Raw genomic sequence first — 142,846 nt, forward strand, 5'->3', positions numbered from 1 at the left:
TGGTTGCCGCCACCTAGACGGTTTGGAGCAGCGAGGATCGTTGAGCAGAGGGTGGTGATTGTCTCCGGCTCTGATCATGGTGATTGTGAGGGGTTCTTGACCTTTCCCCGGTGGAGAGCCAAAAGGTACTCTAGTGGATTGCTCATGGCTTGTGTGATCCTCATCTTGTGTTGGTTGTGCGGCACCCTATTGAGGGTTTGGTGTGTGAAGCCAATTAGCGCGTAAACCTCCAAGTGAGTGAATCGCCACAACGAGGACTAGCTTGCTGGTAAGCAAGTGAATCTCGGTAAAAAAATCATTGTGTTTATCATTGATTCTGAGGTGATTGGTCTTCATTGTTATTCATCCTTGTGATTGATTGGTTCTTTCATCTACACAGCGGTATAATCTTCTTGATCACTCTCTTTACTTTACTACAAACTAGTTGATAAGCTCTTTAGTGTAGCTAGTTGTGAGAGCTTACTTGCTTGGTTGGTGTGGCTCTTTAGTCAGCCTTTGAGAGCACACTAACATAGGGTAGTGTCATAGCTCTTATGTGAATCGACACTATCTAAACTAGAATTGTGGTAGATGGCTTGCATTTTGAGTAGGCTAGCGCAACACTTGCTTCGCCTCATAACTGTCTAACTACTTTGTTAAGTGTTGTTGTAGAAATTTTATTAGGCTATTCACCCCCCTCTAGCCATTAGGACCTTTCACATGCTGTCATCATGGTGCACCAGCGCCACCACTGCTACGCACATGGCCAGCGCAGCTCCAGCCTTTCTAGGCTTGAACACTTTCCTCGACTATGACTATGGTAAGCCCCCATTGCTCATAGCATGGCATTTTGGTTCTAGTACTTTATCCTTGCGCCGAAATGAGCTCGTTGCCCTGATGAACGGTCGTTGCCATCGGTCTGCACACGGACGGGCGTGTGTGACCTTGCCCATTTACCCGACGCCGTCGCCCTAGTTCCGTGGTCACCACTCGGTGCCGTCGCGCACTCGTGCGCGTGGAAGCATCCACCGACTGTCAGTTCGCCACGACCGGTTTGGCCGCCGCGTGGACCGCCCCCTACCGTTGCTCTACTCTGGAGTACCTCGTGGACCAGTGTTTGTAAATATAAACGAGTATAAGGGGTTTTGTGATAAGATAGTGAGAGTAATGAATAGTGCAAATAGGGTTTGGCGATTAGCAAAATGGATAAGTGGTTTTCTGCAAAACGCGCCCGCGCCCTGGGTCTTCCCTCCTGGGCTGGCCTGCTGCCGTCATGCCTACACCGCGGGGCGGCTTGACTGCTCCAGGTGCGCCCGCACCTGATCTGTCCGCATTGTTCCGCCGTCGCGGGCCACGCTCTGGCTAGGCCAGCATGCTGCCACTCACGTCCGCGCTCGCGCCTAGGCCGCGTTTGTCAGTCTTGGGCCATGCTGGAGCCACGCTCGCCATGGGCCTTTTAGGCCGCGGTGTTCTTTTAGTTTTTCCAACGAATTAGTGAAGGTTTCTAAAATAGATTCTGAGCTGGTTTTGTTATTTAAATATAAAATCATTTAGGAGTCCAAAAATTGTGAAACCAGATTTGTTGAGTTCCTAAAATCATGATCTACCTAGTAGTGTATTTTGTTCACATAGACTCGGTATGTTTTTAGGGTTGCTCTAATTATTTTAAAATGCTTAATATTGTTAAAAGGAGAACTTGTAGGAATTTCTATGGTAAATTGGTAATAGTATTGGATCTGAAATTTCTACAGTAGGTTTCTAGCAATATTAGGTACTCATTGTAATTGTTGTAGCTCTAGGATAATTAGTTTGCTAGATAGATAATGATGTCCTATTTCGAATAAAGATTAAATTGATAGAACGGGATAAAGAAACAACTTGAGTTTCTATAACTAAAACTTTGGTTGGGAAGTAACGCCTGATTCGGCAATATGGATACGTAGACTAGCGTGTTAGAACTATCTCGTTAGCTTGTGAGGCGTGATCGGATTTCTAAGCATTTTGGCTGTCGTCGATTATTTACATCTATGCATCTGCATCAATGCATATCATATAGGTATGATGATGGATCAACAGATCAAGTGAAGGATGAGTGTGAATCAGCAGATGGTGTAATGATATTCTCTCCAGAAGATGATGCAATGAGCTTCCTATTCAAATGATGGTGGATGATCTGAAGATGCAAATACTAACTTTTTGTTATATTTTACCTAGGCAAGCCCCGGTGTATAACCCCTACTTTTCTGCAGTTTAAATTATATTTGTGCATTAAGTTTTAAGGAGTTGAATGAAACCCACTTGCATATATATATCTTTATCCTATGAGTCTTACTAACATGACAGGGTCGTGTAGAATGCTATGCTACAGGACTCTGGTACAAGTCGAGTGATTGCCTGTCACTCGCGAGATATAGGAAATATATTACTGTATTATTATCACATGGACAATATAAATGGTGGAAAGGAAAATGATGACCGGGTAGGGATATGGTTTGGGTATTGGTGGGTGTAAGAGGTTGTGTCGCCGTGGACGCGGGGCATGGCTTGGTTACACTACTTTCCCTGTTTGTATCGGTTAAGGACCGACCGTTGCATAAGTCTCGAGGCAAGTCACAGATTTATTATCCTGAGCACATACTTATGTATGGGCTCTTAGAAGACTTGTTGCTCTTTTGTCGTGGGTTCTGGCTCTTTTTGGACCGACTGTTAGGGTTTCTTTTTGGTGGAGCAGGTCCTTGCACCGTACTGAGTCTGAGACTCAGGGGCGGGGGCTTGGAGTCCTAGTTTGGATGGGGACCTAGGACCCCCAGGATAGGAGGGTGACGGATTGGTTCTACTTGTGCCTTGGGTACAAGCAGGGCATGTGTTTTCAGGGTACCCAGCTGGGGACATTGATTCATGAATCGCCGGGCAATCCGGTATGACTTGTTTTTGGGTCTAGCACCGTAGTAAGAATTGAAAGATGAAAGATGAAAAAAGGAACTCTGATTGCTTACCACCTGCTTGAAAGTAGCACAGGTGCTTACGTAGAATGGTTAGTTAATTAACCAATGCGTCTGTTAATAAAAATCGAATATAAAGACGTGCGCTTAGTAATGCTTCCTGCAGATGCAATAAACCCACAAGCAGATAGCCTTACATATCCTTGGAGTCTTTTCTTTCCTCCTATCGAGTAAGTCTTGCTGAGTACAATTGAGTATTTAGGGTTTTATTCTCCCTGTTGCAGGTGACAGGTGGAGGCTAGAGCTGACCGTTGTGTGTGGATTCCTCCTGTTGGGCTCAGAGAGGATTTTCTTTATGCTGCGATCATAGTGTTTACTTATAACTCTCACCAAATATTTTTATAAATGAAAGTTTTACAACCTGTTGTCCTGGTTTATTTATCAATGCTTCATCATGACATGAATAGATGTTTATTTTCACTGTAATCTTGATCACATGTTTATATTCCGCTGTTCAATTAAATTGTTCATAACTCTGATAATATGATTACATTCCGTTGTTATAACAATAAATATTATACTCTGATGTTTGTATTAAAAGTGATGTAAGAAATGGTTAAAAATGTTGTAAGCTTTATTCTCTCATTTGTGATCCTGATGGAAAAATATGGATTTTTGGGTTCTCCCTTACGGTGTGCCCGACGGAACCGAGTAATTTAGTGTTCTCCTTCGAGTGCTTAGTGTCTAATGGAAGACAAGCACTCCTGGGAGACATTAGATTAGGCGGTTCTACCACATCAACAAACTTGCAGATATCCTGGATACGAATAAAAACCAGGAAATGACCATAGATCATAGTAGGCACCCAAATCAGGCATACAAATTTCTGATAGAGTAGCAAGTATATAGACTGAGAGAAGTTGACGATGGGGAAACCTGTAGGACGCCACTATCCATTTGGGAAATCTGTAGGACGCCACTATCCGCTACACCAAGAGCGACGGAACCACCCAGGCGTGGACAACGCAGCCTGAACTCAACCACAGCATCACAAGTCTTAGGAGGGAGGGACCGCTTGGTGGTGGCGTGAGGTAGCAGATTTGGGGCCAGACCAAGAAGGTTGGGTAGGGTAGGGTGAAGGCCGAAGAGGACGATGCGACAGTGAAATAGGAGGGAGACACGATGGCGAGCACTGAGTAGTAGCTCCTGCGCAGAGAACGGTGCGTGATGCCGAGGGATGATGCCGGTGGCGTTGATCCATGTGGTGGGGAATATGTTAGCTGACCTCTTCGAGCGGAGCCGTCGAGGAGTAGGGAAGGCATAGGCGTGGCGGTCCCCGATGGGCCACAAATCCATAACCAGAGACTGCTGAAGGCCTGAAGGGGTTGGGCACGCCGGCACAGTACCTATACTCCATAGAGCACATGGCAGCAAAATGGATAAGCTCATAGCCAAGCAAGGAATGGACCAGTATTAGATAGTCAAAACTGCCACATGGCGAGATGGTGCAGCTCTCTCTCTCGCGCGCGCCGGAGGCCAGATCCCAGCGGGAGAGGGTGGATCCCGATGGCCGAAGGCCAGATCCGCTGGGAGAGGGTGGACGTGGTGGTGGTGGGCGTGGTGGTGGTGGCGGCATGGTGGTGGCGGGCGTTGTGGCGAGCGTGGTGGTGGCGGCAGGCATGGTCGTGGCAGCGGCGTGGTGGTGGCAGCAACGTGGTGGTGGCGGACGTGGTGGTGGCGGGCGTGGTGGTGGCAACGACGTGCTGGTGGTGGCGTGGTGGCGTCCTGGTGGCAGTGGGCGGCATGATGGCAGTGGCGAGCCGCGGGCGGGTGGCGGCGCGGCCGAGCCACGTGTGGGATGGGTGGCTTTTTTATATTTTTCAAAAAAAAATTGTCGAGTGTCGGTTTTAGTGCTCGTCAAAGTCTTTGCCGAGTGCACGATAGAAAACACTCGACAAAGAAACCTTTGCCGGCACTGTGAACACCGAGTGCCGTTTGCCGAGTGTAACACTTGGCAAAGGCTTTGCCGAGTGTTTTTTGGGCGTCGTCGTGTGCCGTGGACACACGGCAAAGCTGGACATTACGGTAGTGAGATTTCATCGACATCACTCTCGGGTTACTAGGTTACTCTGTGTATATAATTACTCGGATGCCCCGAAGTGTGTGATAGACGATCCGGTAGGAACTAAGTGCTCTCGGGTTCTCTGGCTGTGAGTCTTTATAATTCAGCGGATACTCCGATCGATAGTCGGACCTTCCATTGTTCACGCTCGTAGTAGTCTAGGTGCCTCTGGGGAGGTTTATCGAACACTCTGTCGCATCGGCGGACACTCTGCCAACTAGGCGACAGAACCTATGCTCTATGTCCTAGGGTTGGTTAACATCCATGCATGTGTGCTAGACATCTAGGATGATCTTAGGGATATGCTAGGGTGAGGTTAGTTGAGTTCTTGGCTAACTAGTGCATCTAGTGGCTTGACTAAATCTCTTCCCATGATCCACTTGTGACCAATACATGAGATTGAGTAAGAAAGCTTACTCCAAGATAGGGATCCCTGAGATGCTAGACTCCTTGATAAGGGCTTGAACACATCTTGCCTTAGTGGTGAATGAGAGGTCACCACACTCCATGATTCATACATGCATGAGAGATTGAGAATAGGGTTTGAGAGAAATCTTCAGCTAAAGAGATGAGAGCTCATAAGCTAACCATGATCATGAGATAAGGATGGCTTGACCTTGATGAGTTGATGGCCTCTGAACTGGCGGATGATCCGGTATCACGTCTCTGAACTCATGGACTTGATCTAAGCACTCAAGATTTGACGATTAGGGTTACTTCCATTGTTCCAAGGGTTATGATAATGTGCTTCCTAGTGAGTGCGCTGACTACTATTAACTTCATGCTCGTCCGATTCGTGCAAGGACTCTACCGATTGTCCAAGATTGAGGGTCTGGGTGGTTGTAGCGAATTTGGGTCGTTACAACAGAAGTATGGAAATAGGGTAAGATAGGGATAACACGTGACGTTTATAAAGGTGACAAGTCAAAGTGTATCGATATATGCAGCTAAGGCATCCTAGCGAACAAATGATTTGAACATTATTCTACACGACCCAAACAAATCGATCAATCACTTGTCATCTACCTTTATTGTATATCGACAATTCAATTAACATTTGCATTGCATTTGAAATAGTTTTTAGAAACACGTGCGTATCACACGTGCATATTTGCTAGTATAAAATAAGCATATTTATATAACCTAAAGGTTTCCCAGCGAATCAGCTTTTATACGATTATGTTGCGTGCGGTCGCACGGGGGCGGATTGGGGGCGCCCATGGGCCACGCCATTGTCGGACTACCTCTACCGTTGGCCCACTTGGCTCTTTTTGCTCCCTCATCCTATCCTCCCTCTTTCAATTTGGCTCTTCCTCGGTCCTGTTCCTGTACAGCTTCCATGACAAAAGTGCTTTAATAATTGAAAGAAAAAATAGTCAGGATAAGTTCTACAATAATTTCGTAAAATCTGAAGCTGCCATGATTCTGAATACTACAAAGTATACGAGTTAACTTTGAGAAATATAATTTGTTTCGAACCTGAGCATGGCATGACTAGTCTGCTCTTGGCTCTTGCCATCCATAATATGACGTGGACCCAAGCGAGTGCATCAAGTGTGGACGTGTGGTGACCTGTTTCTACTTAGCACCAGCTAATAGCAATCGAAGTTATTAGTGTCGGCTATGATTAAGCAAGCAAGGTATCCATTACTATAAGTAACATAATTATTGTTACTCCTCTCCATTATATTCCCTCTCGTCTCTCGACAGGAGTAGGTTTGAAGCATGTTTGTTTGATTCTCACGGCTCCGTCCGTCGTGGGGATGACAGATTGATACACGGCCACTCACTTTTTTGTTGTTGTATGGTATGCACATATCTTCTACACCTAAAAAATAGCGGAGGTAATCGTGTGCGGCCAGCGGCGGATCCAGGAAATATTTCAAGGGGGCTAAACAATACTGCTGCTCGATCTTAAGTCTCAGCCCCCCTACACTATAGAACTTTGTCTAAAAATTCATAGAGGCTCCACAGAAGGTTCCACTATTCTAGTATGGGTAGGGAGGGCTTGAGCCCCCCCCCCCCCTCGCCCCACCATTGGATCCGCCCCTGTCTGCGGCCCCGCTCATAACCTCGCCCACGATATGGCCGTTCCGAGCGAGAGTACGTGAGTTAGAGATCTGATTCATCAAGGACCCCATAGCAAGAGTAGTAAAAAGTGGAGGTTTTCAGATAAAAAAAGCAAAGAAATATAAACAGGAATAAATTGTAAAAGTTGATATCAAGATTTACATAGACTTCAGGGTTCCCAATACAAAGTGTTTTGTTAGCTTCTTGTCTCTTTCCAAACAATGCACAAATTGACTGAAACTTATAAAATATATACAGAATCAAAAACAAATCCAAAAATTGTAAGTCAAATTTTGTCAAGTTCCTTTCGAATAGGAGTGTAATCTTGTTATTACGTGTGAAATATACATCCTGAAAACCTAAGGGCATGTACAACCCACTCCAAAGTCAGTCTGAATAGCCTGAAAATTATCAAATCCAAAGTCAGGAATAAAAATCCGCTTGTGTGGACCGGAAGAGGCTAGATGTCAGGGCCATACTCGATCTGAAACAAAAGAATTGGCAAACGCGTGAATTATGTCAAACTTTCAAAACAATGCACAAATTGAGTGAAACTTATAAAATCTATACAAAATCAATATCAAATCCAAAAATTGTAAATCAAATTTTGTCAAGTTCCTTTCAACTAGAGAGTGTAACATTGTCATTGTGTGTGAAATATAAATCTTGAAAGCCAAAGGGCACGTACAACCCATTGACAATATGCTCCAAAGTTGGTCTAAAAAGCCTGAAAAATATCAAATCCAAAGTCAGGAATAAAAATCCGCGTGTGCGGACCGGTAGAGCCTCGATGTCAGGGCCGTACTTGATCTGAAACAAAAGAATTGGCAAAGACGTGAATTATGTCGAATACGATAAAAAGGCATAAATACATTTGGAAATACTTTAGATTCCCAATGAAAAATTGTTTAATAGTTTTTTTATTATTCTCTAAAAATGATCAAATCCTTCGCAATAGACGGGGATTAAAAATCATGGCTCCTGTGAAACGCACGGGAACATATCTAGTATATAAAAAAATATCCAGGCAATCATGTACATAATTTGTTTTTGCGGTACAAACCCTTACAGTTAGGAGTAGCTTGCAAGGCGATGGATGCTAACCCTGCAGTACGGCATGGCTTTGCGTGTTACCACCAGCGCTCCAGAAAAAAATAATTAAACTTATACCCATAAAAGAAGAGCAATGTTTATAATCAAAATATATATTATACGCCAAATTACGCCGAATGTTATTGATACTTAACTGTTTTGTATTATATAAACATGCATATCAGTGGCGTGCCGGAGTCGTCGCCGTAGACCGGAGAGGTGTAGGGTAGCCTGGGCTACTCTTCGTGTCATGCCTCGTTGTCGTCAGACGTCACGGACTGAACATTTTCTTGACCGGAGAATCGGCGAACCTGTGTGCAAAGCTTTACAGTACACGAATCGCGAACCGCAGCGAAAACTAATAAAATCAGTGACAGTGTGGTGTGTGGTGTTGCGATGCCGACGACGGCTCGGAGGAAATCATGGAAGCTGTGTGCCTGTGAGGCTGTGACTCTCGTCATCAAGCATATGAGCAGGCGACGACCATGCTCAAGACCCAAAACGGCATGTGACGAGACGTGCGTGGTAAGCAGAGTCGGCATGCATGTGCCGCCGCCGCGCCGCCACGGATCGCAGTGCAAATGCATGCATGATACAGAGGCACTAGTCGTAGTGCTACCAATACCAAGCAGCCACGTGTTCCTTGCGGACGCTTTAGATTAGATTAGAAAAAAATAGATCTTGGGATGATTAGGAGTAGCGCAGAGCATCTGCCTCGACGTTGGTGAAACCAAAACAAAAAAGCAAAGCATGCATTGCCATCTCTTTAATAGTTGCTATACTATACCAATAGTGATAACGCTAGTATAGCTCCACCGAATACCTTGGCAAGGATAATTAGAGCATCCACTAGACTGAGGATTCTCTTTTTATAAAATGGTGATATAATAAGAGATTGAGAAAATAAGATTAAGCCTCTCTTTAAATTAGAACAAAAGGTTTATAAAACACATGAATATGAAAAAATAAGAATAAAATGTCCTAACACTTCAAATCCTACAGGATTTCAGAACAAAGAAAAGCTTAGGACCTATTTGGAATGGAGTATTTTCATAGGAAAAGTAGAGGAAACAAAAATGGGGGAAATTTTTTCGAGCATAGCGTTTGGATCAAAGGATTCTCGAGTCTGAGCTCAGGTTTTCTCTTCCTTCACGAAGTACGAGACAAGCATGTTGTTTAGACATTGGCTACCTTGTGCACGCACTGTCCAATCTCTGCTGCTCTGTAGCTTGCATCGAAAAGGGGGGTGTTTGGTTCTTTAGTCGCTCCTAAAATTCATGTCACATCGAATGTTTAGATACTAATAAGGAGCATTAAATATAGATTAATTATAAAACCAATTACATAGATGGAGGCTAATTTACGAGACAATTTTTTAAGCCTAATTAATCTGTTATTAGCACATGTTTACTGTACCACCACGTTGTCAAATCATGGGCTAATTAGACTTAAAAGATTTGTCTCGTAAATTAGTCGCAAGTTGTGCAATTAGTTTCGTAATTAGTCTATATTAAATACTCCATGCATGTGTTCAAACATTCGATGTGACATGAATTTTGGAACGACTGTAGGAACCAAACAGGGCCTAAGTACTAAAGCTTGTTTTATTATTTCTATAATTTATTTGATTCTATAGTTCTCAATTCCTACATTCCAAACATCTCAATTCATATTATCGGTGTTTCGAGTTACCACCAACAAGTAAATTTCTAATATTACACGTCTGGCTCGGATGGTGTGCTAAGAGGACATGAGGTTTATACTGGTTCAGGCAGAATGTCCCTACATCTAGTTCATTGCTGCTGCTCGTGTTACTAGCACTTAAAGTTCGTAGTAGGGGTTACAAACGGTTGAGAGAAGGATAGGTCCCAAGTCTCTGGTGAGAGGAGCAAATGGGTGCCGAGGGCTCAGTCGCTTCACTGTTGTGTGCTTGAGTGTTCTAATCGGTTCGAGTCGGGTCGAGTTCGATGCGGGATTGTTCCCCTTAATGGGACGCCCTACTTTTCCTTTTATAGGTCAAGGGAAAGCAGAGGTTACAGCGAAGGGAAAAGAGGGGAATGAGAAAGAGAAGAAGTCCTCCAGGATCGACGGGTCCTTCTTTTCCTTCACGTGGATCCCGTCGACCCTGTAGACGTCAACAGGAACAGCTCCACATCGTGGCCCTGTCTGTCACTGGCGCCATGTGCTGGTGTCATCTCCTAGTGGTGGCGCTCCACTCTGTCCTGGCAAACATCGTGGTGAACTGACGCGTCTGTCAGTGTTCATACGAGGGTTAGGCAGAACAATACCGGTACGCCCGACGTTGTTCCTGATGTGAGTCCCCAGGTATGGCCCGTCACGGCCACGGGTTATATCGGGGCGTGCCGGTCACTTCCCTGGCATCAAAGTTTTGACCCAGACCTATACGCTTGGACCTAGAGTGGTTTGTGGCTGTATGGGTCTTCATCGGGTGAGATGGAGCGCAATCCCAAGGCTCGGGCGAGGCGGAGCCCAAACCCATGGTTGGGCAAGGCGAAGCGCGGACCCAAGGGTCGGGCGATCTAGAGCGTGCACCCAAGGGTCGAGCAAGGTGGAGCCCTGCCCTCAGAGGCCGGGTGAGGTGAAATAGCCCTCGGAGGTCGGGCGAGACGGAGCAAGGACCTAAGGGTCGGGCGATGCAGAGCACGAACCCAAGGATCGGGCGAGGCAGAGCGTAGACCCAAGGGTCAGGCGAGGCGAAGCGTGGACCCGAGGGTCGGGCGAGGCGAAGCGTGGACCCGAGGGTCGGGCGAGGCAGAGTGTGGACCCAAGGGTCGGGTGAGGCGGAGCCCTGCCCTCATAGGTTGAGTAAGGCAAAGCCAGCCCTCGGAGGTTGAGCATGGCGGAACCGACCCTCAGAGCTTGGGCGAGGCAGAGTGCAGACCCAAGGGTCGGGCAAACCAGAGCTTGGACCTGAGGGTTGAGCAAGGTGGAGCATGGACCCAAGGGTCGGGCATGGTGGAGCCCTGCCCTCAGAGGTCGGGCGAGGCGAAGCCAGCCCTCGGAGGTCAGGCAAGGCGGAACCGACCCTTAGAGGTCGGGCGAGGCGAAGCTTGCATACCTAGGGGTTGGCAAGAGTTGTAGTCACGCCCTTGACTACTCAGATGAATTAGCGTTGATGGTTATTAGCTCCTCCCCTTTAGGTACCCTGGTATTGGTCTCCGACAGTAGCCCTCGAGCCTGTGGAGGAGTAGAAAACTCCTTCAGAGGTTTTTCCTTATGGGAGGACTCTAAGGGCCCTAGCATTCTTTTGTTGCCCATGGCATGTCCCAGGGTCGGCGATTCCCTCTTGTTGAGGTTGGACCCTTCATGGGTATGGCCATGAGACTTTGGTGTTTTGTTAGCTGGCTAGTTCGAGTGGGGTCCTAGCATCCCGTTCGTGGGGATCCAGCTAGGGTCAGCTTGGTGACTGACTTTAGAATCTCAACAGTCAATCCATGTAGTTCTTAGGTCCGTTCAATCGGTCATGAGGGCTCTCTGCCTTTCCCCACGGAAAAACCATGGATCATACTCGATCGAGACTCGATCATGGGTTGGGATGCCTGTAGCGTTCATACGCCTAGGTGCTGGCTGCTTGCGGGCCCATCCCTTTCCATCCCCTACTCTAAGGGTGCCCAGAGCGGTTGTTGAACCCGTCCATAGGCCAACCTTCGAACTCCTAGGCCTAGGCGAGCCGTAGAGATGTTTTTTGATCCACATTCCTCTTACTTGTGACGAGTCGTGGCCCATCTAGAGAGGCAAAATGTCCAGTGAGTTTTCTGAGGGAATGGACAAAGATTGCGTGCGCCCTTCCCACGATGAGATGTTGTGGCTGATCATGGCAGGCGTGGAGATCCAAGCGGGCGGTTGGTTTCCTCACACCTGTCACCCCTATAAAACCAAAGGGTTCGCCCCCCAGGTTCCATATCTTGCATCCTTGCCTCCGCAGCCATGACCACCACCGCCAATCGCCTAGGGTTCCCTGTCTCCGTATCCCTGCTGTCGTCGAGCTTGCATCCAACCGTCCCTTCCTTCAATGGATCTGGGGTGCCATTCTGAGATCACCTTCCAGCGTATGGAGGGCCTTGTCCGTCATGGTCTTCTCAACACGTGGACCTCAGCCGAGGAGTGGCTGCTGCCCGGTGAGGAGGACCTGCCATCGCCGCCTGATGGCTACATAGTGTCGTTCACCCACTTCCATGAGGGTGGGTTCGCTACCCCTACCCATAGATTTCTTCGGGGGCTGCTGCATTACTACAAGATCGAGCTACAGCACCTCAACCCCAATGAGATAATGCCCATGGCGGCGTTCGTCGCCCTATGTGAGGGATTCCTAAGGATTAGCCCCCACTTCAATCTATGGAGGTGCTTCTTTGCCATCACCCTCTAGAAAAAGAGGGAGAAGAGCGGCAGGCAGGAGCTGCACATGCCGATGGGGTGTGTTGGCATCCAACCCTACAACAACCGGGTCGGTGAGTACCCGCCAATGCATCTCTCGACGTCCTACAAGGGGTGGCACTCACAATGGTTCTACCTCAAGAACGATGCTATTGCCCCTCTGTCGGAGTTCACCGGGCGCCTGATCGAAGAGGCCCCGGAGTCCTAGAGGAAGTAGGGAGTCCCGAAGGAGTACAAGAAGAAGATCCGAGACCACATCACCACCATCCTCATCTTGAAGGAGAGCAGCCTAAAGGGGTTAGGCATTATCGGGGCCTACCATGCAAGGAGGGTGGCACCGTTGATGACACGCGCACTCCTACTGTACACGATGGCGCCTGAGACATCATTCGACGGAACGACGCTCACCAAGGGGGTGCTCCCAAACTCCAAGATCACACAATGCATCAAGGAGGCCATGGAGCCCTCATGGGACGATGCGGGTGCCCCCCTTGATTTCATCTTCTTGGTGCCGAGACATCCTCCAATGCGGCTAGAACCAGGTCACATTGTCTTCATAAGTTCCCCTTCTCCTATCTTTTCTTCAATCGATTTCCTGACCTCTTGTTTGTGTCTGTGGCGCGTATATAGGCCTCTTTTTGTAGAAGTCTGGGCATGTGTTCTTGGCTGGGGTTTTAGTCCTTAACCGGACTTTTGTACTATTTTTTCTCTCTTAATGAAATGACACGTAGCTCTCGTGCGTTGTTCGAGAAAAAAATTCCTAACCTCTTGATACTAACTTTGAGAGGGATGGGACCAGTCGAGGACCCTCATCTTCATGGATCACCCGGTGCCGTTGCTGAGGAATTCATCCATGAGGGTGGTGAATCGCACCTAGGGTGAGTGGCTGAGGAAGGCGAAGAAGGACAAGATGAAGAAGAAGCAGTGAAAGCTACAGGCATAGGAGCAAAGGGAGGACACTGACAGCGATGGTGATGATGATGATGGAGACAACACCTAGAGAATGAGGATATGCTGACAGGTATTGGTTCATCCTTGCAGGAGTCGGGACCCTTCCTGTTCCACAGAGGGGAGGACACGTCCGAGGAGCTAATGGAAATAAACCGTACCGTCGGCCTGCCCTAGGAGCCAATAGGGGCGAACGGCTCTACCGCCGTGCCCGAGGTGCCAGCGAAGGCAGGTGGCTCTGCCATCGCACCCAAAAATCTAAGGGGAGCGAGCCCCTTTGCCTAGGAGTAGGGGTGAGCTCAAAATGGCCTCACCTCGATGAGGCAGAGCCGAGGTTGGGGGGTTCACCCCCCCAAACATATTCGCCGCCCTACGGCGCTGAGTTGAGTCATCAGCTCCTCTGTTTTTCCTATTTTGGTCGGATTTCGTCATGACTTATGCTTTTCATCTCTTGCAGTGTCTGGAGGTAGCATAACTCTTTGGCGCTGGTGCTAAAGAAGAGCCTCACCCTTCAAGCGAGGCAGCAGCCATCGGCTGTCATTGCGCCCATTTCGGGTGGGAGCGGCGCCAACGTGACTGTATCACCAGCCGGTCAGGCACTGCCCAAAGTGGCACCCGTGCGTTCAGTGGGATGGGCGGACATGGGGGCTCAAGGGATGCCTTCGAGGGTCACAGAGTAGGCGACGATGGTGGCAATACCACTACCGACGATAGGACAGACGGGGCTGCCAACCGCGCACGTGTCATCGACCATGGCAGGCGCGGCGCAGTCGGCCTGGAGCCCGCCAACATAGGTGGAGGTGGCAGCGGCTGTGACAAGAAGGTCATAGCTAGGCGCTATCATGGCGGCGCCTGAGGAACCGACATGACCCACACCATCGGCCGCCTAGGTGACAACATCTGGCGTGGGCTGAACGGAGGGGGATGTGGCCGAGGGGTCCCCGGAGGTCGTGGTGCTAGGAGAGGAGTCAGTGTTCATACCGCTGACCCCTTCCATCACCGAAGGGAGTGTCCCAGCGGGGATGTCACGACAAGAAGGGTCGATGGTGATCAGAGCTAGTGGGGAGCCATCCCTAGCCCTGACATCGGTGGGTAGCGACTCACCTACGCAGGGTGAGCCCCTGCTCCGGTGGGTGAGTCCGGAGGATCCAACGTCACCGCTCTTCACTCTCGATGCCACCACAGAGAACATGGAGCAGGAGGGCCTCGATGTGTGAGTCGCATCTGTGCTCAAAGCCCTGGACCATGCCCGAGGTGCCTTGTGCAACATTGTTGTTCCCTCCGGTCGGGTATTCGCTTGACCCTGCTTCTCACCCTTTTCTTTCTCTATATATTTTTGTATTCTAATCATCGTCTCCTTTTAGTCCCTTATCGCTCGTAGCCTAGGGAAGTCTTGGTTCCTTCAAGAGTCAAAGGAAACCTGGGACCACCTCATCGAGGAGGAGTGGCTGCATAGGGAGGTGTCCGCTTAGCTTGTTGTCGCCCAATAGAGGGTGGCTAAGCTGACTCCCCTCATCGAGAAGGTGGACAGTCTTCGATCGTAGGTGGCCGAGGCTCGTCGACATGCTGATGAGGCCGAGAGGGCATTCGAGGCCCTGTTGGTGAGATCATGGAGGGGCGACAAGGAGGTCGCCAAGGTCAGGAAGGAGAGGGATGAGCTGCTCCAAAAGGACGCCAAGACCCACTAGCGGATCCTCAACCTACTGACCGAGGTTCAGAAGGAAAGGGAGCTAAAGCTGGGGGTCGAGGAGAAGCTCATGGCCCTAGAGAAGAGGGCGAGTCTGGATGTCATGGCGGTCACCTGGCTGCTCAAAGAGCGGGATGAGCTGCTCCAAACTGTAGAGAGGCTCCGCTCAGAGCATGGCGCTGCTTGTGAGGCGCATGATCAGGACCTCTAAGAGCGTGACCAGGCCTGCCAAGAGCGCAACAATGTGTAGCAGAAGGTCGGCTCCCTCTAGGCCAAGCTCAGAAGTGCGATGACCTAAAGGCTGGAAGTCGAGAGCATCTCTATCGGGCTAGCCATGGACCTCGCTGAGGTGAGGAGGAATCTTCTGGCGGAGAGCGAAGAGCTCAGTATCCTGAGCACCACCCTTGAAGTGGTCTCCAACAACCTTGAGGTGGTGTGGTCAGAGGGGACCAACTCGCTCATGGCCCGTGCCATTGAGATCATAGCTCGAGTGCGCCAGCTTGAGAGGAATGCACTTCTCGCTGGGGTTAATCAATCCTTCATGATTGCTCGTTCTCATTATAGGGACAACATCGACCAAGAGGCGATGAGCCACGGCTTTGCGCCTGGCTATGAATCCCACGAGCTGGAGGAGATGAAGATGGCGGTGGCTCCCCTTTCACAGGACCTGGCGGATAGAATAGAGAGCATAGTTCTTCCTCAGAGGGGTTAGTTAGCCTAATAGGTCAGGCAATCATTCATGTAACAAGTGGACAAACTCTGACCCCTCTGTACTATCTGAACAAACTTATCATATTGTTTTGTTTGGTCAAATTTGTTTTCCCCTTTTTTATTGTGTGAAAAGGGGTTCATGTGTTCCGACCCTTCCATTTGTTAAGACTATAGGGCCTGAGGTGTAGGAGAGAAACTCTGATCACGCTGGTAAGCAAGAGTGCCATAGCCGCTGGGGCATAGGTTTCTTGCAGTCCAACCAACCTTGCTCAGTCGTTCATTTCCACAGACCTAGCCACTTGGTTTAATGTGAGGAAGAGGTCAGGCACGGCGACTATTTCAGAAAGGGTGTATTTATACCCTTATCAGCCCCCGAGTGAGATCTAACCCCTTACTGTTGCTGGGGCCGGGTGTCACTAAAAATCGAGGAGAGGATAGCGAAATTAGTAGGAGAAAATGTCTCTTGTTTTTGCACGTACTCCCTCCCTAGGTTTTGAGCCACCGTTCTATGACAGTACGTTTCATCTCCTTACGAGTGCAACTTTCCTCAAGCCCCCGCGCGTAGCAGGGCTCCGGTCGAGGGTCAGCTTGTCTTTGTGGTCATCGTCTCGTCCATGGTTTTCGCAACCAAAGGGGTTAAGCTAACATCACTTGCCTCAATGGCTCGAGTGGCACGCTCGGTGAGCTCGCTAACAGGCATGTTCGAGTGGAATCCAGGTCCATTATTTGTGATAGGGTTGGCATAGCCCTCATGTGGCATTCCACTACTCCTTAATCCGCCTCCCGGTAGATGCCCGTGTCGCTCCGGAGAGCAACTTAGGTGGCCTGCTGACTTCTCCTTGATGGAGATTTTGTGGACTTGGCTCGTGGTTAGGATCGAACAAGAAGGTCGAGATGACCATGTCTGCTTCTAAGTGGGTCGGAAGAAGGCCACTGGGGCTCATCTATGTTTTCTCCCCTAGCTCTGTTCGACATGAGGCGGCCTCGAGCCCTTCATGGGCCGGCCTTCGAACCTTGATCTCCTGATTTAGGGTTGGGTGGCCCAAGCCCCCGAGTCCCATGGGGTTCGGTAGGGGTTAGCCGTGTTTCATGTGTCACCCCATCCTTAGTTTCTGCAACCGGAGGGGCTGAGCTAACGACACTTGCCTCGATGGCTCATGTGTCACGCTCGGTGAGCTCACTAATGGGCATGTTCGAGTGGAATCCGGGTCCATCATCCACTGACAGGGTTAGCATAGCACTCATGTGGCATTCCACTACTCCTTAACCCACCTCTCGGCAGATGCCCGAGCCGTTCGATGGGCTCAGGTGGCCCGTTGGCCTCTCCTCGATGGAGATTCTGTGGGCATGGCTCGAGGTTAGGATTGAATGAGAAAGGTCGAGATGTCCCTGTCTGCTTCTGAGTGGGGTCGGGCAAGGTCACTGGGGCTCATCTAAGTTTTTCTCCCTTGGCTTTGTTTGATGCGAGGCGGCCTCGAGCCCTTCATGGGTCAACCTTTGAACCTTTGTCAGTTGCCGCTCATGTCGAATGAGATGACTATCACTTTGTGATGCGACGCAAAGCGTTGTGATGCAATAATTGCATATGCAATGCTTGGATGCAAGAGATGCATGTATGAATGAATGTATGAATGAATATATGAATGAACGTATGAATGCATATGCAGTGCTTGGAGGTATGAGACGAATGTATGAATGAATGTATGAATACATATGCAATGCCTGGATGTATGAGATGAATGTATGAACACATGCATGAGAATGGATGAATAAATGCTCATGTACTTGAAAAGTAAAGTGGGAATCAGAAAAGTTACCTCGATGGCTTGAGTGATGGGTCCGGGGAGCTCTTATCGGATATGTCCGTGTGGGGTCCGGGTCCAACGTTTGTGATGGAGCTAGCATAACCTGCATGGGGCATCCCACTTTTCTATACCCGTCACTCGACAGCGGTTCGAGCCATCCGACTGACCTGGGTGACCAGCCAGTCTCTCCTTGATGGAGATTCCATAGGTGGGCCCCTCCAAACCCTTCCTGAGAAGGTGGGGGCTAAAGCTCAGGGTGCAGGGACAAACACTCTGATCAGGCTGGTGAGCAAAGATGCAGTAGCCGTCAGGGTGTAGGTGTATCGCAGTCCGACCAGCTTTACTCAGTGTTTGTCTCTGCACACATTGCATCTAGTTCTTTAATGTGAGGAGGGGTTAGGCATCGAGAATGTCTACCGAATAGACACTCTTGCCAGCCCCCGAGCGATGCTTGACCCCCTGCCATTGCTGGGGTCAGAGGCTCGGTAGCGAAATTAATGCGCGTAAAGTAAGGGTGGTCCATCTTTTGGCAGTGGCTTTGAGCCGTTCGATTGACCTGGGCATAGGATTTACCTTGATGGTAAGAGTGATGGGTTTGGGGAGCTCTTACCGGATATGATCGAGCGGGATCCGGGTCCATCGTTCATGACAAGATCGACATAACCCGTGTGGGGCATCTTACTGCTCCCTACTAGTTTCTCGGCAGTGGCCAAGCTGTCCGATCGACTTATGTTACCCGCCGAGACAAGACTTACCTACGAAGATAGAGGATGAGAACATCCCACGTAAGAATTTAGTTAGACAAATAAGCTAGGCGAAGAACTTATAATAAATGGACAAGCTCTTAAATTTCGTTATAGCAAAATAGCTTTTTAGCCCTTCTCCCCTTTTTTGTATAAAAGGTTAGTGCATTCCGACCCTTTCCGTCGTTAAGGTCGTAAAGCTTGGGGGCGGATGAGCAAATTCTGATTATGTTGGTGAGCAAAGACGCCATAGCCGCTGAGGCGTAGGTCTCTCACAATCCGACCAGTTATACTTAGTGTTTGCTAGGCGGACATACTCTTAAATGCGTATCGACCCTTTCCGTGGCTAAGGCCAAAAAGCCCAGGGTATGGGAAAAAAACTCTGATCACACTGGTGAGCAAAGATGCCATAGCGGCCAAGGCGTAGGTTTCTCGTAGTTCGACTAGTTTTACTCAGCATTTGTTTCCACAAACTTCGCTTCTAGGTCTTAACATGAGAAAGGGTCGGGCGTAGAGACTATCTATCGGATAGATACGCTCTTATTAGCCCCTGAGTGAGGCCCGACCCTTTGCCGTTGCTAGGGTCGGACGTCACCCAAAGATCAGGGAGTTTGATAGCGAAACTGATAAGAGAAAGTATGCGTATATTAAGGGTAAAAGTGACATAGCTGCTCGATGTTCTAGGCATTGATGAAAACTTCGCCGTTGATGGCCTTGAGCTTGTAGGCGTCTGGTCGGAGTACCCCCACAACGACGTGCGGTCTCTCCCATGGTGGAGAGAACTGGTGGCGGTTCTTGTTGCTCTGGACGAAGCGGAGCAGCAGGTCCCCGACGTTGAAGGCCTGACCCCACACTCAATGGCTGTGGTACCGGTATAACGCTTGCTGGTACTTGGCTGAGCGGAGGAGGGCAACATTGCGTGCTTCATCTAGCCAGTCTCCTTCATATGCTCTCCCTTGTTGAAGCCCCTGGACAAGAACCACTTTAAGAGGTCACAGTCCTTGTATAGGTGCTCGACGGGTAAAGCATGGTTTGGGCATGGCTCTTCGAGCAACCTCGCGAAGTGGTTCGGGGTACCCTCAATGGGCTTCCGGCCTCCCTTACGGTTGGCCGGGGCTATGAGGAAGCCCTCGCACCACCGTTTGTTCTTTTTCTTATTGGGACGGTTGGAGGCACCTTCGCCGGTGTCCTCGTCCCACTTCGCCTTGCCCATGAGGGTGCGTCGGCCAAAGGCCTAAGGTCCTAGTAAGTTAGGGCTCGGGTATCGGTCCTCGCAGATGTTGTAGCGTTCGCCATGATGTGGGTGGTAGACACGGCTAGCCCCCTCCCTCACATCATCGCAGGTACACCTACGGGCATCGCGTGCATCGCGGTGGAGGCCAAGACGCTCATGCACCAAAACTATGGTGCAAGGCCTACCACCGTACTACGCCTGGTGAACCAACATGTCCTCGTCGGGTTGTTCTGAGGGCGCGTTACGCCTATGGGCGTCGAGGGTGTCACGTGCATCATGGTGAGGGCTAAGATGCTCATGCACCAGAACCACGGTGCGCGGCCTGCACAGGAACGCTGCCGGGGCGCCCCGGATGAGATATTCCAAAGAGAGCGGCTCTCCTCCAGCGAGCTGCATCATGACGTTGGCAAAAGAAAAGATGAGGCGGCGTAGGTCCTCCTAGGATGGTCGGGCTCCTAGGAAGACGCTGAGCTGGCGCTCTAACCTCCCGTAGTCGAAGCCTAGGGGGTTGGTCGCTCCCGGAGGCATGGGCCTTCGACGCGTGTAGCTGCAGCTCCTCTAGCGCCTCGACGATCGCACCGAGGCCGGCGGAGTGGAGAGGTTGGACGATGGCGGGAGCCCGCACCAGCTCTTCCTCCGTCATGACGATGAAGTCCAGATCCTCAAGGCGTACGTGCACGCCTGGGACCCAGCTGAGGTCATGACTAGCCATCCGAGGCCTGGTGTGGATGTCGAGACGCGCAAAAGGCCCCTACCGGGTGCACCAACTATTGGTGTTTCGAGTTGCCACCAACAAATAAATTTCTAATATTGCTGCTTTTGGCTCGGATGGTGTGCTAAGAGGACATGATGTTTATACTGGTTCGAGGCAAAATATCCCTACGTCTAGTTTATTGCTGTTGCTCATGTTACTGGCACTGAAAGTTTATAGTAGGGGTTACAAACGGTCGAGAGAGGGATAAGTTCCAAGTCTCTGGTGAGAGGAGCGAACGGGCACCGAGAACTCGGTCGCTTCACTGCTGTGTGCTTGAGTGTTCTAATCGGTTCGAGTCGAGTCAAGTTCGATGCGGGATCGGTCCCCTTAATGGGACGCCCTGCTTTCCTCTTTTATAAGCCAAGGGAAAGTAGGGGTTACAATGAAGGGAAAAGAGGGGAATGAGAAGGAGAAGAAGTCCTCTAGGATCGATGGGTCCTTCTTTTCCTTCATGTGGGTCCCACCGACCCTGTAGACGTCAACAGGGACAACTCCACGTCATGGCCCTGTCCGTCACTAGTGCCATGTGTAGGCGTCGTCTCCCGATCATGGCGCTCCACTCCTATCTTGCGTGGACATCAGTGGTGAACTGATGCGTCTGTCAGTGTTCATACGAGGGTTAGGCAGAACAATACCGATATGCCCGACGCTGTTCCTGATAGTGAGTCCCCTAGGTATAGCCCGTCACTGACCACGAGTTATATCAGGGCATGTCGGTCACTTCCCTAGGCATCAGAGCTTTGATCTAGACCCATACGCTTGGACCTAGAGTGGTTGGCGACTGGTATGGGTCTTCATCAGGGGGAGACGGAGCCTCTGGCCTTAGGGGTCAGGCGAGGCAGAGCGTAATCCTAAGGCTCGGGCGAGGTGGAGCCCAAACCCATGGGTCGAGCGAGGCGGAGCGCGGACCCAAGGGTCTGGCGATCTGGAGCACGGAGCCAAGGGTCGGGCCCTCAGAGTTTGGGCGAGGTGAAACCAGCCCTCTCAGGTCGGGCGAGGCGGAGCACGGACCCAAGGGTCGGGCGAGGCAAAGCTTGGATCCGAGGGTCGGGCGAGGCGGAGCGTGGACCTGAGGGTCGAGCGAGGCAGAGCGCGGACCCAAGGGTCGGGCAAGGCAGAGCTTGGACCTGAGGGTCGGGCGAGGCGAAACCAGCCCTCGGAGGTCAGGCGAGGCAGAGCGTGGACCTAAGGGTCGGGCAAGGCAGAGCTTGGACCCGAGGGTCGGGCGAGGCAGAGCGTGGACCCAAGGGTCTGGCGAGGCGGAGCTTGGACCCGAGGGTTAGGCGAGGCGAAGCGCGGACCCAAGGGTCGAGCGGGGCGGAGCCCTGTCCTTAGAGGTCGGGTGAGGCGAAGCCAGCCCTCGGAGGTCGGGCGAGGCGGAACCGGCCCTCGGAGCTCGGGCGAGGTGGAGCCCTGCCCTCAGAGGTCGGGCGAGGCGAAGCCAGCCCTCGAAGGTCGGGCAAGGCGGAACCGACCCTCAGAGGCCGGACGAGGCAGAGCTTGCATACCTGGGGGTCGGCAAGAGCTGTAGTCGCGTCCTTGACCGCTCGGATGAATTAACATTGATGGTTATTAGCTCCTCCTCTTCGGGTACCCTGGTATTGGTCCCCGACACATATTTTCATGTGTTTTTTTTTCATTTCTCAGTTTTCCCATAACACCTATACCCTGTTCCTGCATTTATTTCCTTTTCTCCATTTTGCATTCCTTTGTTCCAAATAGGCCCTTAGAGAAAATAACTTTGCACGCAATGCAGGAAATACAATGCGGGAAAGAAAAAAACTTAATCCATAGGAAATTCAAAGAAATTGTCAGGGGACATTCTTTTGTTACAAAGGGACACATGGATTTTTCCTATATATAGGAATCGAATCCTTCGAGGTTTCTATATTTTTCCTTCATTCGAAAGGGAGCCTAAAGGGAATAGGGAGGTGTACGCCATTAGACTGAGAAAAACTTTTTACTCCTTTTCATCCATAAACATATGGGATCAACGTGTCAGCGGTCTAATAATTTTTTCTCTATCTTTTCTCTCTTTCCTCTTCCTCTATATATCTCGCATCTCCTTAACCATGCGCTACAGTGCCGATTCAGGGCAACTAAACGAGGGCCAAATGTTATTGCAGGTGGATGTAGGTAAGGTACTCCTACACAAGTGCATTACTTAGTACTAGGGCCTTGTTTAGATTAAGTTTTTTCACTCTCTCTCCATCACATCAAATCTTTGGACACATGCATGGAGTATTAAATGTAAATAAAAAAATAACTAATTACACAGTTTGAATTGTAAATTACGAGACGAATCTTTTGAGCCTAGTTAGGCCATGATTGGATAATAATTATCAAATACAAACGAAAGTGCTACAAGTGCCAAATACTGATTGCTAACCTCAATCTAAACTAGGCCTAAAAATGAATTCAGGGACCAGTAGCAAGCTGCAATGCAATGCAATGCAATGCAAGCGACCAAGAGACGACGTATTGAGATGAGCGAACTAGTAGAGTGCGTTTGGGATTCAGAGCCAGGTGATCAAGGGACAGCTACATTACGGCCGTCGATCTGACGCCACCTCAGCTGGCTGGCCTGCCATGGCCGCCGCCGCCGCCGGCCACGGAGGAAGATTCAACGCTGCGTCGCGCACAGCTGACCCTGACACCAGCACAGCACAGCGCAGATTGCAGCCAACGGGACGGCCAAGATCCCGGCGACGTGACGTGCCAACGGAAGCCACCGCCCACCGGCGTCTTTGCTTACCGTTTGGTTTGATGAGTGGGCAGGCCGGCGGCTGGGAATTGGGATGGGCACCGCCGCAGAACGACACGGCAGTCGGCGCCGCACCACCTGGCCTGCCTCTCTGTCCGCGCTGCCACGCCCGCGTCTCCTCCACGTAGACGTTGGAGAGCATGCCTGGCATGACCCGCCGGCAGAGAGAGGCCTGCTGGCTGGGGCGTCCGGGTCCGTCCAAACCCCAAGACACCACGCGACGCGAGGAAGAGGAAACATGGCTGCGACTGCGAGCCCACCCACTCCCTCACACAACTGTCACGCTCGCTAGCTCCATCCAGCCACACTCTTCTTCCTCCCTTGCTTTTCTACCTGACCTCCCTACCGTTGCCACCCCGGGCGCACGTGTCCCGCCCTCTCTCTCTCTCTCTCTCCGTGAGTGTCTGCGGTCTGCTCAGTCCCCCACCTCACCGATCTCGCGCACACTCCCCAATGACCCAATCTCCCCTCGCCTGCCAGCGCCAGCTCCTCCCTGCCATCCCAATCCCAGCGACGGATCGCTTCACGGGCCGGGAAGCAGCACCCGCGCTCCGCGCCTGATGCGCGCAGTCATCAATGCCGGCGCTCGCGTCCGCCGCCATGGCCCGAGCCGCCGCGCCCCGGCTCCTCCTCACCCTCCCCCTCCTCCTCCTGCTCCTCCTCGCTGACCACGGTCCCACCCCCGCCGCCGCGGTGCGCTTCGACTACGCCTCGCTGACGCTCGGCAGCCTGAGGCTGCTAGGCGACGCGCACCTCAAGAACGGCACCATCCGCCTCTCCCGTGACCTGCCGGTCCCGACCTCGGGCGCCGGACGGGCGCTCTACGCGACCGCGGTGCCGCTCCGGGGCGGGTTCTCGACGCAGTTCGCCTTCACGGTGGCCACGCTGAACCCGTCCTCGGTCGGCGGCGGGCTTGCGTTCGTGGTCGCCACCGACGGGGCCGCGCTCGGCGACGCGGGCGCCTACATCGGCGTGTCCGTCGCCACCGACGCCGCGGCGGTCGAGTTCGACACGCTCATGGACGTCCAGTTCGGCGACCCCAACGGGAACCACGTCGGCCTGGATCTCGGCTCCATGGTCTCGGCAGCCGCAGCCGACCTCGGGGCCGACGACGACGCCGGCGGCGGCGTCGACCTCGCCAGCGGGCGGACCGTCAACGCCTGGATTGACTACCGGCCCGGCGACGGGAAAGGCGACGGCCTCTTGGAGGTGTTTGTGTCGTACGCGCCCAAGCGCCCGCCCAGGCCCGTCCTGTCCGCGCCGCTCGACCTCGGGGAGCACGTCAAGGACGCCGCGTTCGTCGGATTCTCCGCCTCCACGCAGGGGAGCACGGAGGCGCACGCCATCGAGTGGTGGAGCTTCTCCACCGCCTCGCCGGCGCCAGTCCCCGCGTTCCGCCGATCCGCCGCCCGACTCCACCCCGGTGCTCCCGCCTCCCGTCTCCAACCCGGTGCTCCCGTCGCCGCTGCTCCCGGGAGTGACGCCGACGCCGCCAGCTGCCACGATGGGTGCCGCCGCGCCGGCCGTGTCGATCGCCCCATCGGGCTCCGCCGCGGCGGGGAGGAATGCCGGCGGCTCGGGGACGCCGCGGCCAGCCCGGGCACGCGGTCGTGGCCGGCGCCGCCACGGCGGGCGCCTTCGTGGCCGCGTCCTTCGCGGGCGTGGCGCTCTGGGCGCTGGCGCGCCGCGCCAGGGCCAGGAAGCGCGGCCAGACCGCGGTGGCGGTGGGCACCAAGCGCGACAGCAGCGTCGCGTCGGCGGCGGCGCTGGCGCGGTCCCCGCGGGAGTTCAGCTACAAGGAGCTGAGCGCCGCCACGCGGGGCTTCGACGCGTCCCGCGTCATCGGCAACGGCGCGTTCGGCACCGTGTACAAGGGCATCGTCCCCGACACGGGCGCCATGGTCGCCGTGAAGCGGTGCACGAACGCGCGCGGCGGCGGGAACGCGAGCGGGGAGCAGCAGGCGCGGTCGGAGTTCCTGTCGGAGCTGTCCATCATCGCGGGGCTCCGCCACCGGAACCTGCTCCGCCTGCAGGGGTGGTGCTACGAGAAGGGGGAGATCCTGCTTGTCTACGACTACATGCGCAACGGCAGCCTGGACAAGGCGCTGTTCGACGGCTCCGCCCCGGTGCTGCCGTGGCACCACCGGCGCGAGATCCTGATGGGCGTGGCGTCGGCGCTGGCGTACCTCCACCACGAGTGCGAGCGGCGCGTGATCCACCGCGACGTCAAGTCCAGCAACGTGATGCTGGACGAAGCCTACCGCGCGCGGCTGGGCGACTTCGGTCTGGCGCGGCAGGCAGAGCACGGCGACTCCCCCGACGCGACGGCGGCCGCCGGCACGATGGGGTACCTGGCACCCGAGTACCTCCTGACGGGTCGCGCCACCGAGGCCACCGACGTGTTCAGCTTCGGCGCGCTGGCGCTGGAGGTGGCGTGCGGGCGGCGGCCGATCGGGACAACGACCGACGGCGGCGGCAGGTGCTGCAACAACCTGGTGGAGTGGGTGTGGAGCCTGCACGGGGATGCGCGGCTGCTGGACGCCATGGACCCGCGGCTGGGCGGGGAATTCGACGAGAACGAGGCGCGGCGCGCGCTGCTGGTGGGGCTGGCGTGCTCCAGCCCGGAGCCCGCTCTGCGGCCCGGGATGCGCGGCGTGGTGCAGGTGCTGGGCGGCGAGGCGGACCCGCCGTTCGTTCCGGCCGATAGGCCGTCCATGAGCCTCGGCGGCAGCGCCAACAACCAGCAGCTGCTGCTCAGCCTACAGGACAGCGTGTCGGACTACAACGCCTTGCTGGGGCTTGCCGGCCTGTCGGACGACTCGTCGTCCGCCGACTCGCTCAGCTCGTCCTCGCTCACCAGCACGCTGCGCAGGGGCGGCCATGACATCGGGTTCAGCAGCACCGCCGGCGACGCCAGGTGACCGGTTGCCGGCGGTAGGTAGCTAGAGTTTGTCTTATGAATCCTTACCGATCTCGAACGCGAAAAGAAGAAACACCGTATGTATGTATTGATGGGTACATAGAATTTTAGTAGCAGCAATGGACTGCAGAGTCCAGATCATCATCAAAGGCAGCCTCCATTTGTTACATTACATACATTTTCTCTCGATAATAATTCAGAAATCACATGATTCGTTCGTTCGTTCAGCTCAGCCATTGTCGTCCTCCTCGAACTGAACTGCAGCTGGATCAAAACGCCAGCTTTCCCCTCCCCCATCCACCTTTTTTTTTATCAAAAACGCTATACAACACATGTATTTTAGCATAAAAAAACACATGTTTTTTTTACCTATGACGTCTAGGGCCCACATGTAAATGCAGCGGTGGGGGCGCCGGGCATTAAAAAGACAAAACAACACGCTCGTTGCTTTCCCCTTCCTCCCCACTCAACCGCGTTTGTTTTTTCTCCTTCGAGTCGGAGGTGGAAGCGAGCGGCGACGCCGACGAGGCATCGATTTGGGGCGGCACCAGCGACCTCCTCCCCGTCGACGTGGAGGCAGAAGCCTCGTCGATGCTGGTGCAGCCCCCATCGACATGGAGGTGAAGGTCCGTCGACGCCGGCGCGGGCTCGATTTGGGGCAGATTCATCGGGTCGGCCTCGATTCGAGGCGGAGGCGGAGGAGGATTCGAGCGGGCTGAGGGCCGAGCAGCGAGGGGCACCGACGAGTCCGCCGCCCGTCGAGATCCGGCGTCGTCGAGGCTGGCCGAGCAGTCCTTGTGAGTCCCGCCATGGTCTCTGGAGCACGGCGGCGGCAGTGGGTCCGGCTCCAGGTAGGCCACTCATCTGTGATTTGTCTTTCCATAGAAAAAAATTATTTCTCGTGATCTGTGATATGTAGATCTGTGATTTGTGATTGTCTGGAGGTAGAAGAAGGCTGGAGGTAGAAGAAGAGTGGAATCTGTTGAATCTTAATCCTACGGTGTAAAAAAATTCATGTATTGAAACTCTATAAAACACATAGTTGTGCAGTAGACACACTCTTTATTGATAGATAGATCGACCTTTTTGCTGAGCATGAAAATAATTCCAGGCCACGGTCTCAGATCACGGACCACACTACTGGAGGCGGGCTCTTTGCCGAGTGCCTGTTGCACTCGGCAAAGGCAGCTTTGCACTCGGCAAAGCCTTTGCCCACTCGGCAAAGAGCCTCCGTCGAATCCCCTTCCGGTAAAGGTTGCTTTGCCGAGTGCTAAATTTCGGGCACTCGGCAAATGCGACAAAGATTTGACACCGTCGGCCGACGGCCAACGCCGTCTAATTTTTTTTAAAAAAAACTCTTTGCCGAGTGCCACAGCTCCGGCACTCGGCAAAGAAATCTGTTTTTTTAACCTCTTTGCCGAGTGCCACAGCACCGGCACTCGGCAAAGGATGGTTTTTATTTTATTTTTTAAATTTTCTTTGCCAAGTGCAATGACCATTGCACTCGGAAAACGTGTTTTTTTAAATTTTCTTTGCCGAGTGCAATGGTCATTGCACTCGGCAAAGCCACCTCTAAGTTTCTTTTTTTTTGTTTTTTGCTTTTTCATTTAAACAACAATGCATATATATATATATATAATAGAAACCACAATTCAACAACAATAAATTACAAACCACATTTATATATTACAAACAACCAAATTTGTTCGAAATCCATAATTTATTATAAACCACAAGTTCATAGTCCACAAGTTCACAAGTTCGATACATAGAAACTACTCCGCAAGCGGCTCACGGCGACTGCGCCCTAGTGTGCGATCCCGGCGACGGTCTAGGTGCGGATGGCCCGACTTGCGATGCCGGCGACCCTCCGACCTGGTTCGACGCCACCCTCGATGTCCGCTGCACAAAAAAGAAGATATTGCACGTGAGTGACAAGATAAAAATGTAAGGAGTTTAAAGAAAAAATGAAAATTTCGGCAACACCTCCCCTGCACGGGGACGTTTTCAAAACATGCAAGAAAAACGTCGACACGAAGGCCGACAACCATATTTTCGGCACGAAGGCCGACGCATCAACTAACCCGGCATGAAGGCCCACACATCAATAAATCCAGCACGAAGGCCATCTCTAGGTTTGACACTAAGCATGAGCACAGAAAGTAAAACATACTCATCGGAGTAGACTATGGTGGTGGTTGTGGTGCAAGCAGGTGTAGTGGGATCTGCCAACCTTGTTGCTCCTCAAGTTGTTGCACGAACCTGAGCAAACCTTCTTGCTAGGCCTCAACAGCTTGTAGCCTCTGACGCTCGGCCTCTCGCTCGGTCCGCTCAGCTTCCTGGGCCTCCTGCTGGGCCCAAAGTTGCTGCAGCTCGGCCTGCAATATTTGACCCCAATGTTTCAATATTGTAGAGCTAAAGAACGTAAAAGTCAAAGAACGATGAATGAAACTGGAATACTTACCTAGAGTGCCACCACCGTTGTCGGCCATTGGCTTATGGGCACGCTAGAGCTCGTGCTTGCTCGGAGGCGGTTCAGAGGAGGAGTAGAGCCCGTGTTGAGGACGCCGTCGCCAAGCCAGAACTGCCCATGCTTCTTTCCTTCCCCCACCCGTATCACGATCTTAGGATCAAGGTGCTCCTTGGTCCTTGGATCGTAGGCCAGCCTATGGACCGACCTTGCCGCCTCCGTGCAAGAAGTGAGGCGGGTGTGGACGCTGGAGTTGGTGTATGCCTCTGGGCCCGCATCCGGGTTGTACTCAATGTTGGACCTTACCGGGCCCATGTGGGCCAGAGCATACGCCGTGAGTTGGCCAATTGGCTAGCCACCGTGCGCTGCCGACTGCGAGAAAGACAACAACATGTGGTTAGAAATCATGCAGAATTGAGCGCGGCTAGATTAGACAAATGGTGCAGACTTACATATGTCTTTGCATACTTGCTGAGGCTGGCGCTGCCCTGATGGTGAGGGGCACCTGGCATCAGCGCTCGCTGGTCGCTTTTCTCCTGGTGCTCCTTCTGCCAGTCTGCGTCTAGCCATTTGTCCACTATAGCAGCCCAGCAATCGGGGTGGGTGGCGCACCAGCTTGGAATCGCTTACAAGCCATCAGAAGATCAAATTAGGCATAGTTAATCTCAAAATAAATCAACAGGAGATGTTTTCTATTTACCTGTAGGTACTGCTCCCTTGTCAGAATCTCTGTCTGTCTCCTCGCCTGTGTTTTGTTGATTCTTCTCTTACAGTAGGTGGCGTTGTAGTCAACGTGCACCTAGAGGCGGGCCTCGTAATACAAGTCCAAGACACGCCTTTTATAGGAAGTGTAAGCCACCTGATACGCCCTTGCCTCCTGGCCCGGCTAGCATTTGAAGAAGTCCTGTATAAAGACACGAGGTATCCATTATTTTATTTGAAGATTGTCCAATGAATGTAATGAATTGAGGCTTACCCACAACTCCGAAATCACCCGATCCGCCAAGTTTCTGTGCGGAGCATCGGTGGTGATGAGGGCATAGTGGTCGAACGAGGGTACCTCTGGGTCCTCATCCTCTGACGTCCATACCAGGCCAGGGAAGTGTTCCCTGCATAGAAGTCCCAGGATCCCATTGACATTACGAGCCGGGACCCCCTGCTCCAAAAGCATCTAGTTCCTGCACAAGTGATCCATTGACATTAGCTCTTATTATGATTTTTCAATATATCAAATGAAGAACATATGAAGTTACTTACTTATCCCCCTCGGGTGCAATCAGTGGGCGCCGTGCAATCGGTCGCTTTGGGAGCTGGCTGGGACCTCGCAAGTAGGGTTTCGAGGCTGAAGAGGAAGTTGAACCCCCTCCCCCCTCCTCGGACGTGTGCGGAACCCCTCCTCAGACACGTGCATAACGGCGTCATCGTACATCTGTGGACCCACATCCTCGCCCACCGTGGGCAGAGGCACGTCGTCGTCCCTAGAAGTGCATGAGGAGCCAAGGTCGTGGTCAGTCGATGGCTCCCACCTAGGCCTGCCCCTTGACCTCCTCTGCCTCTCTGATGTCTCCGCCTCTGTGTCCTCAGCCGGTGGCGTGTCCCTCGGTCTCGAGTAAGTCGACCGACACCTCCTAGTGGGCCCCATCGCCTACAATTAAAAAGAATAAACCAGTATTAGTACAGATAAATGAGAAGTACTTAGCAAGGGATGCAAAATAAATAAAATGTAATTACAAAATAACATAGTATTACATGTATTTCTAATATTCTTCATGATCGGGATTATCTGGACGATATGTATCATCATCACTATCAAGAGCCTCCAAATCGTCAACAGCCTCATCCTCATCGCTATCATTGTCAAGTCCAAGTCCGTCAAGCATTTTCAAATCTCTCGGATCATGCACCTCATCTGCAGCTTCCTCGTCAACAACCCATTCCTCGTCTACTTCCATTTCAATCTCTCCGGTTAAGTCTATCTCAAGCATCCCTGGTAGCCCCTCGTCTTGTTGATAGAACTCCCCGTCATGCGTGGGTGGGTTCAAGTTGTAATCATCATCGTTTGGGGGAGGACATTTACCATGTGGTGATACCTTGTGCACAATATACCAACCCTGAAGACGTGGGTCGGTTTTGCAAGCATATGGACAATAATAAACTTGCCTGGCTTGTTGAGCCACAATATAGACATCATCTCCTAGATAGAAGGAATCCTGTCTAGTTTCGACTATCCCAAATTTAGGGGACTTTTTCGATACTGCTGGATCAAACCACTGCATTTGAATATGACTGGCTTAGGTGCTTTTTCACCATGGAATTCAAGCTCGTATATTTCTTTAACTGTGCCATAATAGTCCTCCTGCTCCTCGCCGGGCGTAACTACTCTGGGCATAAATACTCCAGTATTGGTGGTCCTTGGATTAGGCCAACTCTTCTCGTAGCTTGTTGTGTGAAAGCGATATTCATTCATGTCATAAGCGTTAAATGATGAGACCTTATAGTCAAAGCTTTTGGCCACTTGTCGTAATTAGACACTTATAGACAAATCACTTTGGCACTGCAAGCTCAAGCAGGAGAAAAATGAAATTAGGCAACTAGCAACGCCAAAATTGAAACAACCTAAGTTGGTCAGAAGGTACCTTTCTTTGGAACCATGTAATGAAATCAGGCGAACCATGTTGAAGAAGGGTCTCTCGTTCATGGTCAGAAGGTGGCCTTGAAAGATGCCAGTATTGATCAAAAAATTCCCTACATCGACAAGCAACAAGGTTGTTGGATGCAGAAAATTTACGGAGTATGTAACAAGTTCGTTGAGAACTTACCCCTGATACTTGTCGACTTCATCAAGGTTAGTCAACACATAGAGCATGATCTTGCGCCACTCTTCATTAGTCAGCCCCTTTTTGGCCGCTCCACTTGATCTCCCGCGTTGCCCTTTGAATAGGCTGAGGGTCAATTCATTTTCGTCCTCGTTGTAACGAGGGGGTGGGTTATGCACGCTAGGAAGCTTCTCACTATAGTACAATGTTGTGAAGTTTGACACCTCCTCACAAATGAATGCCTCTGCTATGGAAGCCTCAATCCTGCCTTTGTTTCCACATTTCTGGCGAACAGTCTTTAGACATCTCTCGATTGGATAGCACCAATGGTTCTACATAGGCCCCCCCATTCGTACCTCGTTCAGGAGGCGCAAAATCAAATGCTGCATCAACAAGAAAAAGTCAGGTGGAAAGATCTTCTCCAACTTACAGAGCAACTCGGGTGCCATTTTTTCCAACTCCTCAACCACTTTTAGAGATATCTCCTTAGCACAAAGCTAGCGGAAGAAAAAGATCAGCTCTGCCAGCACCTTCCAGACATGCTTAGGGATGTAGCCTCAAACCATCGATGGAAGAAGCCGCTCAATCCATATGTGGAAGTTATGACTCTTCATCCCTAAGACTTGGCCAGTATCTAGGTTCACTCCCCTCCTCAGATTCGCTGCAAACCTATCAGGGAAACTTAACGTCTGCATCCATTCTATCACTTCCGTCCTGTGCTTCTTTTCCAAGACGTAATTAGCCTTAGGCCTTTTCCATGGTTTGCCATCTCTTAGAGGCAGCATCTGCAGCTTTGGTCTATCGCATAGTGTTGCCATGTCTACTCTGGCCTTAGGGTTGTCCTTTGTCTTGTCAAAAATGTCCATGAGTGTTGTCCAAAGTGCTTCGGTGATATTCTTCTTAGTATGCATTACATCTATGTTATGTGGAAAGAGAAGGTCATCAAAATAGGGAAGCCTCTCCAATCTCGACTTATGAGTCCACATATGTTCCACACCATAGCCCACAAAGCGATCTTTGTTTGGATTATCTTTCTTTGGATTAACTTTCTTTCTTTTACCCTTCTTTGGATTATCTTTCTACGCCGAGAGCATGAGAGCATCTATTTGAGCATGAACCTAGACACTAGTCATCTTCTAAGGTGCAGGGTCGGTCACCGTGACACCTTTCGTGAAGTTCTTGGTGTCTCCTCTGAATGCATGGTCAAGAGGGAGGAACTGTCGATGCTTGTCGAACGATGAGAACTTCCCACCCTTCTTCAACCAAATGAACTATAGAGCTGCCTTGCATACTGGGCATGGAAACTTCCCGTGGATACACCAGCCAGTGAATATCCCATACGCCAGGAAGTCATGCATGGAGTACTAGTACTAAACATACATTCTAAAGTTCTTCTTTGTAGCTCGGTCGTAAGTCCATACACCTTCATTCCAAGCCTTGATCAATTCATCATAAACAGGCTACATGTACACGCCCATTTTGTTTTCTAGGTGTCCAGGAATTATCAACGTCAAGAATATGTTTTGCCATTGAAGTACGGCCTCGGGGGACAGATTGAGGGGAATAGCGAACACGGGCCAACAAGTGTATGGGGCCGACATCATTTCATAAGGATTGAACCCGTCCGTTGCCAGCGCAACACGTACATTACGGGCCTCTTCATCTTTGCCACGATGGTTGCCATTAAAGTTTTCTATGCTTCACCATCTGCTGGATGTACCATCTTGTCAGGATTGTATCGAACGCCATTCTTGTGCCATGTCATCTGTTTCGTGGACTCCTTGGACATGAATAGCCGTTGGAGCCTCGGTATGATCAGAAGGTGTCTTAGGACTTTCATGGGAATGTCCTCATTCTACTCCTTCTTTCCATCACCTTTGTCTACCTCCACATACCTAGAGGATTTACACTTTGGATAGTACTTTGCATCCTTGTGTTCTTCCCTAAATAGGACGCACCCCTTCGGACAACAATGTATCTGCTCATACGACATCTTCAGTGCCCAAAGGAGTCTCGTTGACTCGTACAAGCTGCTCGGCAGATGATGACCCTCCGGAAGTAGCCCCCCAATAATTGCCATCATAGCATCGAAGCAGGCTCGAGTCATGTTGTGCTGGGACTTCAACCCTAGTAGGCGGCCAATGGCATCCAGTTGAGAAACCATTGTCTTCTCATATAGGACCTTCTATGTCGAATCCAACATGGCCAAGAACGCCTTAGCGCTTGGCTCTGGCTCCTCCTCATCCTCCTGCTCGTCCTTCGTAGGCCTTTCAACAAACGTCGCATCCTCATAGTCACCTAACCATCCTGGTACCCCACCATCACCGTCAAATGCCTCCAAGCGTCGTCTCATGGCCTCCTCTCTAGGACGATAGGCTTCACCATGGGACACCCACCGGGTATAGTTTGGCATAAATCCATACTTGCAAAGATGCTGCACCATGACTTTCCTTGTTTTTCTTTTTTTGTTTTCACATTGGCTGCAGGGACAAAACGTGTCTCTCGCTCCCTTAGCTGCCTTAAATGCATGGTCCAAAAATTTCTCGGTCTTATCCATCCATTCACGGGTGATTTGAGCCTGACTTGGGCGTCCCATGTACATCCACTCATGGTTATCCATCCTCTAGCATATACACATAACGGAGTAATATAACCATCAGTTGCATCTGCACGGCGTGCCTACTGTCTAATAGGTGAGGATAGGTCCTAATCCCACCTGCGGATGCATAGATGAGGTTAGTTTCCATGCTCTACTCCGATCCGAGATAGAATTTCGGCAGCACCTCCCCGCTGTTCTCCCAATACACGTCCTGGAAGGGAGAGTGTGTATCTGGAGAACAATAGTGAGGTGGTGTCGAAACCTCGTCTCGGATCCGAGCAGAACATGAAAACTAACCCATTTACGCATCCGCGAGCTGTCCAAAAAACGTGGACAATCCGAAACAGATACGGTCATAGTTATGCAGAGATTCGCATACCTCCAACCGTATTTGTTTCGGACGGGAGACGCATAACTGGGCTACACCAATCTACGTACTACAACGGTAAAGAAGAGAGCTCAATTATACCTAGGGTGGCGGTGGAGACAGGCTAGCGGCGCAGTGGCAAGTCGGTGCAGTGGCGAGTCGGCGTTGTGCAGGCAGGACCGCAATGCCGATGAAGTTGATCAGGGTCACCGAGGTGCTCCGGGTCCCCTCCGATAGGTCCTGCTCTGCAAAAGAAGAAAAACATCACTAAAAGTTGAAAATTTCGGCAGAACCTCCCCTGCACGGGGAGGTTTCAAAAACCTGCAAGAAAAACTGTCGGCACGATGACCGACGTCCACATTTGGGGCACGATGGCCAACACAACCACAAACTTGGCACGAAGGCCGTCAACGACATAAACGGCGTGATGGCCGACAACCCTGCGGCTTTACCTTATCCTCCGGCGAGGGCGGGGATGACGGCGTGGACGAATGGCGTGGACGACATGGACGAACAGCGTGGATGATGTGGATGAACGTGGATGAACGTGGACGAACATTCGTCCCCTCCACCTCGGCTTCCTCCCCCTCTCCCCTTCTCCTCCTCCTTCTTCCTTTTTCTTCTCCTTCTTCCTTCTCCTTTTTCTTCCTTCTTCTTCCTCCTCCTTTTTCTTCCTTCTTCTTCTTCCTTCTTCTTCCTTTTTCTTCCTCCATCTTCTTCCTCCTTCCTCTTCCTGCTACCTTCTTCCTCCTTCCTCCAGGGCCACGGCGGGCTCGTCGGGGCCGCTGCCTTGGGCCGATGTCGGGCAGGCGGGGCGCGTCGCTGCGGGGCGCCGAGCAGCTGGGGCGGCCCAGAACCGGTGGTCAGAGGCCGACCGTGGTGGGGCGGGGCGGCGCCAGAGTAGGGCGTGGCCGGGGCGGGGCGAGGGTGGGCAGGGGGCGCCGACGCCGGGCGTGGCCGGGGCGCCCCGGATCTGGTGGCCGGCGGCCAACCGGGGTGGGGAGGGGTTTTAGGCATCCAACGTCGCAACTTGCTCGAAACCTTCTCAATTTTTTACCATAGACTCTACATGTGATAACACGACACCCCGACAAGTTTCGTCATTTTCGAACTTCGTTCGGATTTTATATAATTTAAATACACTTTTCCTGCAGGTACCTCGTCATGTTACGTCAACAAGATGCTCGAAATTTCATGTGAGTTTCTGGATACGGCCTCAACATACACCAAATATCATGAATATCATTTTTTGAACGACCAAATTCGATTATTCCATACACCCGCAGTTCAAATTTGAAATATTCCATAAAATTCAACGAAAAAAAAACTAACGAAATATAGCAAAAAAGTCAAAATTGTCCCAAATTTGAACATGGAGTTTTAAATAATGTGGGATGGCCTCACAAAAAATGGGTAAAAAAAACAAAAAAAAATATTTTGCCGAATGCCGGCCCTGGCACTCAGCAAAGAAGGGATCTTTACCGAGTGCAGGGCCTTGGCACTCGGCAAAGGCCCTCTTTGCCGAGTGCCAGGGCCGGCACTCGACAAAGAATTTTTTTTTTTAAATTTGACGGCGTGGGTGGGCTTGGCCGTCAAGTGCCATTTTTTTTGCCGAGTGTTGTACTCGGCAAAGAAGGCTTTTGCCGAGTGCCGCCCTTTGCCGAGTGCCGGGCACTCTGTGGCACTCGGCAAAGCCACTCTTTACCGAGTGCTAGACTTTGCCGAGTGCCACCCGATCTGGCACTCGGCAAAGAGTGGCTTCGCCGAGTATCCGATTTTTGGCACTCGGCAAAACTGGTGGCACTCGACAAATCTACGCCGTAGTGCGAGAAGATTATTCTCTCTGACTCCGAGAGAGCAAAAAGGCTGTCTTTCAGCCTGTTCGTTTGGCTGTGGCTTGTCGTAAACGATCGTAAATTTTTAGCCGGAACAGTATTTTTCTCTCACACAAACCAGCCAGCAGTACTTCTTCACGAACCAGCAACGACACAAAACAGCCAGCAGTACTTCTCTCTGTTGTGTTTTTCCTGTGATGACGTCACAACGATCAACCTTTTTTTATATCTGTATCTATGTGTCGATCCTTGTGACGTCACAAAGGAAAGGATAACTTGCGCTGGTGTGCGATCCTGTGCTTGCATTGGGCAACAAAGACGATCGCAAGGCAAAGGAAAGCATCTTCTTCTCCTTCTCGGCTCTGCTAGTGCGCTAGTGCTCCACGGCTGCACCTTGCTTTGACATCCATGGCGTGGCCACCAACCGGAAGTCGTCACGGGGAGGCCGGCGCCGGCGCCGGCGCCGGCGCGGCATTACTAGTACACATCCGCGAGGAGCACTAATCCTAACACTGTGCTACTAGAATACTACTAGAAGAAGAAGAAAAGGTGGCCGCCACTAGTTGGTAGTGGCGCTTGGTCGCACGTCGCACCAGCTGATGCCACTGTGAACGAGCACGCATAGCAGTGGCATTGGCATGCAAGTTGTCGACATCCAAAGGCACAAATCATTAGGGTATCTCGTCTCGTGATGAGCTCGATCGTCGATCCTGCTGGTCGCTGTCCCGCGGGCCCGATGGCGGCTGGATCATCAGCCGTGTGCTGGCCGGCGCTTTCTATATGATGACGAGCGAACAAGCACGCTGGCCGGTGGCCGGCGTACGTGGAGCCCTGCAGGCCGTCCGATCGGCTCGGCCATCACGGGTTGCCGTTGCGTACGATAGCCATGCGATTGGGGACTCGCTGTTACTACCATCGTGACACAACAGTGGGTATGCACGGCTATGTGTCCTACGTATTTCTTCTTCTTCTCCTTTTTTTGCCCCCTGGCATGGAGAACAGATGAATGCACGGTCAGTCATGTCATATGAAGAAGCTACATAGCACGCGTAATGCATTGCACGAAACATGCAAGAGCAAATTGATGTGGTAACCACCTACGTTTACGAATGATGAGTGCTCTTATTGTTGTTGTTGTTGTTGTTGTTTGTTCTGGAAATCAATGTCCCGTTTCATTTGGATGTTTCCAGCCATGGGTTCTTGTGTACGTACTTAATTCTGGAGGAATCTGGATGAATCTGTTGAAATTTATGAGCGGAAAACACTGTTCCGGATGAAAAAAGAAGCGGATCAAGCCGGATTTAAGGGCACGCGAACGGGACCCAGTAGTAGCTAGCTGCTGCAAAACGGGAGTAGTGTCGTTAGCGTCGCTCTCATCATCACTGAGGAGTACACTGTTCCGTCGTCCACATCTCCAGGTGTATGCGCCACGCGCATATACAAGCAAAGAATACGACCGCTATGATAGAATAGCAGGATCAACTGGTCATAAATTTAGCGGGTCGAACCAATTCTATTCGGGATAAAGTAACCCTAGAACATAAACTAGAACGAGGAGCTAGAGAGAGAGAGGTGCAGAGGTAGCAAACCGTCGGTGGGCTTGGTGGAGGAGGAAGCCATGGTGGTGTCGGTGACGCAGAGTGCCGGCGAAGGTGAGGCAGTTGGGTCCAGCGGCAGTGTGGACGTTGGGCGTGGCGCAGAGACGGCGGTGAAGACGGTGGCGGTGCTTCCCGTCGCTTTCAGCGCCCCCTCTAGATCGGCTTAGGGTTTGTAGGTGGGGATTGTGGCGGCGGCAGTGAACCTCGTACCTTGCGTCCCGGTCCCCACCTTCCTCTTTATAGCGTTGCGCGACGGGACCCACCAACCATGATTGGGTTGGGCGCCCCCCGGTCAGGGCACGGATCAAAGGCCTAAATTGGCCATTGGGCCAACTTGGTGGAGATCAACCTAACATTCTCCCCCTTGATCTCACCTTATGACTTAAACTTAACTTACTTTATCTTTTTTTCCATTCCATCACAGATCAGCGCATAGAGCGTGCCTCGTCATCACAGTTAGTGCCATTAGATTAATAGCTACAATGCACCTCTCTGTTTTGAAACAGATTCTCATCTATGCCCTTATTGTTCAGGAATCATAGGCTTTCCCTTAAACCCATGACGGCTAAGTGTTCTCTGAACACATTGGGTGGTAAGCCTTTTGTAAGCGGATCCGCGAGCATATTTTCTGTACTTATGTGCTCAAGACAAATTATATGATTGCAGACTTTATCTTTCATAACATAATACTTTATGTCAATGTGTTTGACAGCATCACTTTATTGTTGTGAGCATAACATATTGATGGATTATTATTGCAGTTTGAGTGGCTTATGTATGTCGTCTACCACTTTCAACCCGAGCATGAACTTCTTCAGCCAATTCACCTGCCCTGTGGCCTAATTAAACACGCTACAAACTCAGCATACATCAAAGACGATGTAGTGACGGTTTGCTTTGAGCTTTTCCATGATATAGCTCCTCCTGCGAGAGTAAATATATATCCTAACGTGGACTTTCTATCATCTCTCGCATAATTTGAATTTATATACCCCCTCTATGTATAGGGAATCAGATCTTCTGTACGTTAGCATGAGGTCTTTTGTGCCTTGTAAGTAACGCAAAACTTTCTTTATCAGTCTTCAGTGTTCTATTCCTGAATTACTCTGATATCTGCCAAGTAACCTGGTAACAAATGCTAAGTTAAGGCGTGTACACACTTGAGCATACTGTAAACTTTCGACAGCTAAAGCATATGGAACCGCTTTCATTTGATCGATCTCATATTGGTTCCTAGGACATTGGAATTTCCCAAATCTATCGCTCTTGACTATGGGAGCAGGTGAAGGCTTACAATTTTGCATACTGTATTTCTTTAGAACTTTTCTAAGTATGCCTTTTGAGATAATCCTAAAACCCACTTTCTTCTATCTCGGTGAATCTCTATTCCTAGAACAAACGAAGCTTCACCGAGATCCTTCATACCAAAATTCGAGGACAAGAACTTCTTCGTTTCTAGTAGTAGATTAACATCACTACTAGCGAGTAAGATGTCATCCACATACAAGATTAGGAAAATGTTTTTTCCATTCTTGAACTTTGCATAAACACAATTGTCCTCTACATTTGCTTAAAACCCAAACTTTCTTATTGTAATATCAAACTTTAAATATTACTATCTTGATGCTTGTTTTAATCCATAAATGGATTTCTTCAGGCGACATCCCATACATTTTTTTCCTTCCACAACAAAACCTTTTGGTTGCGTCATGTAAACATTTTTCTCCAAATCCCCATTTAGGAACGTCGTCTTTACATCCATCTGATGTAATTCTAAATCGTAATAAGCTACAAGTGCCATTATTATTCTAAAAGAATCCTTACATGAGACTGGAGAAAATATTTCATTGTAATCTATGTCTTCTCTTTGCGTGAAGCCTTTCGCCATAAGTCGCGCTTTAAATCTTTCTATATTCTCTTTGGAGTCATATTTAGTTTTGTAGACCCATTTACAGCCTAGTGTCTTGGCTCCTTTAGGAATTGTTTCTAAGTCACAAACACCATTGGTATTCATTGATCTCATTTCATCTTGCATGGCTTCAAGGCACTTTGATGAGTGAGCGCTTCTCAATGGCTTCTTGAAAGGTCCTAATGGCTAGAGGGGGGTGAATAGCCTATTAAAAATTTCTACAACAACACTTAGCAAATCGGTTAGACAATTATAAGGTGAAGCAAGCGTTGCGCTAGCCTACTAAAAATACAAGCCACCTACGACAATTCTAGTTTCTATAGTTTCTAACCACTCAATGGCTATGTCAATATACTAAGTTAGTGTGCTCTCAAAGGCTAACTAAAGAGCCACACAAACCAAACTAATAAGCTCTCACAACTAGCTACACTAAAGAGCTTGATAACTAGTTTACAGTAATATAAAGAGAGTGAGCAAAATGGTTATACCGCCAAGTCGAGGAGTGAATCAATCAATCACAAGAATGAATACCAATAAAGACCAATCACCTCGGAATCAAATAATGACACAATGATTTTTATCGAGGTTCACTTACTTACCGGCAAGCTAGTCCTTATTGTGGCAATTCACTCACTTGGAGGTTCACGTGCTAATTGACATCAGACGCCAAACCCTCAATAGGGTGCCGCACAACCAACATAAGATGAGGATCACACAAGCCATGGGCAATTCACTAGAGTACCTGTTGGCTCTCTGCTAGGGAAAGATCAAGAACCCCTCACAATCACCACGATCAGAGTCGGAGACAATCACCACCCTCTGCTCGATGATCCTTGTTGCTCCAAGCCGTCTAGGTGGCGGCAACCACCAAGAGTAACAAGCGAATCCCGCAGCGAAAAACGAACACCAAGTGCCTCTAGATACAAACACTCAAGCAATGCACTTGGATTCACTCACAATCTCACAAAGATGTTGAATCTATGATGGAGATGAGTGGGAGGGCTTTGGCTAAGCTCCCAAGGTTGCTATGTCAATGCAAAATGGCCAAGGGAGTGAGCTAGAGCTAGCAATGGGGCTTAAATAGAAGCCCACACGAAATAGAGTCATTGTACCCCTTCACTGGTAAAAACTCTAGTTTGGTTTTGGTGAATTAATGAAACCCTAAGTGCTAACCTAGTTTATCAAGTGCTCATGACATAGGTAGCACACTTCAAGTAGAAGAAGCTAATGAAGATCATAGCATGACAATGGTGATGGCATGGCGATGATCAAGGGCTTAAACTTGAAATGAAGAAAGAGAAAAACAAAAGGCTCAAGGCAAAGGTATAAATCATAGGAGCTATTTTGTTTTGGTGATCAAGACACTTAGAGAGTGTGATCACATTTAGGTTTAATAGCCGTACTATTAAGAGAGGTGAAACTCGTATAGGAATGCGGTTATCAAAGTGCCACTAGATGCTCTAACTCATTGCATATGCATTTAGGATCTAGTGGAGTGCTAACACCCTTGATAATATTTGTGAAAATATGCTAACTCTTGTGCACATGTGTTAGAATATTTTCATAAATGTTTTCAAGGGTGTTAGCACTTCACTAGATCCTAAATGCATATGCAATGAGTTAGAGCATCTAGTGGCACTTTGATAACCGCATTTCGATACGAGTTTCACCCCTCTTAGTAGTACAGCTATCGATCCTAACTATGATCACACTCACTAAGTGTCTCGATCACCAAACAAAAATGACTCCTACCACTTATACTTTTGTCTTGAGCCTTTTATTTTTCTCTTTCTTCTTTTTAAGTCCAAGCACTTGATCATCACCATGGCATCACCATCATCATGTCATGATCTTCATTTGCTTCACCACTTGGAATGTGCTATCTATCTCATGATCACTTTGATAAATTAGGTTAGCACTTAGGGTTTTATCAATTCACTAAAACCAAACTAGAGCTTTCACTTCTTCAAATGAGGTAGGACCAACCTCCATTTGAAATTCTTCACATTCATAGACTTTATAGTCATCCAGAATGGCTGGTTTCCTGACTCTTTGAGACCTTCTAGGGGCCTTGTTAGTTGACGCTTGTTCTATATGAGGCTATTGTTGCTCTTCCTCATGTGTGACAACAGGTTCTATAGGATCCTGAACGATAGGTTCCTCATGTTCATTCATTGTTACCATAGGAGAACTAACAATAAGTGTTGTTACTACAGTGTCTTGCACCATTAGTATAGCAACAACAGGTAGCATGAAGAATGGCTCCTGAACTATCGGAGTGGGCACGTATAGCCGCTTCTCTTCAAAATTAATTTCTTGCGCTACCATGCTCCCCCTAACCATATCATCCTCCAAGAACACAGCATGCCTTGTTTCTATAAACTTCGTATGTTTGTCAGGACAATAGAAGCGATAACCTTTTGATTTTCTGGATAGCCAATGAAATAGCAATTGACTGTCTTAGAGTCTAGCTTCTCTATGTTTGGGTTAAAGACTTTAGCCTCAGCTGGATAACCCCACACACATAAATAGTTAAGTGAGGGTTCCTTTTCTGTCCACAACTCATTTGGTGTTTTGGGCATCGACTTGCTTGGCACTCGATTAAGAAAATGAATGGTGGTTTTTAACGCCTCCATCCATAAACTTATCGATAGAGTAGAGTAACTTATCATACTTCTCACCATATCCATTAAGGTACGATTGCGTCTTTCAGCTACTCCATTCTGCTGAGGCTATCCCAGTGTAGAGTACTGGGCAACTATGCCATTTTTTTGTAAGAACCTTGCAAAAGGTCCAGGAACTTGGCCATATGGGGTGTGTCGACCATAGTACTCCCCCATGGTAAGATCTTACTATCTTAATCTTTAAATTGTGCTAATTTTCTACTTCAGCCTTAAATATCTTAAATTTATCCAATGCTTCTGATCTTTCCTTAATTGGATAAATATAGCCATAACGAGAATAATCATCTGTGAATGTTATAAATAAATCATAACCATCCACGCTCTTCACAGGAAAAGGATCACAAATGTCTGTGTGAATTATTTCTAAAATTCATGCGCTTAGTTTGGCATCTTTCTTTATTTTCTTGACATACTTTCCTTTTATGCAATCAATGCATTGTTCTAAATCTAAAAATTCTAATGGCGGAAGAATTGATTTCTTGATCAATTGCTCTATTCTCTCCCTCGAAATATGGCCTAAACGACAGTGCCATAATTTTGATGATACATCATGAACTCTCTTCCGTTTATTTCTTGCATTCATAGACGAGGAGACATTCTCATTCTCAGTGCTCACAACATTCATATTCTCATAAAGTGATAACAAATAAAGCTTGTCATATCGAAAGACAAGACCAACACACTTATTATTAACACACAATCTGACATTTGCCATTATCAAAATGGCAATCATATCCATCATCGTCTAGATGTGAAACGCTTATTAAATTTCTACGCAAAGAGGGTACATAAAGGACATCTGAAAGCTAAAGTACAAAACCATCATCTAATTCTAGAGAGAGCTCTCCAATGGCTTCAACTTCAGCTTCAACTCCATTTGTTATTTTAATTTTTCTTTCTCCTCTTTGTAGGGTCCTCCTTGTATGGAATCCATGTAATGAATTTGCAACATAAATAGTTGCACCTGAATCAATCCACTAAGTAGATTTTGCATAACTGAAAATATAAGGACTCATCTATGAATGTAATAATGTCATCACCTCTCTTCAAAAGGCTCTTCAGGAAATATGGACAGTCCCTCTGGTAATGTTCATACTTCTTGCACCATTTGTATTGATCCTTGTCAACTTGGGCATTGTTGTTCTTCTGATGGTGGTCATTCTGAGGAGCTTTCCCTTGAGGTTTTGGCATTCTTGTTAAAGTTCTTCTTTTTGTTGTCCTTCACAAGGTTAGCAGAGTCACCATGTGAGCTTTTAAGTTTCTCCTCTTCTTACACACACATTGCAATGAGCTTCTTAATGTTTCATTTATCGGGCTACATGTTGTAATTAACAACAAAAGTTTTATACACTTTAGGCAAAGAAGGAAAAACCAAATGAATCAGGAACTCATCTTTGAGCCCCAAATCCATTGGCTTGAGCTTGGATGCCGTGTTGCTCATCTTCAATATGTGCTCTCTTATCCCTCCACCAGAGTATTTCTCATTGAATAACTTCTTGATCAAGGTGCTTGCATAAGTCTATAAAGAGCCAGTAAATTGACTCTCCACTTTCTTGAGATATTTAGTGGTGATGTCACAATATGAGATTGACCCCCTTATTATATCTGAAATAGTGGACTTAGCCACCATCAAGCACTTGTGGTTCGAAATATCCCATTTCTTACAATCAAGATCGTATTTCATTCTCACTTCTGCATGATCTCGCTGCAAGCAGTGAAATCAGCATCAGTTTCATTCTCTTCCCTCACTGGGTCCACTGGCTCAGTAGAATACGGAGAAGTAAGCGCTAGGTTATTCTCGGACAGCGCAAGTGCTAATTCATACTTCTCTTGCCATACATGATAGTTGCCCCTTCAAGAGGCAGAATGTGCGAGATTACTTTTTACTCGCTTCTTTCTAAATTATAAGACGTTTTGACTTTTATAAATAAATTGCTTTTATTAGGTATCTAAACATAGTATATATCTAAGTATATTGTAAAAGCTATGGATCAAAAAACACCCAACAAAATCTTATAATTTGGAATGGATTGATTTAATATGTACCGTACATTCAGTAGCATATAGGGGAAGCAAACAAAGAAATGGTCGGATCGATATGAGTGCTATATCATCCGATCCTCAACAGTGCGGTTTCGTTTCGTCCCACAGCGGAGAACGATGAAGAAGATTATTGGCGACTCGATCGGCAGTCACTTTCCATATATCTCTCTCGCGTGTGGACGTACGCTTCTTCCGTCGGTCCATGCTTATGCTGATATGCATGCATCATCCATGGACCATACGCGGATATAACTCCTACAACAAGCTGCTGAAAAACGGTAGGAACACTGTCGCCGCTGGCACGAGTCGTCACGTCTCACCGGACGCTCGGCTCGTTCCCTCTGCATCCTCCTCTCTCTCTACATAGTAGCAATATCTAGAATGAAGTGTGTGTGTGCGCGCTGCTGAAGCGGCAGAAAAGGGAACCGGCCGGGGCGTAAGAATCTGCCATGGACGGAGCTGTTGGTGTAGCGTCGCTGTCAGGCTTGGGATTGAGTTGAACGCTCAATCGCTCATGCTCCAATTGCTTGGATACTGTCAGTTGGTGCCTTCGTGGGGTTGAAAAGGATTTCATTTTCATGCGCACCTGCCTTTTTACGTGGCCTCGAGTGTCGGAGTAGAGGTAGCTTAACGCGTCCGCTAGGGTGTCGAAGGTGGTAGCAGTGCAGACGCGGTCCAGTGGAGGCGGTGGAGCTTCCCGTCGCTCACAGCACGCCCTCTAGATCGGACTAGGGTTAGGAACCTCGGTGGGGCGCCGGCGGCTGCGGTGAACCTCGTCCTTGCGCCCTGGCCCCCACCTTTCTTTTTATAGCGCTGTGCGACGGGGCCCATCAGCCATGATCAAGAACCCAATTGGTCGTTGGACCAAACACTACTATCTCCAGTGGGCAGCGAACATTGGCTGCAGGGATTGCAAGTCTTCTTTTTTTTTTTTTTTTGAAAGTAAGGGGGATTGCAAGTCTAGCCTAAGCTACGCTCCCTTCCTCATGCTATGCTATAGCGACCTGCAGGGGAAAGGTGTTCATTTTATAGGTCATTCATTTCACCCTTTTCCGTTTCTTTTTCGGAATGCGTCGTTCTCAATTGGCCTCCGTCCCAACGCTCCACCATGGCTAGGAGTCTCGGCCCCCACATACGCATGCAATGTCCAAAACTCCAAATCATGTAGATTGGTGGTCTCGTACCTGTCCTCATAGCAGCCTGCAGAGGAACCAATGCTTCGCCTGATAAAAGGCTCAAGCTCCTATTGTTTAGCGCGTTGGGGAAAACAGCAGCTCACCCATCTGACAAAATCTGATAAATTTGAGCTAGCTGAGAGGAGAAGAGAAAGGACCGGCAAAGGAATAGGTAAAAGGCCAAATAACCCTGTTGTTCTCTTGTCTACGTGGACAATAGTTTTGAGTTGACCCGGCGAATGTCAGGGAAAGGGACCATATGATGTCAAGCGAGCGAGTAGACGGTGGAGACGCGCGGCCAAGGATGTGATCTGGCAGCTCAGATGCACCACACGTAGCCGATGAGTTAATAAAGACTTCAAAGCTAAACTACCGTCGTTTACTGTACCGCGACGGACTTGAGACGCTGTCTGTAATTTCTCTCTCGTTCTCCCCTCCTTCTCTACTTGGCCTTATTTTGCTATGACTAATCGTTGCATTGCATCTACCAAGGATCTCAATCCGACACATGCATGGCGGCCTCTCTCTGTGGGCTGCGCCCGTAAAGCTAGCAGTACGCCAGTACCCTGTACCCCCCACACCTATCTTGTTCACTTGAACAGTGTTGCGGTTGCAGCAGGACCAGTCCGGACACCGGACGCCGGATGCATGTGCGTACTGCTGCTGCCTGCTGGTACTGCAACGGGGCCGCCGGTCCTGCTCCTGCTCACGCCTACGCGCCAATGGCAAAGAACCATGCAACAACATGGCAGGTAAAGCAAGTCCCAAGCCCACAGCTTCACTCCACAGCCGCCGCGCACTCTTTAATGGCACGCGAATATGGATATATGGATTGGTGGATCGCGGATGCATGGGTCCGCTTCACTTCACTTACGTGCGTACTACAGGGCCGCCGAGGAGAGTTTTCGGCGTATTTATATTTGTTGAATGAATGGGCCTCACTGCTCAGCTTGCAATAGTAGTAGTAGTATAGTACTCCATATGAATCTGTGATATGACATGACATGCAAGATCCACTCCATCTACGGTACAGAGGTGGTCCTTTAACTAAAGTCAGATAAAGGCTCAGGGCATTATTATTTATGCACCCCACAGTGTGAGGGATATTTTCCATCTAATCCCTCGGACTCGCGTCGGTCGGAGTGTTATTCAGGTCTCTGAACTCTCAAAATCCATTTATTTAAGTTTTCGAACTTGTCTTAAGCTATCTTTGATGATGAACTCTCAAGACGCCAAACTTGCATGGCGCCATGGCGGCAAGACATCTCTTACAATGATCAAACAAGGCAATGGTGGAAGATTCTTGATTGCAAATCTCCTTAGACCTTGTTTGGATATTATCATATTCACCTCAATCTACATGTGTTATGATGGATTGGAGTAAAATTTAGTTCAAGTTACACTCCAATATACCCCAATACATGTAGATTGATACGCATCCGGATACATCCGAATAAGGCCTTAGTGGTGATCGAATTCATGTCTCATGTGTGGCCTAGGCCCAAACTCAAAGGAAATGAAGTCAGCCATCCCCTTCCACCTAGAGATCACGGATTTTCAGCCTTGTCAGGGCGATGGCTGCAAGATCTGCTTCGTGGCACACATAGTGAGAGGGAGGACAGAAGCATAGTTGCTACATGCGGGACCTATGGTCACGTCTTGAGCCACGAGGACCCACGAGGCCACGAGACCTACAACATCGAAGCACGGAGTAGGTCTGGGCTGTTTGGATCTCGATGAAACCCTATAACTTTGAGGAGTGAGAACTCGGAAATTACATTTTGAAAGTTTAGGATCTAGATAACGTCCATGACAAATTCGAGGACCCGAAAACACATACTAGGATACCTCAGGACCAGATGACACCTCTCAACAGACTAATTAAGGACCGTCCGTGCATTTTTAGCTTTTTCCAGATCTATATCAAATTATCAATTATATAAGCAACAGATCTCACACTTGTGCATGGGGATTCGTACGCATGGCCAATGGCCAGCCAGTATTCCTGCTGCATCAGTCACAGCCTGAAAAGGGCAGCAGTGCCCACTGTACAGCCTCTCTCACGTGTCCTGCAGGCCTGGATCAGAGATTCAGAAAAAGGACTATCAGGTCGTGCAACCATCCTACCAGACAATAGACAATCCATGTCCCTTGAGCCTGTCGAAATCAGTTAAATTTCTGTTTCTTTTACCATTGATTCAAATCAAAACCTAAAAAGAGCCCAGTTGTTTTGCCACCACACAACCACAGCAGCAGCGGGCGCCTGCAACTGCAAGTAGACAGATCGAGTACAGACAAGGGAACTGAACGATTACCTATGTGCAGTGGCTGGCTACCGTCTCTGTCTGTAAAACCAGGTAGGTATCCACATAAAACCGACACCGACCAAAATCGGAACAACAACGTCTGATGAGGCTCCGAGCTTATCAAGCTCAACTCAACTGGCAGCTAGTTTATCACCGAGTAAAAACCCAACGTGTTCCAATGTAATTGACATTTCTATCAAAAAAGAAACAATCCAGCGGTGTTTTCTTCCTAGATGGAGTTGGGACTTTCCAAGGGAAGACATCACATCCAGCGCGTTAGCTGGGACACAGATCCTGGAAGACGCAAAGCGCTTCTAAGTTTAGCACCCCCCAGAGCCTATTCTTGGCTCAGCAAATCCTCCTCCGTGCAAAGGCATGAAGCCAATGCTCATCCCATCTGACCACATTTCCCCACAGAGATCACATTTACCGCGCACAAAGCACCAACACCGATCGATAGCCTGTATGCGAGATCTTTAGCACAATGAGGGAGGGAGGGAGGAGGAGGATGCGGCATATAGACTCCCACGCATGCTCTCATTGTCCACACAACGAGGTCTGCAGATTGGTCTGTGCGTTATAGAAGAGAGGGAAGAGGTTTACCAACTGCAAGAGCGGAGAGGATTAGGGATCCAAGGTTTGATACATACAGTTGGGAGAAGATGAGCTGCTTTGGATGCTTCAAGCCTGAGAAGAAGGTGCCTCCCCGGAGGCTGGAATCCAGGGAGGATCACGGCTGTGAAGAAGGCCCCGAGCCAGAATGAAGCACCTCCCAGGGAATCTGGTAAGGATCATAAGATGCTCCTGCCACTGATTGCAAAGAGAAATAAGGAATTAGCATGTTTTGTACTGTTCAAACTGATAGCATAAAATACGATTATTAGGAGCCATGTCGGCAAACAGATCAAACAATTAAGCAACAAATTAAATACAATGCACCACTGACACCCTTCCCCAGACCCCGCACATAGCAGGGAGCTCTCTGCACTGGGTACGCAGCAGTATAAAGATCCAAAATCTGCAATCCCCCAATACGTCCTGTTCTTCTGCACATCAATTTTATAGCTGGAACCTGTGGTTAAACAATCTATATATACTGTTAGCAGGGTCAGTGGTTTCCTGTGCAGATGCTTTTAGACCTGAAAATACCGACCACTTCAGTGTATCTTTGTTTAAGGACGAAACAACACCCCTGTGCCACTGTGTTCCCTCTGGATTATGTATATATTCCTCTGAACCGAATCTATGTAGCAATTATATTGTGCACTATCTGTTTCCCTGTCAGTGTCACATGTATTTTGGTGTTATACATACTACTGCAATTCATGTCCTTTTTTTTGAAAATAATGGCAGGAGCTCTGCCCACTGCAATTCATGTCTAGTTCTTAACTGTTATGGATGAAATTGGCTTTCAGTGATATAACATATTCATATACATGCTCTTCAAATTTGTTCAGCAAATGACAAGAAGAATCTGAACAACTAAATGAGCAGACAATAGAAATTTATGTCTAATGCAGGTTACCACTCACCTTTGCAGGGTCCGTCAGGCCATCACCAGTCACTTCAAAGCACAAGCACAAGCCATCATCTGAAACAGCAACAAGCATTGAACCTCCTAAAGGAAGTTGTTCTGTTTCCAAAACCGCAAAAGCATTCACATTCCGTGAGCTAGCCACGGCTACAAAGAACTTCCGTTCCGACTGCCTCCTTGGAGAAGGGGGCTTTGGCAGGGTATACAAGGGCAAGCTTGAAAATGGACAGGTACACACCACACAGAAAAACATTCAAACATCCTACGTACACACACTTGCTAATTCATCTACAGTAACCAGTGGCTGACTTGTTTTCGGTTTGCATGAACAGCTTGTTGCTGTCAAGCAACTAGACCTGAATGGGTATCAAGGCAACAGAGAGTTCCTAGTTGAGGTCCTGATGCTCAGTCTATTGCACCATCCAAACCTAGTCAATTTGGTTGGCTATTGCGCAGATGGAGATCAAAGGCTTCTGGTGTATGAGTACATGGCACTTGGTTCACTTGCAGATCACCTGCTTGGTAAGTGGTAGTCTTTTGTCTTCACTAACACATTCAGATATCACTATATCAGTGCTACATAATTTTATAATATGGTGAACAAGATACTTAAATGTTCAAATTTGAATTACCATTGCAGATAGCACTCCTGATCAAGTGCCGCTGAGTTGGTATCTCAGGATGAAGATAGCTCATGGAACTGCTAAAGGGCTTGAATACCTCCATGAGAAGGCGAACCCACCTGTCATTTACCGGGATCTCAAGTCCCCAAACATCCTTCTTGATGAAAAGTACAACCCTAAGCTCTCAGATTTTGGGCTCGCAAAGCTTGGTCCAGTCGGGGGAAAGACACACATCTCCACTCGGGTGATGGGAACATATGGGTACTGTGCTCCGGAATACATAAGAACAGGCCAGCTAACTGTCAAGACTGACGTGTACAGTTTTGGAGTTTTCCTACTGGAGTTGATCACAGGAAGAAGAGCGGTGGACACCTCCAAGCCAGCAAATGAACAAACCCTGGTTAACTGGGTATGCACTTCTATTTTATTACTCCACATATAAACTCAGAACTTGCTTGCCCATTGTGTTCATTGCAGTGGTCAGTTATATAATGTAGCTGACAACTGCAATGGAACACATGGAAATAAATACTAAAGCCTCAGTTAGGAATTACCCAAAGAAGATTTCTGGCACAAGGTTTTCTGACAAATTCATCTATGATCAACAGGTCAAGCCATTGCTGAGAGACAGGAAGAGGTACAATGAGCTAGTAGACCCTAATCTTAGAGGTGAGTACCCAGAAAAAGACTTGAGCCAAGCTGTGGGTGTGGCAGCAATGTGCCTACAAGAGGAAGCCTCAGTCCGGCCTTACATGAGTGATGCTGTTGTGGCACTGGGATTCCTCGCAGAAATGCCTGCTGGCTATAAACACAAATCTGGCCCTATACTCCAAATGAAACAAGTTGGAGATCCCTCACTAACTAATAGTGGTAGCGCTAAGCAAGATAAAGATGCATACAATCGACAAAAGGCTGTAGCTGAGGCCATTGAGTGGGGCTCACTGAGGCAGAAACAGAAGGCTCAAAGTCCAGAAAAGAAAGCTCAAAGTCAAGGTGCAACATCCCCTCCAGAAGCCAGCAGATTGTAAAAAACCTCTGTTGTGCATTAGGCTACCCACTGACTTGTAACCCTCCAATTTTGTGCAAGCCTTGGGGCCAAATTGTCCCACATAGCTTAGAGTTTGTAAATGAAGTTTTTCTCTCATAAAGACGTAAGGGATCTATAGTATTTGCTGTTAACATGTATGTGTTGGATCAGGAAGGAATTCTTATTCCATCTTGTATACATTTAGACCAATTTTGGGTCTATGATAATACTGATTAGCCTTGCTCTTCTATCTAACATCTGTAGAGGAGAAGGAGAAGAGGAGCACAATGAGGTTATACTGTTACGCTAATACTCTCTAGCTACAATGGTTCAAAGCGTTAGAAAAAACTCAAGTGGGCAAGTGACAGTGTCTCTTCGAATCTCTTCTACTACCAGCTAGATTTTTTCAAAAGACTTAGAGCCTGTTCGGGAAGGGAGCATTGATCCAGGAGTTTTTATCCTAAACCCTTCAATCCAAGCAGGCCTTGACCTGAAGCATCAGTATTAACGCTTTGGTGAAGTCCACCGAGGTACTTGAGTCAATAGAACCCTAAAGCTTGAGAGAGTGATCAATTATTTACTATGCAACATCAATGTTTAGAAAGAGTCTCTTGTAGCTTCACATAATGATACATCACTGAAAAACATAAGCCTACTCAGATTTAAAGGGCGTACCTAGTGCAGAGAGCTCCTACTCTGTGCGGGGTCTGGGGAAGGGTGTCAGTGGCAAGCCTTACCAATCGCCTGTGCAATGCGAGGAGACCGCGACTCGAACCCAGGACCTTCCGGTCACAGGCAGTAAGACTCTACCGCTTGCACCAGGCCCAGCCCTTCATAAGCTACTCAGATTTCATGTCTTTAAAGCGGCTGTGCAATTCTTGATTGTGTTGTCAGAATATTCTGGTCAGTAGCTGTATTCCATTTTTTTTTATTGTCATGTTTCCTCCACCAAAAGAGAGATTCATACTATTGCGACTATTTTTCACGAACGCGCTGGAGAGCTGTTATCGTGGCTATCAATGTAAACTTAACTTTAAAACCAGTTATGGGATAAAGTCTATCAAATATTCAAATTCACCACCTCAACTAATTTGTGCCGATGTTATTATTCATCAAAATGGAGAAGCTACTAAAATATTCTTGATGTGAAGATTCCTTATAAAAGCAATGCCTCTATTCTGCACTTCTTGAAACATTTATATTACTTTCTCGTCTATACTAATATGATAAAATGCAACTGACCAACATTGCATAAGTCACAGAGTTGTATCAAAAAACTTTATTGATTGAAAAATAGAACCACTGCAAGCAGCAAGTACAAGGAAGTGAATTTTATTTGATGTGTGTTTGCAGTTATACAAAAGCATGAGAGTGCTAGCGTAGCACGGAATGAACTATTGAACCACAGGGGTGATTTGCTAAGTATCTAAATCTCGCTCACCTCCTCCAGTAACAATATGCACTGGTATCTGGCTTGCAAAATAGAAATTTCAGTCCTCTTTGAAGAGCTCACGGCCAATTATCATTCTTCTTACCTCACTAGTACCAGCACCAATCTCAAACAATTTTGCATCTCTCAGGAGACGACCAGTTGGGTACTCATTTATGTACCCATTTCCACCAAGACACTGGATTGCCTGCCATAGTGAAAGAGTTACGAAGAGTTAGGGGAACATATAAAAATGGTGCAGACTACAAATTATTAGTTCAAAGTAAAAAAAAAATGTTATGGTTTATGATATGTTTTTTATTGGAAGAGATTGATTCTGTAATAAGCATTTATCAGACAAGGACAAATAGAGCTTTATGATAACTGTAACACAAATGCAAAATTCCTAGGTCAACTATTATTTTCCCAGGGGAGCGAAACAGAGTGGGTGCCTGCTGTTTAGTTGCATCCTTGGGAATTCATGAGAAAACAACACAGCAATATAGGTTAACACAATTTACAATAAACCGAAGAGAAGGGTTTTACCTGAAGTGCAACTTGGGTTGCATTTTCAGCAGCAAAGAGAATTACTCCTGCACAATCCTGATTAAAAAGATATATATATGACATGAAGATGGCGAGAGTTTACCATAATATACATCTAACTAGTCGTTTATTTGCCTTTAACAGCAGAACTACATGCAGGTAATGCGAAACAGAACTCCAGAGGAACATCAATGATATCTAATAAACTTATAAGGGTACCTTGCGGTCAACTTTGCCATTATCGCAGTCCCTAGCAACCGAGTATACAAATGATCTGATGGAAAATTGAAATTGTAGTGATAAGATGTTTAAACTTGTAAGGAAAAATATTGAGCAAGATCCTACCTTGACGATTGCAATGAGGTGTACATATCAGCCATTTTCCCCTGCATTACAAGCATACCCTTTATCGTTAGTGCCATGTCTGCACTAATAAATTATTGCACCATGAAGCACGAGAAAACAGAACACATGACAGCTACAAGGATTTACCTGTATGAACTGAAATTCACCAATTGGACGGCCAAATTGCTCCCTCTGGCGAACATATGGAAGTACAACATCAAGGCATGCCTGCATAAGCCCAATAGGACCCCCAGCTAATACAAGCCTTTCCAGATCAAGCCCTGACATCATGACATAAACACCTGCCACAAGAAAAGGCATAGAGATCGAAGGTGAGCATCTAGTTGAAGAACTCTTTGTAGTTCTAGTTTCATATGGGGTTTAGAAAATCATAGAATAAACACCTGCGAAAAGAGAAGGCATAGAGATCACAGGTGAGCGCCTAGTCAAAACAGTCAGGAGATAATACCTTTGCCTTCTTCACCAAGGACATTTTCACGTGGCACAAAGCAGTTCTCAAAAACGAGCTCACATCTGCAGATTAGATGCTGTTAAATTGGGCCCGAGTTCACCATTTTTTTATAATTATCCTGAGCAAGTAGAAACATCATACGTGTCGCTTCCTCTCATGCCAAGTTTGTCCAACTTCTGAGCAGTACTAAACCTGTAGTCATAAACAAGGACCATCAGTAACATGACCAGAAAGCTGTAGAAATATATGCGGTCATGTTCAATCATGTCCAATGATTCAATGAAGATAATGGAGTGATTCTATACCCGGGCATCCCTTTCTCGATTATGAATGCAGTTATTCCTTTTGATCCTGCAGCTAGATCTGTTTTTGCATAAACGACCTGTAAAATCCCAGCATGGATGAATTAGCAGGATAACATGAGTGCAGAAAGCAGAGGGGAATGGATGTAAGAAGAGCCCCTCCGCAGGAAAATACCAGTGTCTGAGCAGACGGCCCATTGGTGCACCACATCTTATTCCCATTAAGGACATAGCCACCGTCCACTTTCTCAGCTTTGCACTTCATACTGACGACATCAGAGCCAGCTGAAATTGCATTTCGGCAACGCGTCAGAAGGTACCTTAAATTTGAACTGGAACTAGAGAACAGCAATGGGAGTGAAATGGTACTGACAGTTGGGTTCACTCATCGCCAGTGCCCCGATATGCTCCCCACTGATCAGCTTCAGAGAGAAGGCAAAAACGCATGAATATAACCCATCATGATAGAAAACGAGAATTCGAAATTCTAGCAGTGAGCATCCTTATCCTAAAGAAAACTACGGTCCTGATGAAACATCAAACATCATGGTAATGTGAAGCAAGCAAATCTGGGAAAGCACAGCACCTTGGGCAGATACTTGAGCTTCTGCTCCGGGTTGCCGTGCCGAACCTGCACGGAGAACACACAAGTAGCATTACGCATGAGTACTAAGTAAACCAACGAACTGATTTGGTCAACGCGGTGTGTGTGTCACGGCAAATCCATAACCAGAGTGGGCAGCAGGGGCCGTGACGACTCACGAGCTGGTTGATGCAGAGGTTGGAGTGGGCGCCGTAGGAGAGGCCGACGGCGCCGGAGGCCCTGGTGATCTCCTCCATGGCGATGCAGTGGTACATGTAGCCGAGCCCCATCCCGCCGTACTCCTCGGGCGCCGTGAGGCCGTGGAGGTTGAAGTCCCCCATGAGCCTCCACAGGTCCACCTCCCGCGGGAAGTGGTTGGAGGCGTCGATCGCCGCCGCGTGCGGCGCGATGGCCTCCTGCGCGAACTTGCACACGCTCTCCTTGAACTGCCAGCAGCCGGGCGGGTGAGGAATTGGGTCGATCAGGCAACGGGCGAGGCGCAATGGCGGCGGCGGGCCCGCCGGCCGAGTGGAAAGTGAAAGTGAAGAGAGCGAGGGAGGGAGGGGGCGAGCGCGTGACGCACCTGCACCTGCGTGTCGTCGAAGAGGAGGGAGGACGAGGCGAAGAGCCGCGCCGCGCCGCCGCCGCCGGAGACCGCGGGCGCCGCGCGGCGGAGGAGCGCCGGGAGCCACCGCTGCATCGTCTCGGTCGGAGCGGAGCGCGGCACGTAACCAAAGCAAACCAACGGCTGGGTTGTCAGTGCAAGGGGTAGCTAGCTAATGCGGAGGGGGATAGCGTAGTGGTGGGTAAACCTGTAGCGTCTGCTCTCGTCTTCCTTCCTTCCTTCCCCCCTCCTCCGGATGAGCTGGAGGTGTAGTAGGCGGCGGCGCAGACGCAGTGATCGCCTGCCAACTGCATGGCGCTGCCGGATCGCATCGAATCGGATGGACCTGTTGTTGTTATCCATCCGCAGGAGGGGCCCCAATTTGAGTGCGTGCAGAGGTCAGAGCAGAGTATATGATGAGGTGACTCGGATGAGACGGATCGCCACGCCACGGCACCAACTCCTCCTCCGTGTTTAATTTTTGATTGCCTTGCCTAATGCCTATCCACGTCTCTCTCCGTATTTGAACAGCGACATGTTTGCTAGTTAGCACCAACCTCAAAACACAAGGTTAGTGCTCGTACGTATTTACAGCGCCAACCTTAAATCACGGGATAATACTCATTTCGTCCCAAATTAAATAATTTCTACAGTTGTTCTGACTCAAATCACTTTAATTTTACTTAATTTGTAGATAAAAGTATACTTACTGTACCAAACTAATTTCACTAGATGTTTCATGAATTTCATAATACATTTATCTGGTGCATTAGATGTTTTTATATGTCCCTATGAAATTGATCAAACTTAAAGAATGCAGTTTTCTGGTTTCTGGTTTTTGGTTGATTGTACAGGGCTAGGCTAAGCTCTAAGGAATGCAGTTTTTAGCTTTCTGGTTTCTGATTGCGGACAAAAGGCTGAGCTTGTCCCAAGTCCAAAAGTTACAGCTACCCTAAACAAAGCTCTTCTACTCATGAAGAAAAGTTGAAACGGAACCCGTTCCAAATTCCAGAGTAGGACGGAGGAGTGTACAGGTCGCTCTTGGCCACTTGCGTTCACACAAAGGCACACATCACCGTGCGGCCCATGCGCTTTGCTGTCCTCTTCTGTGGCCTGCCTGGCTGGCGTACGGGATGAGATTTATGATCAGGCAATCATGCATGTCGTGACAACAGAATGGGCCGACAAGTTCTCTCGTGGTTGGCCTCAGTAATGCCTGGGGCCCAAAAGAGAAGTAACGAAGCGTTGTGGATGGATACGGCCCAGGAGTTGGACGAGCACTGCCAGGGTGGTTTCCGTGTGAGTAGATTGGGCCCTTCTATCAGATCCGTTTTCTTGTTGGCAATTTCGCAGAGAGAGAGAGAGAGAGAGAGAGGTTGCCGTGCTCCATCTGAAACCCGCTCCGTGAACTGAAAACTAATAATAACCCTTCTGGGGTCCCAAGTAAAAGTATCTTTTCGTTTTGCTTATTTGCAAGCCAATGGATCCCATTGTGACCTAAGATTTGAGATGGCCTGGCGCCAGTGTTAAAGCATCTCGACTAGATTTCCTATACTCTCCTCTATCATTTAAATAGAAAATATAACAGCTGCAACAGATCTCCTATCACATCTCCTATCCATATATTCTTTAGGAGATCTCCTAAATTCACCACCATCTCTCCTAAAGAAAGGGGAGACTTCACCCTCTCCTAAATCAGGATGAGGTTTGAGTAATCTTCTGGAGCAAATGCTTCTCATATCCTAAAGCTATTTTTGAGAGATCTCCTATAACTAGTTATATGGGAGAAGAAATAAGGAGATCTAGTAGAGATGCTCTTTACATAGTCATCGTTCACCTTTGTTTAGGGTTTAGGCTGTTTAGATGGTAATTAAATGGGTTAAATGGTCTAAACAGTTTTATATAGTAGCACTAAAACATACATATTTATGTATACAAAAATCAAACATGCTAGAAAAACATACATACTTGTGTATATAAAAGTAAATGTTCTATTAAACATTTAAAAAGACTAATCCCATCACCTCTTATATCTATGTTGTTAATTAGAAATGTGGTAGATATAATCTTTCTAATGACTAAATGGTAAATATGTTAAGCTAATTTAATCATTTTTAATTAATTTAATTCTGCTTAGACTATTTAGACAGTTTTTAACTATTAAATGGTCCAACCATTTAATTCACCATTTATGGCCTAAATGATACCGACGGTCTTCATTCACCGTGTAAATGTTGTTTAAACGGACTAAAGGGTAATTTAGATGAATACTGCTGTCAGGTCACTGGACTACTTGCCTAGTAGCTGAGAGAAATATGTGATTTTCATGTCATGAATCAGTCAATTATCCTCTGAAGTGGTAGTTTGCAGCTCCTAAATCCCGCTCGATCCCTTTGGAGAGGGATTAACCGAACAAGACCTTCCCTAGTTCCGTGGATCTTCACGAGCTAACTGCTAAAGTTCAGTGCTGGTACAGTGGCGCAGCACTTTCCCATTTCGACTTTTTCCCACACGACAAGCTTTACCCTTTTCTGGCTCTCCCCTCGTCACAGCACAGTCACCATTGGGCACTGCCGCACTGGCACTACTCATCGTCGTCTTCTCACCCCTGCAGTGCAGGCTGCAACGCAATCACAAGTGAATCATTGCGTCAGGACCTTTGGCCTTTGCGCTGCATGTACATGTACTTGCTTGATTTCGATTCCTTCGTCCCTGCACACTTCGGTTTCATCATACGCTGATTCCGTGATTCCATCACAACATGTTAATGCTACTCCATGTTTCAGAGCTCAAACAGCATGCTGGCCATTGACTAAGTACTTATACTCAAGGCAGCCATTATATCAGTGCCAGGACCTCAAAACAAGCATCACCAGCTGACAGCTGCGCCTGCGAGGCTTAAACCACAACATAGCAGGATTAGCAGCATAAACCCTCGTTTTCTCAAAGGCAAACGTAACAGCATTGCAGAATGCAGTACATGAGTAGAATACTCCAGAGTAGCTAGCTCTCGAGCAGCTCGACGTTCCTGGATTCGGACGCCTGGTGCGCTTTCTGTCTACCAAGCATTACAACATTCCTTCACATCAGAAACCCAAGATAAAAAGCAACCAAAAAAGCAGGGCGCCGACGTAAACCAAGTAACCAACCAAGCCGCCATTATTCAAGCCACCAAAGAAATTCTTAGCGCCCCCATTTGCCGTAGTCTGAACAAATCCCAAGCGCTGCCTCCACCTGATTGAGCTTATCCTGCTGAAAGGGCAAAAAAAGAGAGAAGGAAATCAGTCAGCAAAGCAGCAAAAGCAAGCGCATATGGCGGACTTTTTTAATTTGCAAATGCCCTGGGCAAGACAACTAAGGCCCTTCTTTACTTGCAAAGCGAATACTGGGATGATGCGGCCATAAAGCAGAATTGCTTCATGCACTTGAACTCATTCATGCCAAAGGGCATCTTCCCTCCCTCCCCTCCCCTCCCCTCCCCTCCCTCATCCTTGAGAGCCCAGAACCAAGAACTGCAAAACCTTTTCAGTTTTTTACTTCATGATTAAGCATCAAGTTGGTCAAGTTGGGGCTAAGGCATCCTCGCTCACACATCCCCAACAATTCCCACCATAATTCTGCAGCTTTTTTTTCGAGCAGAATCGATACCCATGGAACAAATTCAAATCGAAGGGATGTTTTATTCTTATTCCACGATACAAGCAAACTGTAGCAAGTGGATATGAACAACAGATGCCCCTTTGACATATTACTACAGAAACTCACTCGTGGGACAATAGAACAATACGCTTCTTTGGTGCTCCAGATTTGGTATAATGTTCCCAATTACAGAAGCTTCAAAAAAATGAACAGCAGCAGAACTGTATTTCACGCGCAAAAGATATTTGAAAGAGAGAAAATTAGAGGGCAAAGGCACAAAACACGGCAGGCAACCATAAGAAAACATACACATGTCAGGATGGTAGATGGTAGTGCAAAGAGCTAAAAGCTTCAATAAAAGAGTGAGGATGCAAAGAAAGCAAGAGGCGCCTAAGATTTCCAAAACCAACACAGCATTATTAAAGACAGACCACCACAAAGCAAATCCAAGCATAGAATACACCCAAGCAAACCCCTTGAGGAGGCGCATGCACAGTCATCGGGATCAAAAAGTTGTCCAAGGGAAGAAGAAAAGAAAAGCACTCACGCTTGCGCCAGACCACTCAGAGAAGCGCCACCCAAACCAGTAGAGCTGGGACACGCCAAAACCAAGAGCATGACCCAGCATCATCAATCATAGCCACATCATATAAACCAAGCACAGAGCACCCAAGAAAACAACATCAAGAGTAGGGAGAAACAGCGTCAAAGATGTACCCTTACCGCATGAGCAACGTGATGATTGGCTATCTCAACCTGGCCACTCTCCTCGCCTCGATTCCGATCATCGGGGCGGGGCTCTGGCTGGCCAAGGGCTCCACGACCACGTGTTCGTCGATCCTGCAGACGCCGCTCCTCGTCATCGGCTTCGTCGTGCTCCTCATCTCTCTTGCTGGCTTTGTGGGCGCCTGCTTCCATGTCGCCTGGGCGCTGTGGCTGTACCTCGTCGCCATCATACTCCTCATCGCTTTCCTTCTTGGGCTCACCGTGTTCGGGTTCGCAGTCACGGCAGGAGGCGGAGGCACACAGGTCTATGGTAGGCCTTACAGGGAGTACCACATCACTGACTACTCCTCATGGCTCCAGAAGCACATGCAGGACATCAAGTACTGGCGCCCAGCCCTCGCCTGTGTAGTTGGGTCCAAGGCCTGTCCCAAGATTGAAAACTGGACTCCCATGGATTACCTCCAGCATGATCTCACGCCAATACAGGTTTGCACCTCACCGCTGATCTATTCTATTACCTATTCATTTCTCTCTGTTGTTGCTTCTGTTTTCTTTCAGTATTCATAGTGCAACCAATCTCTATTCTGTTAAAACCTGAATTGATTGTCTATTGCTAGTATTTTCAGTATTTCAGCTGCTTCTGCCTTCTACTATAATGCGCTGCAACTGTGAACTATCCTGCAGTCTGGCTGCTGCAAGCCACCAACAGCGTGCCAATACAGTGGAGGCATGCCTGTCGGGGTGCAGGATGAGGACTGCTACCGGTGGAACAATGCCCCAGACATCCTCTGCTATCAGTGCAACTCGTGCAAGGCCGGTGTGATGGAGCAGATCCGCCAGGACTGGCACAAGATCTCTGTCCTCAATGTCATCGTGCTCGCCGCTCTCATCTGCATCTGCGCCTGTGGCTGCTGCGCCTTCAGAAACGCTCGCCGCTCTCTGTCCGAGTACCCATATGGGGTAAACCAAATGTCCAAGATAAACCCACGCTGGGACTACTACTGGTACTCTAAGCAAAATAGTTCAGTTGTTTACTCCCTTCTTTCCCATTTAGCACCTCTTTCTCGTAAAATTGATTTTATCACTGAAAATGTAAAAATATATAGGCAAAAGGATAAGGTAAGGAAGCTTATGGAGCATAAACAATCCCATGACCAAAAGAAAACATCAATCATTATGAAGTTATTTATCAAGGATAAAAGAGACAGTTTTCTATTGTATCGCTACATTCATCACAACTATAATTATTCTTTTGCAGTATATATATATATATATATATATATATATATATATATATATATATATATATATATATATATATATATATATATATCCCAGCTTTTATCCCTATTTGTTTTCTATGGTTTTTAACACTGCTTTGTGGTTTTGTTTGCTGTAGTTGGCGATGGTTCCGTGGTAGAAGAGAACAGCTCTACTAGGCTAGCTCTAGCTTCTCAATGTTTGTATGATATTTTGCTCCTATCTTATATCGAAAAGATAATAATACTTGAGAGCAGTGTTAGCCCCTGCAGTACTCTATTTGTTTCAAGTTGTACAGCTTCTTCCAGGTCTGCATAATTAAGCTTCTGTAGATATTTGAGTTAAGGAGACTAAGCCATGAAGTAAAAGAGATGCCTAGTTTTTGCAATATGGTAGCCAACATTGTACCATGTAGAATTATATATGGCGAATTCAGGACAGAAGTGACTCCATGTGTATGGGGGAAACCAAACCACACAAGCAGCTATGCCTATTCTACTGTTGGCGTGACTTCTATATTTTAATATGTTCTGAACATGGCTACCTTATGATATGATAGCACTGGATTCCCTACACTGAAGTTAAATTGGAGACAGGCTATTCAGTAGCCATGGAATTTTGATGCACTTAAACCTTTATTCACTGTGCAGCACAATTGCAAGATTCGCTGCATGATAACCTATATGAAAACTTCATGCAAGATGTAAGAAACAGGCAAATAATTTCCATTTGAGTCAAACTGTTGTACATTCCACAGCATAATTACTAACTGCTCCCAAGTACTAACTGTAACTAGATGTGTCTCCAAAAGCTCATTTCTGTTCATTTATAACTCCAGGTAATTGATCTACAACAGTTTCCACTTTTCACTGGTGCAGTATTGCCCGAATTTGAACACAGATAAGCAATGTTTCGGAAACATATTCACAGGAATTCCAGCAATAAACAATTTTTGGCACATTATAAAAAAAAAAAACAAAAAAAGAATCTCATGCAAGCATAATCAGTCACGGTGATCATCTTTTATTGGTATTGATTGTCATAGAATATATTCACATTGACCTTTTATTGCACACAAAATTGGTAACAGATATGGTACAGCAATTTTATTTCAATCGGAATAACACAACCCCAATCACAAAGTGAGAATCTCAAAAAGGTGCCAAGGGCTTATTGGACCAGATGTGTCTCCAGTTATGAAATAATCTGTGTTTTGAAAGCCAAGTATCCTGTGACCCATGTCATTTTAGAAGAGTCTAGCAAGGAAACTGCTGGAAAGGCTTTGTTGTTGTTGTTGTTGCTGCTGCTAGCAAGGAAACTGCTGGAAAGAATGACTGTGTTGTCCAACGGGGTGTACCTAGTGTCCTAGTGTTCCAAACTGGACATATAAACTACAGTTCTTATCCATTGCGAATTCTGGAACACATCATTAGCAAGAAACTAGTGTTTGGAAGGGTTTTTCTAGCCATCCCGTTTATGTAAAGTTTTCCTTTCTCCTCTCTTAATGAAATGACATGCAGATCTCCTGTGTTGTTCAAGAAAAAAGAATAATCAATGCAGAACCCATGTGGCCCCAATAGAGAATGATTTAGAGCAGTAGGAGCCTGAACCCAGCTGAAACTTCTTATTTCTAGTAAACTGTTATCTTCAAGTTCAAAGTATTGAAAACCACTCAATAAGATTTAAAAAGTTTGTATTTGATTGAAACTAACCGTTTCAAAGATGCCTAGAACAGTAGAACCCTTGAGGATCCATCATGAAACGCTGTATTGAGGCCATCACAGGTATAGTAGTTTATAGACTTGGTCGGAAGCAGCCAGGGCAGACCATGTTGCTGAGCACCCCCACCTCTTGATAGGCTATGGCTTTCATGGATGTAAAAGGAGCAATCTTCCAGTTGAGGAGGTCAAACCATGCAAAGGGCATGGATCATTATGTAGCAACCACTCGCAAGCATGAACCAAAATTGTCAAGGAGCTACATTTTGGAGAGGTGGGACAAGAGTAATGCAGACAGGAACTGAGATACAATGAAGAGTGCCACTTGGGATGACTGGAGACAGTGGAATACCGAATACCAATCTACATCAAGTTCATACATGTCTTTTTCTAGAATCGCAACCATCATTAAGATATTTTGCAATCCGATGTAAAATTGTATCCAATACATCAAAAGTTCAAAACTGATGGAACAGATGACAGAGGTAATTCGGAAGATCAATATATTAGCAAGCATTAGTAGCTTCAAATTCTGTATCATGGCATAAGTGTACCAAAACCATATGTTGCAGACAATGGTCATTCCAGGTCTCCAGCACACAAACCATCACATCACTTACTCTAAATACATCAAAGAAAACAAACTCCAAACATGGACTTATGAAAATAGTATCAACACCAATTCCAGCATTTGATATTACTATTCAAAGAAGTGGTACAACTAGTCTTCCACCACAAGAATTATGACATTCTAGACTATGTGGAAAAAAGGGGGAGAAAATAGAGCAGCAGAAACAAGTTAGATGCCTTGCCATTTTCCAGAGCAGCCCCTTATGCCATTGCAGCTTTCTTTTCTTCCTCAAGCTGTTTTAGCTCTATCAACCTTTCTGCCCATGCCCGCTCTCTTGCCACAGCAGCCATCTTCCTTTCTGTTCGTTCTGCCTCCTTTCTCTTAACAGCAGCAGAATACTGTGCTCTGCGCTTCTTCTTCTCAGCCTGTACGAGTAAGAATGCATTTAAGCACTTGATTAGAAACTAAGGGCGATACATCAACTCTAACTAGAAATATAGAGCTCAGACCCAGGTAACACAACTCAGGCATATTGACTGACTTGTTTAGATCCATATTTCAGTTTACCAATGTATTTCTATGCCATACTTAGATTATGTCATTCAATTGCCTGGGGTCCAGGAAAAGGAACAGATTATAAAACAGTGAACCAATAGAAGGTTGATTTTAAACTCTGCAGAGCACCGCTGGAAAGAACTGAGTGACATATAGAGTTATATGTAGTTCCATTTCATGGTGACACTTGGGACTGCTAGGCAGTCTACCATCAACTCAAGATTTTATCGGTCAAAAATGTCTTTCCCTTCCAGCATAAGGAACCTCAAGGTAGGCTTAGATAGCATAAAACAGACAGAAAAGTAAGTAATGGCTATAGAGAATGCAAAGTGTATTCACCATGATAAAGTCCTTGCGCTGCTTGATCCGCTTCTTCTCCTTCCTCCCTCGCACGCTCCCCTGGTTCGGCTGGCTAGCTGGAATGGGCTCGTCAGGCTTGCACTTCACCCAGTAGTATGGACCTGCGGACGAACAACGTCATGAACATTAATGACACTCAGACAAACAATTCTTCTAAATACTACGCTTAACCCATCAAACCTAACAGAAACTATGAAAATAAACTACAGAACACAGCCACACTTCAATCGAGATGCGGAATTCTAAGGAATGGAATAAAAAAATGCAAAATTAGCAAGATCGAAGCATCTCGACAGCTAGAAACGAAAGGCTGGAGAAATCCTCCACACCTTTGGGGCGCAAGCTGGCCCTCTTCCGGCGGTTGGCGAAGCCCGGCCGGCGCTTCGGGAACCGGGTGTCCATGAGCCCGCCGAAGAGGGTGGCCCCCATGGACGGCGCCTGCGAGGCGGTGACGGCGGCGGCGGCGGAGAAGGGGCGGAGCCCGATCGGATCAAGGAGCCGAAGAGGAGCGGGGGGACGAGGAAGTGGATGCGGGGCGCGACGGGGGAGAACCGCCGCCGGCGTGGAGAGCGCCGGAAGGGCTCGCCGGAGCGCTCGGAGTAGCGCCATTGGAGAAAGTTCTAGAAGGTCGTTGCCCTGATGGGCTAGGGTTTTACTAGCAGGGATGTGCGGGGAGAATGCAAGGGCCGAGTGTGCTGCGTGCGTTTGTGCACGTGCTAGTTGCGCATTTTCTGCTCTACCCAAACGGTCTACCAAAGGCGTACTCCTTCCGGTTATATAATTAACTAGATTTATTTATTTATAAAAAATAGTATCAGGATTTATATCTCTAAATAGACTTATGTTAAAAGATATTATATAATTAATCTAATAATATGTATTCAATGTTATACATATTAATATTTTTTATGTAGCTGGACAAGGTTGATATTTGTTTACTCCTTAAGCCTTCTTGTGGTTTTGTCGCGCTTTATCATGATCCTTATTGTGTGTGTGAATTAAACAAAAGGCACTTAAGACATTTGTGTTCTTCCTTCGTTGTCATGAGCTTTCTTGTGGCTTCCTCCTGCTTCCCCTCAACCTTAAGTCCCTTCATGTGTAACCATTAAAACTTCCACATAAGTGGTTCAACATCCCACTAAGTTAGGGTTTGAGTAGGCGGGTTCAATGTTCTGACAAAAACAAATTTAAAGTGGCGGTTTTACTAAATATAATAGTCTAGTGTGATGGCAAAAAAAGTTGCCAGAGCAATGGATGGTGGGTATAGCTATCAATTGAGAACATTGTATGGATCATGATGGATGATGGGTATAGCTAGTGATTTGAGTTTATTGGGAACCACCATAGGGGAAAGGAGGGTAACCAAGGTGAGGTCAGGATTTTTAGAAAGTCGTCGAAAAATTTTACCGTATTTTTATTAGAAGAGTAAAGAAACATCTACAACTTGGCCACGCGACCACCCACTTAAGACTTTCCCGCAGGTCGCGAGCAAATGACTGCACAATCATTGGATCAATGGATGGTTGTCTACCGTCCATGGGAAGTTAATGAGATGCCAGAGGCTCAAGGCAAGGCGTGGCCTTGTACTCTCAGAGCTATTACGAACGAAAAATACATGCGGACAAAAGGAGAGAGGAGATGAAAACAAAACAAGAAGGGCAGATCATTTTTCAGGAAAAAAAACAAAAGGGACAGAAAGGATTTTTCAAGTTTTCGCTACAGGCTACAGCGGCCGTGGATCATCTTCAGCTGACACGATGAGAATGAGATTCGAAGCGAGCTAAGCATCAAGGTCATGGCTGGCGTAGCTGCTGCTGGGCCAGGACCACCAACTCTACACGCTGCGGAAAGAGCCGGCGCCAAAAGAAGCCCGTGAAACCAAAAGCGAACCCGATCCGCAGGCACCGCAAGGAAATCCAGCTCCAACCACAAATTCACGTGCAGCTAAGTCAAAAGCTATGGGGGTTTCCGGTGAGCACTATTCAAATCACACACTTCGAGGACACGATGAGTCGATGACCAGGCAACGCAGACATTGGAGTCCAAGCAAGAAAAACCTCAAGTTCAGAACGATGTGTCCATGTCCGTTAAGCAAATGCAGCACTGCAAATGTGGAAGTAACAAGGAGAATTGCAATGGCAGATTAGCAGCTCCAGATTTTGATGGCAAAGTTGTTCAGCTTCAGCCTTCAGCATGGACGGAGAGAAGTGCATCCCTGCGTCTTTGCACTGCCGCACAGGTGATGAAACAGTAGAAATGTTATAGGCAAAAACAGAATGAACCAACGGCCAAGGAGAAATCTCAACCAAAACTCCATCCATCAGACTAGGATACTGAATTAGGCATTACCATATTACAAAGATCTGTGAGGTTTCTGCATAAACTGACAAAATCAAACCCTGCTGACAAACACCTAGTCACCTCTAGCGAACCTACAGCACTGTGCCACTGTTGACATGTCAAGCTACCAAAGGGTATGGAGCTGCAGAAAAGGTAAAAATGTTAATGCCAGTAAATAACATATAACCCGACAGCTACTGCAAAGCCTACAAATAGTATGGGCAGGAAAGCCATTCACTTTACCTCATTTGATGATTCCATTTAAGTTACAAAAAACTAAATATGATACAAGGAGCAACAAAACAAGCACTAGAGCTGCTACCGCTAACGGTGCTACCTGCTTCCTATGTCCTTCCAAGGATCAGCGTCACTGCCCATAATCTTAGAACCGGGACCATACTGAGCCTTGAGAGCAGCAGCCACAGGGTCTGAGACGTTGCTAACGAGGATACCAGCACCCCCAAAATGGGCGACTCTACCAGGCTGCTGGAAACCCGAGATGAGTTCCAGACCATTCCTCTTCTGCGGATCAGAAAACCTTTCCAGCCGCTTGGGATCTGATTGATGTGGCGGCACTAAAGGTTGTTGATAATCTGGGAACACACCAAGCGTGCCATTCTTAGCCGAGTAAAATGGTACACCGGCCAAGGATCTCTGGCACTTTGCCATCACGAGCAGAGGCTCAGGCTGTGGCATGCTTCCATCCAGATGGCCATAGCTCCTCGCTGATCTTTCCTCCAGACCCAGATGTGGAGTGATGCCAGGCCTGGAAGAACAAACCACACGATCCTTTGGATTGTTCATCAATCTCACAGATGATGTGTCAATCTTTGGTGAGGGAGGCTTGCTCTTGCTACCATTACACGACGAGACAGAACTTTGCAAGGTTGACTGCTGGCTAAGAATCTGCCCAAACAACTTGACATCACCAGGCCGCTTTTGTTGCTCATCACCCTCAGAGCTTGTATTGTGAGAGCAAGGCCTCAAAGAGCCTTCCAGTACTTCTTCGTGTTTTCTAGGCCATTGAATCCCATCAGAACTGTTTGGAAGACACAAGCTGCTGGACCTGCCATTCTGGAATTTTGTTTGGGTGAACCGATCGGTTTGTGAAGCACTCACAGTGCCACTTGCAGTTCTTTCAGATAAAATTGATAATTCAGTTGTCAGATGATGATTCATATAACCATCAATATTACGAAACAATGTGTGCTGATTACCAGATGGGTCTTTAAAAGCTGGGTACTTGCTCATGTCTTTAGCCCCTATAGCACTGCTGACTCTGTTGCCACTGTCCTCAAAGTTGGACGTAGTTATTGAGGCTATGCCCTCAAAACGAAATGCAGTGGGATCAGAAAGCACTGAACTGAACTGCACAGGCATTAAATCCTTCGGGGTAAGGGGGGTAACCAGTGGCTTTGGTTTCAGCAGGGGCATATCTCCTGGTACAGAATGCTGATAACTTGAAGTGAATGCAGGACTAATGGTGGAAGCACCAGTCATGTTTGAGATGCGAACACTGTCCTTGATACCATTACCTGAAGCTAAGAAAGCTGAGGCACCAGAATTTCCAATTTTCATTGGTGTGTTATCAAGAGCATGGTGTGAACATTCTTCCACCCGGGAAGGATCAGTACCAGTACCTTCAGCTTTGTCTGTTTGAAGTACCTCTATAGAATGTAAACTGGATCTCACTTCCGAGTGCGTGGCCATTGCATGCTTAGTTGAAGAGCTGATGGCCCTACTACTATGCATGTTTACTTGGTCATCGACGTCATCAGTTCCTTGCAGCTTATCTGTGCTTTCTGGGCAATTGATGTCAATAGGACCAGCTTGGTGAGTACCATCACTGGACCTCTTATCATCAACAATGCTGCAATTTTTATCAGCTTCCTTCTCGTCTTCCTCGATTTTAACATCAACATCGCACCCATTTGATATATCTCCTTCTGCCTGCTTAGAGATTTTTATAACAGAGTTAGGCCCTCCAATGGCTCCTTCAGTAGGACAAACATCTATCACAATCTTTGAACAAGACTGTGTGCTACAGATAGCTGAATCCATTTCCACAGCGCAGGCCTCATCAGTATCGCTCCTCCCTCCATTGGTGTCACTAGCTGGCATACTAACATCGGCTGCCCCTTGATGGATCAAATCCAAACCGAGTGATTTACGAGCCTTACTAAAGAACACTTTGCACTGTTCATATGACTTGCTCTTCACACATGACGAGATCCGAGCAAAATCCTTTCCGTAGTTATTCATAGCCTCAATGAAAATTGACTTCTCATCATCATTCCAATCAAGTTGATCAACTTCACACTCTTGATCAGAGAGAGTGTCTTCCTCATCAACGATTTTGTCATTTTCTTGGGATAAGACATGCTCCACTCTTTTCATGCTAATCTTCTGGCCAGGATCAGCAGAACTAGTAATGCATGAGCCCATTCCATCAGGAGAGAGAGTGCCACATATGCCAGCTAGTACATCAGCTGCTACTGATTCTCTCTCATGCAAAGGCACATTGTCAATGCACTCCTTATCAGAAGATCTTTTAGCCACAAAAGGAACATTGGGCCCATATGAAGTCCGGATGAGGGATTTCGCAGAAATTTTCTCCACCCGGTTTGCATATTCAAGGCCATGGGCTGCTACTACTGATGCTGCCCCAAGCATATCAAGAGAAGCAGCATTTGACTCAGGATTCCATTTCTGTCCAGATTTCGCTCCAAGATAATTGCTGATGGGTTGCTGTTGACGAAGGTCCAACAGTTTCTTCACTTCTCGGAAGCTGTCTGATTTATGATGCTTGTAGTAGAACTCCACACAGTCTGCAGTAGTTTTATGTGTAATGAAACTGGAGATTTTGGAGAAATCCTTGCCAAATTTAGCAAGCATCTCCATAAAAATTTCCTTTTCTTCTTGAGTCCACGGATTTATCATCACCCGTTCCTTCTCAACTAAAACAGGATCCTCAACCAGCCCATTCTTGCTCAGAAACCTCAAACATTCCTTCTCTTTCTCATCAATAATCAGTGCAGGCATTTTCAAGTAATTTCTGCAGCGCTTAATTTGGAATTCTGTAAACAACTTCCTTGCAACATCTGACATTTCTGGAGTTGAAAATGTACTTAAATTACCAGCTGCAAACAAAAATAAACAAGTCAACATAGAGCGAAGGACAAAAGCATGGGATTTAAACTAGGGTACTGATAACCATTCATATAAAATATGGAAGCAAAAAAAAAACAGAAATAGAAAAAAAAAATCTACGAAAAGTGACAGTTCCAAACAAAATAAGGCCAAATATTCAGTATGCTTGGGTTCACACAGAAAATTGAACTTCGAGCACAGTATTATCATTGTAGCACTAAATAAAGATATACAGTTCAATTCTTCATTTTAGGTTCTTGCATTGCATAGTTTTTTGCCTAACATAACAGTACCATGGAAATTCAGTCAACACTTAGACTACAGGACATAAACATGCCACTTTGTAAAGACTTGCACATCAATATATATGTCTATAAAGCTATCAAATGCATGACTACATAAAAAGAAGTTTACATGGTCATGCTAACATGTGAAACAGAAATAGATAGTCCAAAAAATCAAGACTTGATATTGATAAACCAACACGAAGGACAGGATGTTTGACATCCCATATCTAGAGCTGCTATTCACTGGATTGCAATTGGCTTCGTGGGTGAATAGATATGTTTAGGGATTTTTTAGTACATGGTTTTATTTCACTATAATTTATTTGTGTGTGTGGGCGGGGGGGACATCCCTTGGTGTGTGTGGACTACATCAAGGGTCAGCTTTGAGCCCTTATTTGTTTGCTTTAGTGATGGATGAGGTCACAAGGGACATACAAGGGGACATCCCTTGGTGTATGCTTTTCGCGGACGATGTAGTGCTAGTTGATGAAAGCCGGACAGGAGTGAATCAGAAACTGGAGTTATGGCGGGAGACCTTGGAGTCCAAAGGTTTTAGACTTAGTAGAACTAAAACTGAGTATATGAGATGTGACTTCGGCACTACTACTCGGAAGGAGGAAGATGTTAGTTTGGAAGGTCAAGTAGTGCCTAGGAAGGATACCTTTCGATATTTAGGATCAATGCTACAGAGGGACGGGGATATTGATGAAGATGTTAGCCATAGAATCAAAGCAGGGTGGATGAAGTGGCGGCAAGCGTCTGGTGTCCTATGTGACAAAAGGGTACCACAGAAGCTAAAAGGCAAGTTTTATAGGACGACGATTAGACCTGCTATGTTGTATGGTGCAGAATGTTGGCCTACGAAAAGACGACATATTCAACAGCTAAGTGTCGCGGAAATGCGTATGTTGCGTTGGATTTGCGGTCATACAAGAAGGGATCGAGTTCGGAACGATGATATACGTGAGAGATTAGGGGTAGCACCAATTGAAGAAAAGCTTGTCCAACACCGGTTGAGATGGTTTGGACATGTGCAACGGAGACCTCCAGATGCACCGGTGCGTAGTGGAATCCTAAGTCAGGATAGTAACGTGAAGAGAGGCAGAGGAAGACCGAAGTTGACTTGGGTAGAGGCAATAAAAGGAGACTTGAAAGGATGGAATATACCCAAAGACTTAGCCTTAGATAGGAGTGCTTGGAAGACAGCTATTCACGTGCCTGAACCTTGATTGCTTCTGTTGGGTTTCAACTCTAGCCTACCCCAACTTGTTTGGGACTTAAAGGCTTTGTTGTTGTTGTTGTTGTTGTTGTTGTGTGGGCGGGGGGGGGGGGGGGGGGGGGGGGGGTGTTGGAGCCAGCAAGTATCATGCTGCTGAAACAACAAATACACAGCAGCAGTAAGTAAATTATCAAAATATGATATATGAACTACTCTCCATTTTAATGTGAAGTAGGACAAGCTTATTAGTTCATCTAACGCTCATATGTTTCCTTGGTAATTTACTAAACAATATATCATCATAATCTACACCATGAGCAGGAGATTGACATATGAGTATGAGAGCTTATAAAAGCTGAGGCAGGAGTGATACACGATATTTTAAATGCAGATGAAGCTTAAAACAAATTGTGATATAAAATGAAAACATAATACTGACCAGGCATGGTTAATCGCGAGCGGTTAGAGGAGCGTTGCCTCTGAGATCCAATTTGCAATGTTCGGGTGCTCTGATCAATGCGCTTATTAGACTTTGAACGCTGTTTCTTTGCAGAAAGTAGTCGCACATCCTCTTTCCACAAGTGACGATATGCCTTGAATTTCATTGTAAGAATCTGCTCTTTCAACCTCAGACTTGTTTTACATACTCCAAGCCTTTCTTTGACAATCAAATCACTCTTCCTTTGGCTCAGAAGATGACTTGATGCCAACATCTCAAGGCCAGGTGTATCAGCAGGCAATGATTTAAATAGCACTTCATTCATTTCTTTGGCTATATCATTATTTGCAGATGTGACAGAACCGAGTAAATCAGACTTATGATCATGGTATGTCCATTGCATCACTGGTAGGTCATCACTAACTTCTATTTTCATGGAATCAGCATTAGCATGGCACGAAGAAGTTTCCAGCCTGTCACTGTCAATATCATTTTGAGACCCAGCTTCTTCAGAAGCTTTCAATGAGCTAAGATCAGCAGCTGCACAGGCCTTACCCTCAGCGACTCCAGGAGATACAGCACTCTCTTCTGAAGGAACTGTTTTTGCATTGCGAACTGGAGCTGCTTCAATTTCCATCATATCAGCACCTTTGACATCAGCATCCTGCACCACAGGTACCTTTGGAGAACCAATGAGCTCCCCCGGTTCTTTTATCATATCAGTAGCATCACAGATCTCCACACTTCCAGGGACCTTTGATGTCCCACTGGAAGGTGAAAGATTTTCTGTATGTGTCACCCCTGTGGGAGAACCCTCAAGAGCAGTTACAGCCTCAGTATTCATAGATTTAAGTTCGCCTTCCAATGAATCAATCTCGAGTTCAGTCTTTTCAATCTCCTTGGAAATGCTTTCCTTCAGTAGAAGCAGTTTACGTGTACTGGTTGGGCCATTTGAATCCCCAGAACAAGAATCATCATGTTGGATAAGTTCAACAAGCATGTTTGCAAGGGAATTAACAGGATCATCACCGAGCTCATCTAACTTGATGGAAAATTCATTATTGAAAGTTTTATCATCAGCTTCCAAGACATCTTTAGTAGAGTTAGTAACTGTATTTGGCGTCATTTCACATGATTTATCTTCAGGTGCTGCAATCAAGATATAGGAGAGTTATTACGCTACCATAAACTATGTGAAACACAGTGTTTTCAAGTATGGTACATTCTGCACACGAAGTATCTAGCATGCTGATCGAAAGAGTCATTAACCATAGGGACCAAAACGGTTATCTCTAAAGCATAAATGTTTTGGTACAAAAGAAAACCAAAAAAAAAAAGCAGAGTGAAGGTTACTGCACAACATGACCAATGAAAATCGAAGGAAGGATCTCCGAATTACTGTTGAAGACCATGGGAAGGTATGCTTTCAGTCAATCAGGTAAGACAAATGACACACATGGCAACCAAGGGAAAACCAAGGGGATGCGTGAACCTCAATACAAATATATCCACAAACTGTTTCGGTTCCTTTATGATTTTAGAACTAAAATCAACAACAGAATGGAACCTAGATTAACCGAGCCCACAAATTAGAAGTACTGGGTATTAGAATTATCTATGTATGAAACCTGAGGGGAAACAGGGTATTTAGATCAATCAAGCTAGCAAGGAGACAGATCAAAAATCAAAACGGGTTGCATACCTGGGGAACAATATGGTGGTGCAGTAACTGGAGATGAGCATCGCACAGGGGCAGACAAAAGCACAGGCGCAGCAGGCGGTGCCGGTGGTGCTGCCGCAGGCTCAGGCGCTGGTGCAGCAGGAGGTACAGGTGCAACAGAAGGTGCAGGCAGAGGCACAAGGGAAGCGGTCTTCTGTTCGCCATCAGCTGGACTTCCATCAGCAACAGCTTCAGCAGGATCCGCAGGGCCTTGCACCTTCTGCTTCTCATACTTGGCCAAACCTTGCCCCCATCCGAGGCGAGCCTTCTTCCTTGGTGCCTCATCCTCCGTCCCGTGAGGACCTGCCACGGCCAGAGGCTGAGCTGAAGCCTCCTTCCCTGAGGCAGAGAGCCGAGTGGTTTGGCCAACAGCATCTGCTGCTTCAGATCTGCTCTCCCTTCTCCGCCATGGTGTCACCCGTGGGAGGTTGTCCCTATCCCCCCTGTCAACTCTATTGCCCGGAGGGTCATAGCAGATCGGAACAGCGACTGACCTCAACGGAGACCTTCTGGGGGGTGGCGGAGGGGGCTGCTCTGGATGGTTTCTGGAGAAGTCGCTTCCGTAGCCGCCCCTGTAAGGGGACCTCCGGTATGAACCCCTCATGTCACGGCCGTCCCTGCGGCCACCGCCGCCATACCGACCGAAACCCTTGTATCCCCCGCCGTCGTCCTCCGGCCAGTACCGGTCCGAGCGAGACGGCGTGTAGACAGGCGGCGGGTCATCAGGGTAGGAGTGGTCGTACGCGCCGCCGCCCTGTCGGTAGTAACCTTCTGAAATAGCAGAGCGGTTGGAGGAAATTAGGGGCGCCGGAGGGGGCCGCAGAGGCGGCGGCGGCCTCAGATCTGAAGTTTCGCGAGGGGCAGGCCTACCTGAGGAGGCCGACGGCGGCGCCCGGCGCGGCGAGGGCCGCGAGTGGTCCCGCAGGGGCGGTGGCGGTGGCGGGTGGTACGGCGAGTCCCGCCAGCGCGGCGGCGTGGGGTCGGGCGGCAGGAGCGGGTCGCCCCCGCCGCCGCCGCCGTCGTGCCTGCGGCCCTCCCGGTACAGATAGTCCCTTCGATCCGGCGGCGGCGGAGGCATCCAAGGCGCCGTTGTCGTCGTCGTCCCAGCGGCGGCTGTACCAGGCTCCGGCCGCCGCCGCAAATCACATGCGCGCGGCGAAGCCAACTCTGGGGCGCGTCTGACCTCCTAGCCCGTCGAAAACCTACACAGAGGCACACAAACGGAGTCAGCGGGAACCACGCGTGCGTCAGGTTAAGGAAGCCCGGCCTGCCGGCGGCGGCGAGACGGATTCAGGGGCTCAGGACTCACGGTTTCCAAGCGGAGGCGGCACCGGGTTTGGCAGGGCAAGGGCGCCCAGCCCCTGAGGATATGTAGACGCGGCGTGGGCGGGGCAGCAGCCTGCCGCCCGCCACCGGTCGGCGAGGGAGCCGCGGAACAAAAAGAGAATAGGCGATGCGAAGCGCCCCGGCGGCGCGGGCAGGCGCTCCAAGGGTCGGAGGTCGCGGAGGCAGGGCGGGCGGGGCACGGCGAGCGCTGATCTTCGCCCGCGCCGAGTGTCGTCGGCGGTGCGCCTGGGGGCCCTCTTGGGGCGTGGAGAGGTGGAAGAGGTGGGCGAGAGGGAGGCTGGAGAGGTGAGGCCGTGAGGGAGGGAGGACAAGGAAAGGGGAGAGAGGAAACGGAGACCGCGCCAACATGAGCCGATAAAGCGGACGCGCCCGGTCGGCCCTGAGCCCGATTTGATGCGCGGCCCTCAAGTCCGTGGCCCCCCGTAGAGAGAGAAAGAGGCGGGAGGAAAAAAAAGAAATAAATTTTCGGGATTTCCCCCATTTAATAACAACCTGTTTTTATTTTATTTATTTATTAAATGTTTTTTTAATTATCCGGTGAAAAAAAAAGGGGGGCGGAACACGGAAAGGATAAGCGAGATTGGCAGGCGACGCGCAACGCAAGCAACAAACAAACCAAGCAAAACTTCCTACCTGGCCCGCCGAGTTACCGCTTCTGCCCCGGCCCACCCGCGGGATTCACGGGAACGCCAGCCCCCGATCGACGGGCAGGATCGGTGGGCGATGGCAGATGCCGTAATTCACGCGGACTCCCATGGGCAGTCCGGAACGGACACGTCCCCATCCGGTCCCCACCGATCTCCGCCCACCGACGCCGACGACGCCGCCGCTGCCGGCGAGCTCCAGGATCCGCGCCGCGTGTCGCCCCGTCGGGCGCAGCCATTCGCGACGCCGGAGCAGCCCCGGCGGCTGCCGATCCGCGGCGCGCGGCCGTCGTCTGGGAGCGGATGGATGGATCGATCGCGACGCGGCGGAGCGGAATTGAGCGGCGAGGGGAGGCGCCGGGATCTGTGATGGGGGCAGCGAGCGAGGCGAGCAGCAGCCGCCGGAGATCGGGGGGGGGGGGGGGGGGGGGGGGGGGTAGCGAGGCGAGCAGCAGCCATCGCCGTGAGGAGGCTGCTCCGATCTGCTTCCGGCTGCAGCGCGGCCGATCTGCGGGGAGGTTATGCTTGCGCTGCATGGGTTTGGGGGATCGGGGGATTTTCGGTGGCGCCGCGGGGTGGCTTTGGGTGGCCGGGGAGGAGGGATCCGGGCCGCTTGGTGAGGAGACGGACGGCTTGGATGGGCTCTAGCGAGAGGTCGGAAAGCAATCATGGCACGGTTAGATTAGGTGCTGGTAGGAGTACTAGTAGTACGAGCCTAGTGCGAACGCTTTGGGTGGGACGGGGGCAGATGAAACTGATTTTCGCACGGGTCCCCTGCCGCCTGGCAGACTGTTTCTTTCGTCATAAACAGTTTTTAGTACTGATCGATTTGATGTGAGAAAAAAATATCATTTTAGTTTATAATGTATGATAGTATATGATCGTATGAGTCGCCGAAGATGTCGTGGCTTTGCTTGAGATCAGGTCCACAAGTTTGCGCCCTCAGGGAACCCGGCTATTCTGGATGCTTTCTAATGTTTCAAAAAAAATGTGGATGCTTTTTTTAGTTTTTTTGTGTTAGTGTTATTCAATTAATCATGATATCAACATTTGCAGAGTTTTTTTAATATATTGGGTACGTAGAAATTTTATGTCATTGCTACCTTCGTCCAACCACCCCCGCACACACACGAAAACAAAAAAAACAAACTATTTTAAATTTAAGTAAGATTATAGGAGAAAAGTTTAAATTTATGACAATATATAGTCCTATCATGAAAATGTATTTACCTATCATTAAAATGTATTTATGATAAATCTAATACTCTCTCCATTCATAATTATAAGATGTTTTTTATATTTTTAAATATATAGTTTTTACTATATATCTAGACATAACTTATATCTAAGTGCGCGGCAAAAACTATGAATCTAGAAAAGCTAAAATTTAGAGCAGAGAAAGTACAAATTATTTAAAGAGAATTACCTATATGGCCTCAAGAAACTATGGCCCTTTTTGTGAAGTTACCTATAAAGCCTGAGAACGAATTTGACTTACCTGTATGGCCTTCCGTCTATTTCGGTCACGTAACGGTGTTAAGTGAGGGGCCAGAATCCAAAACATTTTGACCGACCATTTAGCCCCTTATTTTGCAATTACTTGTGTAAATTTAGCCGAATTTGAGAAACTTTGACTTATTACTTTGCTAGAGTTACATTCTTTGACGGAAGTATTACAATTTTTCGCCTTATGAGTCATGTGGAACATACAAAGGATCTGTTTGGATCAAAGAGGGGTAAGATCAGTCTAAATTAGCTGGAGTTGACAGTTAATTAGCTAACAACTAGTTCGGGTCACGGATAAAGAATAGCTCAACTATTAACATATGTTTGGACAAGTTATAGCTAAAAATAGTTGGCTGTTAATTAGCTCATTGTATCCAAACATATCCACAGCCTAGTAGAGAGTGAGAAGCCTAAATAGTTTGGGGCGACCAATTAGAGTTTTCATAGGAAAATATTCTAAACCTAGTGTACATTTTGGGATGGGGAGAATACAAATTAGCCAAGGGCAACTGCAATGAAGAGTTGTCCGAACCTAAAACTAGAGATAATTTTTATAACATTAAATAACATGCCAGATAAGCAAAAATAATGTTGTGGTGCTATACTTAACAAAGACAGGGGAAATGCAACACATCGTTTCGCAAATGGGAAACAATTTCAACTTGTTCTCCAATGCATTTGGATAGGAGAAACGTTTCAGTTTCTGATGAGAATCATTTGAATCACTTCCAAACTGTCTTTCCATTAAGTGATTCAAAACCGAAATGTTTCACGGTTTCTACGTACAAATGCGAAACGGCTGGATGCTAGTTTCACACAAATTCTCATCTCATTACTTCTTACTTTTTTTGGTTCATTTTTTTGGTTAATTCTTTTTTAGTGCAACAAGTTAAAATAGTTTTTATTTAAGTTGTTATCCATCCACAAAAAAGTTTAGATTTTTTGAACATGTTTTTATTTAAATGATTTTTAATCAAAATCCCATTTGCCATCCAAACGATGTCATAAAATGATTATGATTCATCATTAGAAACGTTTCTTAAAACAATCTGGATCCGAAACGTTTCTATAGAAATCTAGAACCCTACCAAACACACCCTAAAACGAGGCTTTACGCATTGGAGGCAAGCGTCGGTTTCTCCCATCTTGCAACCATGCAACCCAACCTAGTCGGGTCCCCACGCAAGCACGCCTCGCCGATGGCGATAGCTCCACTCGCATGTCCCCATGCACGTAAGCCCACCTCGCCGTCATTCGTGCCTCCACCCACGCACCCACATACATGTGAGCCTGCCCTATTATCAGATGTCGTCGATCACAGCGATAAGGAGTGCGAGGCGATGTAGCAGCAACCTCACCCGAGAGGCAAGTGACAGTCTTTCACCGAGGCCACGATGAGCAACAATTTACACAACTCTAGCTTCGAGGGAATGACCGCCAGCAAGTTTATGTTAACCTTGGCTAAGAGGTTGTGGGTGCACTAGTAGAATAGAATATGTTAGAAGATTTAGGCTAACCCAAATAATAATTCCAGATAAATTCCAAAGGCACACTCACACATGCATGATATGGTGGGGGACTTTAGTCCCACATTGCTACTCTAGAAGGAATGAGGCTAACTTAAATGGCTGAGTTATCTCCTACTAGTTGAAGCTATTGGGAGAGGAAAAGGAAGAAATCCACGCGCTCACTCGCCTCACCTCGCCGAGCGGGGCGATGGGCGTGGGCGCGCGACATGCGCATGAATGGTCCGGCGATTTCTCTCATCGATCTTGTGGGTGCACAACTTCCTTTTGTTGCTCGATATTTTTGCATGTATGGAGAAAATTGCGCTGGCCTATCTTGGCAGGCAATTATTCTCGCATTAATGGTGATTGCTCTAGTCGATTAACGACAGATCAATCATGTTAATGTTGTGATTACGCGGCTAATTACTTACCTTAGCTGTGACGCGATTGTCGGGTATCAGTATCAAGGATACCCGGAATAAGGAAGCTAATGGGCACGAATGCTAACTCCCTCGAATGGTCAAGAGCGTAGCTTGGTCTCGCCTGGTCCCGAGGGCACAGGCTCTGTCTCGCCCGACCTCGAGGATGTAAGATCCGGGTCACCCGACCCCAAGGGCGCGGGCTCCGTCTCGCCCGAGCCCTCGGGCGAGAGCCCCGTCACGTCCGCCCCCTCAAGCGCGGGCTCTGCCTCGCCCGACCCCAGGGCACCTCTCCCAACGGAGGTCCATACCGCCCCAACCACTATGGGTCTAAAAGTATGAGTCCAGGGCCAAACTTCTAATGCCAGAAGGGGAGCAGGCGTGTCTTGAAGTGACCCATGACCACCATGGGTGACGTCTAAGGACGCACGTCGCCAACAGCATCGGGCGTGCTGGCGCTGTGCTATCTACTTCCCATACGGCCTCCAACAGAGGCGTCAACGAGCTATACCATCTGCTGGGATGGAATGGAGTGCCACAACTAGCTAATGACACCCGCGTACGGTGCTAGTGACAAACAGGGCTGTGACATGGAGCCATCCTCGTCGTCATCTATAGGGCTGATGGGACCAACGTAAAAGGAGATGGAATGACACCCACGTAAAGTGCTAGTGACAAACAGGGCCACGACATGGAGCCATCCCTGTCGTCATCTATAGGGCCATCCCCAAAAGCCTTCCTCTCCTTGTCTCTCTCTCTCTTTCTCTCTGATGTGACCTGTGTCTTCCCCTTCATCTATAAAAGAGGAAGCAAGGCGTCCCATGAGAGGGGGGTTGAAGGAGCTCAACCAGACTCACTCTTTTGATCAGAGACTCGGGGCCTTCTCCCTTTCTCGTCTGTTTATAACCTCTACTACAAACCAAATGTGAAAGCTCTAGTTTGGTTTTGGTGAATTGATGAAACCCTAAGTGCTAACCTAGTTTATCAAAGTGGTTATGAGATAGGTAGCATATTCCAAGTGGTGAAGCAAATGAAGATCATGACATGATGACGGTGATGCCATGGTGATGATCAAGTGCTTGGACTTGGAAAAGAAGAAAGAGAAAAACAAAAAGCTCAAGGCAAAGGTAAAATTGATAGGAGCTTTCTAGTTTAGTGATCGAGACACTTAGCAAGTGTGATCACATTTAGGATCGATAGTCGTACTATTAAGAGGGGTGAAACTCGTATCGAAATGTGGTTATCAAAGTGCCACTAGATGCTCTAACACTTGGTGGTTGTCATATTTGATCAAGGGTGGTGAAGTTCAAGGTCAAAAGGAGAAGTTTTGTATTGACCGGACTCTGCCTTGGGCAGTGACCAGACTCTGACCCTGCGTCCGATCAGTGGTGCGCAATGAAGGCCACTCTCAATCCTTTGACCAGACGCTGAGAAGAAATAGGACCGGACACGCTGGGGGTGTGTCCGATCAGGTGATGTCATACGCTAACAAAAGCATCTGAACAGGCCAGTAAGGACCGAACTCTGGTCCGTGTCCGGTCGCCTATGATCGAACGTGTCTGGTCAAGAAAAACCAGTTCTGGAACCTTACTAGAAACGATCGAACTCCAGTGGTGGAGCGTCCGGTCACTTTGAGCAGCACGTCCGGTCGTAACTTAACACGTGGTGTGAAGCTAACTAGCCATTGAGATCATCTAGATGAGGTTAAACCAAGGGGCCATGTGGTGCACAACGCACGACCAGACGCTGAGTGGCGTGTGTCCGGTTGCCCTGACCTGCATGTCCGGTCGGTGCGCATTGGGCTACAGTGAGAGCTCAATGGCTCTATTCGTTGGGGGCTCTATTTAAAGGCGTGTGGGTAGCTCTAGCTTACTCTCTTGGCTATTTGCATTAACATAGCAACCTTGTGAGCTTAGCCAAAGCCCTCGCACTCATCTCCATCATTGATTCATCATCTTTGTGAGATTGAGAGAGAATCCAACTGCATTGCTTGAGTGTTTGCATCTAGAGGCACTTGGTGTTCGTGTTTCACTGTGGGATTTGCTTTGTTACTCTTGGTGGTTGCCGCCTCTAGACGACTTGGAGCAGCGAGGATCGTCGAGTGGAGGTTGGTGATTGTCTTCGGCTCCAATCATGGTAATTGTGAGGGATTCTTGACCTTTCCTTGGTGGAGAGCCAAAAGGTACTCTAGTAAATTGCTCGTGGCTTGTGTGATCATCATCTTATGTTGGTTGTGCGGCACCCTATTGAGGGTTTAGTGTGTGATGCCAATTAGCGCGTGAACCTCCAAGTGAGTGAATCACCACAATGAGGACTAGCTTGCCAGTAGGCAAGTGAACCTCGGTAAAAATTATTGTGTCATCATTTGATTCCGAGGTGTTGGTCTTCATTGATATTCATTCTTGTGATTGATTGGTTCATTCCTCAACTCGGTGGTATAACCATCTTGCTCTTTCTCTTTACATTACTGCAAACTAGTTATCAAGCTCTTTAGTGTAGCTAGTCATGAGAGCTTGTTAGTTTAGTTAGTGTGGCTCTTTAGTTAGCCTTTGAGAGCACACTAACTTAGTGTAGTGACATAGCCATTGCGTGGATAAAGACTATAGAAACTAGAATTATGGTAGGTGGCTTGCATCTATAGTAGGCTAGCGCAACACTCGCTTCGCCTCATATTTGTCTAACCGGTTTGCTAAGTGTTGTAGAAAATTTTAATAGGCTATTCACCCCCCTCCATTAGGACCTTTCAAAGTGCCGATAACACGAGCAACAACAAACTGGACATAGGGACATTCCACCCGAACTAGTATAAATCCTTGTGTCCTCTGAGCACAGCCATCTGGGTCAGACGCTCAAACTAGAAATTTACTAGCCGATGATTCGAAACACCGACAACGACGCATGTATATATTGGGATGAGATGTCATCCTGAGTACAGAGAATTCATCTCTTCCCTTTTGTCACTGTGCTGCGCTGCATTGCCACCGTCTTCCCCATCCTATCATCGATGTGACATTAGCGTCGGATTGCGCGGCTAATTACTTACCTTAGCTGTGACGCGATACATATATATTTTGGGACCACGTAGGGTCAAGATGGCGGGCAAGAGAGGGGTGAATAGTCCTTTCTAAAATTAATCGCGCCGGCTAACCGAAACAAATGCGGAATAAAAACTATCAGTCTAGCCAAGACTACACCCCTCTATCTAAGTTCACAAGCACCTTACAAAAATCCTAATTAGGCAAAAAAGGTGCCGGGCTAGTTAGAGCTCACTTAATCAATTATAGAGCATGGGCACATAAACCTATGCACTAGTACTTTACACAACCGAGGGAGCTACTACACAACTAGTGAAGCAAAAGCACAAAGCCCCTAAGCTCACTAGCAAAGCTCAATAACAAGGCTACACAAGGCAAATTAGAGAGCATAAATTACTTAGCTACACAAACTAAGCAATGTGACTAACAAGTTTACTAAAACTAAATTAGTCATGCATGGGAGCTACTTCTATGCTACACAAGCAAGAAGGTAACTAGCAAGCTACACAAGCTAACTAATTACAAGCAACTACACAAGCACAATATATATGAAAGTAAATACAAGCTTGTGTGACAGGAATGCAAACCAATGGGATGACAAGGTTGACATGAAGATTTTATCCCGAGGTTCATGTGCTTGCCAACACGCTAGTCCCCGTTGTGTCGACCGCTCACTTGGTGGTTCGGCAGCTAATTGGCATCACCTGGTAAGCCCGCATATCGAGCACCGCAAAAAACTACCCCGAAAGTGAGGTTAGCTCAATGACACGCTCTACTAGAGTTGCTCTTCGTGACCCCCTTGGGGTGAGCACAATCCCCCTCACAAATCCTCCTCCGGAGCACCGCACAATCTTCTTGCGTGCTTCAACAGAGTCACAAGCCACCAAGCCATCTAGGAGGTGGCAACCTCCAAGAGTAACAAGCACCACCGGCTTGCAACACGATCACCTAGTGCCACTTGATGAAACCTCATGATGCAAAGCACTAGAATCACACTCACTAACAATCGGATCACACTCTTGCAAGCACAAATGAGTTAGAGGGCATCCAAGCACACCTACACAAGCCACCAAGGCTTAAGGGTGCTCAGCAACTAGCCCAAAGCTGGCCAAGGGGGTATTTATAAGCCCCCACATGAAATAGAGCCGTTGCTCTATAGATTCCCTTTTTTGCGAGGGCACTAGACAGGTCAGTGCCTAGCATCGGACAGGGCGATGCCCTACTCCAATGGTCACTTCAACTGCTAGTTGGATCAAACCTGGGCCCTGGATAGGGGTGATGGTGGCACCGCCCTAGGGGTGGCGGTGACCCCCTCGCCCTCCCTTGCTCTCTGCCAAAAAAGGCGGTGCCACAACTGTGGTAGAACCACCTAAAATAACTTACTTTCGAAGGTGCTTGTCTTCCATTAGATACTAAACACCCCAAGAGTGAGCTAATTTAAACAGTTCTATCAAGCACACCTCATGGGAGAACCCAAAAATCCATATTTTTCAATAGGATCATAAATGGAAGAATAAAGCTTACAACATTTTAGCCATTTCTTACATCACTTTCCATGCAACATTAGAGTATAATTGTCAGTGTTTTGGATCAGCGGGCCCTCAACCAACTAGTGAAAATGTACTGCATGCCCCTAATCCCAGATGGTGATGCAAAGAGACACAAGGTTTATACTGGTTTAGGCAATAGGTGCCCTACGTCCAGTCTGAGAGATCGATCTTGTATTCCTTGCACCGAAATGCTCGTAGTAGGGGGTTACAAGCAGGGCGAGAGAGGGAGCTAGTCCTAGGTCTGTGCATGGAGCGGTGTGGATTGCTTGAGATGTTGATCTCAGGCAGTGAGGAAGTGTGCGTGTTATAGAGTGTCAAGCACGTGTGTTCGTCTACCTCGTCCGCCCCCTAGAAACGGCCCCAGTCCCTCCCTTTTATAGTTGAAGGGGGGACAGGGGTGATACATATGTTTTGCTATGTAGTGTCCTGTAAGCAGATGCGGCGTGTCCGAGCCCTGTAGCTTGTGACTGTGGTGGCATGGTCAACGGAGCGGTCTTGTACTTGATGTACTGGAGCGACATGCCAGTCACGCTCGATCCTATGCGATGTGGGAGCTCCTGTGATAGCTTGAAGCAGGGCATGGCGGACAACATGCCTGGTCGCTGTACATCGATAGCATAAAGAGTCGAGGCTCAGTTGGTGCCGAGGCCGAACTGTCGTGGGGGGCTCGGCGGGCGCAAATCCTAAGGCTACCGAGACCCTAAAGTGGATTACCGAGGCTCGGAGGGAGCAGTTGGTCCCGTACACTGATTCCGAGGCTACAAGGACCCGAACTTAACTCCCCACATCGCGTTGTCCTTGGATAAGTTGGGGTTAGGCAGCATAGTGTAGTATGGGTGTCAATCGTGGGCACAGTGCTAAGCACAGCGGCCGGTAACTCCTGCCCTATCCTATCTCGGACGGCATGGCGTCGACGTGACCCTACGTCGCGTCGGCCACTCCACTATGTTGAGCCATTGTTCGGTCGATATCGCAGGAGCGGTTGAATGTGTTGGTTGGATGTGACATCCTATCAGAGAAGTTGGTCAAGGCAGAGGCGACGGGGTTATTTGCCGAGCCAGCCTTGAGCGAGGCAGAGAATCGGCAACTCGTCCGAGGCCCTTCGGGCGAGGCCTCGGGTGAGTCGGAGAATTGGTTCCCTGTTCGAGGCCTTATGAGACGGAGAATCGGTTCCCCATCCAAGGCCTTACGTGTGAGGCCTTGAGCGAGGCGGAGAATTGGTAGCCTTGGACAAGGCTAGGGGTTAGCCTATAGTTGTTCCTTGGCTTTGATTTTGACAGGGTCTAAGCGATTTTTTTGGTTTTTGCTTAGGGGACCCCCCTTTTTATGGTACCCGATAGTAGTCCCCGAGCCTCAGGGAGAGTGTGAGTGCTCTCCTTGAGGTTTTGAGGAGACTCGGTTCGCGGCAGCTCCTGGCGGGATGGTGCTTTGTACTCGAGGCCTCGGTGGGTCCGCGCGAGCGCACCCATCGGGTGTAGCCCCTGAGGCCCTAGAGGAGTGGATTTATTCCTCTAGGGGCTTTTCTCACATCGCGCGAGGGGTTTTATTGCATTTTGCCGAGCCCATGAGTGCGAGTTCGGGTCGCTGGGCCTCGATTTGGTTGCAGGAAGAGCCCCCGAGCCTCTGCTCAAAGCAAGAGGGCGATCAGGAGTTTTCCTATCTTTTTTGTGCGGCCCTCACGCATCCTTTTTGTTCGGAAGGAGGGGTGGAGGATGCCATGCTACCCTCGGTGGGCACGAGCAGTGACACCTCCGGTGAGCTATTATCGGGTAAGTCCGAGTGAAGGCCCATGCCCCATTTAATAGGGGTCAGCTAGCGGTCCAGAGATGCACTCCAAAAGTACCAGAGGGCTTCTCTAGTGGGTCCTAGGGCCATTCAATGGGCCCTGGGGGCTCGATGCCTCCCTACGGTGGGATCCCATTTGAGACCTCCCTACCGATCTTGGACACGACTTAGGGCATCCCGAGCGATCGCTTGCTCGGGCCTTGGCCATGTATGGGCTCGCCCATAGTTGTCCCTAACTCTGTTGCCCTGGGGCGGCTGTCAAAACCCTCGGGGGCCCAACCTTCGAACCCCTGGACCGTAACGGGCTCGGTGCCCTTTATCACGTTTTTTCATCCGAGTTCGGGTTGCTTGTCTTCGACCTGTTTGCAGGAAGAGCCCCCGAACCTCTGCACGGAGCGAGAGGGTGATCAGGAGTTCCCCTAGCTTTTTATGCGACCCTCGTGCATCCTTTTCATTTGGACAGAGGGGTTGTTTGTCGAGCCCTTGAGTGCAAGCCTGGGTCGCTGGGTCTTGGCAAGGTTGCAGGAAGAGCCCCCTAGCCTCTGCATAGAGCGAGAGGGCGGTCAGGAGTTCCCCTGGCCTTTTGTGCGACCCTCACGCATCCATTTTGTTTGGACAGAGGGGTTGTTTGCCGAGCCCTCAAGTGCGAGCCTGGATCGTTGGGTCTCAGCAAGGTTGCAGGAAGAGCCCCCTAGCCTCTGCATAGAGCGAGAGGGTGGTCAGGAGTTCCCCTAGCTTTTTGTGTGACCCTCGCGCATCCTTTTTGTTTGGAAGGAGGGTTTGTTTGCCAGGCCCTCGAGTGCGAGCCTAGGTCGCTAGGTCTCGGCAAGGTTGCAGGAAGAGCCCCCGAGCCTCTTGCATGGATGAAGGGTCGAGATGGCGGACTAGAGGGGGGGTGAATAGTCTTTTCTAAAATTAATCACGTCGGCTACCTGAAACAAGTGTGGAATTATAACTATCAGTCTAGCCAAGACTACACCCCTCTATCTATGTTTTCTAGCACCTTCCAAAGATACTAATCAAGCAACAAAGGTGCCGGGCTAGCTAGAGCTCACCTAACCAATGCTAGGAGCAAGGTCACACAAACCTATGCCTCTAGTACTTTAAGCAACAAGGGAGCTCCTACACATGCTAGTAAGCAAAAGCACAAAGCCAACTAGGCTCACTAGCAATGCTCAATAACAAGGCAACCAATGCCTAATTAGAGAACACAAATACTTAGCTATACAAACTAAGTAATATGACTAACAAGGTTACACAAACCAAATTAGCCACGCAAGGGAGCTACTTCTATGCTACACAAGCAAGAAGGTAATTAGTAAGCTACACAAGCTATCTAATTACAAGAGCAACTACACAAGCTTAATATGTATGAAAGTAATTGTGAGCTTGTATAATAGGGATGCAAACCAACAAGAAGAACAAGGTTGACACGATGATTGTTCTCCCGAGGTTCACGTGTTTGCCAACATGCTAGTCCCCATTGTGTCGACCGCTCACTTGGTGGTTCGGCGGCTAATTAGCATCACCCGCTAAGACCGCACGTCGGGCGCCGCAAGAACCTACCCCTTGAGTGAGGGTAGCTCAATGACACGCTTTACTAAAGTTGCTCTTCGCGACTCCCATAGGGTGAGCACAAGTGCCCCTCACAAGCACTTCTCCGGAGCGCCGCACAAGCTTCTTGCAGGCTTCGATGGAGACCACCACCAAGCCATCTAGGAGGTGGCAACCTCCAAGAGTAACAAGCACCACCGGCTTACAACTCGATCACCTAGTGCCACTTAATGCAACCTCACAATGCAATCGTACTAGAATCGCTCACTCACATAATCGGATGATCACTATCAAGTATGTGTGAGATGGAGGGCTCCTAAGCACTCTCAAGCATGGACACAAAGTCCCCCAAGGTTCTCAGCACCAGCCATGGCCGAAGGCCACTTCTATTTATAGCCCCAAGGGCTAAACTAGCCGTTACCCCTTTTACTGGGCAACTGTCGGGTCGACCGGATGCTCCGGTCGTGTTGACTGGACGCTGGTCCTTAGCATCCAGTCGCCCGATGACAGCCACATGTCACCTGCGTTCAACGGCATTCTTTCGATCTCAACAGTCATCTTTGGACCGGACACAACAACTTCAACTTGACTGGACGCTGGACCTCAATGTCCGGTCATTTATAGTAAGGTACCGACCTTGACCGGACGCGTCCGATCGCATGTGATCGGATGCAGCCCAGCGTCCAGTCACACTCTAGCTCCTGTGTCACCATGCATCAGCCTAACCGGACACGCCCTGCCAGTGTCCGGTCACTTCCAGTGCCAGCGTTCGATGCACTATGTGAGACCCTATCTTTACTGTGTAGGGCGCCGGTGGCACCGTCGGACTTTCCGCACTCTACGGGCAGACACTCCGCCGGTGGAGTTTCTTCACCAAGTTGATCCACATCAACTCCAACTCCATCTCCTTTGTAAATGTGCCAACACTACCAAGTGTACACCACCATGAGTATGTGTGTTAGCTTTTCACAATCATTTCCCAAAGGATGTTAGCCACTCAACTTGCCACGCCACTCGATCCTAGTGACGATGCAAAGTTGGATCACTCGAGTGGCACTAGATGACCGATATGCAAACAAGTTTGCTCCTCTTGATAGTATGGCCATCTATCCTAAACCCGGTCATAAACTTCTCTACACACCTATGACCGGTGAAATGAAATGCCCTAGGTTATACCTTTGCCTTGCGCATTCCATTTCATCTCCTCCAACGTCGATGCAACACATGCACCAACATGATCAACAATGATATGATCCACTTCATATCATCACGTGATCATATTGGTTCATCGATCTTGACTGCACTTGCTCTTCACCATTGCCATCGTCCATCGGCACCAAGTCTTGCTCAAACTTCACCGCCACGTGGTCCATCACTCTAAAGCCTTTGACTTGCCCTTCACACTTGCAACCGGTCTATCAAGCCAAGTCTTGTCTTGATCTTCTCCACCTTAATCACATGACTCAATGTCATGTCTCATGTGCATTTAAGCTCCTTCATCATCACATGCTGTGAGCTTTGTAACATCTCTAAGCCATTTTCACCTTCATGGCATATGTTGCTCACACACATGTACCTATGGACTAATCACTTGTGTATCTCACATAAACATAATTAGTCCACCTAGGTTATCACTCAATTACCAAAACCAAACAAGGACCTTTCAACAAAGCGAGAGGACGATCAGGAGTTCTCCTGGCTTTTTGTGCGACCCTCATGCATCCTTTTCGTTCAGAAGGAGGGGTGGAATATGCTAGACTACCCTCGGTGGGCACGAGCGGTGACACTTTTGGTGAGCTGTTATCAGGTAAGTCCGAGTGGAGGCCCGTGCCCCATTCGATAGGGGTCGGCTAGCGATCTAGAGACGCACTCCAAAAGTACCAGAGGGCTTCTCTAGTGGGTCCTAGGGCTGTTCGATGGGCCCCGAGGGTTCGATGCCTCCCTACGGTGGGATCCCATTCGGAGACCTCCCTACCGGTCTCGGACATGACTTAGGGCGTCCCAAGCATTTCGCTTGCTTGGGCCTTGGCCACAAACGGTCTCGCCCATAGTCATCCCTGACTCTGTTGTCCTGGGGCGGCTATCAAAACCCTCGGGGGCCCAGCCTTCGAACTTCTGGACCGTAACGGCTCGGTGCCTAGTTCCTTCGTCTGAAAGAAATCGGGTGGGGGATATTCCCCACCATTGGCTAGCAACGGCAGGTGCGCCTTTTGAGGCGGTTTTCTCAGGGAGGCAGAATGGCTCCTGCTGCTGCTGTGGTTGGATGCGACGCTGTGTCAGCGGATGGGACGTAACTGTTCATGCGATTAATAAGGAAAAGTTGGGTGCGTGGGTGGTAAAATCGAATCTGGATTAACTATATTAGATTTGAGGGAAACTTCCTCGATTTCATTGCCTGTCCATTTTGCCCCCTTCCTGCATAAATATGTAATGAGCCTCGCCCCTCCCCTCCTTACCTTGCCTGCCTTTGCTTTTGCTGCCCTTAAGCTGTTGCTAGGAACAAGAACACCGGGGAGAAGAAGGGAGAAGGGAGAGGGAGAGAGAGCAGGAGAAAGGGAGAGAGGCTTACTGTTGTAGTCGCATTCTCCACCGCACTCATGGCTGGTACCGTTGTTGTCATTCCGGTAGATCCTTGGGGTCAGTCCGACGTATCCATGGAGACGCTGCAGTCGCTCGTCGACGACGGCCTCCTCCGCCTGGTTACCGACCCTAGTAGACCGGAGTGGATTGCTCCGGGGGGCAAGCCGGAGCCGAGGCCACATGATGGCTATGTTGTGAGTTTCGTGTCCTTCCATGAGCATGGTCTCAGCCTACTGGCGGACCGGTTCATGTGGGTGCTCCCACACTACTACGGCATGGAGCTCCACAACTTCAACCCCAACTCCATTACGCAGGCGACATCTTCGTCGCTGTCTGCGAAGGGTACTTGGGCATTGCCCCCCATTGGGAGCTATGGCTCCACCTCTTCTGGGCAGGGCATACGACCAAGCCGATGGGCACGATGGGTACGAGGAAGGCGATGAGAGCCGGCGGCTGCACTCTCCAAGTGCACCAAGACTGGCAACACCTTTACATCCCGACCTAGCTCATGTCATCTAATCACTACTGGTACACCAGCTGGTTCTACCTCCGCAACGATGACGACGGACTTCCCCCCTACACCGGGCGAGTCGTGGAGAGCTAGCCAGAGAAGTGGCGGTACGACGTCTCGAAAGAGGATCAGCCCAAGCTACAGCCGCTCCTGGAGGGGCTGGAGAGGCTGCATAGCCACAACCTTACGGCGGCTGTGGTCGTGGTGGCTTTCTACCACCAGAGGGTGCTACCACTGATGGCTTGGCGGTGGCGCCTGTTCGAGATGACACCGGATAAGCCAATTGAGGGCATCCGGATGTCTGCCGTCCTCCTCTCCGATAAGGAGATTCAACATCGGGTGAGGGAGACGGTTGAGGGGCGGCTGAAGATCAGTGGTCTAACCCTATTCACTATGTGCCCATTGTGGGGGTACCTCTCTCTGGTAAGTCACACGCTGCTTTAGCCCCGAGGCCTCCTCGTTCCTCACCGTTTTCCCATTCCCTTACTTGTGTTCACCGTTCCTACAGGGGATGAGAGACATGCGAGCCTCCCCACCGCCTGTTCCTGAGGATGCAGGGTGGCAGGCAGTGAACCGGGCACACGTTGAGGCGCAGAAGAAGTGGAAGGACGCCGAGGAGGCAAAGCGCATGAGGAAGATCCTTGAGCGTGAGGAGCTAGAGAAGCGTCGCCTGCGGCAGAGGCAGGACGGTCTCCCGGTGGAGGTGTCTCTGTCGCCGTCACTGTTGATGGACTCTTCGGGCGAAGATGATGAGAGCGAGGTGGGGCGGGGTCCCCTAGACTATCTCCCCGACATCGGGGGGACAGCGCTCAAGGCATCGGCGAGTAGCCTGACACTTCTAGGGGGAGGAGGAGAGGAGGCCTTGGGGCCAGCGATCGCCCTCCCCAAGGCCAAGGCCAACACACCCGAGGCACGGGCAATAGGGAAGTGCACTGTTAGCCCGGTGGGCCCGACAGCAGAGGTGGAGCAGGTGGTGGCGAGGGTGACGCAACTGCCACCGCTGTTGTAGAGGAGGGTCACGGTGCCGAAGCGGTTGCATCCCCGTTTGAGGTGAGTGTTTTTTCGGCGGAGTCGACAGCATCTCCTATTCGTTCCTTGGTCGTATGCTGACCTTGTCGGAGTTTTGCTTTCAGCCAGAAACGTCAAGCGGAAGTACCTATCTTAGCGCCGCGTAAGGCGCTCAAGGTGAGCACGGGCTCCACCGCTCAATGGGTGGTGGAGGCGCAGGCCACCATACAGCGCGGCACGGTGACGGCGGGGACCGACCCGAAGGAGTCGGTCACCCAGGGAGAGGTTGCAGAGATAGCCACAAGGCAAGCGAGGGAGGAGTAGCCTACACCCCATGGGGCCAAGGCCCATGAGTCAGATAGGGTCGAGGCGCCCTTAGTTGCCAAGGCCACCGAGGGCGAGACCGGGGCCCCCTGGACTTTCGAGGCCGAGGCGATGGAGGCCAAGGCGCCTAGGACCACCGAGGCCGAAGTGGCAGGGACCGGAGCCCCTGAGGCCACCGAGGCTGAGGTGGCCAGGGCCGGTGTGAGCGCGGTGAAGCCGGCGGCCTAGGAAGTGGAGACAGAGGCAGGGCAAGTTTTAATACCATCTCCGGTCCAAGGCCCACCGCCGTTGCAGGAGAGCACCCGGGAAGTGGAGATCCATTCGATCTCCTCTGACGATACTTCCTGTGTGAAGGAGGTGGTCAATGCCGAGGCAGCCAGCATCATGGAGCAGCCAACTCCGACCTCTAGCGAGGGAAGCTCGGCCCTCATGTGGGTACGACCCAAGCCCCGCGGGTGGGATCACCCGCGTGTCTTGTGGTAGAGCCGGGGTGACCCTGAGGAGGAGCCTCTATTCACCCTCAAGGACATGGCCAAGGGGGGCGCTGGGACACCTTCGAGCAATACCGCCATCTGGCAGAGCAGTCGCTGCGGACAATGCTGTTCATCGTGGCTAACGATCTGCCTGGGGTCACCCAGGTACACGCCTTCTTTTTTCGTGCGGTGTCGCCTTTTTCCTAGGGTTTCTCACAGCGCTTGATGTTCGTTCTTCCTATTAGGAGCTCGAGGCCTGGTCCCTCGGGAAGTTGCTATTCCTTTGGTGGGAGAGGGATGTCTAGGACCAGCTTCAACGGTAGAAGGGCTTGCTCGCCGATGGCAATGAGCTTCTATCGGCGCGGAGCGTAGAGGTGGAGGACCTCCGCCTTCACTATGCCGATATGAAGGCCGAGGCAGCCACGGCCTAGGAGCAGGTTGCCCCTTTGGTGGCACGGGTCAAGGAGCTAGAGGAGGAGCTGACCCAGGTGGCCGGTGATCGGGACACCTTTAGGTCTCGGGCTGAAGAAGCGACGGCCTCTGCCAAGGCCCTCACTGGGCAGCTGGGGGCAGAGCAGGGTGCACACCTACTAATGAAAGGCACCTTGGCAGAGGCCCTCAAGGTGGCCGAGGCCTCCCGGACTGAGGCTATGGTCTAGAAGGGAAAGGCCGAGGGTGAGTCCTGTTCCCCTTGTTTTATTTGTTTTTTCTTGTGCTCAACCCCTAACTCCCTGGTGTGATGCAAAGCTAGAGATAGAGGCTTCTAGGGCGGCCGAGGCTTCTCGGGTCGAGGTCTAGGGCTGGAAGGAGAAAGCCGAGGCCTCCCTGGTCGAGGTCCAGTGCTGGAAAGAGAAAGCCGAGGCCTCCCTAGTCGAGGTCCAGCGTTGGAAAGAGAAAGCCGAGGGTGAGTCCCGTAGGCCCTCACCCTTGTTTGGCTTATTTTCTTTCGCGCTTAATCCCATCCTGCTTGTTTTGGCGCAGGGTTGGAGAAGGAGATCTCCTGGGCGGCTAAGGCCTCTATCGTAGTGCAAGCGGTGCTTAAGGTCGAGATCGGGGAGCACGACGCGCTGTAGAGTGCCGCCCGTACTATCTGCGAGGCCTTGGAGGTTGAGGGGGGTCTAGTCAGGCAGCTCCCTTAGGAGCCGCTTGACCGCGTTGAGCAGCCAAGTGCATGAGCGACTCCAGGGAGCGCTACACATGGGCGTCTAGCATGCCCTGGCCATTGTCGCCTCACACTATGCCGGCATCGACCTCGAGGCCGTTAGTGACGGCTATGTCTTGGCCGAGGACGACGAGGAGGCTGATGAGGAGGTAGCGAAGCTAATGGAGGCGGCTAAGGGCCCCGGCATGGCGCTGGCCAAGCTATTCGAAGAGGAGGTGGTTCCTCCCACGCCGTCCGCCGATGCAGGAGATCCCAAGCCTTGACCTGGGCTAAAGAGGCCATGTAAATAAATTAGGATTATTACCGTGATATTTGTGGCCGTCGAGGCCTTTTTTAAAGTACTTATGCGTCTACGCTTTCTAATCGTTTCTTTTTGTATTTCCGAGCCTCTGCTCTCTATCTTGTCTCTGAACATATCTCTTGCAAAAAACTTCCTTGGAGCCTAAGCTGTCCCTAGGGCAAAAGATGGTGAGGGAGTGCCATAGCCCGAAGGCGTAGGCTGTCTCGTGACTCGGCCGGCCTTTTAGCCCTGAGACAGACTTTCGGTCCTTAGGTCTTCTACAATTGATTTGTCAGAGCGTACTAGAGAGTTTGGCGTAGAAATTTTTTCAAAAAATGACTAAAAAATGGTGCGTGGGACTTAGGGGGGAGTCCCCCCTTCTAGCCCTCGAGGGAGGCTCGGTTCTACAGAGGCAGAGCCGTGTCTCGTTTGAGCCCCACAGTGGGCACCTCTACAGAGGCGGAGCCGAGTCTCCCTTATGGTGTTATCATAATGCTGAGTCCCACTATGGGCTCGGGGGGTTTCTCAAAAATTAGAACAATTAAAGAACGCTTCTTTATTGTATTTCGAGAAACAATGTATATAATGCTTGGAAATTGAAGGGTAAAAGCGACATAGCTGTTCTATGTTCCAAACGTTGATGAGGATTTCGCCCTTCTCGTTGGCTAGCTTGTAGGTCCCGAGCTTCAGCACTTGGGCGAGAATGTATGGCCCTTCCCATGGTGGGGTCAGCTTGTGGCAGCCCTTGTTGTTCTGCCTCAGTCTCAGCACCAGGTCGCCTACCTTCAGGTCTCGGCTTCGAATGTGCTGGGCTTAATAGCGTCGTAGGGCCTGCTGGTACTTGGCCAAATGTAATAGCGCAACGTCTCGGGCTTCGTCCAGTTGGTCAAGGGCATCCTCGCGGGCAGTGTGGTTGCTTTGCTTGTTGTAGGCCTACAACCTTAGGGAACCGTACTCCAAGTCAGTGGGGAGGTTGGCCTCGGCTCCATAGACCAGGAAGAATGGTGTAAACCCCGTGGCTCGGCTTGGGGTGTTCCTCAGGCTCTAGATGACCGATGGGAGTTTAGCAAGCCATTTCTTGTCGAATTTCTTCAACCGGTTGTATATTCTTGGCTTGAGGCCTTGTAGGATCATGCCATTGGCACGCTCTACTTGGCCGTTTGTCCTTGGATGTCCCACGGCCAACCAGGCCACATGGATGTGGTGGTCTTCACAGAACGTCAGGAATTTGTGGCTGGTGAACTATGTCCCATTGTCGGTGATGATGGTGTTTGGAACCCCGAACCTGTGGATGATATCAATGAAGAACAACACTGCTTGTTCGGACTTGATTCGATTGATCGGACGAGCCTTGATCCACTTGGAGAACTTATCGATTGCTACTAGTAGATGGGTGTAGCCCCCCGGGACCTTCTATAGAGGCCTAACCATGTCGAGCCCCCACACGGCGAATGGCCATATGATGGGGATGGTTTGGAGGACTTGGGCCGGTAGATGCGTCTACCGTGCGTAGTACTGGCATCCCTCGCAGGAGCGTACGAGCTTGGTGGCATCAGCAACAGCCGTTGGCCAGTAGAACCCTTGGCGGAAAGCATTTTCGATGAGCATCCAAGGCATCGCATGGTGTCCGCAGGCTCCCATGTGCAAGTCCCAAAGTAGGGCTTGGCCTGCTTTGGTGGTGATGCATCATTGGAGGATGCTCATTGGGCTTTGCTTGTACAACTCGCCATTGCTGAGGGCGTAAGTCTTGGCTCACCGAGCAAGCCATCAGGCTTCTGTCCTGTCTGCGGGAAGCTCTCCTTGGATGAGGCAATCAAGGAACGGGACTCGCCAGTCCATGCCCTGGTTGGCCTCGGGAGGCTCTGTGTTGACTTCCATGACCTCGAGCTCGGCCGAAGGGGTCTCGGTGATAGAGGGGGCCTTGGGCCCTACGGGAGGCTCGATCGATGGGCCCTCTTCCACCACCGAGGTGTAGTCGATGGAAGGCTTGTGGATGTCTCTGGCGAAGATGTTCAGGGGGACCGGGGCCCGTGCCGATGCTATCTTTGCCAGTTTGTCCGTGGCCTCATTGAATTTACGCACGATGTGGTTGAGTTCAAGACTGTCGAACTTGTCTTCAAGGCAACATACCAGCTTGCAGTATGCCTCCATTTTAGGGTCATGATAGTTTGACTCCTTCATCACTTGATCGACAACGAGTTGCGAATCGCCCTGTACGTTGAGACGCCGTACTCCAAGTTCGATGGCGATCTGCAAGCCATTGACGAGGGCTTCGTACTTGGTTGTGTTGTTGGAGGCGGTGAAGTGGAGCCGAATCATGTAGCGCATGTGCACTCCAAGGGGTGAGATGAAGAGCAGATCCACGCCCGCCCCGGTCTTCATTAGAGACCCATCAAAGTACATGGTCCAGTATTCCGCCTGGACTTGAGCAGGTGGCAGTTGTGTGTCGGTCCACTCAGCCACGAAATCAGCCAAGACCTGAGATTCGATTGCTTTCTGAGGCATAAAGACAGGGCTTCCCCCATGAGTTTGACAGCCCACTTGGCTATCCTACCCGAGGCCTCCCGATTATGGATTATCTATCCCAGGGGGAAAGACGACACCACAGTTACTGGGTGGGACTCAAAGTAGTGACGTAGCTTGCGTCGAGCCAAGACTATGGCGTAGATCAGTTTCTGGATGTGGGGGTAGCGTGTCTTGGTCTCAGAGAGCACTTCGCTGATGAAGTAAACCGGTCGTTGAATGAGTAGAGCATGCCCTTCTTCCTGCCTCTCGACCACTATGGCCACGCTAACCACCTGGGTCATTGCGGCGATGTAGAGTAAGAGGGTCTCGCCCTTGGCTGGTAGTACTAGGATGGGAGGATTGGTGAGCAATGCCTTGAGCTTGGCGAGGGCTTCTTCGGCCTCGGGGGTCCAAGAAAAGTGTTCTGATTTCCTCAAGAGGCGGTACAGAGGCAAGCCTTTTTTGCCAAGGCACGAGATGAAGCAGCTCAGGGCCACAAGACATCCCATAACCCTCTGTACTCCCTTCAGGTCTCGGATTGGCCCCATGTTGGTCACGGCTGAGACCTTCTCTAGGTTGGCCTCGATGCCGCGTTCCGAGACTATGAATCCTAAGAGCATGCCTCGGGGGACCCCGAAGACACACTTCTCGGGGTTGAGCTTGATGCCCTTTTCTCTGAGGCATTTGAAGGCTATTTCCAAGTCGCTGACAAGATCACTGGCCTTCCTGGACTTGACCATGATGTCGTCCACATAGGCCTCGACGGTTCACCCGATGTGCTCGCCAAAGACCTGGGTCATACACCGCTGGTATGTGGCCCCTGCGTTTCTGAGGCTGAATAACATAGTCACATAGTAGTACATGCCAAATGGTGTGATGAAAGAAGTCACGAGCTAGTCGGACTCTTTCATCTTGATCTGATGGTAACCGGAATACGCATCAAGGAAGGATAGAGTTTCACATCCCGCGGTGGAGTCAATGATTTGGTCGATTTGAGGTAATGGGAAAGGGACTTTTGGACATGCTTTGTTTAAACCGGTGTAGTCTACACACATTCTCCACTTCCCATTTTTCTTCTTGACTAATACAAGATTAGCCAACCACTCTGGATGGGATACTTCCTTGATGAATCCGGCCGCCAAAAGCTTCTGCACCTCCTTGCCGATGGCCCTGCGCTTTTCCTCGTCGAATCAGCGCAGGCGCTACTTCACTGGTCTAGAGCCAGCTCGGATGTCCAAGGCATGCTCGGCGACCTCCCTCAGTATGCTCGGCATGTCCGAGGGACTCCACACGAACATATCGGCATTCGCGCGAAGAAAGTCGATGAGCACGGCTTCCTATTTGATGTTGAGGGTGGCGCTGATCCTCAGCGCTCGGTCATTGGGGCAGATGGGGTCGATTAGGATGAGCTTGATGGCCTCCACAGGCTCGAAAGTCCTGGCTCGACGCTTAGAGTCAGGCGCCTCGCTACCGAGCCAATTGAGGTTGACGATGAGGGTTTCGGCCTCTATGATAGCCTCGGTGTACTCAATGCATTCGACATCGCAGTCATATGCATGCTCGTATGTGGACTCGATAGTGATGATGCCGCTAGGGCCTAGCATCTTGAGCTTGAGGTAGGTGTAGTTGGGGACCGCCATGAACTTGGCGTAGCACGGCTGCCCCAGGATGGCGTGGTAGGTTCCCTTGAACCCAACCACCTCGAAGGTGAGGACCTCCTTGCGGTAGTTGGAGGGAGTACCGAAGCAGATGGGTAGGTCAATGCGCCCGAGGGGCCATGTGCGTTTCCCCGGCACAATGTCGTGGAAAGGTGCGGCGTCACTCTGGAGCTATGACCTGTCGAGCTCTAGGAGCTCCAAGGTGTTGGCATAGAGGATGTTGAGGCCACTGCCTCCATCCATCAACACCTTAGTGAGCCGGGTGTTGTCGATGATGGGGTCGATGACAAGTGGGTACTACTCGGGGTTCGGGACATAATCGGGGCGGTCATCCTGATCAAAGATGATCGCCTCCCAAGACCAGTTAAGGTACCAGGGAGTGGCCACCTTCACCGAGAAGACCTCCCGGTGCTCCCTCTTTCGCTGTCGTGCCGTGAGGCATGCTGAAGGCCCACCAAAGATCATGAAGGTGTTGTGCACCTTGGGGAACCCATCGTCCTTGTTGTCGTCCCTGTCGCCGGCACCCCTCCTCTTGGCATCATCGTCGGGGAGCCCGAGCTTGGCATAGTAACACCAGAGCATGGTGCACTCCTCAAGGGCATGCTTCACCGGGCCCTGGTGGTAAGGGCAGGGTTTCTTAAGCATATTGTCGAAGAGCTCGAGGCCCTTAGGGCCTCAGGGATTCTTGCGCTCTGCAACCATGACTAGGCTAGCCTCAAGGACCTCTTGCTTCCCCTAGCGACCCTTCTTCTTTTTCTTGGGGAGGTGGGGAGCCGAGTGTAACACCTCGGGTGTTAGCTTTGCATAACTTGACTTGCATAGCATAAGCATGAGCATCAGGCATTCATAAATCATCATTTACAATTGAAACATTTGATCGAAACATATGAAACATTGCTTGTTATCTCGTGTTTCTTAGAACATATGCATATGATCATGTGCAAATGAATGCAAGGGGGTAGTGCTAGTCACTACAACACCTTAGCTACACTTAGGTTAACAAAAGGAACCTTGTTCATGAAGGCCACATTTCATGACCAAGTACTCAAGTAATATTTCATGTGATTACGTTCAATAGCTATATGAGTGACTACTACATGAAATGCTTAAATGACCTTGCAAATTGTTTTAACATGCTTAGAGTATCATCATGAACAACTTTGGTATTTAGTGCTAGGGCTAGTTTGGTCATTTAGCCAGGGTTTGAATGTGTATCATGATTTCAAAGTGACATGTTTGACTAAAGTTGAACTAGGTGTTAGGGACCTTGCATGGAGGAGTTCACTAAAGCAAAGTTGTAGTGTTTGACATAAGGAACAACTTTTATTTTTATGTCATGGGCTAATTCAGCTCCTATCATGCTTGAAATTGGATCACAAGAATCAGCAAAACAAACCTTTCAACACTTAAAAATTTTTTCTAAGTCTTGGTTCGACTGGCAGCCTGACAAGCCCACCTTGGGGATGACATTACTTGTTTTTGGTTACGAATTTGAACATACTTCCTTAACCAAAGTTGAAGCTGGTACATAGGGCTATAAATTTTGTTTAGACGTCTTATGCTTTGGAGCGACGGATTAGCGGGAAAATCAGCGACAAAACTCGTCGTCAGGCTCGGCCATCACGTTTCTGACGAAACTGAACGACGCGTTCAGTGGCCGACCGACGGCAGAACCAGCGCGCCGCGTGTCCACGGCGACGGCCGCGCGTCGCCGTTGCCTTGACCGCGCAGGCCACGCCGCGCCCGAGCGCGGCCTTAACATCGCCAGCGCCCGCCCGAGCCATCCCGCGCTCCCATTTCGCTCTCGGCGCCTTTTCTTCCTCGCAGCAGCAGCCGCCGAGCTCTCGGAGCCCCGCCGTTGCCATAGCCGCGCGCAGTCCGCGCCTAGCCACTCCAGCACCACCACCATAGCTCCTCCGTCTCCCCAGCGAACCACTGCTCCCTCCCGTGCTCGCTGACCCAGCTTGGTAAGCCATCGCCGCGCGTTTCAGCTCGCCGGAGCTCCGCCGCAAGCCCCGTCACCGTGGCCGGAGCGCCACAGTCCACCTCTCCATGCGTTAGCTAGCGCGCTAGGTCCGCCGTAGTACCCCGGTGCTCGTCCGAGCCTTAGATCGGGCCACCGAGGACATCACCGGCGTTTTGCCGTGGTCCAGCCCCGCCGCTCCGCCATTGCCGCCGCCGTCGTCCTTACCATCGACGATAGGGTCGGCCAAGTGGCTCAATAGACGCGCTAGGTCACTTAGAGCACGTCGTGATGACCTCACCACCGGCAACCTCGCCGTTGGCGAGCTCCACCGTTCCCACGTCATTCCCGCGCTGTTGCTCTGTTCCGTCTCAATGACATGTGGGCCCAACTGGCTGGAGGGTCCCGCCTGTCAGTGTCGGTTAAATAGAAAGCTAGCTCATTTTCACAGATTTGAACCCTAATTTCATGTATCTTGTTATTTTTGTATCTTTAGTCTGATAGCTCCTAAAATTGTGAAATAAATTTGTGAGTGTTCTTGAGGAAGATTAGTATTTAGGAAAAATATGTTCTTGACTTGTACAGTAGATATTTCGGGAGATTTAAATAGGGATTTCAAATGTGCTTTTGAATGCATTTAAATTTGTTTATTTTATATCTAGAGTTCCTGTGCTCCAAAAATTATGAAATTTTTGTGGTAGGCTATTCTTGTTATACATGAGCTTGGATAAAAATTTGAGGACCAGTGCATGTGTAGATCTATAGTTATAGATTTTTTTTTTATAAATAGTTAATTCTTGCATGAATTTTTATAAATTAATTATGAGTCCAAAATTCATGAAATTTGTTGGAGGTGATACTAGTACTGTATGGATGTAAGGAAAAATATAAAATCTGTTGCTTGACACTTTTCAATAGGATTTTCAATTTATGCTATTTCAAGCCTTGCTTCCTTATCATTTTTGTATAGGATGTTCCACTTAGCAAAATGACATGAAATTTTTATAGTAGTCCTTTGATAGCCTTAGTAAGACTCTGTAACATTTGATATATATTTATTATTTAACCTAGATATCTAAATAAAATAATAAAGGCAATTTAATAAATAGTTTGGACTTCACCATTATATCATCTTAACTGTATTTGGTATGCTGAAACTGTTGGTAGGTTCTAGGTTGTCAAATTTTGAATAATTACCTGAAGTAGAAGTGTTATTACTTTATATTGCATGTCAAGTCATTTCTGGACTAATTCTAGAGTGTAATGAGTTACATGTTGAAACAAGTGTAGACTGTAAAAATGGTTAATAACAAAGTTGTAGAGAATTTGATAAGCTTTCCAGAAAGTCCAGGATCACTATTTTTGAATTTGTAGAACTCCAGTTATGAGTGAAACAAGTAACTATTGTTTGTGGTGTAGCCGATGCATTGTAGAAATAGTTAAGTAGTAATCGAGAAGAGATATGCACCTACTCAAACAACGCGATGCACTTGTTAACATTATGCATTCGTAATACTCATATCATACTCATGCATCTAGGATCGGAGGAAGAGATCACGTTGCTGGAATTCGAAGAAGCAGAGGAAGGGAACCCGCAGGAGAATCCGCAAGCCGCTGCTCCCGAAGGCATGGAGCAGAACCCTGAAGAGCTTCCGGAGTGCCCTGACCATCGCCCTACTTCCTTTCTGCGAGGCAAGCCCCGGAGCATTATAAGTCTCCCAGTAATTTACAAATGTTTACTTACGTATTTATGATTGATGCATTAGGTTATAAGAGTTGAATGAAACCACTTGATGCATGTACATTCCTTGTCCAGATATTAACCCTTTAACCGGTATAGGTCCAAGATCGAATATATGCTTAGCCATGCTTAGACCGGTAGAAGTCGGGTGATGTCCTGTCACCTGCGAGATATAGGTGGATACCGGAGCACGGTTGGCTATATCTGCTATCGTGGAACAGAACCATGAGGTAAAAGTAAATTGAGACCAGACGGGAAGTCGATAGGGAAGCAACAAGGCATGGAGGTCTTGGGTGTGGACCTATCCCCGTCTGTGTCGATTAAGGACCGTACCGTTGTTGGCGCTTCTGACAAGATTGAACGCATGCCTCTCACTTAGCTGGCCGGATAACTCGTTCCGACCGCGAAGCCGAGTAATTCAACTCAGGCCAGGACCCGTTTTGTTGTGCGCTCCTTCCGGGGAACGATCAGACTGAGCCCAAGGGTAGGCTTGGCCTGAGCATCCTGGCATCTGGTGTTCCAGATTGTGCGGCGCAGTACGGACCCGCGAAATGTGTACCTGAGTTGTACCAAAGGTGACCTAAGACTATCGTGGCTGATAGATCTAGGTTTGTGTTAGGAATAAATTCCCAGCTGGTTGAAATCGATTCGAATCGCCGTCTCTCCCGGATAGTGAGAAACTTGGCTAGTCCCAACATCATAGCAACTATATTATGAAACATGATGGTTCAAATGAATATGGAATTATAATACCTGCTATGGTTACTATTGTATGATTCTAAATAATATACCACATGTTTGGCATAGGATAGTTGCTAATCTAGAAATGGATAGTTATAATTAACTTGATAAAAGAATCACAATTGTACAACGGTTAATTGCCTTTTTCGCAAAATGTTGTCAAGTTACGTCCACTTATACAGCCTTGCATAATCCTTGGAGTCGTTTTATTTCTGGTTCATGACGGGTAAGTCTAGCTGAGTACCTTCTCGTACTTAGGGTTTATTTTCCCATTGTTGCAGATGGCACTGTGTATCATGGTTATTGCAAGAGTTGCTTCTATCCCGCTGTGGATGAGGAGTAAGCCTTGGGCAGGCTTCCTTAGTAATTCCTATCTTTGCTTTTGTGGACCGTGATCTGGCTTGGCACTGTATCAAACTATGTTGGAAACTTTATCTTCGAACTTATTTGCTTCCGCTTGTTTACCAAACTCAGTTTGTAATAACTTTTTATTCGTACTCTGATGATGAAAAGTATCTGCGAACCGTATGTAATATGTGGCATGTATGTTGAATCCTATACGATCTTGGTTGTTGTAAATCGTTTATCGAGACCCGTCGTGGTACTCGACGGACTACCGGGTTTATATGGATTCAAGTATGACAGTGCGACCGCTTGCGGATTGCCATTGTACTTGTATTCTTATAAATTGGTCGGTTCTGCGACAGCTGGTATCAGAGCAGGATTCAACGTTAATTGTCACAAGTGTATTTAAAAACAAAAGTTTTTGTTTTCCAAAAACCCTTCCCTAGCAACTATTAGTTATATAATAGGTATTTGAAATCTAAAGTGTGCCAATGATCACTTTCCTTATGCCCAGATTAAGGACTTTTAGGTGGCTATTTAAGTACTAACATGGGGGTTTTTACTTCGTCGTCCATACGGCGTGCTATAGTATGGATGCCATTCACTTGAGTGGTAATGTATGGATCAAATGCCTCTATGCCAAGGTAAGATGAGTGTATGACCGCAAGATGTGAGCGTGCGGTCGGGAAGAGTTAGCATTGGTACGGCTAGGTATGCATGCTTGCATGTGTACATGGTACGTATTTAATTGTGGGTTTAAATTATTGTTGGGTAGATTGATACGGAAGTATATGTATGGGGATACATATATGAAAGTATTTACAATTACATTCTGCATATTTCATTATGGGTTTAGGGCTGAAATGAAATTTTATGCAGGTACACTGACAATGAAACGTGTAGTTCGACTAGTTACGATCTATATGAGAGAACGTATGTATGCCACCGTGTCTACCGTTAGAAACAAATTTTTCCTAAGTTTGTGAGGACGTACGGCACGAGCATGCATCATGTTAACACCATTCACATAATCACATTTGTTCCTCCCCTGATAAAATTCTTACTCGGTTATGTAACTCTTATCCATTATGGCATTGTCTCACAAAAGGGTACATGTTGATGGTGCAGATGGCACGCACCAAGCAGACTGCTCGCAAGTCCACCGGAGGTAGAGCTCCTAGCCGTCAGCTTGCTCCACATACCCGTCAACGTCACACGTTCCTTGGAGAGTTTGGGATGCCTACCCTCTTGTGGAGAGTGCTCAGCTATGTAGGTTATCCCGATGGAATGGAACCTCGCTACTTATGGGCAAATAAGCGGTTGGGAGAAGGTCTCTTAGTTACTGTGGAGGCCATTGTCCATCCCCGAGGTGACGATTCTGAGTGGACAGGTTGGTGTTATGAGTCGACTGGTAGGACTGCTGAAGAAGCAGCTGGCAGGGCAGCCTTTGGGATCCTGAGGGATATCATGGATCGTTTTCCTCAGGAGCTGGCAGCCGTTGTCCATGCATTAAAGATATGGAGACATTACTTATTGGGCAATGTATGTCATATCTATACTGACCACAAAAGCCTCAAGTATATCTTTACCCAGCCAGAACTGAACATGAGACAACGTAGATGGTTGGAATTGATTAAGGATTACAATTTGGAAGTGCATTACCATCCGGGTAAAGCAAATGTAGTAGCTGATGCACTTAGTCGGAAGTCCCATTGCAACACTATGGAAGCACTATTGGAAGATGGATTCAACTTGCTACATCCTGCCGTACTCCACAATATCACCATCAGTTGTTCGCTTGAGGGCCGAATCATAGAGCTACAGTAGACAGATGTAGGAATAAGTCACATCAAGAGAAAAATGCAAGAGCAAGAAACAAAACACTTTCGATTGGACGAAAGAGGTGTATTATGGTTTGAGGACCGGCTAGTGGTGCCGAAAGACCAAGAGCTAAGGAATCAAATTTTAGAAGAAGCTCACTCCTCCAAATTGTCTATCCACCCGGGTAGTAGTAAGATGTATCAAGACTTAAAAACCCGTTTTTGGTGGACTAAGATGAAGAAAGAGATAGCAGCCTATGTTGCAAGGTGTGATAACTGCAGTAGAGTGAAAGCCGTCCATATGAAAACCGCTGGATTACTCCAGCCACTGCCTATTCCAGGATGGAAATGGGAAGAGATCAGTATGGACTTTATTACAGGCCTTCCAACAACGCCACAAGGTCATGATTCAATCTGGGTCATTATCGATCGTCTTACCAAGTCAGCGCACTTCATACCTGTGAACACGAGGTATATAGTTGGGAAATACGCTGAGATATACGTATCCCAGATCGTGAAGTTGCATGGAGTACCCAGGACCATAATCTCAGATAGAGGACCGCAGTTCATAGCTCGTTTCTAGGAACACTTACACCAAGCTTTGGGAACCAAGCTAATCAGGAGTTCAGCTTATCATCCGCAAACTTCAGGACAGACAGAGAGAGTAAACCAAATCCTAGAAGATTTACTTAGAGCTTGTGTTATATCTTTAAAAGGGTCATGGGAGAAATGGTTACCTTTAGCTGAATTCTCCTATAACAACAGTTATCAAGCGAGTATCAAGATGGCTCCATTTGAAGCCTTGTATGGCAGAAAGTGTAGAACTCCATTGAATTGGATTGAGCCCGGTGAAAGGAGATATTTTGGTATTGATTTTATCAATGAAGCCGAAGAACAAGTACGTATCATCCAACAACACATGAAGGCAGCTCAATCACGACAGAAGAGCTATGCCGATAGAAGAAGAAGACCACTAACTTTTGAAGTAGGTGACTATGTGTACTTGAGAGTATCACCCATGAAAGGTGTGAAAAGATTTGGGATGAAAAAGAAGCTTTCACCAAGATATGTAGGGCCATACAAAATTTTGGAACGAAAAGGAAATGTGGCATATAAGCTACAACTACCACCAGAGATGAGTGCAATTTTTGATGTGTTCCATGTTTCTCAGCTAAAGAAATGTCTTCGAGTACCGGAAGAAGCTATTGCACCCACCAACATGCAACTTCAATCGGATTTGACTTATGAAGAAAAGCCAATTCGAGTATTAGAAGTGATGGATAGAGTAACAAGGAGTAAGATCATTAAGTTTTATAAGGTGGTGTGGAACAATCATAGTGAACAAGATGCTACATGGGAAAGAGAAGATTATCTGCAAGAAGTTTATCCCGCCTTTTTCCAAGAATGATAGGTCTTGCAAATCTCGGGACGAGATTTTTATAAGGGGGAGGGGCTGTAACACCTCGGGTGTTAGCCTTGCATAACTTGACTTGCATAGCATAAGCATGAGCATCAGGCATTCATAAATCATCATTTACAATTGAAACATTTGATCGAAACATATGAAACATTGCTTGTTATCTCGTGTTTCTTAGAACATATGCATATGATCATGTGCAAATGAATGCAAGGGGGTAGTGCTAGTCACTACAACACCTTAGCTACACTTAGGTTAACAAAAGGAACCTTGTTCATGAAGGCCACATTTCATGACCAAGTACTCAAGTAATATTTCATGTGATTACGTTCAATAGCTATATGAGTGACTACTACATGAAATGCTTAAATGACCTTGCAAATTATTTTAACATGCTTAGAGTATCATCATGAACAACTTTGGTATTTAGTGCTAGGGCTAGTTTGGTCATTTAGCCAGGGTTTGAATGTGTATCATGATTTCAAAGTGACATGTTTGACTAAAGTTGAACTAGGTGTTAGGGACCTTGCATGGAGGAGTTCACTAAAGCAAAGTTGTAGTGTTTGACATAAGGAACAACTTTTAATTTTATGTCATGGACTGATTCAGCTCCTATCATGCTTGAAATTGGATCACAAGAATCAGCAAAACAAACCTTTCAACACTTAAAATTTTTTTCTAAGTTTTGGCTCGACTGGCAGCCTGACAAGCCCACCTTGGGGATGACATTACTTGTTTTTGGTTGCGAATTTGAACATACTTCCTTAACCAAAGTTGAAGCTGGTACATAGGGCTATAAATTTTGTTTAGACGTCTTATGCTTTGGAGCGACGGATTAGCGGGAAAATCAGCGACAAAACTCGTCGTCAGGCTCGGCCATCACGTTTCTGACGAAACTGAACGACGCGTTCAGTGGCCGATCGACGGTAGAACCAGCGCGCCGCGTGTCCACGGCGACGGCCGTGCGTCGCCGTTGCCCTGACCGCGCAGGCCACGCCGCGCCCGAGCGCGGCCTTAACGTCGCCAGCGCCCGCCCGAGCCATCCCGCGCTCCCATTTCGCTCCCGGCGCCTTTTCTTCCTCGCAGCAGCAGTCACCGAGCTCTCGGAGCCCCGCCGTCGCCATAGCCACGCGCAGTCCGCGCCTAGCCACTCCAGCACCACCACCATAGCTCCTCCGTCTCCCCAGCGAACCACTGCTCCCTCCCGTACTCGCTGACCCAGCTTGGTAAGCCATCGCCGCGCGTTTCAGCTCGCCGGAGCTCCGCCGCAAGCCCCGTCACCGTGGCCGGAGCGCCACAGTCCACCTCTCCATGCGTTAGCTAGCGCGCTAGGTCCGCCGTAGTACCCCGGTGCTCGTCCGAGCCTTAGATCGGGCCACCGAGGACATCACCGGCATTTTGCCGTGGTCCAGCCCCACCGCTCCGCCATTGCCGCCGCCGTCGTCCTTACCATCGACGATAGGGTCGGCCAAGTGGCTCAATAGACACGCTAGGTCACTTAGAGCACGTCGTGATGACCTCACCGCCGGCAACCTCGCTGTCGGCGAGCTCCGCCGTTCCCACATCATTCCCGCGCTGTTGCTCTGTTCTGTCTCAATGACATGTGGGCCCAACTGGCTGGAGGGTCCCGCCTGTCAGTGTCGGTTAAATAGAAAGCTAGCTCATTTTCACAGATTTGAACCCTGATTTCATGTATCTTGTTATTTTTGTATCTTTAGTCTGATAGCTCCTAAAATTGTGAAATAAATTTGTGAGTGTTCTTGAGGAAGATTAGTATTTAGGAAAAATATGTTCTTGACTTGTACAGTAGATATTTCGGGAGATTTAAATAGGGATTTCAAATGTGCTTTTGAATGCATTTAAATTTGTTTATTTTATATCTAGAGTTCGTGTGCTCCAAAAATTATGAAATTTTTGTGGTAGGCTATTCTTGTTATACATGAGCTTGGATAAAAATTTGAGGACCAGTGCATGTGTAGATCTATAGTTATAGATTTTTCTTTTATAAATAGTTAATTCTTGCATGAATTTTTATAAATTAATTATGAGTCCAAAATTCATGAAATTTGTTGGAGGTGATACTAGTACTGTATGGATGTAAGGAAAAATATGAAATCTGTTGCTTGACACTTTTCAATAGGATTTTCCATTTATGCTATTTCAAGCCTTGCTTCCTTATCATTTTTGTATAGGATGTTCTACTTAGCAAAATGACATGAAATTTTTATAGTAGTCCTTTGATAGCCTTAGTAAGACTTTGTAAAATTTTGAGAATTTATTAATTACATTTGATATATATTTATTATTTAACCTAGATATCTAAATAAAATAATAAAGGCAATTTAATAAATAGTTTGGACTTCACCATTATATCATCTTAACTGTATTTGGTATGCTGAAACTGTTGGTAGGTTCTAGGTTGTCAAATTTTGAATAATTACCTGAAGTAGAAGTGTTATTACTTTATATTGCATGTCAAGTCATTTCTGGACTGATTCTAGAGTGTAATGAGTTACATGTTGAAACAAGTGTAGACTGTAAAAATGGTTAATAACAAAGTTGTAGAGAATTTGATAAGCTTTCCAGAAAGTCCAGGATCACTGTTTTTGAATTTGTAGAACTCCAGTTATGAGTGAAACAAGTAACTACTGTTTGTGGTGTAGCCGATGCATTGTAGAAATAGTTAAGTAGTAATCGAGAAGAGATATGCACCTACTCAAACAACGCGATGCACTTGTTAACATTATGCATTCGTAATACTCATATCATACTCATGCATCTAGGATCGGAGGAAGAGATCATGTTGCTGGAATTCGAAGAAGCAGAGGAAGGGAACCCGCAGGAGAATCCGCAAGCCGCTGCTCCCGAAGGCGTGGAGCAGAACCCTGAAGAGCTTCCAGAGTGCCCTGACCATCGCCCTACTTCCTTTCTGCGAGGCAAGCCCCGGAGCATTATAAGTCTCCCAGTAATTTACAAATGTTTACTTACGTATTTATGATTGATGCATTAGGTTATAAGAGTTGAATGAAACCACTTGATGCATGTACATTCCTTGTCCAGATATTAACCCTTTAACCGGTATAGGTCCAGGATCGAATATATGCTTAGCCATGCTTAGACCGGTAGAAGTCGGGTGATGTCCTGTCACCTGCGAGATATAGGTGGATACCGGAGCACGGTTGGCTATATCTGCTATCGTGGAACAGAACCATGAGGTAAAAGTAAATTGAGACCGAACGGGAAGTCGATAGGGAAGCAACAAGGCATGGAGGTCTTGGGTGTGGACCTATCCCCGTCTGTGTCGATTAAGGACTGTACCGTTGTTGGCGCTTCTAACAAGATTGAACGCATGCCTCTCACTTAGCTGGCCGGATAACTCGTTCCGACCGCGAAGCCGAGTAATTCAACTCAGGCTGGGACCCGTTTTGTTGTGCGCTCCTTCCGGGGAACGATCAGACTGAGCCCAAGGGCAGGCTTGGCCTGAGCATCCTGGCATCTGGTGTTCCAGATTGTGCGGCGCAGTACGGACCCGCGAAATGTGTACCTGAGTTGTACCAAAGGTGACCTAAGACTATCGTGGCTGATAGATCTGGGTTTGTGTTAGGAATAAATTCCCAGCTGGTTGAAATCGATTCGAATCGCCGTCTCTCCCGGATAGTGAGAAACTTGGCTAGTCCCAACATCGTAGCAACTATATTATGAAACATGATGGTTCAAATGAATATAGAATTACAATACCTGCTATGGTTACTATTGTATGATTCTAAATAATATACCACATGTTTGGCATAGGATAGTTGCTAATCTAGAAATGGATAGTTATAATTAACTTGATAAAAGAATCACAATTGTACAATGGTTAATTGCCTTTTTCGCAAAATGTTGTCAAGTTACGTCCACTTATACAGCCTTGCATAATCCTTGGAGTCGTTTTATTTCTGGTTCATGACGGGTAAGTCTAGCTGAGTACCTTCTCGTACTCAGGGTTTATTTTCCCATTGTTGCAGATGGCACTGTGTATCATGGTTATTGCAAGAGTTGCTTCTATCCCGCTGTGGATGAGGAGTAAGCCTTGGGCAGGCTTCCTTAGTAATTCCTATCTTTGCTTTTGTGGACCGTGATCTGGCTTGGCACTGTATCAAACTATGTTGGAAACTTTATCTTCGAACTTATTTGCTTCCGCTTGTTTACCAAACTCAGTTTGTAATAACTTTTTATTCGTACTCTGATGATGAAAAGTATCTGCGAACCGTATGTAATATGTGGCATGTATGTTGAATCCTGTACGATCTTGGTTGTTGTAAATCGTTTATCGAGACCCGTCGTGGTACTCAACGGACTACCAGGTTTATATGGATTCAAGTATGACAGTGCGACCGCTTGCGGATTGCCATTGTACTTGTATTCTTATAAATTGGTCGGTTCTGCGACATCGAGGCCCCGAGGGCCTCATCCCTCCGCTTCCCCTTGGCGTCGTTGTTGAGGAAGATGGCCCCAACAGCCTCTTCGCCTAAGGCGAAATTGGTGGCGATGTCAAGGAGTGCAGCCGCTGAGGTTGGCATGTTCTGGCCCAACTCTTGGACCAGGTCTCGGTAGGTGGTGCCGGAGAGGAAAGCTTGGACAATTTTCGAGTCACCGACGCTTGGTAACTCGGTGCATTTCTTGGAGAAGCACCGAATGAAGTCTCGGAGAGACTCGTCCGGCCCCTGGCGACAACTCTTGAGGTCCCAGGAGTTCCTAGGGTGCACGTATGTGCCCTGAAAGTTCCCGACGAAGACCCTTACCAAGTCACGCCAGTCATGGATCTACGAGAGAGGGATGTGTTCAAGCCATACTCACGCCGAGTCTGATAAGAACAACGAGAGGTTGTGTATGATGAGCAAGTCATCGTCTGTGCCACCTAGCTGACAAGTCAGGCGGTAATCGGCCAACCAAAGTTCGAGATTGGTCTCGCCGCTATACTTTGTGAGGTTGGCTGGCTGCCGAAACTAGGTCGGGAAATGAGCAACGCAGATAGCTCTGCTAAAGACTCGAGGGCCAGGCGGCTCAGGAGAAGGACTACGGTCCTCCCCACTATTGTAGCAGCCACCATGGTGTGGATGGTAGCCCCGGGTGGGCCCCTTGTTGTCGTGGCACCGTCGCCTGCTAACCACATCATGGTCGCCTTACGCCTCATGGCGCCCGCCGAGTCGGTCGCGCACCAAGGGGGCCCTGTTGGCTGTCAGCGCTTGGGCAGGCTTAGGATGAACTAAGGCCTCTCTATCCTACCAAGGCGATGCCATGGGTAGTTCTGAAGCGCCCCCGTGGTGTCTAGAGGCAGAGCTTTCAGCCTGCTGTACCGCTGTAGTCTCGAGGAGATCTCGGAGCTCACCGCAGACCCATCACCCCTCTATGGTAGAGGGCTCGGGCATCGTTCAGACTAGCATTGCCGCTGCCGCGACGTTCTGGCTAGCGTGATTGAAGATTGGGGGTTGCTCACCCCCTTCGTCGTCGTTGATGCGGTGGTGGACATCATGGGCCCTCCGCTAGGCTCCTCCACCATCACCGTGACCTCGCTGCTCCTACTCGAGAGTGTCTCAGAGCTGCTGCAGAAGGAGTCGGTCTTGTTCGACCTTGGCCTAGAGCTCACGAAGCTGCTCCAGGTCTGGGCGTTGAAGTTGTCTAGGGGCAAGGTTCTCGTTCCGCACTGTCGGTGGGACAACACGTGGAGGTGTGGCGTCGCCTGCTCCCTGGCGAAGCGGGGAATGGTTGCCTGTCCCTGCGTCCTCATCATCCGCTCTTGGTATCCCAAGCCTGATGTGGAAACACTAGCGAGTGGGGTCGTAAGTGCCTTCATCGTTGGAGTCAGAGTAGCCAAAGCAATAGTCGCTTGCGGCCAAGAAGCGGCGCATGGCTTCAGGGCCGCGAAGCCTAGAGAAGTCTACTCCGGACCACGCCTCGTCCTCCTCCGAGGAGTTGGCGTGGGTGTGAGTTGAGGTTGTGGAGTCATGGTCGAGGGCGAAGCGTTGGTGGCATCCTGAGGGCTCCGCATGTGCGGAAGCGTAGGCAGAAGCATAGGCGGCGGCGGCGTTCCTTAGCCCGAAGGGGTACGGGGATGGTGCCATCACCAGGCTTTCCTCCACCGGAATCGACACCTCAGGAGGTGGTGGGACAGAGCTTGACGATGGGGCACCGCCGTGCGCCATCGGCGCCTTTCCCATGTCCAGGCTTAGGCTAGATAGGTCCCCAACTAGGGACCTTATGCCAATAGCTGGGCATAGGATACCGATGGAATGCGGTGCATCGCCCTGAGCTCGTGTAGTGTTGGGGTGGCCCCGCTCGCGTCGTGCTTGGCGAGCGCGACGAGAGCGGCCGCCCGAGTGCCGTCTGCGCCTAGGCTGCTGGTGTGTGATGTCATTGTCGGTTGGTGGGGCTCGGGGTGTGAGGAGTACCATATCGTACTCACATCCTAGAGACATGAACTCTAGGCTCTCGAACTAGATCACCATGCCGAGACGCAGTGGTCGTACGGGGTCTGCCATCCGGAACTCATTGGGATGATGAAGCTGACATGCAGAGTCCCCTACCTAGCGTGCCAACTGTAGGTGTTTTGGATCGGCAGGCCCTCAACCAACTAGTGAAAATATATTGCGTGCCCCTAATCCCAGATGGTGATGCAAAGAGACACAAGGTTTATACTGGTTCAGGCAATAGGTGCCCTACGTCCAGTCTGAGAGATCGATCTTGTATTCCTTGCACCAAAATGCTCGTAGTAGGGGGTTACAAGCAGGGCGAGAGAGGGAGCTAGTCCTAGGTCTCTACATGGAGCGGCATGGATTACTTGAGATGTTGATCTCAGGCAGTGAGGAAGCATGCGCGTTATAGAGTGTTGAGCGCGTGTGTTTGTCTACCTTGTCTGCCCCCTAGAAACGGCCCCGGTCCCTCCCTTTTATAGTTGAAGGGTGGACAGGGGTGATACATGTGTTTTGCTACGCAATGTCCTGTAAGCAGAGGCGGCATGTCCGAGCCCTGTAGCTTGTGACTGTGGTGTCATGGTCAACGGAGTGGTCTTGTACTTGATGTACTGGAGCGACACGTCGATCATGCTCGATCCTATGCGATGTGGGAGCTCTAGTGATAGCTTGAAGCAAGGCATGGCGGACGATGTGCCCGGTCGCTATACATCGACAGTGTAAAGAGCTGAGGCTCAGTTGGTGCCGAGGCCAAACCATCATGGGGGGCTCGATGGGCACGAATCCCAAGGCTATCGAGACCCTAAAGTGGATTGCCTTGGCTCAAAGGGAGCAGTTGGTCCCGTACACTGATTCTGAGGCTATAGGGACCTAAACTTAACTCCCCATGCTGTGTTGTCCTCGGAGCAGTTGGGGTTAGGCAGCATAGTGCAGTATGGGTGTCAGTCGTGGGCACAGTGCTAAGCACAGCGGCCGATAACTCCTGCCCTGTCTTGTCTCGGATGGCATGGCGTCGACGTGACCCTACATTGTGTCGGCCACTCCGCTGTGTCGAGCCATTATTCAGCCAATATCATGGGAGCAGTTGAACGCGTTGGTTGGACATGACATCTTGTCAGAGAAGTTGGTCAAGGCAGAGGCGACGGGGTTGTTTGCTGAGCCGGCCTTGAGCGAGGCGGAGAATCGGCAACTCGTCTGAGGCCCTCCGAGTGGGGCCTCGGGCGAGTCGGAGAATCGGTTCCCCGTCCAAGGCCTTACGAGCCGGCCTTGAGCTAGACAGAGAATCGGTTCCCCGTCCGAGGCCTTACGTGTGAGGCCTTAAGCGAGGCGGAGAATTGGTAGCCTTGGACAAGGCTGAGGGTTAGCCTATAGTTGTTCCTTGGCTTTGATTTTGACAGGGTCTAAGCATTTTTTCGGTTTTTGCTTAGGGGACCCCCCCTTTTATGGTACCCGATAATAATATTTATTGTTTATAACAACGGAATATAACCATGTATCAGAGTTTCAGCGGAAACAAAATCATTTAATGACAAGTTAAACATTAACATGATGATCCGTTATATGCATCATAACAGGTTATAAATTTTTCCATTGTAAAACATTTTGGGTGGAAGTTTCAAATAAACTCTATGTCCGCGACGTTAAGAAAATCCTCACTGAGCCCACCAGGAGGTTTCCACACATAAGTGTTAGCTCCACATGATGTCACCTGCAATAGGGTAGAACAAACCTTGAGTACTCAATTGTACTCTGCAAGGCTTACCCGTCAAGAGGAAAGAAAAGATTCCAAGGATATGCAAGGCTATCTGGCTTGTGGGTTATTGCATCTGTAGGGAGCATTACTAAGCGTGCATCCTTATATTCAATTTTATTAGTAGTCATCATTAGTTCATTAACTAATCATTCTATGTAAGCACGTGTGCTACTTTCAAGCAGGTGGTAAGCAATCAAAATCATTTTACCATCTTTCATATTCTAGTTCTTACTATGGTGCTAGATCGTAGCCAAGTCATACCATATTACATGGCGATTCGTGAACTAATGTATCCTAGCTAGGTACCCTGAAACACATGCCCTGCTTATACCCTAGGCACAAACAGGACCAACCCACCACTCGCCTGTCAAGGGGTCTAGGTCTCCATCCAAACTTGAACTCCAAGCCCCCACACCTGAGTCTCGGACTCAGTGTGGTGCTTAGACCTCCACCATCCCCACCTCCAATCAGTCGGTCCAGAAAGAGCCAGAGCCCATGACAAGAGAGCAACGAGCCTTCCCACTCCCATAAGTATGTATGTGCTCAAGATAGTAAGTCTGTGACCTGACTACAATCCAATGCAACGGATGGTCCTCAATCGACACAGGCAGAACACATACAATCTGAGCCTCACTCGAATGCCTAACCAAGTCTAGATCCAAAGTACCATTCTGTCTGGTCTCCACTTATCATTCATATATATTCCATGTGATAGTAATATAATAACAACAATAATATCTTTCCTATCTCTCGCGAGTGACAGGTAATTACTCGACTTCTATCGGATCCTATAGCATAGCAATCAACACGATCCTGACATACTAGTAGTACTCATAGGATAAGGGTATATATATGCAAGTGGTTTGAAACTAAGTGAACAAAATACATTAGCAGATAGGTCATGATTTTAGAATCCTAACAAAATTAGTTTCATAATTTTTGGTCTACTACACAAATTTATATTGAATTTACAATTTGCCTTAGAAACTAAATTAGAAAATGCCTATAAAAGAAAAAGAGGCCGGCAGCAACCATATCGGCCCCAGCAGCCCACGTGGACGCGGCACGCGCGGCAGCTGGCCAGCAGCGGCCCAAGGTGGGGGAGCCCGTGCCCGCACCATGCTTTTTATAAAATAGCCCCTAGCCTACCTGAATATTATGCGGCGCCTCTAAGTACTATTGCACTAGAGAAACCCTTTGTAGAGAGCACCCCCAAACAAACCTATCTTCGCAACAAGCTAGTCCTCGATACCCTCCCCCAACACATGGCAGCGTGGCTCTAACCGTCGTAGCGCGCCGTCACTGGCCATCAGAGCGAAGCACCCACCCTATGAGCAAGCCTATGAGCACCATGGGGCCAAGACGAAACCTAGAGCGGTGATTTGAAGCTAAACTACGACCCCTAGTGTGTTGTCCACATAGGTGGGCAAACCTCCATGGCGGCACACCTTCTCTGATGAACTAGGGCTATGACAAGTATAACGGATCAGGAGAGAGAAATAGGAGCTTACCCCGAGGCTAGCTACGGTGATGGATAAGATGGGGAAGCGACGAGGTGATTGGGCCATGTGCGCCCGCACCGCACGGCGGCGCTTCGAGCACAGCATCAATGCGTTAGCCCATCACCGGTGAAGGTTTTGGTCAAGCTAAGGTGAGCACTAGATAGAGGGGTCAATGGTGAGTTTTTACAGCCATCAAATGAACTACAGTGGTGATAAGAGGCTCACCGTAAACCAAACCAAGACACGACGGTGAAACAGACCAGCAGCGAGCAAAACTCGAAATTGGCTGGCAATAAAGCTTGGTTGTGCCTTGGTGCAGGATGGGTTGTTAGCTAGCTTCCACACCCTAGCTATTAGGGCATTGAATCGAGGTGTGGTGCCCTATGGAGTGCGAATTCAACTCGTGGAGCGGTGCGGTTCCATCAGTGACGATGGTAGGCAGGCAGTAGCTCCGCAACAAAGGTAGCAACACGACAGGACAACAGAAATAGGTAGTGGCTCGGTAGTAGGTGGATTGAGTGGCCGAGATGGGCGCCGCGTCGGCTAAAGCTGTGGCTCTTGGCTGGTAGTGGCCATCGGCCTATGAAAGGTTCTTGTGTGGTTTTGGTAATTAAGTGACAACCTAGGTGGACTAATTGTGTTTATGTGAGATACATAGGTTATTAGTCCATAGGTACATGTGTGTGAGCAACATATGCCATGAAAGTGAAAATGGCTTGGAGATGTTGCAAAGCTCACACATGTGATGATGAAGGAGCTCATTGCAAATGAGACATGACATTGAGTCATGTGATCAAGGTGGAGAAGATCAAGACAAGAGTTGGCTTGATGGTCTAGTTGCAAGCGTGAAGGGCAAGTCGGAGGCTTTGGAGCAATGGACCACGTGGCAGTGAAGCTTAAGCAAGAATTGGCGCTGATGGACGAAGGCAACGGTGAAAAGCAAGTAAAGTCAAGATCGATGAACCAATATGGTCACGTGATGATATGAAGTGTATCATATCATTTGGTGATTGGTTGGTGTAAGTGTTGCATCAACATTGGAGGAGAAGGAATGGAATGTGCAAGGCAAAGGTATAACCTAGGGCATTTCATTTCACTGGTCATAGGTGTGTAGAGAAGTTTGTGACCGGGTTTAGGATAGATGGTCGTACTATCAAGAGGGGCAAACTTGTTTGCATATCGGTCATCTAGCATTACTTGAGTGATCTAACTTTGCATCGTTGCTAGGATCGAGTGGCATGGCAAGTTGAGTGGCTAATCCTTTGGAAAATGCCTGTGAAAAGCTAACACACATACACATGGTGGTATACACTTGGTGGTGTTGGCACATTTGCAAAGGAGAAGAAGTTGGTGAAGAAAAGGAGTTAGTCGCGCTGGTCACAGAGTGATCGAACGTGTCCGGTGTGGCTATTGGACGTGTCTGGTATTCTATCTAGACTTTGGGTTGTCAGACAGAAGTGACCAGACACGTCCAGTATGGTGACCGAACACGTCCGATATTTGGACCCAAGGTGAGCGACTAAGTGTAAGTGACCAGAATCTAGTTTGGTGGAGTGATCGAACGCTGAGGTGTTACTGTTCAGCGTCTGGTCAATGTAAATCAGTGAGTGTCGGTGTTCAGCATAACAGTTGATCAGACGCTGGGAGCGTCTGATTGGCCTAGAGCGGCTATAGGAGCTCTCTAGACTTGATCGAATGTTGTGTCTCCTACGTTCAGTCTAGAGTGACCAGACACGTCCGGTCGGCCCTAGGAGCTCTTTGGACTTGATCGGATGCTATGGCTCAGTGTCCAGTCATTTCTAATAAGTGCGTCTGGTCATAGGTCAGTGTGGCAGCAACGTCTACTTCATTATGAAATTGGACATGTGGCGGTCAGGTAGTGATCGAACGCATCTGGTCACCACACCGGACACGTCTGGTATACACGATCGGTGCGTCCGGTGCACACGCGACCTGCGCGTTCGATCGTCCCAAAATTTGCCCAGTGAAGGGGTAATGGTTAGTTTAGCCTGTGGGGCTATAAATAGAAGGTGGTATCGACCATGGCTTGTGCTGAGCACCTCGGCTGGCTTTGTGTCCATGCTTGAGAGTGCTTGGGAGCCCTCTATCTCATATATGCTTGATAGTGATCATTCAATTGTGTGAGAGGGCAGTTCTAGTGCGATTGCATCATGAGGTTGCATCAAGTGGCAGTAGGTGATTGAGTTGCAAGCCAGTGGTGCTTGTTACTCTTAGAGATTGCCACCTCCTAGATAGATTGGTGGTCTCCGTCGAAGCCCGCAAGAAGCTTGTGTGGTGCTCCGGAGAAGAGCTTTGTGAGGGGCATTGTGCTCGCCCCATGGGAGCCACGAAGAGCAACTCTAGTAAAGCTTGTCATTAAGCTACCCTCACTTTTGGGGTAGGTTCTTGCGGTGCCCGATGTGCGGGCTTGGCGAGTGATCCAATTAGCCACCGAACCACCAAGTGAGCGGTCGACACAACGGGGACGTAGCGTGTTGGCAAGCACGTGAACCTCGGGAGAAAATCACCGTGTCAACTTTGTCCTTCCCATTGATTTGCAATCCCTTCACACAAGCTTGTGATTACTTTCATATACATTGTGCTTGTGTAGTTGCTCTTGTAATTAGTTAGTTTGTGTAGCTCACTAGTTATCTTCTTGCTTGTATAGCATAGAAGTAGCTCCCTTGCGTGGCTAATTTGGTTTGTGTAACCTTATTAGTCACATTGCTTAGTTTGTGTAGCTAAGCATTTGTGCTCTCTAATTTGGCATTGGTTGTCTTGTTATTGAGCATTGCTAGTGAGCTTAGGTAGCTTTGTGCTTTTGCTTACTAGTATGTGTAGGAGCTCCCTTATTGCTTGAAGTACTAGCGGCATAGGTTTATGTGATCTTGCTTCTAAAATTGGTGAGGTGAGCTCTAGCTAAAAACAATTACTAATAAGCTATAATTTGGAGGCCCAATTATTGATTAGCTATAATTTTGAGGCCCGTACAAATTTGGGGCCCTGTATCGTCGCACGACTAGCACGCCCCATGCATGACCCTGTTTGATTGCTTTCTTTTGATATGTGCATATTCATATGCTTGTTTGCATTGCATAAGTTCTTAAATTCAATATGCATGCTTATGTGATGTATGCTAGTTGTAGAATTTGACTGATGAAATGAAAACTAGCATGCATAGGATGATAGCTAGACACTTGGTATGCTTTTCAAGTAATGCTAGTACCTTGCTTTTAATATTGATCTCATGAGGTATCTAGTGCTTTTTATTTCCAAGTGTTATCTAGCTAACCATGGTGCTAAGGATGAACTTAAAGGTGCAACTCGGATTGGTATCACACTTCAAAGGTTTGCTCTGTACACCTTAGCATCGTTTGGTAGTAATTACTCTCCCACATTTTCAATCTATGCATATGTGCGAACTTCAAACCAAACACTCTAGCACATATGTAGGGGGAGCTAATACTACCATCTCAGGTTTGTGGTACTTGTCCAAAATCATTTTCACATGGTAAAATTGCTTGGGCAAGCAACATGAATCCAAAGGAGCTTAATTTCTATATCTTTATAGTGTTGTCATCAATTACCAAAAAGGGGAGATTGAAAGGTCCTTGTGTGATTTTGGTAGTTGAGTGACAACCTAGTTGGACTAATTGTGTTTATATAAGATACATAGGTGATTAGTCCATAAGTATATGTGTGTGAGCAACATAAGCCACGAAAGTGAAAATGGCTTGGAGATGTTGCAAAACTCACACATGTGATGATGAAGGAGCTCATTGCAAATGAGACATGACATTGAGTCATGTGATCAAGGTAGAGAAGATCAAGACAAGACTTGACTTGATGGACCGATTGCAAGCGTGAAGGGCAAGTCGGAGGCTTTGGAGCGATGGACCGTGTGGCGGTGAAGCTTAAGCAAGACTTGGCGCCGATGGACGAAGGCAATAGTGAAAAGCAAGTAAAGTCAAGATCGATGAACCAATATGGTAACGTGATGATATAAAGTGGATCATATCATTTGGTGATTGGTTGGTGCATATGTTGCATCAACATTGGAGGAGAAGGAATGGAATCCGTAAGGCAAAGGTATAACCTAGGGCATTTTATTTCACCGGTCATAGGTGTGTAGAGAAGTTTATGATCGGGTTTAGAATAGATGGCCATACTATAAAGAGGGGCAAACTTGTTTGCATATCGGTCATCTAGCGCCACTTGAGTGATCTAACTTTGCATCGTCGTTAGGATCAAGTGGTGTGGCAAGTTGAGTGGATAATCCTTTGGAAAATGTTTGTAAAAAGCTAACACACATACACATGGTGGTGTACACTTGGTGGTGTTGCCATATTTGCAAAGAAGAAGAAGTTGATGAAGAAAAGGAGTTAGTCGCGCTGGTCATAGAGTGACCAGACACATCCGGTGTGGCTACCAAACGTGTTCGGTATTCTATCTAGACTTTGGGTTGTCAGATGGAAGTGACCAGACGCGTTTGATATTTGGACCCGAGGTGAGCAACTAAGTGTAAGTGACTAAACTCTGGTTCAGTGGAGTGACCAGATGCTGAGGTGTTACTGTTCAGCGTCTGGTCAATGTAAATCAGCGAGTGTCGGTGTTCAGCGTAATAGTTGATCGGATGCTAGGAGCGTTCGGTCCAAGTGACCGAATGTGTTCGGTTGGCCTAGAGCAGCTATGTGAGCTCTATGGACTCGACCCAATGCTGCGTCTCCTATGTCCAGTCTAGAGTGACCAGACGCGTCCGGTCAGCCCTAGGAGCTCTCTGGACTCGATCGGACGCTGTGGCTCAGTGTCCGGTTATTTCTAACAAGCGCGTCCGGTCGTAGGTGAGTGTGGCAGCAATGGCTACTTCATTATGAAATTGGACATGTGGCAGTCTGGTAGCGACCAAACGCGTCCGGTCGCCACACCGGATGCTTCCGGTATACATGACCGGTGCGTCCGGTGCACACGCGATCTGCGCGTCCGATCGTCCTGAAATTTGCCCAGTGAAGGTGTAATGGCTAGTTTAGCCCGTGGGGCTATAAATAGAAGGTGGTTTCAGCCATGGATTGTGCTGAGCACCTCGGGGGGGGCTTTGTGTCCAAGTTTGAGAGTGCTTGGGAGCCCTCCATCTCACATATGCTTGATAGTGATCATTCGATTGTGTGAGAGAGCGATTCTAGTGCGATTGCATCATGAGGTTGCATCAAGTGGCACTAGGTGATCGAGTTGCAAGCTAGTGGTGCTTGTTACTCTTAGAGGTTGCCACCTCCTAGATAGCTTGGTGGTGGTCTCCGTCGAAGCCCGCAAGAAGCTTGTGCGGTGCTCCGGAAAAGAGCTTTGTGAGGGGCATTGTGCTCGCCCCGAGAGAGCCGCGAAGAGCAACTCTAGGAAAGCATGTCATTGAGCTACCCTCACTTTTGGGGTAGGTTCTTGTGATGCCCGATGTGCGGGCTTGGCGAGTGATGCCAATTAGCCGTCGAACCACCAAGTGAGCGGTCGACACAACGGGGACTAGCGTGTTGGCAAGTACGTGAACCTTGGGAGAAAAATCACTGTGTCAACTTTGTTCTTTCCATTGGTTTGCAATCCCCTTACACAAGCTTGTAACTACTTTCTCATACATTGTGCTTGTGTAGTTGCTCTTGTAATTAGTTAGCTTGTGTAGCTCACTAGTTATCTTCTTGCTTGTGTAGCATAGAAGTAGCTCCCTTGCATGGCTAATTTGGTTTGTGTAACCTTGTTAGTCATATTGCTTAGTTTGTGTAGCTAAGCATTTATGCTCTCTAATTTGGTATTGGTTGCCTTATTATTGAGCATTACTAGTGAGCTTAGGTGGCTTTGTGCTTTTGCTTACTAGCATGTGTAGGAGCTCCCTTGTTGCTTGAAGTACTAGCGGTATAGGTTTGTGTGACCTTGCTTCTAGAATTGGTTAGGTGAGCTCTAGCTATCCCAACACCTTTGTTGTCTAATTAGGATCTTTATAAGGTGTTTTTAAACTTAGATAGAGGGGTGTAGTCTTGGCTAGACCGATAGTTTTAATTCTGCATTTGTTTCGGTTAGCCAGCACGATTAAAATTTAGTAATGACTATTCACCCCCCTCTAGTCGCCATCTCGACCTTACAAGTGGTATCAGAGCTAGGTCTCTCAACTGTGGTCTTCACCGACCCAAGAGGATGGCGACATATGGGCTAGATGTTGATTGTCCATACACTTTTGATGGCACACACTTTGCACGGTGGAAAAATTGGATGACATGCAATTTTAAGTTCATTTCCCCCCAAATATGGTGGATCGTAGATGTGGGCTTTTCTCATGCATTGGATGAAAAGAATGCAACTAAAGCGCAAAATAAATGCCTACATCTCGATTGCCAAGCTACTAACATTTTCCATCAATCCATGAAAGATAACATATTTGGGGAGATCATGTACATGAAGACCACCCATGATATTTGGTTGTACCTCAACTTAATATATGGGAGTGTCTCCAATGATGATGATGATGAGCCTAAGAAGGAGGTGCATGAGTGTGTTGAGCATGACTATGATTTGGTGATTGTGGAAGATTGCTCCACCTCATGGTCAAGTGATGATGATGATCATACCATTACAAGATCACTTGACAAGGTTGATGATAATGCCACAAGTGTTGCATATGAAGATTCTATCTCAAGCACACTTGGTGATGATCTTGATGATGTTGGTTCATGCTCAAGCCATGATGATGATGCTACTACAAGCTCTCCAACTACACCACATTGTTTCATGTCACAAGGTGACACCAAGGTATCAAATGATAATGTGGTTGATCATATTGATTCATATGATGAGCTTGTTAGTAGACTTGCTAGCATGACCATGTCTTTAGAAAATAAGAAAGCTAAAACATTGAAGTTGGAAAATGAAAACTCATTTCTAAAGAACTCTTGTGAAGAACATGAGAAATTACTTGATGCTTTTAAATCTTCACACGATGAGCTAAAATTGAATCATGAGACACTACTTACATCTCATGATGAATTATTAGAACAACATGCTTCTCTTATTAAAGTGTTTATAAAGAAACTTAAAAATAATGAGAGCTCATCACATGGATCAAATGATAAATTGCAAAATATTGCTAATCCTTGTGATGTAGGCAAGAAGCATGTATCCACCTCTTGTGATGATTTATTAGATATGCCATGCTCTTCATATATAGATTCTTGTTCTACTTCTATGTCTTGTGAGACTAACATTTTGAAGGAGAGCATTAAGCTCAAAAGTGAAGTGAAGAAATTGAGCAACAAGTTAGAAAGGTGCTACAACTCTCAAGTCACCTTTGAGCATATGTTGAAGACTCAAAAAAACTTTGGTGACAAGAGTGGCATCGGCTTCAAGACTAGCAAAGTCAATCATCAAGAAGCCACAATGACATGGGTGGTATTGGCTTCAACAAGAGCAAGATCAAGGAGAAGAGATGGGGCAAGAGAAGATATGAAAGAGAGATGAAGAAGCAAGAACAAGAGAAGCTCTCTCATTTCATGTGCTTCAAGTGCCATGAAGTGGGACATCTTGCAAATAGTTGCCCCAATGAAGAAAAGCTCAAGTTGAAGAAAGAAGAAGAGAGGCTAAGGCATGTTAAGTGCTTCAAGTGCTGTACATGGGGTCATCTCACCTCTATGTGCCCAACCAAGCAATTGGTGAAGCAACAAGTGAAGCCTCAACCTAAGCCACAAGTTGAGCAAGAGAAGACACCTCAAGAGCAAGTCATGATCTATCATGAAGATGGTGGTGACTTGATGACAAAGAAAAAGAAAACAAGAAGAGGTGGAAAGGGAAGGCATCCAACTCAAACTCAAGATGCCAAGATGATGAGCAAGAATAAAGATGAGAAGAAAGATTATGCTCACATCAAGTGCTTCAAGTGTGGAAATATGGAACACTTTGCCTAAGTGTCCTACCAAGCTTGAGAAGAAGGCTCAAACAATCCATAAGAGGCAAGGTAATGAGATGCAACACATGAGCAAGGAAGAAAAGGCTCAATCAAAGAGAGTTTGCTACTCATGTCGGGAAAGAGGACATATGGCACATTCATATCCCCTAGATAATAATTCTAAGCCTATTTCAAATGTTGATAATAATGTGCTTACAAAGGATGGTAATAGTACCTCTATAGTTGCTATTGCAAAACATCCCGCTACTCATACTAAGGCTTTACCTAAGTATGTTGCTCCTAACTTGAGAGGACCTAAAATTGTTTGGGTACCATCAAAAAGTGGATGATTGATTGTAGATACCATCGACATTGGAGACTTGATTCAATTGATTTCATATTGATCATCATATGTTGAATCAAGATATGAAGCCTAGTGCACATCCAAACCCAATGCCATGATAATTGAGTGAAGTCCAAATGTCCTATCATCATACAAGTGTCATATTCAAGTTGTTGGTGATTTATTGGATTATTTGATGGCTTGCAAAAATATTTGAGTTGAAGCTTGCTAGTTGGATGATCATGAGCTAACCAAGGTATATCTCTTGTTGATTATTTCATTTGGGTGCATATGAGTTGATTGAATAAGACAAACATGCAAAGTTGCTTGCTATAAGATGTTTGAATGGATAAATTGATTAGTAGTCAAGTTTAGATTAATTTGTGTTGGATAGGATCATAAGATGACATTTAGTAAGTGGATTGAATGGATTTATGTCTTGTGAAAGTATTCAAACAAGTCAGTTTAAAGTTTGATTCATATTTGATGAAGTATAGCTCAAGTGATTGAAATTTGTCCTATATTGCAAAATCTGAGCTAGCTGTGATCTTAGCCATGTTTGAGTGATAAAAACTTATTGGATTGGCATAAAAATTGGTGCACATGCTCTAGACTTATGGTATAATATTATGTACAAATTTCATGAGAATTTGATAATAGATGCTTTGGTTTTGGAGTGGATCTTGTCAGCTATAGTGCAGCAGTTTTCAGCATGTAACAGTGGTGGAAGAATTGAAATCTGGTAACAATCTAGAAGTCAAATGAAACTCAAATTTTTGTAGATGCTAGATCACTTAGTTATGCAGACCTCCACAAAATTTCATGGTATTTGTATTTGTACTTAGGGAGATATGCATTTTTCTTTGAAGAGTACAAAATCTGCCAGAAAAGTGATAAATGTTGGATTGATCCAGAGTCACTTTGATTGAAATGTCCTCAAATTGGAAACATGTTTATAAGTAATTGAGGCACCTAAGTTTGGTTTTGAGATGATCTAGAAGCATGACAAGAAAAGAGTACAATGCCATTTTATTATGGAAATGCACTTTGCACACATTTGGTACTCAAGATGGAGATCAAGATCAAACTAAAGATGAAGATGAAGTTTAACCTCTAGAGATTATTGGAAATCATTTGGTAGGAAAAAAAGAACTTGAACAAATAGAAAGTAACGGACTTAAAGAAGGAATCAATGTTACTCATCAAGTTAAGTCCATCACTTGGATCAATTAATCAAGTCATTTCAAGTGAGTGTCAAGAATGGTTCTTAGAGAGAGATCACTTCTCCCTAGTGTAGGGGCTTGTCGCCTATGTGTAGGTAAACCAAATATGATACTTAGAAGGCTAACATAGAAGTGCTGATCCAAGAAACATTTAAGATACTTAGTTGAAGTAATCAAAAGAGTTGATTAAGAAAAGCAAGCTACACCCAAAAGAGAGCTATTCATGATATTTCAAGTGGTATTCTCACATTAATGATCATAAAAGGATCAAGATGCCCAAGAGAGGGGGGTGAATTGGGCTAATTCTAAAATTCTTTGCAATAATTAAACTGTACACTTAGCCCACTTCACCTCTTGTGCCTAGAATGTATTTCTAATGTTCTACCGCATAAAAGTTTTGCAACCTAAGTTCTAATCCTACTCTAGCATGGCAATTCTAGGAATGTAAAGACATGAATTAAATTACTCAAATATAAATGCTTAAAGTAAAGAGAGGAGAAGGCACGCGGTGATGTTTTGCGGTATCGGAGAGTCGCCACTCCCCACTAGTCCTTATTGGAGCACCTGCGCAAGGGTGTAGCTTCCCCTTGATCCGTGCAAAGATGAAGTGCTCTCTACGGGTTGATTCTTCGACACTCTATCACGGTGAATCATCCACAACCGCTCACAACTTGAGTTGGGTCATCCACAAGCTCCAACGGATAATCACCAAACTCCCAATCACCACCAAGCCGTCTAGGTGATGGCGATCACCAAGAGTAACAAGCACGAACTCTCACTTGACCACAACAAGCCTAATGAGAAGGGTGGATACACACTTGCTACTCTCCTAACACTAATGAGGCCTTAATATTGGATTCTCAAATCTCAATCACCTCACTAGGATACTTCCGGTATACATGATCGGTGCGTCCGGTGCACACGCGATCTGCGCGTCCGGTCGTCCCGAAATTTGCCCAGTGAAGGAGTAATGGCTAGTTTAGCCCGTGGGGCTATAAATAGAAGGTGGTTTCAGCCATGGCTTATGCTGAGCACCTCGGGGGGGGGGGCTTTGTGTCCATGTTTGAGAGTGCTTGGGAGCCCTCCATCTCACATATGCTTGATAGTGATCATTCGATTGTGTGAGAGAGCGATTCTAGTGCGATTGCATCATGAGGTTGCATCAAGTGGCATTAGGTGATCGAGTTGCAAGTCAGTGGTGCTTGTTACTCTTAGAGGTTGCCACCTTCTAGACAGCTTGGTGGTGGTCTCCGTCGAAACCCGCAAGAAGCTTGTGCGGTGCTCCGGAGAAAAGCTTTGTGAGGGGCATTGTGCTCGCCCCACGGGAGCCATGAAGAGCAACTCTAGTAAAGCATGTCATTGAGCTACCCTCACTTTTAGGGTAGGTTCTTGCGGTGCTCGACGTGCGGGCTTGGTGGGTGATGCTAATTAGCCACCGAACCACCAAGTGAGCGGTCAACACAACGGGGACATAGCGTGTTGGCAAGCACGTGAACCTCGGGAGAAAATCACCATGTTAACCTTGTTCTTCCCGTTAATTTGCAATCCCTTTACACAAGCTTGTGATTACTTTCATATACATTGTGCTTGTGTAGTTGCTTTTGTAATTAGTTAGTTTATGTAGCTCACTAGTTATCTTCTTGCTTGTATAGCATAGAAGTAGCTCCCTTGCGTGGCTAATTTGGTTTGTGTAACCTTATTAGTCACATTGCTTAGTTTGTGTAGCTAAGTATTTGTGCTCTCTAATTTGGCATTGGTTTTCTTGTTATTGAGCTTTGCTAGTGAGCTTAGGTAGCTTTATGCTGTTGCTTACTAGTATGTGTAGGAGCTCCCTTGTTGCTTGAAGTACTAGCGGCATAGGTTTGTGTGATCTCGCTTCTAAAATTGGTTAGGTGAGCTCTAGCTAAAAACAATTACTAATTAGCTATAATTTGGAGGCCCAATTATTGATTAGCTATAATTTTGAGGCCCGTACAAATTTGGGGGCCTGTACCGTCGCACGACTAGCACGCCCCATGCACGGTCCTGTTTAAAACCCATAGTATTTCTCAATAGCACAGGAAAACTTTGCATCCAAACAGAGCTTTAGTTCCTTTATTTACGCCCGATACATTATTTTAGCCTAGTATTATGCTCACTAACGGACTTATCTTTGGTTCTGTTGGACATGATTTGTATTGTAAAAGAGTGTTTCACTTTTTTTTCTAACATTTACAGTCATTAAAGTTCAACTTTGATTAGCATGGATGACCAAACAAAGGCGTTCCATAAATGAATATCATGAATATTATTTTGTACTCCCTCTGTCATAAACAGTGACAGATGCGGGGACAAAGAGAGGCTAAATAATGAATATTTAGGGTTAGAGTTAAAGATTAATAGTGATTTGAGGCTAAGTAACCGTAATCTAATGAAGAAATCAGGCTCACTAGGACACAATAAAAATAATATTAATATTTATATCTCTAAATAAATTTATTATGAAAATATAGTCCATAACAATCTAATAATACTTAGTACATATTCATATTTTTTTTATATATTTGATTAAATTTAGCTTTTTTAACTTTTTTTAGGAGTACACTTGTCTGATAGAGGGTGATGGTGAATTCGCTTTTTTTCCGACTTGAATTCGCTTTTTTTTTAACGCAAGATTCGCTGTTTTTCTTCCAGAGAAGAGTAAAATGGTTGACCATATATTCTTGCTGACCAAGGCGGCCAGGCGGGGGGCTGTTCACTGTGTCGCTGGCTCGCTGCACGCCTGCTGCACCTGCACATATGCCGTGGTTGGCCTGTGGTCCCTCGTCCGTGCACAAACAGTCAATGCGCTTGCCGTTGTTTTCACTTTCTTTTGAGAATACTTGTGGTTTTTCGTTTTGTAAGAAATAACTTTAATAAAATATATATTAAAAATATTAATATTTATAGTATAGAATTAGTATTATTAGAAAGATATTTAAATTTAAATTTTTAATAAATTTATTTATAGATATAAATGTTGTATATATAATTTTTATAAATCAAATCAGCGCAAAAGTCAAAGGCGACAATAATTTAGGAGAGAGGGAGTATTCGCCTACCGGTGCGTGTCCCGTGTCCGGTGTCCCGCGACGTGGCCGTGAGGCCGTCACGGCGTCCGTCGCTCGCTCCCCGCTCCTCGCAGTATCAAACGCAGGCCCAGAAAAATTCCCGACCGCGAGGACGATGACGCCGAGCAGGAGGCGGAGGAATGGGAGCTGGAGCAGGAGCCGGAGATGGTGCCCCCGCTCCTGTCCTGTCCGTTACCGCCGCGCGCTTCAAGCCACGATCCCGCCCGCGCCAAGGTCAGTGCGGTGCGGCATCCCGCCTCCTTCCAATTCGGCCATTACTCTCGCTTCGCCCGGGCTCCTTGCCCTGCAATCGCGGCGGATCTGGCGTCCCACCATCCGCGTGCTAGATCCAGTTCTCAGGTCCGATGCGCGCGCTGCTGGCTAGCTGCTAGTTTTTGCCCGGCTGGTCGTCGGTTAGCCTGTTGGCTCGTGCTCGGGCTCCATCCTCTCTTCTCCTGCCGTTTCCAACGCCGCCGTGATCCCTCTGTTGGCCGGAACTCTTGGATTGGAATCATTGGATGGAGCTTGCAAATCCTCCGCCTCCGAGGATCCGACCGGTGACACTCTGTTTCTCGATTCATCATCATTCATTCGATTTGGATAGAGTATGTATGATGCTGGTGTTCCGATTAGACTTTAGTGTAAGCCCGCGCATTTGATAATTGAGTTGGTTAAACAAATTGCAGGTCTATCAACCAAGGTTGCACGTCTGTTTTTGGGTCAAATCCCACGATTTTTTTACTGCTAGTGGAGATTCTGGAGAACGCTTTACGCTACGGCCTTTGCTCTGCTCACATGAGACGTTCTACTTTAGCAACAGGGCAAGTCCAAATTAGTTGTTTGGGCAGTACTACTTGGAAATTCCATAGTAGGGGTAAATCAGTCAACATCGGGAGTTGCTTTCAGCTATTGTTCCTTTCTCATTTTCTTCTGTGGATGGTAAATAATAAATAAATAAAAAATACTCTGGAAACGACAAATATTTTTCCCCCATCACTCCTTCAGGATTTCCCCCTAGATATTTTAAACTGGCACTTTGTTTTCGCAGGCATCATAAATGATGAATATGGGGCATATATTGTATGATGGATTCCTTGGAGTGCTAAATGCCGCGCGCCGCGGTTGTCCCAAATCATTTAAGACCTTGGCAGGAGTAGCAGCGGGCATCTATTCTTCACCGTTCAGGTAAATTACCTTCTCCAAATATACCACATGCTTCTTCAAGCACAGTGAGCATTTCTTCTGGTACTATACAAATTATCAGGAAGGAGCCTCCACCGTGTAGGAGTAACTATCAATGTTCACTTCATTCAGACATTCATTTTTCGCACTTTCTAGTTTCTAGTGGCCTCGCTGACTCGCTCCATAAAGGTTATCATACTGATATTTCCTCACCAAAATTTTGTGAATAGTCTTAACAATAATCTTGAACGAGAAACACAATTTCTTTCTCTTACTTCGTGCCAAACAATCATCTATATAGTTATATGTAATTGAATGCCATCCAGTTTTGTATAAGCTGGAAGTTTTTTTTCCTATTTCTCACAGTTTGGGACTAAATAGATGCCTGCTTGTCAATAGTAGTGAATCATGTCCAATTTAGGTCAATGTATGGTTGGTTTTAGCTCACCTACTCATATGCTTTCTAACCTTACACTGTTACTTAACTTTTGTTACTCTTGTGGGTCCAACCTGTCAGTTTACGTATTTTTGCTTAAGCCTATAGCGTGATGATAAACAGTGAAGTACTAGAACAGTGAACTGGAGCTTAATCACTAATGGTCCAGTAAGAAAGGAAGCTTCCAATTTAAATTCTTGAAATACATTAGACTGGTGATCTTTTTTACAAGCTCAAAACAAATCAAGAAAATTGTATATGCTCCCCAGAAAGTGATTGATCGGTGTGGAAGTTCTTTTCAGTTGATGTTAAAGCTTAATGGAGATCACCGCTCAACAACAACAACAATAACATAGCCTTTCAGTCCCAAGCAAGTTGGGGTAGGCTAGAGTTGAAACCCACCAAGAGCTCCAAGTCACGGTCCAGGCACTTCAATAGCTGCTTTCCAAGTACTCCTATTCAAACATATATCTCTAGGTATATCCCAACAACAACAACAACAACAACAACAACAAAGCCTTTAAGCCCCAGGATGCTAAAAAATGATTTAGAAAAGTATGCCTGGAAATAAATAGTAGGAACATATGGCTTCAGAGTATTTTGGGTTAACTATGGCTTCAGACTGTGATATGATTTATTTGGTAAATTTGCATTTTATCAACTTTCTGATTCTGTCTTCCATCGTACACGGACATTTCTTGTTATCTGCTTAATCTGATCCAAAACTTCTTTGCTGATTGAAATTTTGTAGTTCTTCTGCATTGAAGAACTGAGAAAGGTGTGTCATTGTATATAAGCATTGGCACTACTATATGAGTATATTTTTGCTGTGCTTTTGCCAAAACTTTGCTGTGGTTTTTGTTGAGTCTCAACTCTACCCCAACTTTGCTTGGGACTAAATTGTTTTGTTGTTTTGCTCTGACGTCAGATCTGTAAATGTTACCTATAATAATAAATCTTACATATAACAGGTACAACTTCATAGTTTTTTCTTGAATGACAACTTCGTAGTTTTATGTGTTTTGATAGGCAAATACCCCTGAACAGATCGCCACAAACTCACACACACAAGAACACCAATGAACACAGTGGGTGTGGTGGCTGGAATGACTGAGCCTTTTCTGATTCTCTCCTATATATATATATAGGCAGCCATTGGCTACATTTTAGGCTGTGGTAGCTTCCTAATTAATGCAGAATATTACACACTTAATCACCCTATTACCGCTATTACTTCATAGTGAAATTAGGCTAAAGATAAGAATATGAACCTAGACACTAGCATGCACCAAGACATATTTAACTGTGGTTGCATGGAACGGATCAACCAATGGTCAATGGTTTTGATGGCTCATGTAGTAATTGTGGCTAACAATGAATGGAAATCGTAATTGGTTTATACTGATAAAATTAATCATCTAGCAGATCTACCACTGGTGTTAGGACAAGTTTGTTAGATTTTGACACAGATAGCAGTCCTCTCTCTCCGACCCAATTTAATTATTGCTTTAGTTCCATATACATATAATGCTTTAGTTTTTCTAATCATGATTGGATTTTATTAGTCACACGCTTATTTCTCTGACATTACCGCCAACAAGAAATCAATATTGACAATGTTATCTTGAGGTTGGAAAACATGTAAAGACCAAAACTAGCTTCCAAAATAACATCTATTTTCAAATTGGGATAGTAGTAATTACTTATCTTATTTTCTCATATACGTTTAAACAGTCATAATAGCTGTAGAATTCCTGCAAGACTGACCCTCAGTGGTCATGACAGCTTTATGGCGTATCTTCATATGTAGTTCGATACAAATAGAAAGAATCACACTTCAGAATGCCACAAGTTTGCTGATAGGCATGGAGAATGCATGTCTGATATTGGTTATGTACGTGGAGGGAACAAGCTTCTCTAAGTAGACTGTACGATTTAGAAGGGCCTTTGCTTTTCCTTTTCTGCTTCTCAGATCACGAATCAAACAGATTATAGAAAATATCTGGTTGGTCAGTTAATCAAGCTTTGGTTGCAAATATTACTTCATAGTTTGAAGACATTACTGTTGATTTTCAGAATTCAGATGGAATGGAATATATCACATGTGAGAGCCAAGAAATGCTGGGAAAGCGAAAAGATTGTTATGAAAAGGTGCTTTGGGTGTTGAAGGACCACTATGTCTGCTATTGAACATGACTGCAACAAGTTGACATTTCAGCATAATCTTGATAATAATCTTGGCAGCAAGCAGAGCAAAGTTTCCATGAAACTGATGTCTGTTAAGAGGTAATGCAGGGCATGTACCATAAGCATTTTCTTTGATTTGTAGTTTTGTGGAATGTGGATTCGTTCTTTGTGATTTGTAGCACATATAAGCAATAAATAATCAGGTCCTTCATTAGGACCTTGAGGTGAACTGACTGTACCCATTAGTCATTACCTAACGTTTGGTAGGCATAGTCCACACAAAAGGTAAATAGAAGTAAGTGTAGCCGTACACCTTCTAGAGCATATCAAGTTCTACACCATTAGTCATTTTGGCTGCTGCATACTTGTATTGTATATACTTTGATGATAGTTTTAAAATTTATCATAAATTTATTTTCGTCACTAATGCTATCCATGTCTGAAAAACACATACTTTTTCGTTATATATATGAATAAAAGAGGCATTCACTGGCCTTTCGCCTCAGTCCTGCCATTCACTTGTAGTTGTAGCTACCACTCGTATGACTATTTTCTGTGCATAGTAATTAGATGGACAATGAACTATCCTTATGCCAGTCAGGATCACTGATGCCTACAATAAAGGCTTACTTTGTTCATTCTAATTATCAGCTTGCTGCATACTGAGATTGCACCCGTTGTTGACTCCACCTTTTTACTTTGCCCGTGGAACTGGTACAGCACAACCACTGTCGCTCCAAGGTCTAATCTAATACTCCAATATTTCTGAGATCAAATCCTTGAACTCAAACACATATTGCATTTACTACCGTCTGTGGATCTCAGGTTGTATTATTCCTCAAGACAAGAATCTTTTGCTTTGGCAGCAGGTTCTGCCTCAAGTATGCAAGGCATGGAGTCGTGCTGTCAAGTTCTGTGTGTCTGGGCGGGACTAGTGAGCAGAGCAGCTGCAAGGACTTGGCAGGCCCATTCGATCATATCCACACAGTGAGCCATAACTTGCCCCCATCAAAGTGCCGCTGCCCACAAAGGCACAACACACTGTGGCTCACAATGAAGCATGCTCGCATCCTTCCTCCCCGCTTTGTCACCCAGACGATACCCACCCCACCCCTTCCGTTTGCCATAGTTCCTGCATGATATTGATAGCGGAGAAGATGACGGTGGCATTGGCCGTTGCGGTGGGAGGTAGCTGTGGAGATGAGTGCCACTTCGACACTGCCACTGCAAACTGCAACCCAATGGCATGCTTGGCTCAACCACTTGGCACTGGTCTGCATAGACCTAGGCAGAGTTTTATCATGGGGTGGGTGACGGGTGTGGGTCTGTCCTCTTTGCTGAAAGACGAAGGGAGAAACTTCGTTAAAAGAAAGACAAGGGAGAATAAAAGGGTGTAGCAAACCCTCGTGCTCCTGTGTCCTGTGCAATTGTAGTACCGTCTTTAAATAAAATGCTATGAGTTCCAAAGTGCTGGTGTTGATGATAGTCACGGAGAGGTATGGCTAGTTGTGGTCCGGTGATTCTCGAACTTGTTGAGACAGGGAGGTATGGCTAGCTGTGGTCCGGTGGGTGATTCTTGAACTTGTTGAGACGTGCACAAGGGAAAGTTCAGACTCTACTTGGATGGCCAACGTTTTTCATAGATGCATGGTATCAGTTGTAGGAGTAGAAGCTATATACAGCCCGAGAAGAGAGAACTTGACGAAAAAGTTGAGCCTACTCCCAGTCCCAGCTCACGAATCAACTCGACACAAGGTCACTGGCTGTTGGTTCAATCTAACTACAGCATACTATCTTCGTTCTACACGAGTCAAACAATATCCCATAATAGATGAAGTTTTAGCTCTGAGCACGAGTATTGAGTAGTGAAAAAAAGGTGTACTCCGTCCGTCCACAGAAGAATGCAATTATGGGATCCGCATCGGTCAAACTAACTTAACTTTAACCAAGTTTATATTAAATAGTATTATCACTTATGTCTCTAGATAAATTTATTATGAAAATATATTCTATAATTAGTGTAATGATACTTATTTTGTATTATAAATCTTAGTGCTTTTTTTTTATATAAATTTAGTCAAAATTTAAAATGTTTGACTCCTCAAAAAGTGATAATTGCATTCTTTTGTGGACGGAGGGAGTAGTGCATATAAAACTAGATGAAGAGAGATAGAGATATATTAAGAAAAATTGAGAAATGAAAATGGAGAGTAATGTGGAACAAGCATAGAAATATAGAAAGTCAAGTATTATGGGACAAATGGAGTATATATTACTCAAAATAAGTGCTCCCTCCATTCCAAATTTTAAGTCATTCTAATTTTCTGGAGAGTCAAAACATTTTAAGTTTAACCAAATTTATATAATAAACAATAACATTTACGATACTAAATAAGTATCATTAGATTCTTCGTTAATCATAATTTTTATAGTATGCTTATTTGATGTCATAAATCTTTGTAACTCTCTTTATAATTTTGATCAAACTTGAGATGCCTTCTCTCTAACAAAGTTGGAACAACTTATAATTTGGAACGAAGGGAGTATGTTATAAATTATATTTTAGGACGAATCTAATACTATTTATTTAGCATGATAAATATTAGTAAGTACTTTCTATATAAAATCGGTTAAACTTCTAATCATTTGAATTGTTTTTTTTTTTTGACGGAGGGAGTAGAATCCGATGCTCGAAATGAAGTTTCGGTTTTGTCGGCGCAGCTGGTCAACGGGTACATAAACCGATGGCGGGTGCATGCATATCAGTGAGTCAGTCAGCCGCGTTGTTCCATGGCTCAAGTTGCAACATTTGAAAATTGCGATTGCTTAGCAAGTTCAGCCGGAGTGACACAACAAGCTTTTGACCTTTTATATTGGGAAGAACGGGAGCTTGCTGTTTGCCTGCCAGGGCCAGGCTGGTTTGGTTTAGCCACCACGGCCACCAAACGAATTCCCCTTGTTATTATTTTTCTCTTGATTGATGAATTGAATAAAAAATCACAAAGAAAATGACACCATTCCAATTTGTACATTTCTTGAGATGCAAGCGAGCGACTTTTGCAGGCGCGAATGACCGCGAGCGACAGCGACTTGTTGCAGAGGAAAAAAACAGCAGCAAACGCGTGAAGGAAACAGACACCGACGAGGATGGAAGAAAGATCGGCACAGCGCATCGGAACCTTTATGCTCATGCCCCCGACGGCGGCGCGGCCGCGTCGCCGTGGTCGTCGTCGTCGTCGTCGGCCGCCAGGGGCTGGAGCGCGCGGATCTTGATGTCGTAGCGCGGGGGCCTTTCGCCGTCGCCGCGGTCGTCGTAGCCGAATCCGAGGCCGGCGCCGCACTTGCGGCAGAGCAGGCGGGTGCGGCGCACGAAGAGGCGGCGCGCGCGCAGGTCGACGCACCGGAACTCGTCGGCGTGCCCGAACCGCGCGTCGTCGATGGCGTCGAACGCCACCACCCCGCGCCGCGCCGCGCGCCCGTACGCCGCGCCCACGATCCCCGCCGTGTTGCGGTCCGACGACCGCAGGCGCAGGTCGTACCCGCACGCGCCGCAGCAGTAGGTGACGGCGGAGAGGCTCCTCTGGATGGGCGACGGCGACGGCGCTGGCTTCTCGTCCATGTCCGTCGCTGGTTCCATCGACGACGACGAGGTTGCTCGGTGCCTTGTGTTGCTGGCGTTGGCTGTTGGCACGCAGGTGAGGTCAGTGCAGGAGACGAAACAGGTCGCGATGCTGATGCTCCGTTTGCATTGTGTTGACGAGGGACGAGGTCAGTGTATATATAGATGCTCCTTTGGCAGTTGCAGGAGAAATTGCAGTTGCAACTGCGGGGAAGGTGGCAGGTGAGGAGGGGAGGCGGCGAGGTCGAGGGCGTGGGGTCTGCGCCGACCGCGCGGGGATGGCGCGTGGAGGTGGATAACGATGACGTGGCCGCGCACGGTGTGGTGGGCCGGTGGTGGTGGTGGGGGGGTGGGGTGGGGTGGTGGGGGTGCGTGCTCTGTGCTATTCTTGCCCACGTTCGTCCAACCAACGCAACGCATGCAGTCACCCCCGCCAGGCGCCAGCTGGAAGATGCGCCGCCCCGCGCTCACTCAGCTTCAGCTCCGGTGATCCCCGGCGCCGCCCTCTTGCTCTTTGAGAAATTTCGCCAGTGATGAACGTGACGTACTCCTGTACTGAACTACACTACGTACTACACTGCGGTATACTATTTGTTTGTTTTTCTTCTTGTGTCCATGAGTCAACGATAATAGTACCAAAAAAAAACGATAATAGTACCAAAAAAAAACGATAATAGTAAACTGACATTTCAGCTTGGGAGCCCCATAAAAAGATAGGACGAAGGAGGATTTGATTACCATGGTCTATGGGCTACACTCGGCCCAAGATCTCACTGTGGCCATCAAAGGCCGCCGGTCATGTTTCAAGTTTGGGCTTGTCTTCCTACTTTATGAGGCGCGCGCACATAGGATAATGGAGGCCTGCTTCCGAGTTTCTTGCACAAGGCCCACCCTTTTAAGATCCAGTTACACAAACGAACTTGCCATCGCACGGAGAATCAGTTGTTTATATTTATTAATAACTAATATAATTATTATTTTGCTGATTTTATATAAAAAAATATGGCTTTCTCGGTACAAATACATCGCAGATATACGATGGGAGATACTAGCGTTCCTACAGAAACGCGTGTCCGGACGTCTGCGCCACCTTCGTCACGCGTGCCAGTGGAAAACACCGCTCCCTCCGCTCCTTCCCCTGACCTCCCCCTCCTCTCTCTCCACGAGTCTGGATGCCCACGCACCCGCCGCTTCTTCCCCCTGACCCCCTCCTCTCTCTCTGCGCGGGCAGGGCCAGGGCGGCATGATGACGAGCATGCCCTGTCCTCAGGACCCTAGGTCATTGTGCGCCCCGACCACCAAGCCCCTACGCGACCCATCCCCTGGCACCCCGGGCCGTGCCCCCATGACTCTTGTGGCAGAACCATCCGAAATAACACGCTTTTAAAAGCGCTCGTCTTCCACTAGACACTAAGCACCTCGAAAGTGAGCTACATTGAACAGCTCCATCGAGCACACCCCAAGGAAGAACTCAAAACAATCTACGTTTTACATCCAGAATCCAATAATGAGTACGAGCTTACAATACTTAGTCCATTTCATACAACAAGCGTTCTTAAAAATTATTTATTACAATACTAGAGTTCAGAGTGCGATAATTAAACAGCGGAAAGAAAATAAGCATCTAGCGAAAACAATACAAGCATCCGTCTGTGCCCACCAGAAGAATCCTCCACACAAAAGCTACTCCTCAAGCTTAAAGGGTCGAGATGGCGGACTAGAGGGGGGTGAATAGTCCTTTCTAAAATTAATTGCGTCGGTTAACCGAAACAAGTACGGAATTAAAACTATCGGTCTAGCCAAGACTACACCCCTCTATCTATGTTCTCTAGCACCTTGCAAAGATCATAATTAAGCAACAAAGGTGCCAGGCTAACTAGAGCTCACCTAACCAATTCTAGGAGCAAGGTCACATAAACCTATGCCACTACTATTTCAAGCAATGAGGGAGCTCCTACACATGCTAGTAAGCAAAAGCACAAAGCTAACTAAGCTCACTAGCAATGCTTAATAACAAGGCAACCAATGCCAAATTAGAGAGCGAAAATACTTAGCTACACAACCTAAGCAAAGTGACTAACAAGGTTACACAAACCAAATTAGCCACGCAAAGGAGCTACTTCTATGCTACACAAAGAAGAAGGTAACTAGTGAGCTACATAAGCTAACTAATCATAAGAGCAACTACACAAGCACAATGTATATAAAAGTAATCACAAGCTTGTGTAAGGGGATTGCAAACCAACGGGAAGAACAAGGTTGACACGGTGATTTTCTCTCAAGGTTCACGTGCTTGCCAACAAGCTACATCCCCATTGTGTTGACCGCTCACTTGGTGGTTTGGCAGCTAATTGGCATCACCCGCCAAGCCCGCATGTCGGGCACCGCAAGAACCTACCCCGAAAGTGAGGGTAGCTCAATGACACGCTCAACTAGAGTTGCTCTTTGCGGCTCCTGTGGGGCGAGCACAATGCCCCTCACAAAGCTCTTGCAACCTCCAAGAGTAACAAGCACCACCGGCTTACAACTCGATCACCTAGTGCCACTCGATGCAATCTCACAATGCAACGCACTAGAATCACACTCACTCACAATCGATTCGCACTCTTGCAAGAACAAATAAGTTAGAGGACATCCAAGCACTCCTACACAAGCCACATAGGCATGAGGGTGCTCAGCGACCATCCCAAAGCCGGCCACACACTCCTTTTATAGCCCCAAGGGCTAAAATAGTCGTTACCCCTTCACTGGGCAAAGTGTGTATTGACCGGACGCGCAGGTCATAACGACCGGATGCTGAAACCCAGCGTCCGGTCACTTACAGAGAGGTTCCAGCGACATTTTTCAGCGATCGGACGCGTCCGGTCATCACTGATCGGACTCTCCCAGCGTCTGGTCGCTTCTAGACATGCTAAAAACACTGACCAGATGCTGTGACCGGACTTGTAGGTGCTGACCGGACGCTGGACCTCAGCGTCCGGTCGTTTTTCTCACTAGCGTCTGGTCACAGACCTTTCAACGCTAAAATGGCTATAACTCTTAGCTCCAAACTCCGATTTCGATGATCTTGGACATTTTGGAAAGCTTACTCAGAGGGCTACACATCCCACATACATACTTGATCCAAATCATAATGGATCAAAATAGTATTCCAATCCAAGGACCATCATATAGTTTGGAGTACATCAAAAACCCTTTTCCTCTTCTCTAAGTTGATTCACAACAACTCTAACTTCTTCTCCTTTGCAAATGTACCAACACCACCAAGTGTGCACCACCATGTGTATGTGTGTTAGCTTTTCACAAACATTTTCCAAAGGATTAGCCACTCAACTTGCCATGCCACTTGATCCTAGCGATGATGCAAAGTTAGATCACTCGAGTGGCACTAGATGACCGATATGCAAACAAGTTTGCCCCTCTTGGTAGTACGGCCATCTATTCTAAACCCGGTCATCAACTTCTCTACACACCTATGACTGGTAAAATGAAATGCCCTAGGTTATACCTTTGCCTTGCTCATTTCATTCCATCTCCTCTAATGTTGATGCAACACATGCACCAACATGATCAACAATGATATGATCCACTTCATATCATCATGTGATCATATTGGTTCATTGATCTTGACTTCACTTGCTTTTCACCATTGCCTTTGTCCATCAATGTTAAGTCTTGCTCAAGCTTCACCGCCATACAGTCCATCGCTCCAAAGCCTCCGACTTGCCATTCACGCTTGCAACCGCTCCATCAAGCCAAGTCTTGTCTTGATCTTCTCCACCTTGATCACATGACTCAATGTCATGTCTCATGTGCAATAAGCTCCTTCATTATCACATGTGTGAGCTTTGCAACATCTCTAAACTATTTTCACCTTCACGGCATATGTTGCTCACACACATGTACTTGTGGACTAATCACCTGTGTATCTTACATAAACACAATTAGTTCACCTAGGGTTGTCACTCAATTACCAAAACCACACAAGGACCTTTCAATCTCTCTCTTTTTGGTAATTGATGACAACTCTACAAAGATATGGAAATTAAGCTCTTTTGGATTCATATTGCTTGCCCAAGCAATTTTACCATGTGTAAATAATTTTGGACGAGTACCACAAACCCAAAATGGTAGTATTAGCTACCCCTACATATATGCTAGAGTGTTTGTTTTGAAGCTCGCACATATGCATAGATTGAAATTATGGGAGAGTAATTACTACTAAATGATGCTATGGTGTATAGAGTAAACCTTTGAAGCGTGATACCAATCGGAGTTGCACCTTTAAGTTTATCCTTAGCACCATGGTTAGCTAGATATCACATGGAAATAAAATCACTAGATACCTCATGAGATCAATATTAAAACCAAGGTACTAGCATTACTTGAAAAGCATACCAAGTGTCTAGCTATCATCCTATGCATGCTAGTTTTCATTTCATCAATCAAATTCTACAATTAGCATACTTCACACAAGCATGCATATTGAATTTAAGAACTTATGCAATGCAAGCAAGCACATGAATATGCACATATCAAATGCAATCAATCAAAGTTTATGAGCTTGCTCCCCCTATTTTTGTGCTTCTCTTGTCCAAGAATTTTGATCCATCTCTTTTCTTCAATGTTGCTCCCTCTTTGTCCATGTCTATGTCCATGTCCAACCTCTACTTCTTTGTTTCAATCTCCCCAAAGCTTTCATATCTACAATCTCAATCTTAAAGGTTTCATATCTTTGTACAATCTCTCCCCCTTTGTCATCAATTTCCATAAAAGGTGTGCTTCTCGTTGATGCAAAGGTACGCATTTGAGGTAGATGGTTGAGGCTAGAATCTTGCATTTTTTATGGACATCACTTGATTGTTAGAATGACACCACTTGTAGATACCACGTGTAACTTGTACCACTTGTATCTAGTGTAGTGCTTCTTGAGATACCACATATAGGATCTTTGATCTTGATATCAATTTGTGGGACACCTCCCCCTATGTGATAGCATGGGTCATCCATTTGATACACTTGAGCTCTTATAGGTGAGGGATGCATTCTTCATTTGATGATCACTTAAAGTTGAAGATCACTTGTGGAACCATTGTCTTGTATGATTGATACCACGTGTAGATGTGATACCACTTGAAAGAATTTTTCTAGTATGGAACCACTTGTTGGTTTTTTTAATAAAAACAATTTCTTGAACATTTATTATCTTCATGAATACCACTTATAGGATATCACTTGTGAGTTGATCTAGACATCACTTATGAATTCTTGATGAAATACTTGAGTCTAAATACCACTTGAAACAAACAAACTAGATATCCGTTTGCATTGTTGTCTTGTGCTTGTACTCTTGTTACTTATCATGAGCTTCTAAGTTGACTTGAACTAAATTGATTTGCCTAAGCTTCTAAATCCGGTTTGAACCAATGAAAAGCTTCTTCACACCTCTTGCAAGGGTTATCTTGTCAATATTGTACTTGTCACTTGTTGGCAATCCAAATTAAATCAAGTACTTGTGTTTACTTAGCTCATGAACAAATTCATATAGTATCCACTAGATCAATTAATTATTCAAGCAATAGTGGTAGGCTATGAATGTAAACATTTTATTTGTTATGCATGATCCTATGAAGTATGTACTATATGCACTAACCGCATACTAGTAAGGGATGAAATAATCATGCACATTATAATGATACCTTTGCTATGTTGGAGTAGAGGATAGTCACATAGATTTTAATTCATTACTCCAATAGCAATGTGAAGTCCAATTATAAGCTTGGTGAAGACTAATAGACACCATTTTGAATTTCACTCTTCACCCATTTGAAATGAATACCACTTATGATCAAGTGCATATTCTTGTTGTGGTTGGCTTGCTTCATCTTTTGATCTTTGCTTGCATGAGAGAACTATTTGGAATACCACTTGAAATATCATGACTAGCTCTCTTTTGGGTGTTGCTTGCTTTTCTTGATCAATCCTTTTGATTGCTTCAACTAAGCATCTCAAATGTCCCTCGGATCACCACTTCCATGTTAGTATTCCAAGTACCGCACTTGGTTCACCTACACATAGGCGGTAAGCCCCTACACTAGGGAGAAGTAACCTCTCTCTAAAAACTATTCTTGACACTCACTTAAAATAATTTGATTGATTGATCCAAGTTATGGACTTAACTTGATGAGTAACCTTGATTCCTTCTTTAAGTCCTTTTTCTTTCTAATTGTTTAAGTCATTTTGTTTCTACTAAATGATTTCTAATCATATCAAGAACTTAAACTTCATCTTCAACTTGAGTTTGATCATGATCTTCATCTTGAGTACCAAAAGTGTGCAAAGTATACTCCACAATCAAATGGCCTTATACTCTTTGCTTGTCATGCTTCTAGGTCATCCCAAAACCAAACTTAGGTGCCTCAATTACTTATAAACATATTTCCAACTCGAGGACCTTTCAATCAAAGTGACTCTAGATCAATCCAACATTTGTCACTTTTCTGGCAGATTTTGTACTCTTCAAAGAAAAATGCATATATCCCAAAGTACAAATCTAAATACCACAAAATTTTTTGGAGGTGTGCATAACTAAGTTATGTAGCAGCTGTAAAAATTTGAGCTTCATTTAACTTCTAGATTGCTACCAGATTTTAATTCTTCCACCACTGCTACATGCTGAAAACTGCTGCACTATAGCTGACAAGATCCACTCCAAAACCGAAGCATCTCTTATCTAATTCTCATGAAATTTGTTCAGCATCTCTTACCAAAAGTCTAGAGCATGTGTATCAATTTTTATGCCAATCCAATAAGTTTTGATCACTCAAACATGGCTAAGATCACAGCTAGCTCAAATTTTCAATATAGGACAGATTTCAATCACTTGAGCTATACTTCATCAAATGTGAATCAAACTTGAAACCAACTTGTTTGAATACTTTCATAAGACATAAATCCATTCAATCCACTTACTAAATGTCATCTTATGAACTTATCCAACACAAATCAATCCAAACTTGACTACTAATTAATTTATCCATTCAAACATCTTATAGCATGCAACATTGCATATTTATCCAATTCAATCAACTCATATGCACCCAAATAAAATGATCAACAAGAGACATACCTTGGTTAGCTCATGATCATCCAACTAGCAAGCTTCAACTCAATTATTTACAAGCCATCAAATATATCCAATGAATCACCAACAACTTGAACATGACACTTGTATGTTGAAGCACATTTGGACTTCACTAATTCTTGGCTTGGCATTGGGATAGAATTGCATTAAGCTTCAATGCTTGATTCAACGTATGGTGATTAATATGAAAAAAATTGAATCAAGCCTCCAATGCCATGGTACCTACACACATCCATCCACTTTTTGATGGCACCCAAACAAGTTTAGGCCCTCTCAAGTTAGGAGCAACATACTTAGGCAAAGCCTTAGTATGAGTAGCAGAATGTTTTGCAATAGCAACCATAGAGGTACCATTACCATTATTTCTAAGCACATTATTATCAACAATTGAAATAGGCTTAGAATTGTTGCCTAGAGGACATGAATGTGCCATGTGTCCCCTTTCCCGGCATAAGTAGCACTTTCTCTTTGATTGAGCCTTCTCTTCCTTGCTCATGTTGTGCTTCTTATTGCCTTGCCTCTCATGGATTGCTTGAGCCTTCTTCTCAAGCTTGGTAGGATACTTAGAGGCAAAGTGTCCCGTATTTCCATACTTGAAGCACTTGATGTGAGCATAATTTTTCTTCTCATCTTTATTCTTGCTCATCATCTTGGCATCTTGAGTTTGCATTTGATGCCTTGCCTTTCCACCCCTTCTTGTTTTCTTCT

General features: G+C 47.4%; 5 protein-coding genes, 1 long non-coding RNA gene and 3 pseudogenes across 13 annotated transcripts; 4 read left to right on the plus strand and 5 right to left on the minus strand.

Moving 5' to 3' along the window:
• Positions 1 to 22,914: 22,914 nt before the first annotated feature.
• LOC136517001 (L-type lectin-domain containing receptor kinase VIII.2-like) lies at positions 22,915 to 26,379 on the plus strand (annotated as a pseudogene).
• Positions 26,380 to 48,386: 22,007 nt separating this feature from the next.
• On the minus strand, positions 48,387 to 49,635 carry LOC136519130 (uncharacterized). 2 transcript variants are annotated; one of them, XR_010774696.1, is made up of 3 exons: positions 49,501 to 49,635; positions 48,619 to 48,778; positions 48,387 to 48,526 (listed from the first exon to the last, which is right to left on the minus strand). It is a non-coding gene; the product is annotated as an uncharacterized lncRNA (long non-coding RNA). The 2 variants fall into 2 exon arrangements; XR_010774695.1 differs by having other exon boundaries at positions 48,403 to 48,538.
• LOC136519129 (probable serine/threonine-protein kinase PBL25) lies at positions 48,532 to 51,304 on the plus strand (annotated as a pseudogene).
• A 1,112-nt stretch (positions 51,305 to 52,416) lies between these two features.
• On the minus strand, positions 52,417 to 55,876 carry LOC136519127 (isovaleryl-CoA dehydrogenase, mitochondrial). Of its 2 annotated transcripts, XM_066512780.1 has the most exons (14): positions 55,642 to 55,876; positions 55,413 to 55,523; positions 55,009 to 55,275; positions 54,833 to 54,877; positions 54,620 to 54,660; positions 54,422 to 54,531; positions 54,250 to 54,326; positions 54,086 to 54,136; positions 53,942 to 54,006; positions 53,620 to 53,774; positions 53,473 to 53,513; positions 53,347 to 53,401; positions 53,128 to 53,184; positions 52,417 to 52,789 (listed from the first exon to the last, which is right to left on the minus strand). In XM_066512780.1, exons 1-14 carry the CDS (start codon positions 55,794 to 55,796, stop codon positions 52,643 to 52,645), a joined length of 1,377 nt encoding a protein of 458 aa, XP_066368877.1. In that variant the 5' UTR covers positions 55,797 to 55,876; the 3' UTR covers positions 52,417 to 52,642. The 2 variants fall into 2 exon arrangements, with proteins under 2 accessions (XP_066368877.1, XP_066368878.1); XM_066512781.1 differs by having other exon boundaries at positions 54,620 to 54,668; positions 55,413 to 55,788.
• Positions 55,877 to 58,352: 2,476 nt separating this feature from the next.
• LOC136518862 (uncharacterized) lies at positions 58,353 to 66,425 on the minus strand. Of its 3 annotated transcripts, none has more exons than XR_010774630.1 (4): positions 64,592 to 66,425; positions 64,242 to 64,363; positions 62,771 to 63,772; positions 58,353 to 58,685 (listed from the first exon to the last, which is right to left on the minus strand). XR_010774630.1 is itself a non-coding variant. In XM_066512542.1 (4 exons), the coding sequence occupies exons 1-3, from the start codon at positions 64,869 to 64,871 to the stop codon at positions 63,608 to 63,610; spliced, it is 567 nt and encodes a 188-aa protein (XP_066368639.1). In that variant the 5' UTR covers positions 64,872 to 66,425; the 3' UTR covers positions 58,353 to 58,682; positions 63,589 to 63,607. The 3 variants fall into 3 exon arrangements, 2 of the variants coding, with proteins under 2 accessions (XP_066368639.1, XP_066368638.1); XM_066512542.1 differs by having other exon boundaries at positions 58,353 to 58,682; positions 63,589 to 63,772; XM_066512541.1 differs by having other exon boundaries at positions 63,589 to 63,772.
• On the plus strand, positions 58,942 to 61,446 carry LOC136518861 (tetraspanin-6-like). 2 transcript variants are annotated; one of them, XM_066512540.1, is made up of 3 exons: positions 58,947 to 60,284; positions 60,483 to 60,802; positions 61,198 to 61,446. In XM_066512540.1, exons 1-3 carry the CDS (start codon positions 59,784 to 59,786, stop codon positions 61,235 to 61,237), a joined length of 861 nt encoding a protein of 286 aa, XP_066368637.1. In that variant the 5' UTR covers positions 58,947 to 59,783; the 3' UTR covers positions 61,238 to 61,446. The 2 variants fall into 2 exon arrangements, with proteins under 2 accessions (XP_066368636.1, XP_066368637.1); XM_066512539.1 differs by lacking the exon at positions 61,198 to 61,446 and having other exon boundaries at positions 58,942 to 60,284; positions 60,483 to 61,173.
• Positions 66,426 to 66,578: 153 nt separating the features above from the next.
• LOC136518860 (uncharacterized) lies at positions 66,579 to 76,063 on the minus strand. 3 transcript variants are annotated; one of them, XR_010774628.1, is made up of 6 exons: positions 74,727 to 76,063; positions 74,288 to 74,619; positions 73,400 to 74,188; positions 71,698 to 72,846; positions 66,846 to 69,742; positions 66,579 to 66,744 (listed from the first exon to the last, which is right to left on the minus strand). XR_010774628.1 is itself a non-coding variant. In XM_066512538.1 (5 exons), exons 2-5 carry the CDS (start codon positions 74,493 to 74,495, stop codon positions 66,936 to 66,938), a joined length of 4,953 nt encoding a protein of 1,650 aa, XP_066368635.1. In that variant the 5' UTR covers positions 74,496 to 74,619; positions 75,398 to 76,063; the 3' UTR covers positions 66,579 to 66,935. The 3 variants fall into 3 exon arrangements, 2 of the variants coding, with proteins under 2 accessions (XP_066368635.1, XP_066368634.1); XM_066512538.1 differs by having other exon boundaries at positions 66,579 to 69,742; positions 75,398 to 76,063; XM_066512537.1 differs by having other exon boundaries at positions 66,579 to 69,742.
• A 51,516-nt stretch (positions 76,064 to 127,579) lies between these two features.
• LOC136517523 (uncharacterized) lies at positions 127,580 to 134,049 on the plus strand (annotated as a pseudogene).
• Positions 134,050 to 134,384: 335 nt separating this feature from the next.
• On the minus strand, positions 134,385 to 135,136 carry LOC136517522 (uncharacterized protein At4g08330, chloroplastic-like). Its single transcript, XM_066511112.1, has one exon. The coding sequence runs from the start codon at positions 135,010 to 135,012 to the stop codon at positions 134,563 to 134,565; it is 450 nt and encodes a 149-aa protein (XP_066367209.1). The 5' UTR covers positions 135,013 to 135,136; the 3' UTR covers positions 134,385 to 134,562.
• Positions 135,137 to 142,846: the final 7,710 nt, after the last annotated feature.

This window comes from Miscanthus floridulus, chromosome 17 (genome assembly GCF_019320115.1).
Source record: "Miscanthus floridulus cultivar M001 chromosome 17, ASM1932011v1, whole genome shotgun sequence".
NCBI lineage: Eukaryota > Viridiplantae > Streptophyta > Magnoliopsida > Poales > Poaceae > Miscanthus > Miscanthus floridulus.

Excerpts from the sequence above, each read along its gene's own strand:
- LOC136518862 (XM_066512542.1), bottom strand. The coding sequence starts at position 64,871 with ATGGCGCTACTCCGAGCGCTCCGGCGAGCCCTTCCGGCGCTCTCCACG. Across the intron at positions 64,364-64,591 it reads GGCCAGCTTGCGCCCCAAAG|GTCCATACTACTGGGTGAAG; the intron begins GTGTGGAGGATT and ends GTTCGTCCGCAG. Across the intron at positions 63,773-64,241 it reads AGCGCAAGGACTTTATCATG|GCTGAGAAGAAGAAGCGCAG; the intron begins GTGAATACACTT and ends TTACTCGTACAG.
- LOC136518860 (XM_066512538.1), bottom strand. The coding sequence starts at position 74,495 with ATGCCTCCGCCGCCGCCGGATCGAAGGGACTATCTGTACCGGGAGGGC. Across the intron at positions 72,847-73,399 it reads ACCACCATATTGTTCCCCAG|CACCTGAAGATAAATCATGT; the intron begins GTATGCAACCCG and ends TCTTGATTGCAG. Across the intron at positions 69,743-71,697 it reads CTCGCGATTAACCATGCCTG|CTGGTAATTTAAGTACATTT; the intron begins GTCAGTATTATG and ends TTTTGTTTGCAG.
- LOC136519127 (XM_066512780.1), bottom strand. The coding sequence starts at position 55,796 with ATGGATAACAACAACAGGTCCATCCGATTCGATGCGATCCGGCAGCGC. Across the intron at positions 53,514-53,619 it reads GTGAATTTCAGTTCATACAG|GGGAAAATGGCTGATATGTA; the intron begins GTAAATCCTTGT and ends CTTGTAATGCAG. Across the intron at positions 53,185-53,346 it reads ATGGCAAAGTTGACCGCAAG|GATTGTGCAGGAGTAATTCT; the intron begins GTACCCTTATAA and ends CTTTTTAATCAG.
- LOC136517522 (XM_066511112.1), bottom strand. The coding sequence starts at position 135,012 with ATGGAACCAGCGACGGACATGGACGAGAAGCCAGCGCCGTCGCCGTCG.
- LOC136518861 (XM_066512539.1), top strand. The coding sequence starts at position 59,784 with ATGTACCCTTACCGCATGAGCAACGTGATGATTGGCTATCTCAACCTG. Across the intron at positions 60,285-60,482 it reads ATGATCTCACGCCAATACAG|TCTGGCTGCTGCAAGCCACC; the intron begins GTTTGCACCTCA and ends ACTATCCTGCAG.